This window comes from Bubalus bubalis, chromosome 9, assembly GCF_019923935.1.
Source record: "Bubalus bubalis isolate 160015118507 breed Murrah chromosome 9, NDDB_SH_1, whole genome shotgun sequence".
NCBI classification, from domain to species: Eukaryota; Metazoa; Chordata; class Mammalia; order Artiodactyla; family Bovidae; genus Bubalus; species Bubalus bubalis.
In genome coordinates, this window is record NC_059165.1 from 89,184,514 (window position 1) to 89,306,409 (window position 121,896).

The following is a 121,896-nucleotide window of genomic DNA, read 5'->3' on the forward strand; positions in this document are numbered from 1 at the left end:
TTCTTATTCAAATACATTTATAGTGACTAGTATATAATAGATGTTCAAATAAATATTCATTGAATGAAAATGGGTGTCTGCTAGCCCTGGCCAGACTCAAGCTGAATCTGCTAGGTTGAATGAAGTAGGTTGACTTGTTCCTACATGTTGTAGCACTGTCTTTGAAACCAAACAAATCCAAAAAACACAACATTTAAAAAAATTTTTAATTGAACATAGATATAGAAAACCACACAGAACAAATGAGGTTTAATGAATTATTCCAGGGAAATAACCATATAAATATCAAGTCAAGAAATAGAACTTTGCTGGCCACCAGGAAGCCCAACTCATCTGTCCCATCCCAAGGACAATAGCCTCCCTCACCTATCAGTAAACACTAGCCTGACTTACAATAATCACTTCCCTGTGGGTTTTTGGTAGTTTTATCATCCAAATGTGCATCCTTAAACACAAGTTTAGTCTTACTCACTTAAAAATTTTTATATGTCTGTTAGTCTGCTTTAACCTAGGAGTTCTCCATCCTTTTCTTTGCCTGGGCTATTCTACTTGTAGAATTTCCCAGTCTGAATTTTGCTGAGGGTATACTTACAGTGCAGTTGAACATATTGCTTTTTCCTCTGCATTTCTTGCAAATTGCAGCTAGATCCAGAGACTTCATCAGATTCAGCCCCTTTGGCAAGACTGTAAGAGTTATACAGTGTTCAAGTGTCTCTTTTTATGATGTTAGCAGTCATTGAAACATGATGCCCATATCTGTTCATTCACTGGGAGTCATAAAAGGATGATGTTCTAATTGTATCACTTTAGTTTCATTTAATAGTTGGAATACTTTTATGAAATGATACTTTCCCTCATCTGTTACTGGTTACTGTTCATACAGTTTACATAGAAAAGTCAGGACAAATGTCTTCCCATGGGCAGTTTTCATCTATAATGAATTCTTTCTCCCTTATCCTCCAAAGTAAACCAACTCTTTAAAAATATTAATTATGAATGTATGAACTTAAGTATAATGAGTGTGTTTCAGTCCCTTGTGATCATTGTGTTAACTCTGGCACTACCTCTTGGGCAACGCTGGTGCCCAGGCTGTGCATTAGTAACAGCCTAGGGACCGACAGACCAGGACGGCCCCCGCACCAGGTGCCCTGGCAGCACTGTCTGCAGCCCCTCCCTGAGTGACCCAGGGGAAAGCCCCACCTTGGGGGGGCCCGTTCATGCTGCCTTATCCCAGCTGGTTCTCTGTCACTCTCCTTTCCTTCCCAGGTTTGGTCGGAAGAACGTGCTGTTTGTGACGATGGGCATGCAGACAGGCTTCAGCTTCCTGCAGATCTTCTCGAAGAACTTTGAGATGTTTACCGTGCTGTTTTTCCTTGTAGGCATGGGCCAGATCTCCAACTATGTGGCAGCATTTGTCCTGGGTATGGCCATCAGTTTGGAGTTGAGTACTTGATCCTGTTTCACCATCATCCCACCACCCACTTTCTGGGGACAGCTGTGATGTCCCTTTGGGGAGGTGGTCTCTGGCAGTGCCAACCAGGGATCCTTGGTGGACCTAATTAGTAGGCATGGAAGCTGAGTCCGCCAAGTGCCCACCCAGCCTCGCGTCCCCAGCAGCACGATAGCCTAACTGCTGATTTCCAGTTCTTCTCTGGCCCCCGACCTGTGGCACGTTGGTCTCATTAGTACTTGATGAGTACAAAATTCTAGCCATTTTGCTAGAATTCACCTAAACATCTTCTGTTAAAAATAGGGCCTGCCATTTCCCAGGGCTGGGGTAGCTAAGGAAAGAGGAAGGCATGACATGAGAAGCAAGGGCCATGATTGGCAGGCTCACCAGGGAAGAAAACTGCCTCTTCTGAAACACACAGTGGCTAGTGAAATTGACTGGCAAGAATGAACTGAGGGACTTCTTGGCGGTCCAGTGGTTAAGACTTTGCCTTCCAATGCAGGGGGTCAGAGTTCAATTCCTGGTTGTGAAGCTAAGATGTCACATGCCTATGGGCAAAAAAAAAAACAAAAACCCAAAACATAAAACAGAAGCAGTGTTGTAAAAAATTCAATAAAGACTTTAAAAACGGTCCAGATTTGTTTAAACATCTTTTTAAAAAAGAATGAATTGATAGGGGTGGGCTTTAGTCACGAGACCTTCAGGGTTTTAATTCATAATCCACAGTGCAGGGCTTTGGTCTGCTCTCACTGAGAAGCTGCCAGTTTCACTGTTTGGAGGACTCTAACTCTAGCTTTTGGGTCATTAGGTTCCTTGGGTTGATCGTTGAAAGGATTGTTTGTTTCTCTTCACATTTAATAGAAAATTTTTTCTTAAAAGTGCAATAGTCAGCACATGTGGCTATAATAGCAACTTTTCCTTTAATGAACCCTTTCTCAGTGAAGATTTAAATCTGAGGCCCCACATGGCATCTTTAGCATAGGGTTTCAGAAAGTGATGACAATGTCAGGAGAGAACCCTGAGGTACCCGCAGCAGGTGGTCAGAATCCTGTCCCTCCCAAAGGCTTGGAAACTTCGAGATAATTCTTCCTGATCCCTTATCTGTATGTTGAAAATTACACAAAAGTAGATGAATAAGGAAATGACCAGAATTAAAATACTAACCCGACTCCTCCCTTGTTTTGAACAGGAACAGAAATTCTTGGCAAGTCAGTTCGTATTATATTCTCTACGTTAGGCGTGTGCATATTTTATGCGTTTGGCTACATGCTGCTGCCACTGTTTGCTTACTTCATCAGAGACTGGCGGATGCTGCTGCTGGCGCTGACGGTGCCGGGGGTGCTGTGTGCAGCGCTGTGGTGGTGAGTGTCCCCTGTGCCTGGTGGTACCCACCAGCAGGGTGTCTTCTGTCTGGCTTTCACTAGGGGGCAGCAGCAACCCACACATCCTAAGTTCTTTCAGAATGTTTTTCCATCCACAGAAAAGCCAAAAACAAAACAACTTCAGGAAATCAACAGACTTGTTCTCAGCCCTGTGCTGGGTTGATCGGAGTGTAGACAGAGGAAAAAGCAGTAACTGCTAGATGATAGTCTAGCATGACCTCCAGGAAGCTGTCAGACCGCAGGACAAGACAGCTTAGGCCCCAGCTCTGGTTGCGTGTTGCTACAGCCTCGTGCCACAGGACTGAGAGAAGAGGGAGCACATTGTGAGTGAGAGTCCTCCAGGTAGCAGGATGGAGGAAGACAGGCTCCATCTTAGCCTCCAAAATAGAGCTGGACAAGCAGAGAGGAGGCTATTCCATACTAAGAGAGAGAATGCAGCTGAGGCGGGAATCCCACTTTGCAGGTAGGGATGGCGAGGTCCCTGGCCCACGTGGATGTGAGAACATTGCAGAGCATAGTGAGAGAAGAGACAGGGCACAGAAGACGCAGATGAGTCCTGGTTATGACCCAAGGGCAGAGGCCAGCTGGTGAGGTAGAAAATAAGGTCCACCAAGTCTCAGAACGCCCAAGTGCCTTATAGACAGTCAAGTGGAAAAATCAAGGAGGGAGGGATGACAATAAACTAGAGGCTGTCAGAGGCCAGTGCAAAAGCTTCTGTGGATGCCAGGAACAAGTAGGGGAGTACAGCAAGGTGATGTGTTCCCCAGCCCCTGCCCCAGCTCAGCCCATGACAGAAGCCAGGCTGCAGGAATCCATGTTACGCCTCTCTACTTAGTGTCCAGCAGGTGGCACCACCACTCCTCAGAAATGGGAGGTGGCCAGCCAGGGAGGAATGCCACCCATCAGGGTGTGTCGGCGCCTGTAAATTCTGTGTACTCCAGTGTAATCAGAGGCTCACACTTACTGGCTGTAGCACAGTGCATCTCTTAGCTTCTGGCTTGGAAGTATCAAACATTCCTCAAACCTCGCTCTGGTTCTGAAACCCATTTCCCACCTCCATGTGTGCTCCACCTGGTCTGAGGGACAGAAGGCTCAGTGAGATTGCTTCTTGTACTTCCAGGTTCATCCCTGAGTCCCCCCGATGGCTCATCTCTCAGGGACGATTTCAGGAGGCAGAGGTGATCATCCGTAGGGCTGCCAAAACCAATGGGATCATTGCACCTTCAACCATCTTTGACTCCAGTGAGGTGAGCACTGTGCAGGGGCCGGTGGGAGGGTCCCGGTGACCACAGTTTTAGGGCAGCATCACACAGCCCCGAAGCCCTCCCTTTACACGGCAGCCCAGCCCTCTCCATGCCTAAGCCCCAGCTGATCCCAAGGCAGGTCCTGTTAAAATTCAGAAGTTGAGAAGGTGCCAGCTGCCTCAATTCCTTTACCTTCCCTGTGGATTTTAGATTTTCATACTTTGTATAAATCTTCTCTTTTAGGTGATCATACAGTGGAACCATTACTTTTCATAATAAAAACTCTTTATGTGTAATAGGTCTTCCATGAAGTTGGCATTCTGGGAAATCATTGTTTCATATACCTTGGGCAGTTTCTAATTAAAAAAAAAAATGCACTGCCTAAAATATGAAACAAAAATAGATTTGGAGTTAAAACTGTCCTGTCTCCTTCCGCCTACCAATGGGGAGTGGTTGAGTATCGTCTTAGAGCCAGGTCCTTTTTAACATCCACCCTCCCCCAACCTCACACCTTTCTGCAAACCCTGTTCTCCCGTGCAGTGAGTAATTTCCTGGCTCTGCCTGATTCCTGGGTCTTGCTTCTTTTTGCTGTTCTCTCTGTTTCCACCCTGTCTGTAACAAGCAGTTTTCCTCAGTCCCGTGGCTCCCAGAAGAGCTTAGACCTTGTCATTGTTGGCTCATGGGATTCTGGAGTGTGTCTCTGCTCTGACAAAGACAAGGGCCTGGCTGTGAGAAGAGCCAGCAGGAGCATATTGCTGTGTGCAAAGGCGCGTTCAAGCCAGTCTGACTTCCGATGTAGAGTTCAGGGTTGGGAAAGAGAGACCGGTTACTAGAGGTGGCAAAGAAGCTGCTGGCCACTGACAGCCCTGCCAGCCTCACAGTTAAGAAGTGGCCCATCACTAGCTCCCACTCAGGATGTCCTAGAAAGGACTCGGTCAGAGTTCAGTAAGGGGTAGATGGCAGGGAAGGCTTCTGAGTGAGGTAGCCTTGGTAGCTTTGCCGAGGTCAGTCTGGTGAACCCATGAATCCACTGGCATTTTTATAGAAATGAGACTATTTCAGGGGATCAGTTAGGTCAAAAGTTGACCTTTTGTTGAACTGCTAACTCAGGAAAAACAGACTCCAAAGCTGGGTTTGCTTAAGAAAGCAACATCAGTGTGTTTAGACGTGTGGTTTATTAATGTCCTTGGCCGTGCCAAATTTCATAGGAAGTTACACTGGGTGAAGCCAAGGTCAATTTTCCTGTTTTTCTATCTGAAATTTTTTTCCTTGGAAGTAGACCAGTGACTACATGGTAGGAGGACCAAAAAACATTAATTCTTTAAAAAATATCATATCAATAAACTACACAGCCAGTTTCTCTCTCTGACCCAGAGGGCTGGGAGCCAGGCTTGGGAAGGAATGCTCAGAGGCCTCCCTGGAATGTGGCCATTGACAGGGTTCTGGGTGGTGCTCAGAGAGAGCAATCAGCTTAGGCCTCCTCCTTGGCTGCATTGTGTTACAGGCTGGTCACTTACTTTTATTCCTCTTTCTTGTTCACAAATTTGTTATCGACAAGGCCTGGTGAAGCCTTCTACAGCCCAAGACACAGCCTCTATACCTACTTTTCTTTTCAAGCAAGAAACACGAACCACTCCCCAAGTCAGAGACACAGAAAGCCAAGATGCCAGGGTTTCGATGTTCTGGGGTCTCTAAGTCTCCAACCCTCTCTCCCTCCCATACCCTTGCCCTGTTGTCCGCAGCTACAAGACCTAAGCTCCAAGAAGCAGCAGTCCCACAGCATCCTGGATCTGGTCCGAACCCGGAACATCCGGATGATCACCGTCATGTCCATAATTCTGTGGTGCGTAAGTGAGACCTACCCGGGGCCTCCAGACACAGCTTCTGGCAGTAGCTCTCAGGCTTCACATTTGCAGACATGTCTCAGACCAGAATTGAAAGCCTGTGTCATCAGAAAGTGGCACAGATGTGCCTTGCAATTAAAGAAGTAGGCGTGTCCTGGTTCTTAACGGAATCTCAGAAGAGGAGTACGAAAACTGTTGTGGGGGCTCTTGAGGAAGATACGGGGTCTTTGGGGATCCCTCCGGGCCCTAAGGTGAAGAGTTGCACACGTTGGGGCCCTAGTTAAGTTGTTCCTGTCGACAGTGCATCAGACGGTGACGCAGGAGGACTGGTGAGGGCTTTAAGAAGTTCTAAGTGAAGACTCCACTGGTTACAGAGGCTGCTATGTACATTCCGGAAATGTGGAAGCAGGACGTCTTCCCTCTGGAATGTTTGGAGACTGTCCTGGAGGCAGAGCCATGGCCCGCAAGTCCTCTTCAAGTTCCTTCTCACATGGCATCTCCCCAAGTGTGTCAGGCAGGGATTTGTGACTATCAGAAAGAAGGAACACATCTGAGTGCCTAGAGAGTGTTTGCTCGGTGGCCAGACCCTTGGGATTACAAGTGACTACCTGAGCCTGCAGTGGGGGAGGAAGGCAGGCTCCATCTCAGAGTCCCTGTTGCTGGAGTCAACAAGCCTTGGCAGCCCGCTGGCTTGCTCCCTGGGGGGTACTGTGAGTCACCCATTTCCAAGGAATGGCCTGGGATCCCTCGGGGCAGCACACGCCCCTGAGTCGGCCTTGGACAAAGCCAGCCCTCAGCCTGCGCCACAGACTTGCCAGCCTGCAGTGAGTCACCCGTCCTGAGGTTCACCCGGGCTCTCCGCCTGCTCTGGATTTCCCAGGGCCTCCTGTATGAGCCCTCTTCCCTGATTATAGCGGCTGTGGCTTCAACCTGCAGATGAGTTAGAAAGAATCTGATTCATGTTGGTCTGGTTTGCCAAAAAGTGCTGACCGTCAACAGAGGGAATGTCTGCTGGAGACAGGCACTCAGATGGCCCACTGGGAGCTCCCTTTCCTCCTCACAAGTGCGGGGGGGTTAGGATCAACTGCTTCTGACCAGTCTCTTGGCTCATCATCCCAAAGGGTCTTCCAGGGATCTTTCTCTAAATGTTTGACCAGTGAGTGTTCCTTATTTTATGTTGTCACCAACCTTACCATATTCCACTTAATAGCTGCCTCTTTACTCATTCCTGAGCTCCTTCTGCAGTTGCTGGATCTGGGAGGTTCGGAGAGTAGGGAGGTAGGCTTTTGTGAGTGCTTCAGCTTAGGATTCCTGGGGGGCTCAGTGGTAAAGAATCTACCTGCCAGGGCAGAAGATGCAGGAGAAGAAGAAGACACAGAAGACTGGTTCAATCCCTGGATCAGGAAGTTCCCCTGGAGGAGGGCATGGTAACCCATTCTAGTATTCTTGCCTGGAGAATCCCATGGACAGAGGAGCCTGGTGGGCTACAGTCCATGGGGTCACAAAGAGTCAGACACTGCTGAGCACACACAGCTTAGGATTTGTAAAGTCAAAAGGCCTGTTGACAGGTTGTTGGGTCTTGGTTTTTTTTCCAACACAGGAAATCTGTCTGAATTATATGTCTTTGCTGGGACACTTTGGAATGCTTTGAAAGTGCTCTGACTCAAAAGGTACCCTGGTCTGGGGGAAGTTATCTTTGTTTCTAAGAAGCAGGACTCAAGGTTAAATCTGCTGCCCTCCTGGTGAGGATAGTTTTGAATTTCCTGCGGTAATGATATTTTAAAAGTCGCCCAGGAAGGGAGGCGCCTGGATGCTGCTTCTCCAGCTTTCCTCGGCACTCTGTTTCAGGCTGACCATATCAGTGGGCTACTTCGGGCTCTCCCTGGACACCCCTAACTTGCATGGGGACGTCTATTTGAACTGCTTCCTTTCGGCCGTGGTTGAAGTCCCAGCGTACGTGTTGGCCTGGCTGCTGCTGCGGCACCTGCCCCGTCGATACTCCATGGCCACCGCCCTCTTCCTAGGTGGCAGCGTTCTTCTCTTTGTGCAGCTCGTGCCCCCAGGTAGGTCCCATACGTGTCTGCGGTCTGAGATATCCACTGAGTCACTCAGTTTCTACGACTGTCTCACCCAATTAGTAAAGAGCATGAAGTGATGCCATTAGAGCTTGCCTGCATATCTGTGTTCTCGTCCAACAAATCAGGAGAAAGTATCTCCTGGGACCAGACAGTCATCATGGCCTGGCTTTGGGGGCAGGAAGGACAGCAGCCATGTGGGGCTGGCAGTTGATGGTACTCTTCTACCCAAGTTAATGTGTGCGTGTTTGTTTTTGCAGAGTGAGGGGGAGGGAAAAGAGCCATCCCTGTGTTTTTTCAACCTGGCCACGTCTTTGTCATTTATTCATTCAGTAAGCAGCTGCGCAGTGTGAACTGTGGGGGAGGCACTGTGCTTGGGGCTAACGAGCAGAAGTAAACTAGTTGGGCAGGGCCCCAGGTCTTCCTGGAGCTCACGTTCCAGTTGGGAAGACAGACAGTGAACAAGTAAATAAAATGCTTAGTATAGTAGAGACAGTGTTACCTTTTATAATGACAATGAAGGACATTGGAGAGCTGGTTTATATAGAGTGGTCATAGATAGTGTCCCTGAAGAGGGGACAGTTGAGTAGCAACAGATGAAATGATGGAGAAACCCACGAAAAAGTCTAGAAGCAGAACATTTCAGGCCAAAAAAAAATAAAGAAAGCATAAGCCAAGACCCTGAGGAGGTAATGAGCCTGGACTGTTTGGTAAGAGGTGAGGGGAGGGAAATGGGAGGGTCCGTCCACAGCACGGTTCTCACAGGCCAGCTGCAGGAGTTTATTTGTAAAACCTTCTTTGTATCCTACAGAAGGGTGTGAGGTCTTTGAAAACTCACAGAACGGTTTATGGACCCTCATGTCCATGGTGGTACCCTGAGTTGTTATGGATCGGGGGACCTCTGGGTCCCTGGGGCTGGCAACACTCTGCATAGTGTGGCTGGGAGCCCAGGGGTGTATGTGGAGGCTCACACCAGAGCTCAGGGAGACCCGCAGGGTACTCGCAGCATCTCGTCATTGGCACAGCAAGCAGGGGAGATCAGAGGGTCATTCCTGAAGGTCTACTGGTCTGTGAAGTGTTGAATAGAGTGAAAGCATGAAGTGAGTTATGATTGAACTTCCCATTTATACACAAATCCTTAGCTAATTCCACAGTGCTGGCAGCATGAGATTCCATGTCTTTAGTGACTTTGTGACTGGGGAGCAGGTTTCCTTTGGATTATTGAGGGGCTCACTCTGGTGGTCTCTAGGCTGAGGAGAAGAGTATGTCCTCACACAGCTGCCGGTCCCAGCCTCCTCTCAGTAAGCATCTTGGAGGGACATAAGTGCCTTATCCCACAATAGGAAGTTATAGAAACTTCCCTCCCCATCCCTTCCCAGAAAGAAAGGGAGAAAATATGTCTGTTTCAGGCAAAAAAAAAAAAAAACACCACTCTCAGCAGCAGTGTCCCTTGGGTTGTTGCCTCCTCCTACTGGCCTCCCTTTGCCTCTCCAGAGCTGTATTACTTGGCTACAGTCCTGGTGATGGTGGGTAAGTTTGGAATCACAGCCGCCTTTTCCATGGTCTACGTGTACACAGCCGAGCTGTATCCCACAGTGGTCAGGAACATGGGCGTGGGAGTCAGCTCCACAGCGTCCCGCCTGGGCAGCATCCTGTCTCCCTACTTCGTTTACCTTGGTAAGTCCCTCGGGGCAGAGCGCACACGGGAGGGTTGGGGTGGAAGCACTGATTGGCTGTAATGTGGGCTGGGGACTGCTCAACAGGAAAACATGTGTACACACAGCCAAGACTGGATCTGTGCCTGGAGAAGGTTCCTATAGAGGTGCACTGTGGTGGAAGCACTCCTGTGGAAAACAACCTGTACACAAGCTAGAAATTGACAAGCGCGGAAGGTTTTGTGCCTGTTTTAGCCTTCCTAGGCCTTCCGTCAGAGAACGTAATTCCCCAGTCCTAAGAAATTGCAGTGTGTTTGGGGAGCCAGTGTACTTAATTGGGGAAATCCCTTCTTGGAATTTAAAAGGAATAGGAATAGGGAGTTTAAAAGGAATAGGAAGGGAAAGATGTCCACTGAAGAGATCTGATGAACAGAGAGCCTCTGTAACTTGAAGCACTCGATGAAGCAGTTCTACACTGTGCAAAGATCTGCGTTATGGCATTTTATGTGACAGGGCCCCAGTTTTATCTTTCTCAGAATTACTTCCTCACAGCAGCTGCAGTCCCCCTGCACATTCCTAGCTGGCACATCTCTGGGGAGGGGTGGCCCCACCTGGGGAGCACTTTGTGAATATGCTGCAAAGATCTGACAAGCAGAAATACCTCCTGACCTGGCCTGAAGACAAATTGAGTGGGTTGTGACACGTCTGGAGAGGTGGAGGAGTTATTCCTGTCCCTAGATAAGTACCTCAAGTTCCTTGGAAACCCAGCATAAAGAAATAGGAATGGAGGGACTTCCCTGGTGGCCCAGTGGTTAAGACTCTGCAATTCCACTGCAGAGGGCATGGGTTCGATCCCTGGTCAGGGAACCGAGATCCGGCATGCCACAGGGTGTAGCCAAAAAGGAAAGGAAATACAAATAGAAATGGCCCAGCCCCATCTTTCCAGTCTACACCCTTCCCCTGCACCAGGGTACTGCTGGTTTGTGCCAACTCTGGGTTCTGTGACCTGCCTAGGTGCCACACTCCAATATGGCAGCTCAGACTGGGAGATGCCGAGGCTGAGAAGCCAGGTGATACCCATTAGAGTCCCAGGGACATGAAAGGAGGGGGAGAGACCACGTCTAAGCACCCCCAGCTTGGGACTCTGTCTGCTTCGTCACAGGTGCCTACGACCGCTTCCTGCCCTACATTCTCATGGGGAGTCTGACCGTCCTGACAGCCATCCTCACCTTGTTCCTCCCAGAGACCTTTGGCACTCCACTCCCAGACACCATTGACCAGATGCTAAGGGTCAAAGGGTAAGGAGGCCTCCTTCTTCACAAAGTTAATGCACCTGGCAGAGAGTTCCCCATGAACTCAGAAATGCCATGGACTAGTTTAGCCGTAAGAGGATCAGACGTGGCCAGGTGCTTACCGCCTGTTCTTTCTGGCTGGACCCAGACCACCAGGTCATCACTCACCTCTCCACAGCAACAGCAACTCTGGGATAGTACAGAGACAAGGAGAAACCTTTCAGAATCTGCTGTATGATTTTTCCCCCCTTTAGTGAGATAACCTCAGCTATGGCAGTGGCGGGGGTGGGGTTTGTTTCGAGACTGGTAGATAATCTTTCTAAGATTTGTTACTAACTTTTGTTTGACTTGTCTTTATAGAATAAAATACAGACAAACTCCAAGCCACACAAGGATGTTAAAGGATGGTGAAGAAAGCCCCACAGTCCTTAAAAGCACATCCTTCTAACACAACCTCCAGTGAGAAAGTGAAGAGGAAAGACTGTCTTGTCAGAAGTGGCTTGTGCAGACACTGGTCCTTCAGTGGCAAAGGTCTTTGCTATTGATTCTATGGATTCCGTGTCTGCCTTGCTCGTGGATGGACACCCAAACTCAGCTGCTTATGGTCCTAGACACTACCTTTCTCCAGGGACTCTGGCTACTGACAGACAACTTTGGATAAATCCTAACCATTAGGATGATGATGGACTTGGCACTTCCTAAGAAGTTAACCACTAACTGGAACCAGTAGGATTTGGAAAAAATAGGAGAGGCATTTGCTAAATTTACATTTTAATTTCAGACTGCCTAAAAAGGCCTCTGATAGACCTGAAGGTCTAAGTCCTCCCCTCCCCAACCCCCACCCCACGAAACATCTTTTCCCCATTTCCCTCTAATGGTGCCCTTTAGAGGAAGAGAAGTAATTTCACAGGAAGTTTGATTTCTCATACTTTCTCAGATACAAAGGATATTGTTGCTTCCCCAGGGCAGGAGAACACGGGTCTGGGGAAAGCTAGAAGAATTTAATATGGAGGAAACTGAGCAGATACAGAACACAGACAAGCACGTTGACTTACGAGCACTTGGACCACTCCGGGTGGCTACTGGGTAGACTTGTTTACATCTGATCAAAGCACTGGGCTTGCCTGGGCCCACAAGAGATGCGTCACTGAAGCTACTGTACTTGTTTTCCACTGCTGTGTGAGTCAGGTCTCCTAGCTACTATGGTCTCTGACGTATGGTTTGAAGGAAGTAAATCAGTGAGAGAGACAAGCAAACATGTCTCTTCTCCCAAAACTATAATGTGGATTTTGATTGATTGTGTTTTGTTCGTCGTTTGTTTGTTGTTATGTCTTTTTTCTCCTTAAGTTATTTGCCCTTCAGAATAGACTTAGGAAAGGCTGGTTCCTCAGCCTCCTGGTTTTGTCTTTTGTTTCGTGGCTTGTTCGTTTCACCCAGAATCACTCTGGCAATGTTTTCCAGTTGCCACCTCTGCAAGGCCTCACCAGCCTTACTATACTAGCACTTCTCTGAGTGCCAAAAATGATGGCATTGTGTGTGTTCCTTTTGTGATACTTAATCATGGGAAAAAATTACAAAGAAGAAAGTTAAGTTGTGCTCACAGTCTTTCAGAGTTGCTCACTTCAGTGGTTTAACCCTGGGAGATACTCTGTGTTCAATGTAAAATTGTCTTCTCTTTTCTGAATATGTTACCATGGTACTCCTAGAGCATCTGCTTCATCTGGTTTAAAAAAAAAAAAAAAGTTTTTTTGTGAAAGCTACTGAAGTGCCTTGGGAAATGAAGATGTGTTAATAAATGATTTTTTAAAATAATAATTGCCCACAAATTTTATTTTCAGTCTGGTAAGTCATACCACACCTTCACGTGACTTTTCTCTGTGTCAGCTTGGACTAATTCTAACAGAAGTTTATAATTAGTCTCTAAAGCTAAGATTTAATCCCCGTGTACTAGAGACCCTCACTCTGTTGACTACGGACTCAGCCAGAATTCTTGCACAAATGTCTTAGCTTGGGTTCCCCTGCAAGTGCAGCATAAGACCAGTGCCTCTGTGCAGTTGTGTATGTGTGTGTACTCAGTTGCTCAGTCATGTCCAGCTCTTTGAAATTCTCCGGGCAAGAATACTGGAGTGGGTTGCCATTCCCTTCTCCTGGGGATCTTCTGGACTCAGGGATTGAACCCAGGTCTCCTGCATTGTAGGCAGATTCTTTACCACAGGGAAGCCCATAGAAATACAAAAGAGCAATGGAAGTGGAGGAATAATTCAGATATTAAAAATAATAAAAATTTTTCTACCACAGATCAAAGTGAAAACAGGAGTGTACCCTATACTGTTTTCCTATTCTTGGCAAATAGTTCCTGCCTCCAGACTTCCCTAAACACTCTCCTAAATTCCAGAAGCCTAGTATTTGCCAAAGAGAATTAGTCTGCTTAACACCTAGAATAATGATGGTGAACATGTTGGGCAGAGGGTCTTCTCTGTCAGGTGGTAAGTAGCACAAGAAATCTTTCTCCTGGGTGTTTGTCACTTAACTTATTTTCCTAAAGGACTTTTAAAATACTTATTTTAATTGGAGGCTAATTACTTTACAATATTGTAGTAGGTTTTGCCATACATTGACATGCATCAGCCATGAGTGTACGTGTGTTCCCCACCTAAAGGACTTTTTAAGGTGACAGAAAGAGGCATGATGCAATTCAGAACTAACAATACCCTATGTTGTGTGCCATTTCTATAAAAGCACTTTGGAAAAATACATCTATGTTTTCATTTGATTCTCATAAAAGTCTCATGAGATTGAGAAAAGACGCCCAGGATGACACATCAGAGGTTTCTCAGCAGAAATCATAGCTACCTGGAGTCTTAGGTAGACCCACCCCAGAAGGTCTCACTTTGGGAAGAAGGGGCCTCATTTTAAGCACTTCTTTAGTGGCTCAGAGGATAAAGTGTCTGCCTGCAATGCGGGAGACCTGGGTTCGATTCCTGGGTCTGGAAGATCCCCTCGAGAAGGAAATGGCAACCCACTCCAGTATTCTTGCCTGGAGAATCCCATGGATGGAGGAGCTTGGTGGGCTACAGTCCACAGGGTCGCAAAGAGTCGGACAGGACTGAGCGACTTCACTTTCACTTTCTTTTCATTTTAAGCACAGGTGTGCAAGAGGCTGCCAGAGACATTGGGACATCATCTCTCTGCTGGACCAGCAAGAAAGCAACAGCCAAGAACCAAGAACCGGACTGACTCTTCACCCCAGGAGTCTCATATGAGAAACTCTTTTCACGGATGCATAGGGAAGGTGTGGAAATACACCTTATACATCAAGGAGAGTTTGCTGAATGCATGCAGCGGTATCAGTATTTCCCAGGCTGGTCTACTGAGCCTTCAGAACTATTTTATTCATAATCATGTAACCTTTGATTATGAGCAAAATAGTTCTGAAAAAAAAGAAAGAAATGTTATCTTAAAACTGCCTTCCCCTAGATGAAACAAAAACAGCATTAAAATGTAAAAACCTATGAGGTTTTTTTTTTCACCAAAATGAACCAAACAAGAAAGCAGCATAACTTAATACACTTTAGAAACTGGTGGAAGGAAATAAATAGAAGATTCTAACATTGCCCCTCAACTCTTCAGCCATACTATGAATAAAAAGTCATCAACATCTGAAATAGTCTCTACTTACTCCCACATCTGACAAATAGCAAACTGGGTGAAGGTCTCTACTTCTGTATTCAAAGATTTGTGGCAACTATCATAGAAAACAAATGGATGAAATGGAGAAGATGGACAACAAGGCTAATCACTCTGAAAAAAGTGAGACCTGCTTGGGACTTCCCTTGTGGTTCCAGTGCAGGGAACGTGGGTTTGACCCCTGGCTGGGGAACTAAGATCCTGCATGTTGCCAGGCATGGTCAAAAAAAAAGAAGTGAGACCTCTTGTTCTATGAGAAATGCTAAAGGGAGTCCTTCGGGCTGAAATGAAAGAACAACACTAGCACAAAAACGTGAAAGAATAAAGAATACAGATAAACTGGAACTAGCTAATAAATATAAAAGACCGTGTTAATGAGAGTGAGGAAATCACTACCAATAAGAGAATACTATAAACAATCATATGCAAACAAATTAGATAAGCTAGATAAACTGGACAAATTCCTGCAAACACACAAATTATCAAAATTGTCTTAAGAAGAAATCGGAGCACACTTTGAATTAATAAACAGCCTCCCAACAAAGAAAAGCCCAGGATCAGATGGTTTCACTGGTGAATCTACCAAGCATTTAAAGAATTAACACCAATCCTTCTCAACTTCTTCCCTAAAGTAGAAGACACTTCCTAATTCATTCTATGAGGCCAGCATTATTCTGAGACCAAATCCTGACAAAGACATCAGAAGAAATCTATAGATCAATATCCCTTATGAAAATAGATGTAAAATATTCTACACAATACCAGCAAACCAAATTCTGCAGTATAATAAGAGGATTACATATTTGACCAAGTGGGATTTATCCCAGGAATACAGGGGTAGTTTCATGTACAAACATCAATCAATGTAATACAGCACATTAATAGAATGAAGGTTTTCAAAAATGATGATATAAATTGATGCAGAAAATCATTTAACAGGGAATTCCCAAACTATCCAGTGGTTAGGGCTCCGTGCTTCCACTGCAGGGGGCATGGGTTCAATTCCTGGTCAGGGAACTAAGATCCCACAAACTACACAGCTGAAAAAAACCCCAAATCATTTGATAATATGCAACACCTTTTCTTGACACACAGACAAAAAAAGGACAAAACACTCAACAAACTAGAAATAGAACTCCCTCAATATGATAAATGACCTCTATAAAAATCCCATAGCTAATCCCATACTCACTGGTGAAACTGAAAGTTCATCCCCTAAGATCAGTAACACGACAAGGATGTTCATCTGGCCATTTCTGTTCAACACTGTGCAGGGAGTTCTGACCATAATAATAATTAGGCAAGAAGAAGAAATAAAATGTAGCCTAAGTGAGAGGAATAAAATGAAGCTACAGTATGGTTTTTCCAGTGGTCATGTATGGATGTGAGAGTTGGACTGTGAAGAAATCTGAGCGCCAAAGAATTGATGCTTTTGAACTGTAGTGTTGGAGAAGACTCTTGAGAGTCCCTTGGACTGCAAGGACATCCAACCAGTCCATTCTAAAGGAGATCAGTCCTGGGTGTTCTTTGGAAGGAATGATGCTAAAGCTGAAACTCAGTACTTTGGCCACTTCATGCAAAGAGTTGACTCATTGGAAAAGACTCTGATGCTGAGAGGGATTGGGGGCAGGAGGAGAAGGGGACGACAGAGGATGAGATGGCTGGATGCCATCACTGACTCGATGGACATGAGTTTGGGTGAACTCCGGGAGATGGTGATGGACAGGGAGGCCTGGCATGCTGCGATTCATGGGGTTGCAAAGAGTTGGACATGACTGAGTGACTGAACTGAACTAAACTGACAGTAATGAAAACACTGTGGTACGGGCAGAAAGACAGATATATAGACCAATGAAACAGAATACAGAGCCCCGAAACAAAGGTTCACATACATAGTCAAAGGATTTTTTTAAAAGATGGCAAGACCATTGAAAGGGGGAAGGACAGTCTTTTCAACAATGGTGCTTCCAAAACTGGATGTGTGTTTGTATGTGTGTGTGGTGTGTGCTCAGTTGTGTCCAATTCTCTGCGACCTCATGGACTGTGTAGTCCACCAGGCTCCTCTGTCCATGGAATTTTCCAGGCAGGGATACTGGAGTGGGTTGTCATTTCCTACTCTAGGGGATCTTCCCAACCCAGTGATTAAGCATGTGTCTCTTGCATCTCCTGCATTGGCCAGTAGGGTTAACTTAGTGAAGTGAAGTTGTTCAGTCATGTCAGACTCTTTGCTACCCCATGGACTGTAGCCTACCAGGCTTTTCCGCCCATGAGATTTTCCAGGCAAGAGTACCAGAGTGGGTTGCCATTTCCTTCTCCAGGGGATCTTCCCGACCCAGGGATTGAACCCAGGTCTCCTGCATTAACAGATGGATTCTTTACCACTGAGTCAGCAGGGAAGCTTGGCATTTGATGGTATGGGCAACAAAAGAATAGATAAGTTGGACTTCATCAAAATGAAAAACTTCTGTTGTATGTTGATTATATTTCAGTCAAGTTGGGGAGGGTAAGTTTTGTGTATCGCCCAATATTTTGTCCTTGGTATAGGAGATTACCAAGAGATAAAAAGGCAACCTACAGAATGGGAAAAAATGTTTGCAAATCATATATCTAATAAGGGGTTAATATCCAAAATATATGAGGAACTCTGACAACTCAACAATTAAAAAAATGTTTTAATGGGCAAAGGATTTGAGGAGACATTTCTTCAAACAAGATATACAAATGGCCAATAAGCACAAGAAAAGATGTGTTAGGCATGAAACATGTGTTAGCACATGAAAAGATTTGCATTAGGGAAATGCAAATCAAAACCACAATAAGATACCACTTCACACCCAATAGGATGCTGCTGCTGCTGCTGCTAAGTCGCTTCAGTCATGTCCGACTCTGTGCGACCCCATAGACGGCAGCCCACCAGGCTCCCCCGTCCCTGGGATTCTCCAGGCAAGAACACTGGAGTGGGTTGCCATTTCCTTCTCCAATGCATGAAAGTGAAAAGTGAAAGTGAAGTCGCTCAGTCGTGTCCGACTCTTAGCCATCCCATGGACTGCAGCCTACCAGGCTCCTCCGTCCATGGGATTTTCCAGGCAAGAGTACTGGAGTGGGGTGCCATTGCCTTCTCCGCACCCAATAGGATGGCTGTTATTAAAAACAAAACAGAAAATATTAAGCATTGGTGAGGAAGTGGGGAAACTGGAACCCTTGTGCATTGCTAGTGGGAATATAAAATAGTACAGCTACTATGGAAAACAACATGGCCATTGTTTCAAAAAAACAAACAAACAAACAAACAAAATTACCATATGATCCAGAAACTCTACTTCTAGGTATGAAAGTGACAGTGAGAGTCGCTCAGTCATGTCTGACTCTTTGCAACCCTATGGACTATACAGTCCACGGAATTTTCCAGGCCAGAATACTGGAGTAGGTAGGTGTTCCCTTCTCCAGAGGATCCTCCCAACCCAGGGATCGAACCCAGGTCTCCCATATTTCAGGTGGATTCTTTACCAGCTGAGCCACAAGGGAAGCCCACTTCTAGGTATAAGCCCAAACAAATTGAGAGCGCACAGTTAAACATATTTATACAACTATGTTTATAGCAGTCTTATTTACAATAGACAAAAGGTGGAAACAACCCAAGTTTCCATTAACAGATGGGTGGATAAGCAAACTGTGGTATGTATACACAACATAATACTATTCAGCCTTAAGAAGGACTGGAATTATGAGACATGCTATAGCCTGGCTGAGCCATAGAAACACTGTTAAGTGAAATAAAGCAGATACAAAAGGACAAATACTATATGAATTCATTTATATTAGGCACCTAGAATAGTCAAATTAATAGAGACAAAACACAGAATAATGGTGACCATCGGCTGAGGAGGAAGAGGTAATGGAAAATACTGTTTAATGGGTAAATAGTTTTAGCTTGAGATGATAAAAACACCATCACCATTCTGGAGATGAATGGTGGTGTTGACTGCACAACAATTTGAATGTACTTAATGCCACTGATTGTACACTCAAAAATGGTTAAAATGGTAAATTTTATGTTACATATATTTTACCACAATAATTAATTTTAAAAGAATTGTTCAAGTATAATGGAAATAAACATTCTCAAATACAAAATTCAAGCAATAAAGTACCCATAAATCCTTTTTGAAGGAAATTATTTAAAAGTTAAATCCAGCCCATTGCTAAAGGAATCCACTTGCAACTCATATTTTGTTGTTGTTCAGTCACTAAGTCATTATCTGACTCTTTGCAACCCCATAGACTGCAGCACGCCAGTCCTTCCTTCCCTGTCCTTCCCTGTCTCCTGGAGTTTGTTCAAACTAATGTCGATTGAGGTGATGATGCCATCCAACCATCTCATTCTCTGTCATCTCCTTCTCCTCCTGCCCTCAATCTTCCCAGCATCAGGGACTTTTCCAATGAGTCGGCTCTCCACATCAGGTGGCCAAAGTACTGGAGCTTCAGCTTCAGCATCAGCCCTTCCAATGAATCAGTTTGGTTCAGTTGCTCAGTCGTGTCTAAATCTTTGCAACCCCATGGACTGCAGCACACCGGGCTTCCCTGTCCATCACCAACTCCTGGAGCTTGCTCATTCATGTCCATTGAGTCGGTGATGCCATCCAACCATCTTGTCCTCTGTTGTCCCCTCTCCTCCCACCTTCAATCTTTTCTAGCATCAGGGTCTTTTCCAATGAGTCAGTTCTTTGCAATACGTGTCCAAAGCTGTTGGAGCTATTGGAGCTTCAGCTTCAGCATCAGTCCTTCCAGTGAATATTCAGGGTTGATTTCCTTTAGGATTGACTGGTGTGATCTCCTTACAGACCAGGAGACTCTCAAGAGTCTTCTGCAGCGCCACAATTTGAAAACATCAGTTCTTCAGCACTCAGCCTTCTTTATGGTCCAACTCTCACATCTGTACATGACTACTGGAAAAACCATAGCTTTGACTATATGGACCTTTGTCAGCAAAATGATGTCTCTGCTTTTTAATACACTGTTTAGGTTTGTCATAGCTTTTCTTCCAAGCAGCAAGCGTCTTTTAATTTCATGGCTGCAGTCACCACCCACAGTGATTTTGGAGCCCAAGAAAATAAAATCTGTGACGGTTTCCACTTTTTCCCCATCTTTTTGCCATGAAGTGATGGGAAGGGATGCTCTGATCATAGTTTTTTGAAAGCTGAGTTTTAAGCCGGCTTTTTCACTCTCCTCTTTCACCTTCACCAACAGGCTCTTTAGTTCCTCTTCACTTTTTGTCATTAGAGTGGTATCATCTGCATATCTGAGGTTGTTGATATTTCTCCCAGCAATCCTGATTCTAGCCTGTGGTTCATCCAGCCTGGCATTTCACATGATGTACTCTGCATATAACTTAGATAAGCAGGGTGACAATATACAGCCTTGACATATTCCCTTCCCAATTTTGAACCAGTCTGTTGTTTAATGTCTGGTTCAAACTTCTTGTTGCTTCTTGTCCTGCATACTGGTTTCTCAGGAGACAGATAAAGTGGTTTAGCATTCTCATCTCTTCAGGAATTTTCCCCAGTTTACTATGATCTACATAGTCAAGGCTTTAGCGTATCAATGAAGCAGATGCTTTTCTGGAATTCCCTTGCTATCTCTATGATCCAACAGATGTTGGCAGTTTGATCTCTGGTTCCTTTGCCTTTTCTAAATCCAGCTTGTAAATCTGGAATTTCTTGGTTCACATACTGCTGAAGCCTAGCTTGAAGGATTTTGAGCATTACCTTGCTAGTATGTGAAATGAGCGCAAGTAGACAGTAGTTTGAACCTTCTTTAACATTGCCTTTCTTTGGGATTGGAATGAAAACTGACCTTTTCCAGTCCTGTGGTCACTGCTGAGTTTTCCAATTTGCTGGCATATTGAGTGCAGCACTTTCACAGCATCATCTTTTAGGATTTGAAATAGCTCAGCTGGAATTCCATCCCCTCCACTAGCTTTGTTCATAGAAATGCTTCCTAAGACTCACTTGACTTCACTCTCCAGGATGTCTGCACCTCATATAACAAAGAGCTAATTTACCAAGTATAGAAAGATCTACTACAATAATAGAATAAAAAATTAGAAATCAACAACCCCAATAGAAAATTGCTCAAGAAATAAAAACAATCTGTATTGACATACAGATGACATTTACTTTTATTTTTTGGCTGTACTGGGTCTTCAATGCTGTCAGGCTTTTCTCTAGTTGCAGTATCCATTGTGGTGGCCTCTTTTGTAGCAGAGCACTGGCTTGAGGGCACTGAGGCTTCAGTAATTGCAGCTCCTGGGCTCTAGAGCACAGGCTCAGTAGTTGTGGTTCATGGGCTTCATTGCTCCGTGGCATGTGGGATCTTCCCGGATCAGGGATCAAAGCTGCATTGGCAGGCAGATTCTTTACCACTGTGGCAGATGCTAAGTTACTCCAGTGTGTGCTAAGTTACTCCAGCTGCATCTGACTCTTTGCAACACTGTGCACTATAGCCTGCCAGACTTTTCTGTCCATGAGATTCTCCAGGCAAGAATACTGGAGTGGGTTGCCATTTCTATAGGGAATCTTCCCGACCCAGGGATCGAACTTAAGTCTCTCATGTCTTCCGCACTGGCAGGCAGGTGCCTTACCACTAGTGCCACTTGGGAAGCCCCTAGAGATAACTTTTACACCTATGAGAAGATTCTGTACCTCTCTCCTAGTAAGAGAAGTACAAATGAAAACTATTCTGTCCATTCGTCCTTCTGTCTGAATAAGTGCAAAACTAATAATATTTTCCTAATATTAGAAGTAATACTTTTTAGAGAGAAGGATTTGTGGAGCTTTTAACACATTTATTGTGGTATTTGCTACAGTGTTTATATTTCTTATAACGAGCATGTATAAATTTTCAAGTAGTTTTAGTTAAAAAACAAAACTGGAAGTAAATGTGCAAGATGAAAATGAGGATGGATTGTTTTCTTCTGTGTACTTTTCAGTATTTTTGAATTCCTCCCACCCACTCCCAAGCTTTCACAAGTTTTAATGTACTTCAACTCCTGATATGACAGACTTTCAGTTTTACACTTCTTTTTGTCACTCCTGCCTTCATATATACATTGTCCTCCTTCCTCTCTGATTATCCTAATTCCACCCATGTTCAAGGTTTACTTCAAAGCACATCCTCTCCTGGGAGGCACTACAGCTACAGCTAAGTGTCCACACCAGAGCAGATATGTGGTCCCTGAGATCCAAAAGTAGGCTTCTCCACTTACTAGTTCTGTAAGTTTGAGCAACTCACTTAACCATTCTGAGACTCAGTTTCCCCAGTTATTGAATAGGTGGTCTATTTTAACCTATCTCATTAGGTTTTTATAAGGATTCAATTGGATCGTGCATGTAAAGTAAGTAGCAGAACTAAATTTGTGTTGATAACAATATTGCTATTTCTCCTCCCTCCAGTGTAATTTGTGAGTCTACAAATAATCTTTATTTTCTGTTTGGTTTCATGAAGGGAATTATAACTACCTTTGGGAGAGAAAGACAGATCTTTTAACCCTAAAGTACTTAAGTAGTACATTCACTTTACATTTGGTTGTTTTTCAACAAATACTTTTACTCATTCATTCCTTAATGAAGGACAGACCTCTCAGGAAAATATATTTCAAGAAATATGTATACTTCACACAGACGTCTTTTTCTTTTTAGTCATCTGCTGTCAGCCTCCACATTTCACAGTGAGATGGGTATGGATTTTCTGGGGTCTGGGATTAGTGAAGGAATTGTTTGTCCTTTGAGAAAGCGCAATAGTAGTCATGATTTGTGTTCAAGCCTGCTTCAGTAGGATAAGCCAGTGCTGGGCCTAAAGAGCTCTGCCCTCTGACAGGTGATTCACTCCAACAGGCATTCTCAATGGCCAGCTCATCCTATGCCACCAAGCTCTCCAAGGGAAACTTGCTCAGGGAGAAAGATATCAGAGCAAGAGTGACTTTTGGTGTGCTAACTTATTTTTCGCACAGAATGACAGAAATTTCCATCTGTACTGCCAAATATATGTCTTTCCCTTTGGGAACACTTATTAAAAAGACTTCTTTTTCCCAGAAAACCAGGGTCACCTATAGAAAAATAATTTACCTTAGATTGTTCAAGAATAATTGCTCACTTCTTTCTATTTTTTGATTCTTGCCTCCTCCTCAAGAAGGTTGAAAGATATTTTTGCTGTTGGTTGGTCAGATTTCTGTAGAGACCAATAGTTACAGGACTGAGTTCTAAACTGAGGTTTGGAGATTATCCATGGAACAAACATTTTATAAAGAAGATACCAGCTCACACAGAGGACACAGCTGATAGTTTAATAGTAGAGCAAAATATATCTTATGAATGGGAAAGTGGATAGAGAGGTCCCCTGCCCACCTGACACCTCATCGGACATGGGCAGAACCAAAGTCCTCCAAAATAGGGTCCTTTTCCAGACTCTCCAGCTCAGTGAAGGGCACTGTTGTATCAGTTTGAGTCCTCCTAGAGCAGATGGCAAGATGGAATTAAACGTGTGAGCTTAACGGGGAAAGTGCTCATGAAGGGTTAAGAGGAGAGGGAGCGAGAAAAGGCAGAGAGACTCAGATGACATGCAGGTATGTCGCCTTATGAAAGAGGAGAGCAAAGGAAGGAGGACTAGGTAGAAAGAGCCTCAGACTGCAAAGCAGTTCTGGGAAAGTGTTGGCTACACTTACGGGATGTCCCAGAATACAGATTTGCTGTTGGAGTCCCACCTTGGGCAGAAATGGCCTGGCTCTGGAACCCGCCTTGTGATGGTTCATTGACTGGTAGCAACCAGAGTGTGAGGCCTTGTGTGAACACTTCAGTGGATCTGAAGGTGCAGTGGTTACAGACTCACAGCTATGTTTATCGTAGAAGGGGGCTTTTTTTTTTTTTAATTTATTTTTTATTGTGCTGGGTCTTTGTTGTTGAGAGGGCTTTTCTTTAGTTACAGAGGGCGGGGGCTACTCTCATTGCAGTGGCTTCTCTTCATGTGAAACACAGGCTCTAGGGCACCCAGCTTCAGTAGCTGAGGCATGTCGGCGTATATTTGTGGGTCCTGGGTTCTAGAGCACAGGCTTTGTTGCTCCGCAGAATGTGGGATCTTCCTGGATCAGGGATCAAACCCATGTCTCCTGCCCTGGCAAGCAGATTCCTTACCACTGAGCCACAAGGGAAGCCCTAGAAGGGGCTCTTGAAGAGAGAGCTGAATACTTACATGGCTGCCAGAACCATTTATTCAATTATGCAACCTGAGAATCATGCCTGGTGTCTCCTTCTCTCTTATCTCTGTGACCCAATCCATTGGTATATTCCTAGACCATTTTATCTCCTAAACAGGTCTCACATCTGTCTATTGCTCTCCATCTCCTCTACCACTACCACCATCATCTTGCTCCCAACTGGTGACCATCTTTCAACCCATTCACCACACAGCAGATAATCTTTCCAAAACACAAGTCTGATGATATAACTCCTTGCTTAAACAACATCAGTGCTCATGGGATAAAGACCTAAGTCCTTAGCATGACCTTCAAGGCTCTACTTGATATGGCTTCTGCCTTGCTCTCCAGCCTCCTGGGACTTGGGTTCTCCTAACTGCTCAATTGACCCTTTGGGGTATCAGATAGATAATGGTTCAAATGCTCCAGGTTGGTTCTTTCCTGCCTTGGGACCTTTGCACATGCTTTCTTTCACTGATTATCTCTTCTCCAACCCTGTCCCCCTTTACAGTTAACTAATCCTCATTCTTCCTCCCAGTTCAAACAACCCTTCATCTAAGCAAACTTCTCTGACTCTCTCCCTCCCCTCAGGGAAGTTCAAATCCTACTCATAGAATCAAATTCCCTTTGTAACATTTAGGACAGTATTCTATAATTGACTGACCATTTGATTGTCTGACTACATCACTAAACTGTGTTTCCTGAGGGCAGAGACTGTCTATTTTCACTCATTATTGAATCCCCAGGATTAGCAGAGTGGCTGCATTTTGTAGTTGCCACAAAACACTTTTTGAATGACTGAAGTATCTAAAAGATTAAAAAAAATTTTTTTCACTTTTTATTTGAATCACACACCAGGTATTTTCTTTTCTAACCATCTATTTCCATTTATATTGTTCTCTAGCTACATACAGAGAAGGCACTGGCACCCCACTCCAGTACTCTTGCCTGGAAAATCCCATGGACGGAGGAGCCTGGTAGGCTGCAGTCCATGGAGTCAAAAAGAGTTGGACACGACTGAGCGACTTCACTTTCATGCATTGGAGAAGGAAATGGCAACCCACTCCAGTGTTCTTGCCTGGAGAATCCCAGGGACAGGGGAGCCTGGTGGGCTGTCGTCTATGGGGTTGCACAGAGTCGGACACGACTGAAGCGACTTAGCAGTAGCAGCTAGCTACATTACATTATCTCCATCCCCACTTCCATTCCTACTCTCTGACCATGATAAAATTTCTGAGCTCTCACCTTGGACTTAGATTTTTGGGTCTTCATTGATGAGCACTGCAGGCTTGGATAAAGTGCTTATTACAGAACTTGCTATTGCATAATATTTTATTCTAGATTTAGAAGGTCAGGGAGGGTAAGAAAATAAAGTGAGTTACCCCCAAAGAGTTGGAACACACAATTAGATTATAAGTCAAGTCAATCAGAGCAAAGATACGCTTCCATAAAAAGAAAGGAGGACTCCAGGACCTAAAAGGCCTACCAATACTGTTATTCAGTAGGGCCTTATTTTATCTAAAAAAGGAACGTGTGCATCTGAGAAGGAGCAGCCCATGAAGCATAAATAAAATTTGAGGGTCGATCGGGCACCATCCCAAGGAGAAGGGCCAGCCAGGCCAGCAGGAATGAGTGCCCAGTCCTCCCAGCAGGTCATGTGATCTTTCGTGTGGAAGAAGACATAGGAGAGACTACCTAAGGCTGTTATCATTAATCATTTAAAGCAGATAATTCACTCTTCTGATTCTCTGTCAAGCTCAAGAACCCACTTTCTAATGATTAGGCTCCAAATTGCACACTTAGGAGAAGATAATGCATTCATTAGGAAAACCCGAGAGTCCAGTTCTCTGGACAGTTTTGCTTCTTACAGGAACAGTTAGGCTCCAGATTTTGGAATCAGATGACCTTTATTTGAACCCTGACTCTACCACTTATATACACCCTAACTATGGGATCTTGGGCATTTCCTTCATCTTTTTTCCTCAAATGAAAAAATATCACAAGGTACCACATGACTGTAGAGAGATTAAATGAGTCTATAGATGAAATATACTTAACATAAGTGTCTAGCAAATAGTTAATGAAATCAGTAAGTCTGCATTCTGATTTTATACTTCGCTGATTTTTAATCAAAGCTGGAACACTGAAGAGATGAAAATTTTGATCCCAAAGGTCAAGGACCAAATCTAGACCTTGGGAAATCACCAAGACTCCAGGCTAGCCCTCACCTCCTGGCACCTCCTGGTTTCCATGGGTAACATCTATAAAAAGCCAGGATTTGACTCTATCTCTGAGTGTCTTTTCTTCTCTTTTCCCTGCCCCCTATCTCCCAGACATATTTCTTATGCAGAAGAAGATTTAGGTCTATTTTGCTGTTACAGAGTCAAGAATCATCGCCCTCTAACAAAGGAGAGGCTCTGAGGCTGTTTTTTGTTTTTGTTTTGTTTTTTTTTGCTTTTTACTTCATACTACACACCAAAGGCAATGGCACCCCACTCCAGTACTCTTCCCTGGAAAATCCCATGGATGGAGGAGCCTGGTAGGCTCCAGTCCATGGGGTAACTAAGAGTCGGACACGACTGAGTGACTTCACTTTCACTTTTCACTTTCATGCATTGGAGAGGGAAATGGCAACCCACTCCAGTGTTCTTGCCTGGAGAATCCCAGGGATGAGGGAGCCTGGTGGGCTGCCGTCTATGGGGTCGCACAGAGTCGGACACGACCGAAGTGACTTAGCAGCAGCACACACCAAAAGCATCATCTTCTGGAGGCCGGATGTGTGTTTTTCTAAGGTCATCATTTGGCCTGCCCCACTTCCCCACCTGCTCTTGGGGGAAACACTGCCAGGACACATACAAAGCCACAACATCAGTCACCGATGAAGGCCTCCGTGCAGGGAACTGCCTAAATTACACCCAGGCAAACCAAAGTGACTCTGGCAGATTAAGCAGTTTGTTTTTCTGTTCCAGTTATCAGACCACTCTGTGACAAAAACACCAAAGAAACCCATGGTAAATTGTGTTTAGAGTATGGAGTCTTGACAGTGTTTTTTGGTTTCTATGGAAGTGCCTGCTGCTGCTGCTGCTAAGTCGCTTCAGTCGTGTCCGACTCTGTGCGACCCCAAGACAGCAGCCCACCAGGCTCTGCCATCCCTGGGATTCTCCAGGCAAGAACACTGGAGTGGGTTGCCATTTCCTTCTCCAATGCATGAACGTGAAAAGTGAAAGTGAAGTCGCTCAGTTGCGTCTGACTCTTAGTGACCCCATGGACTGCAGCCCACCAGGCTCCTCAGACCATGGGATTTTCCAGGCAAGAGTGCTGGAGTGGGGTGCCATTGCCTTCTCCGTCATGGAAGTGCCTACAGAATTATTTTTCAGATGTCAGTGGCTGATGCTGGACAAAGCTGTAGAGACTTCTGTCAAACTTTGTAGCAGTGGCATAATTACAGGGGCTAATCGGCAGGCTCAGTGTGAGGTGCCCTCCAAAAAGACTGCAGTGTTCCCCCTCCCCCTCAATTCTTCTAAGTCAAGATAACATGGTTCAAACTTTGAAAACGACCGCTTTTCAGCTGACCATTAGAGAATGTCTATCAAGCATCCAGGAAAACAACTTGATCGCTGCCCTCACAAAACCCACCTAGAGCCTAATAGAAAATACCAAGTATTTTCTCCCTTATATCATTTAATTTAATTCCCACAACCCTGAGGTAGGTATGGTTTTTATCCCCATCCTACAGGAGAATAAACTAAGGCTAAACGGAGTAAATATTTTGCTTCAAATCACACAGCCAAAAAGTGCGAGAATCTGTGCTTGACCGAACCTGGAATCTCTAAATCCTCGGGTATTGATGGGCACCACTTAGGCCAGGGGGTCCAAACCTTAAACTTGCAGTTTCTGTTTTCCTTATCAAACGAAGCGTCCCTCATTTCACAGACATCACTGACTTTTCGTTCTCCGCTGACCCAGGATGAAGAGCCTGGTACCTCACGATCAGGACCCGGCTGTCAGCCTTGCTGGTGCCCCCAGCTCAGCCGAGGGACCAGTGCGCATGTCTGGGCTGGGGAGCGCCGGACCCCTGGGGTCTGCGAGCGAAACCCGCCCCAGTTCCCTGAGCGCCTCCCACGGGGACCCCTCAGTGACGTGCTCCCGGCCACACAGGCCGGCACCCGCCTGCTCAGGCCAGAAACCCACGAAGCGCCGCGGGCAGTCAGGTTTCGGGCCCGCCTGCAACCGCGAGGCCCCGGCAGGCGCTGAAACCAAAGGCAGATGAGGGAAGCAGCGCCAGGGGACCGAGGCGCCGCGGGCCGCGTAGCCGGGCGAGGGCATGCTGCGCCGCCGCGACGAGCGCCATGGGCTGGCTTATCGGGGTCTCAGGTGGACGCGGCTCGAGCCGGAACGCCGCCGGGACCGCCGTGCGCAGACCCGAGGCCTGGGGCCCCCGCTTCTGGCTGCCGGCCCGCGCTCCTCGTTCTCCGCGCACTCGGGCCCGCCTCTCGGCCGTTTTCGCTTTCGCTTTCTTGCCGAGAGCGTTGAGGAAAATGAAAGTGGCAGTGTCCAGAGCCTGCGCGGCAGCTGTCGGGGCGAGGGGCGCACCGTGCGGGGCGGCCAGCCTGGAGCGGGCGAGCCGGAGCTTCAGCCCGCACCCGGCGAGGTAAGCGCAGCCCCTTTCGCGGTCGCCTCGCGGGCTCCTCCTTGCGGACCGCGCGGGCGGGACGCCAGGAGGCAGTTGGACGTGGCGGGCCCGGCTGGGGGTTCTTGCCGCGGGGTTGAGAGGGCTTGAGATGCGGCACCACTGGGGCTTTCGGGGCTCTGGTCCTCCAGGCCGGGCTGGAAGACCTGGGCGAGCCTCGGACTAACGTGCCAAGGATCTGGCAGCCTGAGGTCGAGGTGGGGCGGGTGCAAGCCAGGCCACCCCTCCCAGCACACATTTTCTTTTTTGTAAAATGCCGCCCCGACCCTCCCCCGTCCCGCCCCACCCCCACCCCCACCGAGTTTCGATGAAAATCAAAGTGGGAGGATGTATATAAAATGCTGAGAAGAGTGTCTCACCTGAGCCCAGCAGGGAGGAATTGATAGTTTACCCCTTCTTACCTATCAAACTCCTCTGTTTCCGCACGCGGCCCCAAACCTCGCTTGTTTGGCCAAGTTTTTCAGATCTGGTGCACTTGCACGCACTTGGGATTCCCTCCAAGCGCACCCTGAACCGGGAAGCTTGCGACTAGTCTCTTTTCGTCGTAGGTATGGAGAAGAGCTAGGCCAGGATGCCACCCACTTCCCAAGGCTCTGTCCAGGTGAAAACAGGGGCTGACTCTACAGGAGCCCCTATCCACGGCTGGCAGAAACGGTCAGAGATGGGTGCAGTGAGGAACTCAGTGCATCCCAAACAAGGACGCTTTCTGTGCAGAGTCCGCCAACAGAAGGGTGAAAGATGAACGCCCAGATCTTGTATGCCCGCTCAGAATTGGGCTCCTCCTCAAGGCTGTTGGGACAGTCTCTGCTTTTGGGTGCCCCCCCATTCCCTGGCAAGAAAAAATATATATGCAAACCAGTTGTATAGATGAGGGAAGACACTAAATGTTAGGAGTAAAGTGACGAAATCTGCAGGCACTTGATTTAACATTTGAGTGAAGATGGTTTCTGTAGGCAATACCAAGAACACCACCCCCATTTTAGTCAACTTTTGTCTAGTCTAATCACATGTATCTGATCATAACACCCATTACTGAAAGAAAACTTGAATAACCTTAACTTTGAAAACAGATATAGGTCCTTCCTAATTTTTAAAACATGGAGTTCCTCTTTTGTACTCTGCTTCAGGATGGTGGTGAGAATTCACCACCTTTTAGAAAATACCACCTTTATCATGAGCCAGAAAATCAGATTCTTTGATTTGTGTGATGTACTTTCAACAAGCTGTTCCTTTTCTTCGGAATTCCATAATGTCTCTCTCTCCTCTCTCTCTCCTGTTAACTAAATTTAAGCTGTAATGCATGGTTCTCTCCCTTTCCTCTTCTGTCTGTGGGTGGAGAGGGAGGGGGTTGTAGTAGACACCATCCACAGCATTTTCACCATGCCAGGTTCTTGCTTCCATGATGGTGAAAACGGAATGACTCCACTAAAGATCAGGCAAGCCTCTATCTTCCCCACTGCCTTCTTTCCTCCTGGCTTTATTACTCATTGGTTTAGCATGTGATGAACTTCATTACGTTTTTCAGAAGAAAATAATGCGTGGGATTTTATTTTCCGTAGGATGTCAGGACTTCAGAACTAAATTGCTCGTATTCTTCAGTTAATGGTGCACACTATAATCCTTGGTCTGTTTAGAGTCATTTTGTTTTATTTCTTTCCTCCTTTTATCTTCCATTTCTCAACACCCTCCCTCCCATGCTTGCATACTTGGGCAGGCATGGTGACATATTTGTTCTTACATCTTTCCTTATATCTTCTCAGAAAATGTGTGTCTTTGAAAGGTATGTCATGTTTTGCTCTTGTTGTACTTATCTGAACAAAAGCCACCGTGCTATAAATCTCATACTGTTTCTCTCTTTTCTTTGGCCACATTGTGTGGCTTGTGGGATTTTACTTCCCAAGAATCGAACTCAGACCCTTGGCAGTGAGAACAAGAAGTCTTAACCACTGGACTGCTATAATTCCCTCATACTGTTGATTTTTTTCCATGTTTTTAAGTCAAACCATCTTGATATATGTGAGTCTAATTCATTAGTCCTGGCTGTTGTGTACTTTTCTATCAAGAGTGTACACCACAAGTTCTTAACCAGTCTCCTGGGAATAGACGTTAGGTGATCTTCATCTCCTTGCTTCCACAAACAGTGCTGCACCAGAAAGCCATGTGTTCTCCAGCAAGAACTTCTCTGAGACAGATAGATGGATAGATAGATGCTAATTTTGGAATATGTGTATGATGTCATTTACTAAAAACTGCTGCTTTGTGCTGCAGAATGGCTTCATCAGTTTTCTCCCATCAGGAGTGCGTGTAGGGTCCCTTTTCCATCATCTGCCAGCACTTGCTGCTGCTGCTGCTAAGTCGCTTCAGTCATGTCCGACTCTGTGCGACCCCATGGACTGCAGCGTACCTGGCTCCCCATCCCTGGGATTCTCCAGGCAAGAACACTGGAGTGGGTTGCCATTTCCTTCTCCAATGCATGAAAGTGAAAAGTGAAAGTGAAGTCGCTCAGTCGTGCCCGACTCTTCTCGACCCCGTGGTCTGCAGCCTACCAGGCTCCTCCGTCCATGGGATTTTCCAGGCAAGAGTACTAGAGTGGGGTGCCATTGCTTTCTCCACTGCCAGCACTTACTATTATCTAATTTACTAACTTTTTTGTCAAACTAGTAGGTTAAAGCAGAACTCCATTTCTGATTTAGTGGAGCATCACATCATAGTGTCCTGCCATTTGTGAATTGCCTGTTTGTCTCATTTACTGTTCCTTTAGGTTTCTGATATTTTTCTGTCTGGTTGTCATTTTGACCCTTATATATTGGTATGCTCACTAAATTGTTAATCGTTCATGGAATGGCAGTGTTATAAATCATCCCCTAGTCTGGTCACCCATCTGTTAACTTCATTTATGGTCTTCATTTATTATTAGCACCTTTATTAAGATATAATTTACATACCATAAAATCCACCCATTAAAAGGATACAGTTCAGTGGTTTATAATATATTTGCAGAGGGTGTAACTATCTCCATAATCTAATTTTAGAACATTTGTATTACTTAATTAGCAATCACTCTCCAGCAGCCCTTAATATTCCCCTCTCCAGCCCTAGGCAAGCACTAATCTACTTTCTGCCTCTATATACTTGCCTTTTTCAGGCATTTTGTATAAATGAGATTGTACAATATGTGGTTTGTCGTGACTGGCTTTGTACACTTAGAGTAATCTTTTGGAGGTTTATCCACATTATAGCATGTATCAGTAGTTTGTTCCTTTTTACTGCCCGGTATATTCCATCCTGTGACTATACTACATTTTGTTTATCCATTCATCAGTTGGTGGACATTTAGATTGTTTTTGCTTTCTGGCTATTATGAATAATGTTTCCGTGAACACCCACATACAAATTTTTGTGTAAGCATATATTTTCATTTCTCTTGGGTGTGCTGCTAAATCGCTTCAGTTGTGTCCGACTCCGTGCGACCCCATAGACGGCAGCCCACCAGGCTCCCCGTCCCTGGGATTCTCCAGGCAAGAACACTGGAGTGGGTTGCCATTTCCTTCTCCAATGCATGAAAGTGAAAAGTGAAAGTGAAGTCGCTCAGCCGTGTCCGACTCTTAGCGACCCCATGGACTGCATGCATCCAATCAGGCTCCTCCGTCCATGGGATTTTCCAGGCAAGAGTACTGGAGTGGGGTGCCATTGCCTTCTCCATCTCTTGGGTATATACCTATTAATAAAAGTGGAATTGCTGGATCATATGGTATGTCTGTGTTTAAACTTCCGGTTCACGCATGCAAAGTCACTTCAGTCGTGTCTGACTCTCTGTGACCCTATGGACTGTAGCCTGCCAGGCTCTTCTGTCCATGGGATTCTCCAGGCAGGAATACTGGAGGGGGCTGCCATGCTGCCATACTTTTCCAAAGTAGCTGCAACATTTTACATTCTTACCAGCAGGGCATGAGTGTTTCAATTTGTTTGCATTCTCACCAACACTTGTGTATATTTTTTATTATAGCCATCCTAGCAGGTGTAAATTTCTAGCTTATTGTGGTTTTAATTTGCACTTCCTGGATGACTTATGATATTGAGCATCTTTTAATGTGCTTATTAACCATTTGTATATCTTCTTTGGAGTAATGTCTGTTCATATCTGTTTGGAAAATTTGATTGTATTTTGTTACTGAGTTGTGTTATTTATATATCGTTTCTTTTTTCTTATGACATCTGAAATCATCAAGGTATCTTTAGCTCCATTCTTTCCTTCCTTCATTTCATTCAGTGACTTGGAATTCTGTATCCTATTAGGAGCCCTAAACGTAGGTAAACGTTTTCCTACAAATGCTAAAAATTAATTAAAATCTCCAATTTCATCCCAAACATAAGCAACATTTTAGCATGTTTTTAATTCTCTTCTTCTCCCACAGGCACATGTGTGTGTCTGCCTGAGAATTATTGAAATAATCTGGAAGCCTCTTATTGTTATTAACTCTTCATGCTTCAAAATACATTTTTATTTTTCTATTTTATAAGTCTTTTCTTAAGAATTGCATTAATTTGTAACATATTTGCAATTACCTATCACACCAAGATAGGAAGGCTTGACCATATATTTATTTTAGAGTTTTGATTGACATACTGAAAATTTTTAGTGATTTGTGTCTCAACAGTAGTGCCTCGCTGGGTCTCTTTATTTCTCAGAAGCATTATGTGAATCCATGTTATTCTGATCCTTATTTGACCTTTGCCAGAACAAAAGCATTCTAAAATTTGCAAATGCTAAAGTCACTTCCTCATATTTTACTGCGTTTACTTTAGCTTGGTTAAACCAAGTGCGGTATCAGTTTTGCAATATCACTAGCCGAAGGTTTACATAATTGCCTTCCCCCCAGCGTCAGAAACTGGCCAGAGGAATATGAAAATAGCTTTGAAAATTCAGCTGCTGAGTATCTTACACTACAAAGCTTAACATTTTTGTTTATGACAGTATTTGAGGGTGAAGTAAATCAGGCACTCTAATAGTAAAACTATGGTAAAACTAACTTGGATGGAGTTTATCAAAACCTTCTTAAAGCGTCCATATGTTTTTATCCCAGTAATTCTACTTTCAGCATGTATCCTAAAACATGTTTGCCTTTGGGCTTTTTTCAGGTGGTACGGGGTAATTCTAGGTGGGGTATATTTGCAGCATCACGTAACACTGACTCCCATGGCGAGAAAGTTATTCCTCTGGTCGATTCTTTTCCAATCTTCTGATCAAGGGAAGGAGAAAAATCTCAGCTTGGGACTAGTATGTCTTTAACACCGTGTTAAGCCTTCCTAATCCCACTTGATATGAAAGGATGAGCAAAGGGATAGCAATATCAACTATATTTTCATGACACCATTGTGTTTTCCATTGTATTTATTCTTATGACTGTCTTCATTTATGACATTTAATGCTGGCTTTCCATTTACAGTAGTAAATAAGGTTTGCTTTTAAAACATTTATTTAAGGGTAGAAATGAATTGATTTAAAGAGAAATGTTAAGTACAGTATATATGACATTTAATTATGGGAAAATAATAATAGTGATGTATGGATGGCTGAAAGGTGTGAAACATGACCCTAAGAAATAATCTGAGCTTCAGACACAGATTTTAAGTGAGGAGGTTTTCTTATAGATGGGGCTGTTCCTCCCAGTCTGACTTCTGTTATCATGAAGTTAGAAACCAGTTAGTTGTCCAGCAATTAGGGATTAATTAAGAGATTTTGATACCATGGAAAAATAGTGATAGAATACTGCCAACTGTTACAAGTATATTTAATGACATGGAAAAATTATATACTATTAGATAAAACAAAGCTGGTTGCCAAAGAAAACTGTGCACAGTATCCTAATATTGTTAGAAAGTGTATGTTTGTATGTATGTCTGTGTGTGAGAATCTCAAAAATTATTGGAAGAAATATTTACAAATAAGTTACCTCTGAACCATTGGGACTACAGGAAATGTTTGTTTTTTCCAGTAATAAACATGTCACTTTTGTCAACAGAAAAACAGTTTATATAAATAAGTGTTTTAAAATGAACCCATTGGAACGTCCCCAGGACTGCCTGGTGTTCTGCCGTCTGCAGGCGCTCCTGCGTCCTTGTGTGAATGCTCCAAGCATCCAGCCGGGTCTCTGGCCTGCAGAGCCGCAGCAGGTTGGCAAGACTTCCTTGTCACCACTCAGTGTCCTCCAAGGTTCTTCTTCTTAGTGTGTCTATATTTATACTTTTGGCGTAAAACAGAACATATCTAAAATTCCCTCTTCTCAATAGCCCTATTAGGTTGGGCCAAATTAGAATCCCACTTTCTTAGCGGGTCTGAATCGTTAGATAGGAATGGAGGAGATGGTGAGAGAGGGTCTCCTAGTTTCTCCTTTATTCTTTTTCTGTAACTTCTGCATTATTCTACTGACCATGAATTTTCTACATGTTGGGTAAAACCATGTTTGTGTTTCACCTGGGTTTAAGATATGTGTATTTAAATTTTAAATGCCTCCTTTCCAGGATTACAAAATCTCTCTTAGGAAGAAAAAAAGGTTCACAGCAAGGCCTCATGTTTGGCCGGAACACTTGCTACTTTTTTACTGGTAGAAATTCCTAGGTTGTTACTTCTTAGAGCATGTTCCTGGAAGTCCCTGGACTTCTTTGTGGGAAAGGGGTTGACAGGTCCCTGTCAAGTGAGCAAATGGTGTCTGTGTCTGGAGGTGGTCTTACCCCCCTGTGCAAACTTCCTCCTTCTACAGAGGGTAGTGGGCTCTGCCTAGGGTGAGCCGGGCAGGTCCTGAGCCTAAAGAAAGCCTGCTTCAGCATTCCAGTAATGTCTGGAACTTGACTGGCAAATACCTCCCCTCCTGAGGTCCTTCTGTTCCCCTTCACCTCTCTGCCACTGCTGTGGTTCAGGCTCTCACATCTCTTGTCTGGGGGACACAGTGACCTCCAGCTGGTCCCTGCCTCCACTTCCCCTTACTTATAATCTGTGTTTTACAGAAGCCAGTGTGTAGTAGTGTATTGTTGCTATAGCAAATGAACACAAGATTAGTAGCTTTTAACCATCCAAATTTATTATGTTACCATTGCAAAGTTTTCAGAAGTGCTCTTTTCCTTCTGGAGCTCCTGGAGGAGAATCATTCTGTTGACTTTTCCAGCTTCTGGAGGCTTCCTGCATTCCTTGGCTCATAGACCCTTCCTCCACCTCTAAAACTAACAAGTGTTTCTCACGCTGCAACACTCTAACACTCATCTTCTGAATCTCACTTTGCCTCCCTCTTACAGGGACACTTGTGATTACATTGGGTCCACCTGGATAATCTCCCCATCTAGAGATCCTTAATCACATCTCCAGTGCTCTTTTTGTCATTGTAAGGCAATATAGTCATAACTTCCGGGAATTTAGATATTGACTTCTTTGGCGGGACCATTATTCAGTCTACCACACAATGTAATCGTTTAAAAACACACACAGCCAACCATGTTACTCCTCTGCCTAAGGCCCTGGTGTGGTGCTCTCCTCAGAGGATAAGGACCTCCTGTGGCTGGAAGTGCCGTGCAAGGGCCACTCCCCCCCACCTCCTTCTGCTTCCCATCTCCCTACTCTGCCTCTGGCCTGCTGTCTGTGATCCAGCCTTTGCACATGGTCTGCTTTTTACCAAGGATTCTCCTCCTTCTCCCACTGCATCCCAGGTTCCTGAGCTCCCTAAGATGCTCTCACTGGGACCTGTGCCATTCTGCTATCACACCTACTACAGGTCAACATCTTCGCTTTTACTTAAGTGATCATATGCTTCTCCCATGTGAGTAAGTAACCCCTACAGTCAGGGGTCATGTCTATTTTCATTCCATCAGTGCGTCTCAGTATGGAGTCTGCTTGTGGCGAATGGTTAGTAAGCTCTTGGAAATGCATGAATAAACGAATGAATATTAGCAGCATGGTCATCAGCCTCTATCCCCTTTACCCTGCTTTTTTCTTCTGTACAACGTTTATCACCTCCTCTATTGTGGCTTCCCTCCACCAGAATGGAAGCTCTTTGAGAGCAGAGACTTTGTCTTTTGCGTTCATGCCGTTATTCCCAGGTCCTAGAGCAGCATCTGCTCCATAACGGGCATTTGATAAATATTCAGGAATGGATGATCTGGGGATGTTCAGAATCTGTCCCAGAGTTTTCTTATCTGACCCTTCTTTGAAATCAGGTATTACCAAGTTTTTCATTTTAGTTATTCAGCCTAACTCAATAATCAGGCAAATTGGCAGAGACCTCCTAAAACATTCACCCAATTTTTATGAGGATTAAATGAGCTAATAAATATAAGGCATTCAGAGCAGTGTCTGGCACATGGTGAGCCCCGTATAAGGGTTTGCTGATGTTGTTAAGATATACTTGAGCCCTTGATTGTTTAGAATTTTTACCATGTCTCAACTCTGTGGTGGGATCCCAGATGCAGAACTGAGTGAGCTCTTCTGGTTCTTGCACCTGGACAGGACCCAGGTGTTTCAGCCCAGGCAGGAGGGCTTCAGGTGGGTGATTTGAACCATAACTTGTGTTTTTTTCTGTTTTGCCTGCAGATGGCGGTAGGCCCTGGACTTCCCTGCACTGCAGGCAGTGATGAGGCTGGGCAGCAGAGAAACAAGAAAATGGACTCCCTTCTCCTGAAGACAAGAATGCCAGCTACCAGCCATGGGTGAGCTTCCAGCTTGACCAGAGTTTTTCTCTTATTTCTTCCACATTATTTGTTGTTGTTGTTATACAGGATTGGTGTAGACCATACTTGTTTGATTTTGGGGTAGTTTGTTGATTTTCACAGTTTGTTTATCAAGACAGAAAAGCAATAGCAGTGAAACCAGAAATATTACTGGAACGTTACTGAGGGAATGGAGGGCCAGGTGCTCATGCTCTGCACTGGGAGTGCAGCATCCCCTCACTTATGCTCCTTGGGCCTGTCCCTTTTGTCGTCCTAGGGCATGGTACCCACCCAGGCAGTCCCTTTAATTCAACAAGTGTGTGGTAAGCTGGAAATATGAGGTGTTCTTTGCATGGACTTTGTGGTCCTTCTTGCAGTTGCTCACTGGGCAGACTGTTCCTGTGCTGCTGGAGAGACGCCCCTGGCCAGCAAGGCCCAGGGCTTCTTTGTGCTCACCCTGACCTTGTTGCCCCCACAGAGGGCTTCTTCCCCGGATCTCCCCGCTGATCCCGCACTGGGCAATTTCACAGCTCTAGTTTATTTGTCCTAAAACCACCATCAGCGTTGTCACCTGAGCAGTTTGAGTAGAGAGTGTTTCTGTTCTATTTTAACCCCATTTGTGAGATTTGTCCTCAGCAGGCAGTAATTCTAAGTTTCCTATTTGGTAATAAGAATACTTTCTGTCCTTAATGCTAAGGACAACTACACCACTTCTTGGCATTCTGATGGGGTCTAACAAAGGCCTTCCTTGAATTTCAGCATCTGCCTGGTATGGTGGTGTCCTTCCCTTAGCTACAATCCCCTTAGGGTCCTGCCCGACAAGAATTCTGGGACACCTTCCCTCTCAGTGTCACAAGTCTTTGGGAGGAACTTGATGTTCCCTTGACCTTCACCCCAATCTATGCCAGCTTTGCCTCAAGCCTCTATGTGTTAGGCACTATGCTCCACGGTTTACATCTTATTCAGTCTCCTTGCAAACAAAACAAAAAAAAATAAGTGATACAATTCATTTGTTTCAAATATGGAAACCAAGACTCAGAGATTAGGTTACTTTCAGAGCTAAAATGTAGCAAGCCATAGTGGCAGCCCAAGGTCTCCGAAGCTCTTGCCTGTTAGCAGAAACTTAGGCTGCGCCTTCCCTGATAGCTCAGTGATAAAGAATCCGCCGGCCAATGAAGGAGATGTGGGTTCGTTCCCTGATCTGGGACGATCCCATATGCAGCAGAGCAACTAAGCCCGTGCACCACAGCTACTGAAGCCCACGTGCCCTAGAGAGTAGCCCCTGCTCGCTGCAACTAGAGAAAAGCCCACACAGCGCCGGAGACCCAGTACAGACCCCCCAAAAAATAAATAAAATGATTATTTTTCTAAAGTTAGACTGGCCACTTACAGGTAGAAGATGAATTATATTTGCATACATGTATCTGTAATACACTTCTTTTTTCATATTTTATTTAACCTGAACTGTTGGCACACACTGGTAAAATTTGCCCTTATTACTCTTTGCCTTATGTGCATCATTATGTGTACCAGTTGATGCAGGGTAGTCCAGTAGTTTATCTGAAGAACCTGTAACCTCCGTAAATTGAAAAGGTTTGATTTCAAACGTCTGAAGTCTTCCTCTGCACCTGGGAGGTTTAGTGACCCATTTGAGGAGGAACAAACTGACAAACGCCAAGCGTAAATCTGTTTCAGCCTAGTTCCAGTAAAACTGACACAACCTCAGTCTAAACTGTTGTCAGGGTCAGCCGTTTTATAAACCAGGTCACTAACAAGTACCTGCTGATATCTGAATGTTTTAAAATATTACAGTTAAAACTGTGGTCGGTGAAAGAAAAACTGTCCTTTGTCCCCTGGGACTGCTTTAGGGCACTTATTCTCAGGCCACTCAGGACACCCTTGAGGGCACATGAATTCTGGATGTTTCAAACTGATACACTTGTACCGTAGTCTCAGAAATCACAGGCACTAACTTGAGATTGTGGAGTAGTCCACAATCTCAAGTGGAGTGGAGTACTTTTTCTGTGTCCTCTTTTTAAAAAATTTTATCGAAGTATAGTTGATTTAAAATGTTGTGTTAGTTTCTTCTGTACAGCAAAATGGGTTATACATAGATATATCCAGTAATACACATCTATATTATTTTTCATCTCTTTTCCATTATGTTTATCATGGGATATTGAATATAGTTTCCTGTGCTATACAGCAGGCCCTTGTTATTTGTATCTTCTGTATATATTAGTAATCGTTTGCCTCTGCTAATCCCAACTCCCAGTCCTCCCCCCAGCCATGCCCTCCCCCTCGGCAGCCACAGTCTGTTCTCTGTATCTGTGAGTCTTTTCTGTTGCGTAGATATGTTCATTTGTGTTGTATTTTAGATTCCACATGTAAGTGAGACTGTATATTATTTGTCCTTCTCTTTCTGACTTATTTCACTTAGTATGATAATCTCTAGGTTTATCCATGTTGTTGCAAACAGCATTATTTTATTCTTTATGACTAATACTCCATTGTATAAACATGGTACATCTTCTTTGTCCATCCAAATGTCAACGGACAGTTAGGTCGTTTTCATGTCTTGGCTATTGTGAATAGTGCTGCTATGAACATAGGGGTGCGTGTATTGTTTTGAATTACACTTTTGTCTGTATATGTGCCAAGGAAAGGAATTGCTGGGTCATGTGACAATTCTATTTTTAGTTTTTAGAGGAACTCGCATACTATTTTCCTTAGTGTTTGCACTAATTTACATTCCCACCAACAGTGTCAGAAGGTTCCCTTTTCTCTATACCCTCTCCAGCATTTGTTATTTGTAGGTATTTTTAATGATGGCCATTCTGACCAGTGTGAGATGGTACATCATTGTAGTTTTGATTTATATTTGTCTAATAATTAGCAATGATGAGCATGCTTTCTTTGGAGAAATATCTATTTAGGTCTTTTGCCCACTTTTCAGTTGGGTTGTTTGGGTTTTTTTTTGTTATTGAGTTGTATGAGTTGTTTGTATATTTTGGAAATTAGGCTTTTGTTGGTCATGTCATTTGCAAATATTTTCTTCCAGTCCATAGGTCATCTTTTTGTTTGGTCTGTTATTTCCTTTGCTGTGCAAAACTTATGTTTGATTAGGATCCATTTGTTTATTTTTGCTTATTTCCATTGCCTTGGGAGACCGACCCAAGAAAACATTGGTAAGATTTATGTCAGACAGTGTTTTTGCCTGTGTTCTTTTCGAGGAGTTTTATGGTGTGATGTCTTCTTTATGGTGTTGTGTCTTCTTTTTAAGAAACAGCTTTATTGAAATATATTTCTCATACTGTGCAATTCACCCATTTAAAATGTACAGTTCAGTGGTTTTTAGGATGTTCATGGAATTGTGCATTCATCACCAAAGTCAACTTAAAACATTTTTCATTACCCCTAAAAAAAACTGTGTACCCCTAATTATTGCCTCCCCAATCTCCCCATTTCTCCCAGCCGCTGAAAACCACGAATCTACTTTCTGTCCCTAAAGATTTGCCTATCCTGGATCATATGAATAAAACCATACAATATGGGGTCTTTTGCGTCTGGCTTCTTGCACTTCAGCTTGATGTTTTCAAGGTTCATCCACATTGTAGCATATGTCAGTATTCCATTCCTGTTCATTGCCAAATAATATTCCATTGTATGGGGATACCACATTTTATTTATTCATTCATCATTTGATGGATGTTAGGGTTATTTCTATTTTGGGGCTATTACAAATAATGCTGCAGTGAGCATTTTTGTGTACAGGTTTTGTGTGGACTATGTTTTGTGACTCTGTAAGTGTACTGACCAAGTCCTGTTTTTAAAAATATGATAAAGGAAAAGAACTAAGTTGCCATTGTTTGAAATTTAAAGGGACAGTTTCTTCGTGTCGATGTAGAATTGCATTCCAAAAGATTATCTAATACCAGGTTAAAATCAAAAGATATCTTGATACTCTAATATCTCTCTTGAGTTTTCTAAGTGGTATCTTTTAATATTCTTTAAAAAAACACAAGAAAGAAATATACATTGGTCCTTAGGTCTTACTTGAAACAATGTAGAATTAGTTTACCTGGGGAGTTATGCAAGTACTTTTTTCCAAATGTATTTAGTAGATGAGTGGGGGAAGCGGAGGCATGGGCCAGAGAGAGGAACAAGGCAGGAGGGAGATCTCAGGCGGTGTTGCTCAGCTTCCCCAGGGCCCACCCCTGTGGCCACAGGCGCTGGCCAGTCATTCTTAGTGTGCCTATTGCTTGTTCTCTGGGTGTTGTGCTTCACAGCTGAGTGCTTCTGTGTCCAGTTTCACTCTGCTTCTGACTCACAAAGCTTTGGTGTTGAGCTGTTGGTTTTTAGTAAAAGCAGATGTTAGAAAGAATATGCTGAAGGGTGAATCAGCCCCTAAGGGTCTTTGATAGACATGGTCCTAAAAAACACTTCCTGTCTGTTTGTTGTGTGTTGTGTTTTTTTTTTTTTTAACACCAGTTAACAGTTTTCAGTTTAACTGTGTTTTCCTTCCTGAAATCTTGAAGTGAGACTAGTCCTTGTGATTTATTCAATGCATTGTTTTTAGGGAGTTCTTTTACTTGTCAAGTCTGGGTTGGAGGTAGAGGTGGGTTTTTTTTTTTTCCCCTTCCCTTGGGTAATAGAGGTAGTATTGGAGAGCATTTTAACTGAATTCTAACTTCAGATGAGTTGGCAAGAATTTTTATGTATTATTTAATGCCTGGTAAGGAAGAGACATCATAAGAGAAGAGACAGTTGCCCTCAAGGATCCCACATTCTGGTTGGAGAGTCAAAACTTTGTTCCTACCTGTTAACATGCAATACTTACACCAGTGAGTGCCCAGAAAAGCCCATGTTGGGGAGACTTCGTGCTGCCTGCCCCTGGGCTTAGGATGACTCTGGTAGGAGAGAAGAAAGTGGGTGGTGGCCCCAAGTGCACAGGTATGAGAAGGAGCAGGAGTGTCGGAGGGAGTCAGAGGGACCATACCTGGTACACTGGGTTGACCGGATTTTGGTGATGGTGGGATTTGATGATCAAGCCAGGGAGTTTGACTTAATATCACGAAGAGTAGGAAGTAAAGACTTTTGAACAGGAAGACAAGCTTACTAAAGGGGGGACATTTATTTCCATTTTGCACCTGAGAAAAGCAGTGTTTTTCAAATGTTGTCTTTTCAAATGACTCTCCAAAATCACACGGCTGATGGAGGTTGGATCTGTCAGACCCCAGAGTTCACACACACACACTTGTGTTCACGCTGGCCTGCGTTATCTGCAGAGCACAGACTGGTCTCCAGTTCACGAAGGCTTCCCCCAACTCTGACCTCATGTGACCCTCTGACACTTGCGTTCACGCTGGCCTGCGTTATCTGCAGAGCACAGACTGGTCTCCAGTTCACGAAGGCTTCCCCCAACTCTGACCTCATGTGACCCTCTGAATCTATACATGGCTGCATTTGTTTGTGTCACTCCCTGGGCTGACCCAGTCTAGGGGGGAAAGGAGACTTTGGGCAACTCACTTGCCAGCCTGTCTGAGGCCCTGGGAAAGCAGGGACAGGAACCTAGCCAGACCTTCATGGTCTGCACAGCAACAGCCCAGACAAGTTCCAAGAGCTGCGAGACTGACAGGGGAATTTTGGAGGTACAGGCCCCCAGGCATGCCTTCCCTCCACAGTGGGAGCCACAAGGCTGATCAAGATCTGGGCAGGGCGACAGCACAGCTGCAACCACAACACAAGTTGGCTCTTGCTGCTACCTTAATCCTCCAACGCAGGCCAGAGGATGTGAGGACGCGTGTTGATGTTTTCCATTCATTCCTTTGTTTATTCCTTCATAAAGTATTCAGCAAACAGCTAAGGACCTTAAAGGTGTCAGTCTGTAAGCTTACAGCAGTGAACAAAACAACCTGCCTTCCTGGAGCTTGCAGTCTGATTCTGGAGACAGGCAATGCCTTTTTGTTGTTGTTGTTGTTGGCTGTGCTGGGTGTTCATTGCTGTGCGGGCTTTGCTCTAGTTGCCGTGAGTGGAGGCTACACTCCAGTTGCGTTGCAAGGGTTTCTTGTTGCGGTGGCTTCTCTTGTTGTGGAGCACCACTCTAGGTCGTGGGGGCTCAGTAGTTGTGGTTTGTGGGCTCTGAGCACAGGCTCAGTAGTTGTGGCGCACAGGCTTAGTTGCTCCATGGCGTGTTGAGTCTTCCCAGACTAGGAATCAAACCCGTGTCTCCTGCACTGGCTGGGGAATCCTTTACCACTGAGCCACCAGGGAAGCTCAGACAGACAATGCTTTATGCAATGTTTGGGAGCAGTAGATGCTGTGAGGAAGAGTCAAGCAGGGAAAGGACTTAGAGTGAAAAGGTAGTCCAGGAACACTTCTTTAACGGTGTCTTTGAGCAGAAGTCTAGGTGAAAGTCAGGGAGCAAGCAAAGTGAATGTCTGTGTTCCAGGCAGAGGGAACAGTAAATTCATAGCCCTGAGTCAGGATTGTTTGCACAACAGGAAGGAGGCCAGTGCACAGAGAGCCCTCTCCTCCTGCCAGGGAGGAGAGGCAGCAGCGGGAGGAGGGGCTCACCTCGCAGGGCACTGAGGGAAGGTAGGATCTTGCTCTCCTCCCAGCTCTAAGGTGTGGTTGAAGCATTGTTCCTGGTTGGTTGACCTCCGATCTCAGAATTCTGTTTAGACCCTTCCCTGGCAGTATTAGCCACTATTATTAGTTCTGTTGTCTGCAACTATGAGCCCTGATACAGAGCTTTGCCAGGAGAGGGAAGACCAACCACGGTCAGAAATCAATATTGACCAGCTTTGTCGTGAAATAAAATTTGCTTTTAAGGTTAGAAAGGGTATACTTGAATATTATATTAAAATGTTTAAGTTTTGGTTGGAGGGGCTCCACCTTAACACAAATGGGAATCCTAGTTCTGTCTTCCTCTTAATCTCCCTGCGGAGGGCCTAAGTTGGCCAACTTTGCTTAACCTTTCTGGTGTCATCCATAGAATTTGGCTCGTCGTGGCATTCTTGCCCACAGGGAAGGAAGAAGGGGGAAAAAAAATGACTTATTGAGGGTCTTTCCCGTCTTGGAGGTCTCTGATTCTGTGGACACATTCTGCAAAATGTGCTTCAGGGGACTAGGGTTATACCTTAAGTGATGTCCAGGGAGTTGTGATTTTTATTTATATTTTGAAGCCCCTCTTCCCTTTTTTTTTTTTTTTTTTTTTTTGCTTTGAAACAATTTTACAGGTGTCCTTTATAAAGTAACTCTGTATGTCACAGTGGGGAACAGCTTAGAAAACACATGATCCTGAGAGCCAGAGCCACCCTTTCTAACTATGTGGCTCTGGGCATGTCTCCTAACTTCCCTGTTCCTCCACAGTTTGCTGCAAATGGCGGGGAAAATAATAGCTACCTCAAAGGAGTCTCTGAAGATGAATGTGATAATGCATCCAGCATAGGGCCTGGCTCAGAGTAAAACCTCAGTGAACGTCAGCTGTGATGATGGTTTAGACCAGGGAGGTCGAGTGACTTGCTTAAGGTCATGTGGAGAGTTAGGAGCAAAGCTGGAAATAGGAGCCATGGCTCATGGAGTTCCAGGCCAGTGCTTTCTCCCCAGGATTCACTTTGGTGTCCAAGAGAAAATGGTAATGTACAGGAACAGCTCTGAGTCTAATGCTCTGGCAGCTGGTACTGGCTGTTGTAGGGGATTGAGGCACAAGGCCTTCTCAACACACGGGACCCTCAGCCTTGGGCCTTAGGACCCCTTCAAAGAAGGGCATCCATGGTAACAGATGTTGGGAGCCTCCTTTGTTTTCTGAGAGGCAGAATGGGGCTGGGGGCAGTTCTCTTCCCCATCCCCCACCAGACCAGATCAGACCTGCACCACCCTTGCCCTCTCCCCAGGGGGCGACACAGACTAAACCTGGAGTGTGGGGGCGCCTGAGCAAACACACAGGGGGCAGGTGGGCACTCTAGAACTCTCTGTCCTGAGCAAAGCTGGGCCCTTACTCCTACAGCAGGACCCTGTACCTCAGGCCTGCAAAGTGGCTGTGGGAGGAGTCTCCTAAGACCCTCTGGGAAAAGCAGCCTGACTTGCCCTATGGGGGAGGGATGGCAGATGCTCTTCCAGCTGCCCTGGTCACCCTGCGGCCCGAGGACTGCTCCCACTGGTCTTAGGTACACAGTTGTGGCCCTTGCTCCTAGCAAAGTAATTTTAAGGTCTACCCAAGTGGGTTTTCCCAGGATATGCACAGCTCTTAAAATGTTGCTTCAGCTAGTATAGCACAGTAGAGAAGCCCACAATCAGTCAGGCCTGGGCTTGAATCCCAGGTGTGCTTCTTTGAGTGTGTACACAGGTGAATGGAGGTGTACTTAGGAAATTGTTCAGCTTCTTCACCTCTCATTGTCTACATCTGTAAAATGGGAACAAAGAGTGCCTACCTCACAGAGTTGCAGCTTGAATTAAATGAAATAACCTGCGTGAACTGCTTAGCATGTGCATGGCCCATGCTGGCTATTTTTATCATCCTTGTCAAGCGCATGGGTCCGCTCCACTAATCTGTGGGTGGAAACAGCTTTCACGTGTGGTTCAGTCTGTTGTAGGCTGTACATGAGGAGCCTAGAATGACTGAGCGAAAGAGCTCAAACCTGTCTTTGCTGTACTGTTATTTGTAGTCATTTCTGTTATCCAAGGCAGGTAATTAAGTTTCTGCTGGTGTGTAATACCATGCCATTTAATTCCCTGTTTCTCTTCTGTTTAGTTCATTGTTCTTGAAAGAAAAAATAGTTACACAGCTAAAATGCATTGAGTGTTTTATAACTAAAAGTTTTATGCATTATCCTCTTTAATTCCCATAATAACCAAATGAAGAACCAGAGGTTAAATGATGCCTAAGGCTACTCTGCTGTCGTGCAGCAAGGCCAGGCCTCGCAGGTCCAGTTAGAGGCCATGCTCAGCCCTGCACCGCCTCCCTAAACAGGGCAGTGGTTGACCTTGGTGGCCTTGAGGAGTCAGGAGTCTGGTCTGTCCCCCAGCCCCCTCCCTGTGTGTCACAGAGGGGAGAGTGAGAATCTGTCCCTGAGAACACTGTGACTCTTCCTTTGGTAGCCACTTCAGGGTCTGCAGGGGCAGTGGCTTCTCTCTTAGCCCCCTTGTAGTGTCCCTTTGAGGCCAGTTGTCCATCCTTGAGGGTCGTTCTGTCGAGGGTGTGCTCTGTCGTCAGGTGGACACGCTGACAGTGAGGGTGACCTTCCCCTGGCATGCTGAGGGTGGGACCTTCTGCCCCTCTGACCACGGTGCTTGGCATCCAGTGCAAATGTGGCCACTCTTCATCCCTGTCTGCCCTCCAGCCAAGTTGCTTGACCACAGCTGACTCCTTCCTCAGAGGTCTGTAGGACTCCTGGCTCTGAGAACAGAGAAAGTGGCCTGTGAGCCCGCTGGATCTCTTGAGGAGATGAGAGGCTGTGTTTAGCATGGCCTGCAGTCCCTGGATTGACCCAGGTAGTGGTGGATCTGCTCCAGCCACAGCAGCCCTTCCAGGGCTACCCAAGGCGCCTTGAGGCCTGAGAGCCAGCATCCACTCTGGGGGATTCTTCATTCAGCAAGCACTTATTGAGCACCTGTTTTGTGCCTCCAGAGCCCACGTGAAAGAGACATCAGGTGTCAGTTGGTGTAGGGCTGTGTCCAGCCCAGCGGGCAGGGCCACTGGTGGCCACCAGGGAGCACCACCGCTCTCAGAAGGACCCGAGGCTGGCAGAGGAGCCAGGTTGGCTGTGTTGCTGTTTATGTGAACAGCTTCCATGACAACCGGAAGATAATTACCTGAGGTCAAGCAAATCCTGGAGCAAGATTAGGGTGTCTGGATAGGGTGGGGACTGCACTGTAATTTGGAGACCCTTAAGTGACCAGAATCTTTTGGATGGTCTATTCAATATGTTTAACTAGTTTGTTAATTAATTAATGCCCCACTATATTCCAGAAAGGATTCAGAGTGATTTAGAGGGAAGAAGGTATCCTCAGCTTGCTCTGAGCTAAATGTTAGGGTTTAGACCTCACAGGGGTCATTTACCAGCTCAGCTCCATGCTCCCAGGGCTGGCTCCCTGGAAAGCACAGCCTTTGCTGCCAAAACTGGTTTGCAGCATTTCTGTGCTCACCTCCTGGTTCCTTTGCAACAAGTGGCCCCGACGTCTTCCTGCCTTGAAGCAAACCACGTGACTTAAGAGAAGCAAATCTGACCTCAATTACCAGGTGCAAATATCAGTCACTGGGAGTAACCAGGAGGCCAGTGTCCCTGGTCGTTTCGGCCTCTGGCGTTAAACATTAAGAGTGCACTGTTCAGGATGTGATAAAGCCTGTCTCTCACAGTTTATGGTTTCCAGTAAACCAAAGGACTTCAAGGAAGGGCCAGGGGCAAGGGAGAGACTCAAGGCCTGGCCCGCCGCTGAGCTGGCAGAGCAGTTACTGCAGGAGCAGAGGGGCAGGAGGGAGGCGGCAGCTTCTCAAGGCTGTTTCTGTGGCAGAGCCAGAGAGACATGCTGCCAAGCCACGTGAGGCAGGGCCAGCTGCTACACCCAGCCAGGCAGCTCCGTGCACTCTCAGGGTGGTGATATGGGAAAGGAAGATTTCTGTTCTCAGTATGCTGGACACTGCGCTTCCTTCCTGCTGGGTGCCAGCCCAGCTGGGAGCCCTGAGCATGTTCCTCTGTCAGTCTGAGCAGTGAGCATCTGGAGCCACTCTCACAGAAAGCTGGAGGAACGTTCTCAGCATCTGGAGCCTGCAGATACATGGGCCAAGATTCCTCAGCCTCTGGTCACAAGGATGCTGTAAGCAGGCAGCATGTCCCACCTTGGCCTAGGAAGGAACCGAGGCCCCCTCCCGGCCTCCAGGGCCATGAGGGAGACTCGTCTCAGTTTCTCTGGACCACCTACTCCAACAGCTAAGAGAGAAGATATACATCAAATTAAATCAAAATACAGCAATAGTTGCATGCATCATTCATTTGACAGATGTTTCATGAACACCCCGCTAAATGGCACATACTTTACCAGGTGCCAGGCATACAGTTTTGAACAAGGTTCCTGCTCATGTGGACCTTAGGGTCTAGTGGTGGAGATAGAAAATAATTAAAATAAACACATAAATAAAGTGTCAACACAGTAAATGCTATATAGCAAATTAAAATAACTGATGTGGAATCAAGTGACTGAGTGACTGCTTTGGATCAGGGGTCAGAGGCAGCCTCTGAGGACGTGGCATTTAAGAGATTCCTGAAAAAGAAGAAGACTGAGGAAAGAGCAGGCAAACAGTCATAAGGTTACCTGTCCTGACTGCTGTTGGTGCAGGAGAGGCAGGGTGACAGGAGGAGAGAGGAATGCTCTAGAACATGTAATTAGGTTAATTTGATGCCCAAATTAGGTTAATTTGTGACACTTGTATTTTCTGAATTATTTCTTAAACATTCTTTCATTCAGTATCCTTCGTGTGCCAGGCATTCTGCTGAGTGGTGATAAAACCAACATGAGTATAAGGTCCCTCAAGAGGTTTTCAGTCTGTTGGGAGAGTTAGGCCAGGAAACAGGACAGTGTAGTATGTACTGTGAGACGATCAAAGAGGGTTAGTGGGAGCATACAGAGGGCTTGCCAGCCCCTTTGGGTGTTGAGAGGAGCAGACAAGTTCAATAAGGCTTCCTGGAGGCAGTGACATCTGGGAGGGTCTTGGAGGATGAGGTGAGATTAGTCAGGTGAAGAAGACAGAGTGTATGTTCCAGGCAGAGAGGATGGCCTGTGCAAAGGCCTGGAGAATCAGCACATGTGAGGAGGAGCAGATAGACAAGAATGTTCTGCTCTGTAGCCTATACCAGACACTCAAGAGTAGTTTGTAGAGTTAAGACAGATTCCTCAGGGGCCACGTCAGCAACAGGCAAAGCCTTAAGGAAAGGATTCTGGGGTTCAGGAGCTCAGACCACTCTCTGGACCTCCCTGCCTACTGGGAGTCATCTCATGAGAGGACCAACTCACTCCAAGCAGACACTTCCCAAATCAAAATATAAGATTCCCTTGAACCAGGCACATAGATGCAAGCATGCATGAACATCCATATGAACAAATTTGACTACTTCTTTTTTGGAGGAAAGAGGGTACTGAGATAAAACCTATTAATCTATGGGTAAGAACAAGATTTGCATTTAGGGTAGGAATACCTCTTTGCATCCTTAGAAGTCTCACTAGGCTTTCTGGCAAGTCTCACCAGGCTGTAAAATTGCAAAGGCGCTGTTGTTACATCCCAGTAAGTGCTTAATTTGATCACAAACTAAGATAATCCCATGTCCACTTCAGCCTGATAGGGAACATACAGCTTTCTCCCATCCTTTCCTCCTACCTTCTCCCCTTATTTTGTTTCTCTCTCTCTTCCCCAGCCCCCAGAGCCCCTGGTTATCTTTTTTATGTACTCATTGTACCCTCAAAACCCTGTAATAGTGATAACAGCAGTTTATTACTTGTAAGACACCTCAGTTATTCGTGACCTATTAAAATCCAGAAAGCAAGCAGTAAATTAAAAAGGAAGCCAGAAAAAGAGCAAGTGAGAGAGAGAGAGAGAGAACCAAAGTTCAGAATGAATTAACATTTATTGAGGACTTGTGGACTTACTATGTTCAAGGCCTTCTGCTAAGCTCATCACATTCTCTGTTTTGTTTAATCTGTCCAAAAGCTCTTCCATTTGTGCCTCCAGATCTGTTCTCCACCATCTCCACCTGCTCTGTGGTGTGGAAGACTGACCTGTATGCACTGCATCACCATCTGCCTTGCCTCTGACTTCTGGCTAGGTTTGGCTAATAGGGAGTACTGGCCAGAGATCGGTGGACACAGGAAAACTAGATCAAGAATTTATTCTCCTGGTTTGCCATCGATTCACTGCAGGCCAGTTGCATCCTCCACTGAATCCCACAACTCCAGTCAGACACCTGTTCAGCAGCAGCCTTTTCTGGGTTCGTTTACCTCCTGCCTTCCTTCACGTCTTCAGGCTAGAAGTAGTAACAGCTCCCCATTGTCGCCAGCCCTAAAGTGCTTCACTAACCGTTGTTGATTTCCTTAAACCCTTCCAGTGTGAGTGTGCCATCTGTTTCCTCCAGGACTCTGACAGTACGATAAACTTTTTGAGGGACGCACAGTTCAGTTCAGTTGCTCAGTCATGTCCGATTCTTTGCGACCTCATGGACTGTAGCAGCCAGGCTTCCCAGTTCATCATCAACTCCCACAGCTTACTCAAACTCATGTCCATTGAGTCGGTGATGTCATCCAACCATCAAGTCAGTGATGTCATCCAGCCAAGAGGGAAGCACAGTATTATCCCGTTGTAAGATAAGGAACCTGAGGTTAAGAGAAATTTAATAACTTGTTCAAGAACACACAGCGGGCAAATGGTAGAATTAGCACTCAAATCCAGGTGTTCCTGATACATGTGACTAAACACACATATGTTCAGTCATATGTCACATTGCTTCCTAGGACTAAACACCACGTCCCCCAAACTCCACTAAATATCAGTTTGCTCTTGTATTTTGTTTCCTAATCCACAGCCATTTAAAAAGAGTAGAAATTATAAGTCAGTGCTAAAAGCAGGCTTTCAGTTAAATATAGTGAGAAGTGATGGTGACAGTTTGAGATGGAGAAAAGGCATAATTGCTATTAAAAATAGGCCTAAAAGCATAAGAAGCTTTCCGAGTCCACAGTTGGCTGTGTCTTCTCCACGTTTTGAGGGATGGTAGTGCTGACACTATAGTCCACTGGAGCCCAAAGTAAAATTTCTCAGTTGGCCAGAAGAGTTAAGCTGGGGTTGCCCAGTTCTCTCTCACGCTATTCCTTATTATAGTGGCCAGTTTTCATGCTTGGTTTGTGACACTCCAAGCAAAGGGGCAGAGGTTCTTTTTAGTTCTGAAACTTCTGATTCAGTTTGCATGAGGATATTACTTTTTAAGGAACTTTCAAAAACACCTAAAATTTAATTGTAGCCATAGTTGAGTTAGAGAACCCCTGGGTGTACAATTTTCTCCACCTCTGGTGTTTATAGAATCTGACATCATTTGGGTTTGGAGGGAGTCTCTGGGGAGAAAGGCCAGGAGACACTCAGCAGGTGGAAGGGCCTTTACCTTGGGATTCTTCTTGATGGGCAGCTGTATGGAAGTTGTTATAAAGACTGTCAGCTCCTGAGGGTCCTCTTGATGGCTTGTCTGGCCAACCCTTCAAGATCTTAGCATGAGAAGACTATTAAGAAGGCTTCTTTACATTTATTTATTAGTAAAGTTGACCTTTTAAAAACACTTTACATTTGTATTTCTTTTGAGAATTCTTTTTCTTCTTTTCAGCCATATCATGAGGCATGCGGGATTTTAGTTCTCTTCACATGCATGTTAGAAATTGCTAGTTGTTTTCCAATTTCCATCCCCACCCCCTTTCTTAGTAACAAATCCAGTTTTTTAGCTGAGCCCTTTGCCACATGACTGAAAGTCTGTGTTTCCTTGAAGCTTGGTATGACCATGTGACCGAGCTCTGGCCAATGAGATGTAATCATTATGTGGGATTTCTAATAAGTTCCCTTAAAAGGAGAAGAGTGTACTGTTCTACTCACCGTCCCTTTCTCCATCCTACCTCCTTAAATGAGGGCGTGTTGACTAGAGCCCTAGCAACTGGCATGGGCTGAGAGCTGCACCCTGAGGATGGGGCAGAATGAGCAAGATGCCTGTCTCAAATGACTCCTGGAGTTACTATCCTAACCCTGAACTGACTGTGAACTTCTTTTTTTAATGTAAGAGTGAAATAAACTTACATCTTGTTTAAGCCCCTATTGTTTTCTGTTATGTGTAATTGGACAAAATTCTAATCAATACAAAATGCTTGTTTTTGTCTGACCCATTTTTTTTATTAGTGGTTTTTTTTTTAACATATGAGTAATATTTCTTCTCTGTAAATGTTGTGAATATTCGCCCTGGTTTTGCTTGCCTTTTGATTTTGTTTGTGTTTTGTTTTTAAAGAATAGGTGTTTATTTTTAATGTTGTAAAAAGTTAACAGACTTTTAAAATGCTGTTTGCATTTGTGTTTAAAGTCCTCCATTCAGATCAGATAACATTCACCAATATTTTTTCTAGTTTTTTTTTTTTTTTAACAGTTTCACTGTTTATATTTAGCATTTTAGTCCACTGGTAAGTGCTGCTGGTGAGTTGTGACTCTTCCATAGGTCATAAGTTTCTATCCCCAGCTACCCTCCTAGCTGTGGGACAGAAGCCAGCATCACTTCTCATTTACACCACCTGGCTTGGCCCAAGCCTCTGCACTCAGGCCAGCACACTCAGCACACATCCCCTCTCCATCTCCTTCCTCCACCCACTCCTCCTCTGCAGGTCATGTATGCACTACCCAGGACAGCACTCTGGGCTTCTTTTGGACCTTCTGTCTTTGCCAGAAGGTCCATAGAGCCTGCATTCAGCTCTATTCCCGATCATCTCTAATTCCTGTTTACCTAGACCAGGCGATTGACATTGACAGACCTCCCCAATATCCCAGAAGCTTTTTGTTATAGTTTCCTCTGGATAAGAAATATAAAGAATTTTTATATTTTTTTTTCCAGGAGGACATGGAGCTTTTTAAATTGCGATTTTGTTTTAAGAGAGATTATCTGTGTTTATCACCTTAAAAATTGGAAAATACAGAAAAGCACCAAAATAAGTAAAAATAAAAGCCTGATTCTCTCTCTCTTAATAGTACTTTGTAAAAACATAAAGTAAAAAAGTGAAAGCCCTCCACCCTGAGAAATAATCTTTATCAACAGTTGGTGTATCTCCTCCCAGACTTACATATATAAGCACCTTAGAAGATATGTATATGCACACTTTTGTTCTTGAAAACTGGATCATGTAGTATATTTGTTCAGCAACAGGCTTTTTACAAATGGCAGTATAATGTAAACCTCTTTCTAAGACAGTACAGAGAGGCCTGCTACATTCTTTTTAAAGACTGCATAGTATATTATTTTATTGTGTGGATGTACCATTTTTATCTTCCTTCTTACAGATGAACATGGAGCTTTCTAATGTCATGCTAATATATATAAGGCTACTATAAACATCCTCATCATTATATTTTCATGCATTTGTCCTAGCATTTCTGTCAGATTTCTAAAATTGGGATTGTTGAGTTAGAGTATATACATAGTAAATTATACACGCTGCCAGTTTCTTCATGTCAAAGTCTTGTACCCGTAAATGCACTGTCCTTTTAAATGGCCCTTTCACCACCACGTTCCCTCCCTACTGGTTCATTCCTCACTCTGTTGCTAGATAACATTTATAAAATTCATATTGGATCACGCTTCCCATATTTAAAAGACGTCAGTGGCTCCTCCTTGCCAACAAGTCAGAGTCCAGACACTGAGGATTCATCCAGGATCCTTCTCAGTTTGGATCCTCTGGGTAGCAGACACCAAGATGGAATTCAAAGTGCAGGAGATGACACGGGGGCTGGGGGATAATGCCTGTGAAAGATAAAAGGAGGACTTCCCTGGTGGTCCAGTGGTTAAGAATCTGCCTGTCAATGCAGGGTACATGGTTCCACCTCTGATCTTGGAAGATTCCACATGCAGCTAAGCCCGTGTGCCGCAACTACTGAGCTGGTGCCCTAGAGCCTGTGCTCTGCAGCGAGAGAAGCCACTGCAGTGAGAAGCCCGCGCAGCGCAACTAGCGAATAGCCCCTGCTGACCACAGCTAGAGAAAACCCACAGCAGCACTGAAGACCCAGTGTGGTCAGAATAAATAAATCAATTGAATTCTTTTAAATAAATAAAGGGCAGGCAGCAGGAGTCAGTCAGGAGAAGGCAGCCTCCAGAGGGGAGCCCAGCAGCCAAGGCCGACCTCCTGGGGAGGGAGAAGGGGAGGCAGCAGGGTTGTGCAGGAAGGCCCTCTGGCTGTGACGCAGCTTTGAGAACCTCTCAGTGGGCTCACTGGGAAGCTCCAGCACAAAGATCGCCCGTTAGAGGAGTACCACTAGGAGCAGAAATGGACAAGCCCTAACACCCCTGCCACAGTCTGCTCCTGGCTGGGAACTTGCTAGGAGGCAGTGGGGCCTTGACGTGAATGGTTGGTATGGCAGATGCTGAAGCTGCCAGGCGGTCACTCCACACAGCAGGTCCTCTGAATGGCACTTATCCACGGCTATCATAAACTGCAGCCTGCCTTTTATTTTCTCCTTCCCTGCCCCTAGACCTCAGGCTCTGGCGCCGCTGGCCTAACTACATGATGTTCCCCATGCAACCAACTGTGCACTCCCTCCCCAGACCCTAAGCTTTGTTCTCTCAGTTTTTTCTGCTTGGAATGCCACTCCTTCCCAGCTTTACCCATCAAAATCCTAGTATGTTTTCAAAGCCTAACTTAAACGTCACGTCTCTAGGTCACCTTCCCTGATCCCACCATGCAGAACTAGTTGCTCCTTGCGCCTGAGGTGCCATTTGTAGATTAGTGCTTCCCAGGTTGGATTATTCCTAACTACTCTTTTCTCAGATTCTTGTCCCCTCAAACTTTAAAACCTAGCTCAGTGTAGGTATACAATAAATGTTGACTGAACTGTTTTCCTGCTCCTCCCAAAATGCCCAGAGATTGCGTAACTCCAGCTCCTAGAATGGTAGGACGCAAAGTCAGTGGTCAATAAATGTTTGCAGAATTATCCGGGACCTCATGTGGGTGAGGCAAAGTGGGCTGAAGGGTGCCAGGGAGAGGTTGTTTACTGTTGTTAGGGAACACTTGGTTTGGTACCAAGTCAGAGTTTTAAGACTAGAGCATGTCTTTGTCTGTTTATATTTTCCTCTGTGATTTGGAAAGACCCCAAAGGTTTTGTGTGTGTGTGTGTGTGGTTTTAAGTCATTATTTTATTGCCTCTGGTCAACAGATGGGAACTTTTGGGGGGCTTCCCTTTTTCAAACACATTTTTATGTGTTGGGATTTTGCATTTCTTCATCAGTCATTCTCTTTATGGATGTAAGAAGAGCCATTAGGGTACCTGGCATGAGATCTCCAGTTATTTTCTAACTGAGTATATTTAGAGAGTGGAGGGAATTCGGAGGCCATAGACATATTTTTCCTCTTCCTCTTTCCCACACCCACCAGTTAAAGAACTTCCCTGGGAGGGGACCTGTGGGAAGTGGCAGAGGGTTTTCAGGGTGGACATAGTAGGGCTGACATTAGGGCTTGGTGTGGGGGTAAGGGTGAGTGGAGAGAGCAGAGAGGAAGAGCTGCTGACCCCGACTCTTCAGCCTCCTTTACATGTCCCTTGGCCACTGTCCCTCAGCTGAAGGAGGTTAGGGCTGGGGTGGCCACACTCTCTCTCCTCTCTTCAACCTCTCCAAGCTGTGGGGCCTGAGGAGAAACACGAGGGTTTTCTGTCAAGGGGGATGGTCCTGTGCCTCTGCATTCTGCCCAGGGTGTCCAGTGCAAGTGGAGGTAGGGTCCTGCACTGAGGCCTCAGCTGCTGGTGCTTGCTTGGCGGAGGTTAGGAATGCTTAGAGGCTTTGTGTTATCAGAAAGCCCCTCCAAGGCCGAAGTTCTTATCTCTAGGTTCACCGGCTCATCTTCGTGGGCTGTGAACCCATTCTTTCCCCCTCAAGTGGTATTTAACTGTGTATTTGGTGGAGACATAGCTCTCATCAGATTCTTTTTTACTGGAAAAGTCTGTGATCCAAACAATACTCTAGCTCAAAGAAGAATAGCCTTTCTAATTTAAAACAACAACCAAAAAAAAGGAGGTGTTTTTCTGTAAAGGCTGGATTCTAGTTGGATTGCCAACTAGGCGATCCCAGGGTGATTCTAGAAAGAAGCCCAGACTGTCACCTTCACACTGTGAATGTCCCTCAGGAACTTTGCATTTCCCCTGTAATCAAGGTTTGTGGTTTAGGGACCAGGAACTTATGGGTTCTGTTGGTAGAGATCCAGAGAGCTGAACCCCTGAGAGTTGTGCCAAGTAGTCTGATGTCCACCTCCAAGGAGACCAACCCAGAAACACAGCAGCCCCTGCAGGTGTGTGGAGGGGGACAAGGGAGCCATGTTGACTCTGGTGGGCACGGAATGTTTATGAGAATAGAGTGTTCCCAGGCTTTTAAATGAATTCCAGCATAACCATGCTAAAATCCCCTAAAAACCTGAATTCTGGGCAGATTCTGGTCTCCATATTAGGGAAACAGTTCTGATGCTGCAAAAGCACAGAACTTTAATATGACAGCCTCTGCAATTTTGACAACCCCCCCTACTTTTATTTTTTAAGTCTTGGCCACAATTGTAAATAGGGAACCATATCTGTTGAGACTTCCCAGGAATTACATAAACAGTTTTTGGATGGTTATATTTTTACACGACAGTTTCTGAAAACACTGGGAAAAAATCCCACTTATTTAACAGCGTGATGCCTGAGCCAGCCCTGGGAGTCCCTGGGAGGCCTTGCTGCAGAATCACTTCCTCCTGGCCACAGCAGGGGCAGGGCCCTGGTGTGATCATGAAGCTCACTGACCAGGCGCAGAAGGACAAACAGGGCATGGTGGGAGGGGCGAGGAGGCCTCAGATTGCTCCTCCTCAGGACAGCTGCTGTGTCTTATCACCAGCAGAGAGTAGGGAACCAGGATGCAGCAGCCATAACTTTTCTGAAGGCTTGGCCCTTTTGCGAAGGAGCATAAGCTTCAGGTGTGTTCCTCCCACTTGAGGACTGCTGTGATCATAGAAACAGGGTTCCTGGGCCCCTAAGTCACAGAGAGAACCTTCCGTTCTTTCAAAGGCCTTAGCAGCCTCAGTGGCCTTGGAGGTGTCTTGAACCTGAAGGACTGAGCTTCATCTGAGAAATTCCTATGTCTCTTTTGACAACGCCTGTCTCTCCTGTAGTAGCCTTAAAGAAGCCATCTAGACAGAAAAACTGATCTTCTGCATGGGTGGGAGTAGCTGAAAGGATAGCAGGAAGGCCTCTTGCCTCAGTGTCATCCTCTCCACCTCAGGTTTCAACTGTACTTCAATTTTGCCGTTTAGAAATACACCTTCAGTTAAGCATTCTCCTTCCCGAGGTGTTGTTTTGAAAATCCAATTAGCTAAAGATGCATATAAGTCATTAGTGTAATTTCACTTTATACTGTAAACTAACTTCATCTTTAAATAGAGGGCTTGGTCCAGTCGTTCTCAGCATTTTTTAAGTCACACACCTCTTTCAGAACCTAAGGAAATAGATGGACCATTCCCTCAGGAAAACTCATGAACATACAGGATTTTGTATACCACTTGTGGATTTCAAGGAGCCCTTTAACCTTACCCTGGAGTTGTGAGTTCTTATGAGAGGATGGTAAATGGGAGAAGGTAGTGGTGAGGGGTAGGAACTGGGACAAACAAGGAAATTGGGTGCTGCTGCTGTGATCACTTTGTGGTTTTCCCCAAGACCCATCATGTGAATACGTCAGAAATGAAGTCTGTCACCTGGCTAGTGCTTCTGTGGGTAGTGATGCTGGGGACTTGTGTACCACATCTCTGAGCTCCCAAGACCATGTGTGTGTATCTCTATGAAGCTGCATAAGGAGAAAACTACCCTGGGGATGCTGGAACTGGCTTTCTGCTGGAGGAGCCTTGTGTCCCTCTGGTGGGCCAAGGTCCTGTTGGCAAGGTGATAGGGGCCACCAGCCTGCTACCACCACCCCCCAGCAGAAGAGGTGGTGGCTTGGTCATTCTGGACTACGTACTCATAACCTTGAGTCTGAGATCTCTTTTATTTTCTTTGGGGAAGTCAGCTTTACGAGGCAGCTTGTGATTCTCTGGGTATTGTTCAAACTGGGGGAAACATGGGGGAAGTTTTTGGATCTAGACTTCATCTGAAAGCTCGCAGGGGATTTTGGAAGTGATGCAGCATAGTGAAACAAGCATGCGATCATTTGTAGTCCCATGCTTGTGATGTGAAGCTCTTTCTGTTTGTGGTGACTCGAGGAGGGGAGAATTCCCCCATTGCGAGCCAGCTGGACAAGTGTCAACACTGCTCTCTCTGCAGGTTCCAGCATGGAGGAGGAGGAGCAGGGCATGGACTAGGGGAAGCCGCCAGGGTTTGCGGAGCTGGACCCAGTTTAACACACATGAAAGGGGGTGGTCCTTCTCTTGAGCCAGTCCGCCAAGGTCCCCCTGCCCCCACAGAGCCATGCTCAGACCTAGCACAGCACCCTATCCAAACTGGACACCAACACCTGCTTGCTGAACTGATCAGAGACTCACCTCTCACCTACATCACATCCTAGAGTGAAACACAGGCTTTGCACGTCACACTCAAGTGGGCACACCCTCATGGACAATTGCAGTCTTTCTCCTACTCAGTCAGACTTTGTCCTTTCAATTCTTTGTATTTTTAAACATTAGCTTTTTGTGATTATTTCTGTGTTTACTGGATTTATTGATATTAAAATAAATATTTCTTTTTTTTAAGAATTTATTTTTATGTTTATTTTATTTATTTATTTTTGACTGGGCTGGACCTTTGTTGCTCCGCGGGCTTCACTCTAGTTCTGGTGAGTAGGGGCTACTCTCTCGTTGCAGTGCCTGGACTCCTCATTGCACTGGCTTCTCTTGTTATGGCTCCCAGGCTCTAGAGCACAGGCTTGGTGGTTGTGGCGCTTGACCTTGCTTGCTCCTGGCATGTGGGATCCTCCCGGGTCAGGGATCGAATCCATGTCTCCTGCATTGACAGGTGGATTCTTTACTACTGAGCCACTAGGGAAGCCCCTAAAATAAAGATTTCTTAAACAGTGTACAAAAAGCAATAGTCATCGATGAGAAAATAGATAAATTGAAATTTCATGGGCTTTGGTTCATCAAAAGATACCATTAAAAGAATGAAAAGGCAAACCACAGGCTGGTACTTTCAGTAACATACCTGACAGAGGATGTGCAGTCAGAATATATGAAGAACACCTGTAGGTCAATAAGAAAAAGACAGGCAAGATCAGCAAAAGCCTTGAGCAAGAACATGTTTAAAGTGGATAGCTAAAGAGTCACTTTGCAAGTTAGAACTTATAACACTGTATATCCAGCCTAAAGGAACAAAACCTTAAAGATTGATAACACCAAATATTGGCAAATCCTCATGTGTTGGTGGGCTTCCCTGGCGGCTCAGCCAGTAAAGAATCTGCCTGCAATGCAGGAGACCTGGGTTTGATCCCTGAGTTAGGAAGATCCCCTGGAGAAGGGAAAGGCTACCACTCCAGTTCTGGCCTGGAGGATTCATGGACTATACAGTCCACGGGGTCCCAGAGAGTCAGACACGACTGAGTGACTTTCACTTTCACGTGTTGGCGATAGGAGTATAAATTTGAGCATTTGGAAATTTGGAAAACTATTTAGCAGGATCTACTAAAGCTGAGATTACACTCATTCCATAAACTCTCAGTTCCACTCCTAAGTATGTACTCAATAGGAACGAGTGTGTATATCCTCCAGTGTTTATAGTGCTCTTATTCATCAACTGGAAACAGCCCAAGTGGCCGTCAGCAACAGAACGGATAAGTAAGTTGTGTCATATGCATACAGTGGAATACACCAGAGCAATTTGAAAAAGAACAAACTACGTTGGCACATAGCAATACAGATGAATCTCAGGCGTGTTGAGTAAAAGAAGCCAGATACCAAAAAAGTACATATTGTATGATCCTGTGTTCCTGGAGGATAGGACCACACCTTTTATCTCTAAAAGTAAATATTTGTTGACAGAGTGAGTAAAGGAAGACGTGGCCTTTACTCTCGAAGTTTTCAGAGTAACGTTTGTGTGTGTGTGTTAAGGTGAAATTAGTTCGGGATGCAGTTAACAAATGCTCAGTTTGCTGTAAAATGAAGCAGAAAATACATGCTAAAAAAAAAAAAGAAGAAAAAGCAGAAATGAATCCATTTTACCTTAATGGGGAAGGGAATAACAAAGGGGCTGTGGGATTCAGGAAGAGGCATTCACCGATGCTCAGGGGACAAGGAGGGCTTCCTGAAAGGAACAGTATTGAGCGGAACTTTGGCAGGGGTTGAGATGACAACAAGCAGAGAAGGCCTGAGAAGGACACCCCAGGCTTAAGGAATGGCACATCCAGGCGGTTCTCAGGCTTTAGCACGTGTCAGAATCATCTGGAGGACTTTTGAAAACACAGGCAGCTGGGCCCCACCCAGAGATCTTGGTTCAGTAGTTCTGGAGTAGGACCTGAGAATTTGCATTTCCAACAATTTCCAGCTGATGCTGATGCTGCTGGTCAGGGAACCACACTTTGGGACCCAATGGCTGGTCCAGGTAATTGCATCTCATATGAGTCACATTCACTTACTTAGGTAAGTGAAGTGCAAGATGGGAGGGTGTTTTTAGGCAGGTAAAGTGGGGCCATAGCCTGGAGGCCTTTGGCTGCATCTGAGCTTAGACCTAATCCTATAGACTTAATTTAGAGCCACGTGGATAGATGTGTGTCACATCTGATTTCCAGGGTGTCCCCCTACAGGATCTAGATACCTTCAGCCTTAAAGCTTAAGTCTTAAGCTTAAGGCTGTACAGTTGTGCCAGTGATAAAATGCATCCTGAGCTTGGCCTTGTAGAGACAAGCCCTGCACAAAGCACACCTTCAGAGGGCAGCACAGTTTACACTGACGGGCCGACAAGGGTTGAAGAAAGGCATTAGTTTAAGTATGCAACATCAGGATTATTTGTAGCCATGTAACACATGCATGCAGGGGCTTCCCAGGTGGCTCAGTGGTAAAAAATCCACCTGCCAGTGCAGGAGCTGCAAGAGACATGGGTTCAATCCCTGGGTCGGGAAGATCCCCTGAAGGAGAAAATGGCACCCTGCACCAGTATTCTTGCCTGGAGAATCCCGTGGACAGAGAAGTCTGGTGGGCTACCATCCATGGAGTTGCAAAGAGTTGGACACGACTGAGCACACAAAAACAACAACACATACCACGGGAATGGCAGGTGGAAAAAGAACCTGCTGATCTGACCATTCAGGCCAAAGCAGCAGTTTTACTTTAAAGAAGAGATAATTACTCTGAATATTTCTTTCTCATGGCCCACAGCCCTCCCACATTCCTCAGGACAAGGATGTTACACCATACACCCAGTCCGTTTCCGTCACCAGAGAGACACACAGAGTCAGGAGATTCCCCCCAGATGGTCTTTCTTTGGCTCAGGAAAGGAGAGTTAGTCACCTGGGTGGGATTTGGGGAGGGAGGCACATACCCTGAATAGCCCAGCTGAAGAGTCCCTGCCGCTCTCTGGGGCCATCCTGGTCAGGACACTGGACTAGCAGGACTGCCCTTTCCAGGATGACCCCGGCACAAAGAGCCAATGCCATCTGTCCTCCTTTATACTGGCTTCCAGTTATACCTCAGTAAGCTACAATTCAGTTGCTATTACCGAATTCCAAAATATTCTACTGGGTGTGGTAGAGACACAGATGAATCAGCCACAGACCTGCCCTCCAGAAACTACAGTTTAATAAAGGGGAGAGGAGACAGAGGTTGTTCTTGGTCATTCAGAGCCCTCCTGCCTGGTCCCTTGTTTCCTCCCTCCACATCCCTGGTTTAGGTCTAACGGCTCCCTCTCCCTTAGTCACTACTGTTGGAGGCTGGGGGCTCTCACTCATTCAGTAGGATCCTGAGGTCACAGAGATGAGTAAATCAAGATGCTTGTGGTCTGATAGGGAGCTCGTCCTGCCCCACAGTTGAAGCCAGGCCATCCCTGAGCAGATACCCTGAAGCTGCCACCCCTGTTGCTGGGGCCAAGACCTTCAGCTCTGGGCTGGAGAAACCTGTCCCCTTACCAGCTGGGTTCCACACTGATAGATGCTGCCTGGAGTCCCCACCTTTGCATCAGCCTGTCCCAGGCCAGCTAAACCACAGGCCTCTGGGGGTTGCAGCTGTTGCATGCATGGTGATCCACAGGAGGATAAGAGGGGGCTCCGGTGACTGCTGGTGCCCTGACAACTCTCCAGCTCCCTGAAGACCCCACTCCTCTTGGAGTTCTGCTGGCTTTTTCCCTCGGGGGCCCTGGGAACCAGCTTGCTTCCTCCTTACCCCCACACTATTTGTAAGAGAGTGACCTAAAAGTGAGCAGGGGCCCAGAAATCAGAACTGGGTTTAGATCTTGCTCTGCCACTCCCTGTCTGTGCACCTAGGGCAAGGCACCTAACCTTTCTCAGCCTCAGTTTCCTCATCTGTAGAATGGGAACAACAGCCTTGCTTATTACTTGATATTGTTGTTCAGAGACACAGAGGATACAGACAGAATTCTTGTCCTTAAACTGCCCTAAGCCTAATGGGGTAGTTGGACAAGCACACACAGTGTAATGTGTACCACACCAGAGGCATGTTTGGGATGCAGTAGTGAGCAGAGTAAAGGTAAACTGATTCTAGCAAGGGTGAACTGCAGAGCTTTACGGCAGTGCCATGTGCAGAGCATGGTGGAAGCACTTCTCCAGGGCTTTGGCCGCTAGTGTTTCTTGAATACCTGACACTGTGTTAATAATTTACCCATGTTTTATTTTTTAATTCACAACAAACCAGTGAGGTGTTATCAACCCATTTTACAGATGAACAAACTGAGGCTCCAAAAGGAGCATACATTGACCTGGCATAGGATTTATTGAGCACCTACTACATGCTAAATTTTACAGATATAACAGTAAACAAGAGAGATCCAAGTCCCTCCCTCCTAGAGCTTACATTCTGCAGGTGAAGTCACTTGCTCAAGATGAGGCTGAAATGTGCCAAAGTACAGATTCAAACCCATGTCTGAGGACCTCCTGGGCTTGTGCTTTTCCCACTCACTCCAGAACTCACTGTGTCTGAGGACACTCCTCTCATGGGAGGCACAAACTGTCCCTGCCAACTCCTCTGAGGAATTCAGGGATTCGGGAGCAAGGCTAGATCAGGAGTAAGAGAGGAGCTCCTATTTCTGTAGAACCCTTTCACAAGCACTCCCCAGCAGCCCTGCCCCAAAGAAAGACTGCCGGCCTGACCCCTCAGATATTTTCCCCAGGGAGGGGTGGACGGAGGAGCTTCCCCAAGGGGATTTCAAGGGAGGGGTGGTGCTGTCTATGCTCAGGTCAGAGAGAGACACCCCCTTCCTGGCTCTGGTGGGGAGTCCCTTTGGATTTCACTTGGCCTGTGGGAAGGGCCTGTTATTTTCCTACTCCTCAGGTCCTCTAGGGAGGAAGTCGGGCCTGGGCTATGTCAGAGGATTAAATCAGGCTCTGGGGCTCTTGGGTGCAGGCCCCGCCCTCCCTCTGCCCTTGGCCTCAGGCTGCCTCTTGATGCCTGAGATCTGTGGCACTCCCACTGGGCAGTGACATTTTCTCTTAATCCAAGGAAACAATGAGAAATTTGCAAGTCTCTTCCACTAAAGAAAAAAGACACATATAGGATTACTTATTATAATATTTACTCATAGTAGCAGTCACCTGGAAACAATCTAAATGGCCAGTGTTTTGGAATTAAATAAAATATGATAAAAATATGCCTTCAGTGAAATACTATGCAGCCATTAAGAATCGAATGGAGAAGAAAATTATATGAGTGCTTATAATTTAGTCACAACTCATGACTAAAACAGTGTACACAAAACAGAATATACAACATGATCTCATTTTTTAAAAATGTGTGTATATGTGCATAGAAAAATGTCTAGAAAGATGCACGCCAAATGTGTACAGTAAAAATAAAAAGTGTGAGCAATACCGATCTCTGGGTAGTTGAATTGAAACTTCTGTTTTCAGTATTTCCAAATCTTTCAGTGAAAGAAATGTGTGTATTTTCTGATTATGGAGAGAAGAATCCCACCGTATATATTAGAGAGAGAAGAGACTATCTCTTTTTGGACCTGTACTTAGCTGGTTCCAGTCCCTACTTAGCCTAGGGAGATTTGAAAGCTCAAGAGTAGTGTAGGATTGGGGACAGCTCAAGGAGAATGAGCCGCCCTCTATTCAGTTCAGTCGCTAGGTCATGTCTGACTCTTTGCAACCCCATGGACTGCAGCACGCCAGGCTTCCCTGGGTCTCATCTGAAATGTCGTCTGCCAGAAAGGCCTCCTAATGGCACACCCGGGCTGAAGGAGGCCCCTCCCACATTCTCTCTGCTTCCCTCGCCCCATTTTATTGTCTTCATTGCACTTAATTATGTCTGCAGTGAGCTGCTGCTCATCTGTTCTGGGTGGTTATTCGTCCTCTCCACCAGAAGGCAGGCTTTGTGAGAGCAGGACCCCTGCCATCTTGCTCCTCTGACTTCCCATCAGGAGAAGAGACCTGAGCAAAATCTTGGTTTATAAGAAGCAGACCAGGCTGTTCAGCAGCCCTTTAAAGTTGTGGGCATTGATCCTAAGGCTCCAGGTGACCTGGAGAAAATGGGATTAACATCTTGGGAGTCTAGAGACAAGCTGAGTCTAGAGACTCTCTCTGGGGACCAGAACTGGTTGAAGTTGAGCAACATGGAGAACCTGGTCCAGCTTGATAACAGCAGCTGCCAAATTGTTACGTGTGTTGTGGAAGTGCCAGCTTTGTGCTTTACAGCTTATAAATGAGTGAAATAAAGCTAGAAGCAGTTTATCTGATCATCCCTTACCCCTTTGCTTCCAGAGCTCCTGAGGCTGCCAGCCCCATCTGTCCTCTAGCTCACAACTTGGGCTCCTCTCTTTCGAACCTGTTCCAGTCAGGTTCTCATCCCAACCATTTCACTGACTCTGCCTTTGACTGAGATCGCCTGTGCCTCCAAGACACTAAATCCAGTTATTAATTCTCTGTCCTCATGTGACTTGACCTATCACAGTGAATTGCTCCATCTCCTCGAAACCCTTTTTCCTGGTTTCCTTCCTATTGTACTTGCTACTCCTTCTCAGTCTCCTTTGCTGAGCAATTGAATGGAGCTTAGCCTTCATGAGGGCTTCCCTGGTGGCTCAGATGGTAAAGAATCTGCCTGCAATGCGGGAGACCTGGGTTTGATCCCTGGGTTGAGAAGATCCCCCTGGAGGAGGGCGTGGCAACCCACACCAGTCTTCTTGTCTGGAGCATCCCCATGGACAGAGGAGCCTGGCTACAGTCCATGGGGTCACAAAGAGCTGGACACAACTGAGCAACTACATATTCACACAGTCTTCATGAACTGAAGGCAGCTTGTATATTGACAGTTACTCCCCTTGGTGACCTCCTCCTACTCCATGGCTTCATAAGAACTACATGCTGAGTGCTTGCAAATCTTCACTTCCAGTCTGGATCTCTCTCCCCTGAACTCCAGACACATATATCCACCTGCTTACTCACCTTTCCACTTGAGTGTCTAAAAGTCATCTCATGCTTAATAAAAACTGAGTTCCTCCCTGCCAGACATGCTCCATCATCAGGCTTCTGCATGCAAATAATGACTATTCCTTCTTCTCATTTGCTCAAGCCAAAATCTCAGCATCCTCTTTGACTCCTTTATTTCATATTTCTCTTCTAAATCCATCAACATATCCTGTTGGCTCTACTTTCTAGTATCTGACTAGATCTCAATCCTGGTCCCCCGCCCCACGCTACCTCTCCAGTCCAAGCCACCATTGTCTCTTCCAGGATTTCTGCAGTATCCTCCCAACTGGTTTGACCTGTGCTCCCCAGGTTACTCTCAACACAACATTCAGAGTGACCTTGTTAAAGTGTGAGACACATCGTGTCCCTTCTCTGTGTAAAACTTCCCAGCGGCCCCCATCTTGAGTCAAAGCTCAAGGTCAGTGCTTGATGAACTTCAGTGCTCTGCACACTCTGGAGCCTCTCACTGCCTCTCTGCTCCCCTCCCTTACTGCCTCATCACTCACTCTTCCCGGGCCACACTCCCCTCCTCTCTGATCTTTACCATCTCAGACAGGCTCTTCCCTTCAGGCCTTTTCACATGCTGTTGACCCCACCTGGGAAGCGTATTCCCCTCTTATTCTCAGGGTGCATGTCCTCATTTTCTCAGGTCTTTGTTCACAAGTCATCTTCTCAGATGTCTGGGCTTCCCTGGCTGCAGTATTTACAGGCTTAACACTCCTTTCCACCTTCTGTTCCAACATTTGCTTCTACCATCTTTTGCTTTGTTTTTCCTCCAGAGCAGTTAACTTTTCTGATTACTATTCAATTAATTAATTTGGTCTTCAAGTTCCACAGGGGCAGGGTTTTCATCTGTTTTGTCTCGTGCTATATTTCTAGAGCCCAAGGAGAGTACCTGGCATATGGTAGGTGCTCAGTAAATATTTGATGAATGGATATATGAATAAAAATGTATGATGGGGACTTCTCTAGTGGTCCACTGGTTAATACTCCACACTTCCACTGCAGGGGACATGGGTTTAATCCCGGGTCAGGGAATAAGATTCCATATAGCACATGACATGCCCACCCCCACCCACCCCCCACAAAAAAAAAGTATGACAAAACCACTTACTGTTTATATAAGGCCTTGAGACGAGGGGGAAGAGGTTTCTGCCAGCAAAAGAGTGTCAATGAGCCGAATGAGAAAGAACTGCCCTGAGCAGGAGAATACCCCTGTGGATGTCAGGGGCCTGTTTCTGCCTTGGGCCAGCATGCAGCCAGCTCACAGCTGAGTTGCCGCAGATGAGCACTCATCACTTCCATTCAGGTTTACTTTGCCCCAGGGCTCCCCCTTAGTGCTCTCCCTTAATCACTTACTTTCCTTTTTACCTACAGGTGCCAGTTTGCAGCCTGTTGAAGGAAAACAATATCAAGGTAAAAGAACAATAAGACTGTGTCTAATTTAAAACTTCTCAACTTAAAAGGCCTTGAAATGTATTCAGTGAAGACCCAGAGGGCTGAAAGTGTTGGCAGCCAAATAAAACGAATGTGCGGGAACTCGTGTTGACTTATTGGTTAGAGTGAGAGCTGGGGACAGTGAGGAACAGCTAAGTATTGAGGAATGGGTCAGCAGAGGTGGCTATCCAGTCTTCAGACCCAGGAAGACAGTGCTTCCCTTGGGAAAACCTGGCAGCCTCCCCCACGACAGGCAGTCATGGGCCCACAGCCTGGTCCTCCTCCCCTGCTTCCCTCCTTCCAGGCTACTCCTCTTCTTTGGTCTCTCTGGAAGTTCTGCTCTGTCTGCTGAAGTCAGAACAGGCCTTGGCAGAGTGTTTGGGCTTTTCATATTTTTTTAAAGCAAGAATGATTTGGTTCTAAATCTAGAGGAATATATAGGATGCTTCCAGCATAGAGGGGTCTCTGTTTCTGTGTTAAATCACAGTCCAAATTTTAAAAAGTGAAAATATTCAGTAAATAACGAATATGGGGGGAATGTACAACAATGTGTACTGCTGATGTGATTGGAAAAGGGGCCACTTTTAAAAATGTATCTAGCTTTTGTCCAAGCAGTTCTACCATCTGGAATTTATCCTCTGGAAATAAACACATTTTTGCAAAGGTGGATGAATAAAGATATTTATAACTGCATTGTTTATAATAGAAAAAAAGGAAACATTGGAAAGCCCAACAAAAAGGAGTTGGTTGTTTAAAATCTGGCATATCTATACAAAGACATGTCATGCATGCGGCAGCATGACCTAGGAGTGTATATATATTAATAAGAACAATGTTTGCATATATTGCTAGGTTAAAAAAAAAAGTGTATGGTCAGGCCACTCAGTAGAGCTCTTCTCTTTTTTGTTTTGTTTTTTAAATATAATTTTATTTATTTATTTTTGGCTTTGCTGGCTCTTCATTGCTGCTCAGGCTTTTCTCTAGTTGCAGAAAGTGGGGTCTATTCTCCATTTGTGATGCGAGGGCTTCTCATTGTGGTGACTTCTCTTGTGGGACACGAGTTCCAGGGCACACAGGCTTCAGTAGCCGCGGCACATGGGCTCAGTAGTTGCGGCTCCCCTGCTCTAGAGCACAGGCTCAGTAGTTGTGGCACACAGGCTTAGCAGCTCATCGGCATGTGGGATCTTCCTGGATCAGACATTGAACCCATGTCTCCTGCATTGGCAGGTGGATTCTTTACCTCTGAGCCACCAGGGAAGCCCAGAATGGCTGTTCTCTAGGTCTCAGTACATGCCCTGCTGGATCAGTGCCTGCTTCACCTACACCCTATTCACATGACTGCCCTTCCTATTTACTTGCTTGCCACAGGCCCCAACTAGAGATTGTTCTTGTCCAAGAGGCAGTGAAGGGCGTGCCCCCCTGCTAGTTTCCCTGGTAACCGATGAGCCAACCTACCATCTATTCCCCCTGTAACAACAGGCAGTCTCCCCTCCCCAGGAGCGAAGGCTGCCTCCTTGTCCTGCTCACCATCACGTGGTGAGGTGTTGCTCCAGGACTTTGCTTTACACTTGTAAGATGAATCCCCCTATCCATTATATCATTGATGTCTCTGTCACTAACTCCAGGCTCTTTTTTCAGTGTTGAAACTGGGTAAGTACAGGCCTTATAGGCCTGTGAAATGCAGTCCAACAGAGAGAAAAAGAAAAATCTTAACAAAACATGCAAGGAAAGTAGCTTTGTACTCAGCCTAGTGGGTTTAAATCGAGATCAGTCTCTTAACCCACATGAGAACTCAGGCAAGTGATATGATCTCCCTAAGCCTCTGTCTCCTACCTCTAACATGGGCATAATAAGGCCTGCCTCACAGAGTTGTGAGGATTTAGTGGGATTAACGCCTCTAAAGCCCCAGCTCAGAGTCCAACATATATTGAGTGCTGGTGGTATTCAGATGAGACATGAACCAGTAGTACTCTTCCTGGGTACCTGTGAGGAAGCCTGGAAACATTCTGCAAGTTCATAGACAAATATGATTTTATTGATATTGATAGACAAATATTGATTTTATTTGGCTGGTTAAAATATAGATGATTTTCAACATTTTAAAATTTTTCTGCAAGGAATACATTTTACTTATGTTGACTGAAAAAAAAAATATGCAGCCTAGATGAGAATTGTGTTTTATTCCATGAATTTTATGAGGACTTCAAGCCTGGGAGTCAGCCTTTCAGATAGCTCTGAGGGACTGTACTCAAAGAGGTAAGGTAAGGGAGGAGCCAGGATACAAAGGAGTTTTGCCAAAAAGAGCAAGTAATAAGAACATCCAAAAATTACTGTTAATTAAAGAAAACCAGACACCTCAAGTTAATGAATTTAGCGCTTTTCTGTATATGGGGAGATGTAAGAGTTTGGGCTCATTGAAATCCTTCCTTTGATATGCACCTTAGCTGTCTAAGGCCAATATTTTGGCCAGTATCTCAGGCTCACTGTTGGGAGTGGTGGTTAATGACTGATGGCTTGATGATCATAGCATCCCTTGTTTGCTGATATGGCAGGCAATATTTTTCATCCACACTTATATAATGATGATGTAATTTTTAAAAAGGAAGTAACAGTTGAAAAGGCTTAAAAGAGAAAACAAACTTCAGGCAGGCCAACTGAGCGGTCTCTGAGGCAAAGCTCCTGAGGACTGAGGTAGAAGGTAGTGGAGAGGGGTAACAGGCAGTGGGTGAAGGAAAAGGATGGTTAGGCTTGAGGGCTGGTGCCCACTTAGATGTACCTCAGAGGTAAGGCTACAGACTTCATAAGCACGTTCCCCACTTTGCCACCCCACCACCACCACCACCCAGGGAGCCTCTGGTAAGAGATATGGTGACCCATCAGATGATAATGGGTGTATATAGTCACCGTTGGCTGCTGAGACAACCTGACTCGTGCACCTGCAGGGAAGGATCTGTGGCTCCAGCCATGGGCTCAGCTGTTGCCCACCCTCAGAATCCACACTCAAGGGCAGGGTCTCCCAAGCAAATACAACCTGCTGGGAAAGGGATCTGGTGATGACTGCCCAAGGGCTGCTCTGCCGTCCCCCGTCCCCACCCCTACTCCCACCCACCAGGTGCTGGCCAGTGATATCAGGAGACTTCTTCCACATGAATGAGCTACGTGCTGCCCATGCCAGTTTATTGAGCATTCTTAGGGCATGGCTTGCCCACCTGGGTGAATTTTCCAAATAATTAAATTTAATCCCATCATACTGCAATTTGTTGATTGGATTCATTTTTAATAAATTTTTATTTTATCAAATTTATCAAAATAATGTACATATATGGTTTAAACAAAATAGAGGCTTATAATATTAATAAAAATCCTCTCTCAATGTTTTTCTGCCCCACTCTATTCAGAGAATAGAGTTAACCTTTTATTATTTTCTGTTTCTATTTATGATGTTATTTCTTGATTTACCAGTTTTAGACCTCTGTGGACTTCTTGTGGTAGCTGAGAATTGAGCTCACCTACAAAACCACCTCCAGTTCTTCTTCCATTCTTCCAGTAAGACTAACAAGATTTTTGGTTAACTCAATACATAGTGAATGTAGACATCCTTTACTGCTGTGCTAAGTCATGTGTGATGTATCTGTCCTTGAGTTCTGGGGGGAAAAAATTAATTCTTTGATAATTTTCTCCCCTCTCTTTTACCTGTTGAACCTAATGGATTAATCATCTAATTTTCTTATGTTTTCTTTTTTATTTCCCCTCCATTTGCCTTTTGGAAATACTATCTTGATTTTAAAATTTTTTGGCTTTTATATTTTTAATATACAAGTACTCATTCTTGTTTCTGATTGCTTCTTTTTCATAATATTACAGTCTTGTTTTATGAATACACTGTCTCCCATTTATTTCTCTGAAGGTATTACTTATTTTTCATTTGTCTGTTGGTTTTATTTTAATATTTTTCTATTCTCTAAATTGTCTTTGTTTCCCCCTGGCTTCTTTTTGTTTTCTCTCTCTCTCTTCCACATTGGAAGTTTTCCTCAAATACTAGAAATATCTATTGATATTTATGAGTAAAGCAATAAAAAGCTGAATTAAACTGTATTTGGGGAAAACTTGACTGGGGCATCACTCTAGGCAGCAAGCCAGTCTTTTCATTAACAAGCCTCTAAATGTAAGACTCGTTTCTCTAGAGCTGGCTTTCTCCACCTTGGCATATTGACACTCGAGGCCAAATAATTCTTTATTGTAGGATGTTTAGTAGTATCACTGAACTCTGCTCACCAGGTGCCACTAGTAACCCCCCTCCCAGAATTGTGATAACCAAAAATATCAATAAACCTCACCAAATGTTCTCTGGGGAGCAAAATTACCTCCTTAAGAACCATTGCTCTAGAGCTACACAGCCTCTCAAGAGAAGGATTCTAACTCCTGTTCCAATTACTGTTACTGCCTAACAAACCTCACCAATACTTAGTAGCATAAACAACAACCACTTTGTTGTCTGCAAGTCAGAGGCACGGCTCTTCTCTGCTCGACAGCGTCTGAGATGGCTGAAAGTTGGAGCCAGCTGCGGCTGAAGGATCCACTTCCAAGATGGTTCTTCACTTGGCAGGGAAAGCTGGAAGACTGGGCGCAACAGGACTAGAGACCAGGCAGACGACACATGGACTCCCCAGAGCGACAGCCTGGTAGTTGGACCTCTTGTGTTGTAGCTCAGGATTCTAGTGTGAATGTTCCTGCCAGCAATATGGAAGCTGCAGGGCCTTTTATGGCCTGGCTTTGGAAGTCACATAACATCACTTCCCCTGTAATACAAGCCCACTCAGATTAAGGAAAGGAGAAGAGTCCTCCCTCTCAAAAATTTTTGTAGCCATGTTTTAAATTCACTGTACTTTGTTACAGGACGATACACGGCTGGGCAAGGTGGGGTAGACAGACTTGCCATCACCCCTCCATTTACATCCTTGTGTTCATCTGCCCTCTCTTCTGCCAGGGTCTCTCCCATTTAGTGTCTTCAGTCTCCTGCTGTGTTGGACAGAGTATGACGTGTGATCTGGGAGGATTCCAAACAATTGCCCTGGTTACTTTCCCTACCCTCTTTGTACTTGACTCCCACCATCATAATACCTGGACTCCCCAAGGTCTGAGCTCTCCCACGGTTCTGAGACAGGAGTGGCTTGCTTCATGTCAGTCTCCCACTCTGGGAGCTCTTAAGAGACTAACTTTTTCCATATCAGCCCTCCTTCATTCTTCCATCTGCTTCCCAGTTTCCCAGAGTTTGCTGAGATTTCTCATCCACTAATGTCTCTTTACCATCCTGTTTGCTCTTGAGTGTATAAACCATTTTACTTCTTGTCTGGCATTTTTAGTGACACTTCAGGAGAGAAAGGAGGTAGAGACATGTGAATAACTTGATATGTTTAATGGTTATACTTCTTTTGAATGGGGGTGTGTGTGTGTGTGTGTGTGTGTGTGTGCTCAGTTGTGTCCAGCTCTCTGCAACCCTCTGCGAGGCTCCTCTGTCCATGGGATTTTCCAGACAAGAATACTAGAGTGGGTAGCCATTTCCTTCTCCAGGGGATCTTCCCAACCCAGGGATCAAACCTGGGTCTGTTACATCCCCTGCATTGGCAGGTGGGTTCTTTACCACTATGCCACCTGGGAATCCCCTTGAGTGGATATATGGTATCTCTAAATTGTGTTATAATCTTCTCTTCCCTGTTGGAGCTCTGTTAAGTAGTACAGTGACTACATTTAATGTGTTATTGATAATTTAGACTCTTCTTTATGAACATACATGTTTACTTCGGAATTATTAAACTAAGTAAAGCTATCTATCCCCCTTCATGTTGAGGATGACCAAAATTCCTTAAACCTATTTCATGGACATCTCTATCTCTGACTGCCTCTTGTCCCATTTATATGTGGTGAGGGGGCCATATTACAGCACATTAACTTCTAATTTACTCCTTTTAAATGGCTACTAAACTAGATGACTATGCAGGATATGGACTTCCCTGGTGGATCAACAGAAAATAATCTGCCTGCCAAGGCAGAAGATGTGAATTCAATCCTTGGGTCGGGAATATTCCCTGAAGGAAGGCATGGTAACCCACTCCAGTATTCTTGCCTGAAAAATCCCATGGACAGAGGAGCCTGGTGGGCTACAGTCCATGGGGCCACAAAGAATCGGACACGACTGAAGTAACTGAGGACGCACACATGCAGGGTGTCCCCCACGAGCCTGCCCCTACACATTTTCTACCCTTTCCCACACCTCCCAGTATTTGACCTTTGTGGATTGCACCAACCAGGCTTCGTGCCCTTGTGCTTCCAGTTGGGTTTGGCCAGATGAAGGCCCCTGCAGGAGATAAAGAGAGTAATGTTGGGGTATATTAGGGTACTTTATCCACCCCTCCCCGCTGCCAGCTCCCTCCCTTGCCAGGCCTCAGATCAAGTCTGTGTTCTTCTCCTTAAAGCCACTGCAACTCTCCGCAGCCCTTCCCTGCAGCTCTCTCAGGGTCCTAGAACAGTCCCACCTCCTCCTCCCTCCAAGCCACAGTCACAGCTCCCCATTGTCACTGGCTCCAAGATGTTTCTCCTTCCCTCGATGCTGTTCAGCCCCTTGGAAACAGTCCTTCCTTAAGCTCTGCTCAGTTACCTGTGCAGTGTGTGTGTGTTTCCTACCAGGACCCTGCCCAGACAGAAACTTCTTCTGATTTGCTTCTAAAACAAGAATGGTCCCTGCCTGAGCCCTGAAGCATCCGCTTTGAAATGTTCTGTGTGAGCTCCCTGACATCTCTGGGTTACTCAGGGGCTTTTGAAAATTCACTTCCTAGTTGTTAAGCAGAATAGATAGTAGAGGGTACGGGATTAGTGACGTCTTCATATAGGGAAATGTTACTGGAGTGTTTTGAAAAGGAAAATAAGCATATAAATGGAAGGAAACCAGGAGAGAGAGTTTATGATGACTTTTAGAAATTATAATGACAGGCTGGAAAATATCAGGGGTTTTAGAAAAGGATTAAATCCCTTCCTGCTTAACGGATCCTTGCTGGGTCTTAAGGTAAAGTGGTATTTGGGGGACATCCAGAGCAATTCTGAGTGGGATTCCCCCAGTGTGACATTAGAAGTCCCTCAGTTAAGACCTGCCAGGCCTCTGTGCTTCCCGGTCAGCAGCTTCTCTGATGCTTTTGCTCTGAGAAGTGTCATGTGCTTGTCTGTCCACTAGAGCCCAGTGAGGCTCATGGCCCTGCAGCAGCATCAGGGCTCACACCCTACAGCAGCCGAGCTCTCCTGTGGCACCTCTGAGCTCAGCCCTCACGACTCACCTTCTGGAATGCTCTCTGGATTCTCTTACCTCCTCACCTGCCATCCAGTCAACCCTTGGTGAATTTATGCACCCCTTTCAAGCAAGAACTCTTCCTGGCCATCCATTTCCTAAAGCAGAAAAAGGAAATGTATCATAAACACTTCTCAAAGATGATGACAGGAAGGGGTAGTGTCACTCGGGCTGGCCAAGGTTTCCGCCGTGGCAGTTCACAGACAGGCGGTGAGGTGGCACATGGGGGCTGATGTCCCAGCCAGGGGCAGCACAGGCACAGCCCTCAAGGTCCAACCTCCCCGACCTACACCAGCTGACTCCTGGACCCTCAGCCCTCCTGGGCAGGAGGGAGAGCCTGGAGGCATTACCCTGTTTCACAGGAAGGAGCCCAAAGCCAGGAAAGTCGAGAGTTGCAGCTTCAGTAGAGAGACATGCTTATACCCTGGCTTCCTTATTCATGATTCTCTTACCTCTAAAGACTTTTTTTATTAATAAATAAAATTATTTTATTAATAATTTGAGGAGTGGGGACTGGACAGTTGGAGAAGGGTTTGTTATTTTCAGTGTGGCCACCCTCAAGTGACGTAGCCTTTTTCAGTTTACCTTAGTCTCTTTCAACCTACACGACTCTGTGTCCTTCTGCCAAGTGAGCCCAACCAAGGCCCCCAGTGTCCCACCCAACAGAGTTGCAAGAGGCCCCAGGCCCCATCCTGTTCATTCTTGCTCTGTAAACGTACCACTGGGAGACAGATATGTAGAAACGTGGCCAGAAGAGCCAGCCCCTGCCTGGAAAGTGGAAGACCCTGGAGAGCTGGGGGAGGTTTCTGGGGCCTCCCTGCACTCCTCCTATAGCCGAAGTGAAGGTTCAAGGTCCATGCACTTCTGGGAGGGTGGATGGGCCCCAAGCAGGCAGAACACTTGTGTAGTCTGTAAGTCCATGTCCTGTCTTGTCCTTTCCAAACTGCCCATAGTTTGCTTCCGTTCAGTTCAGTTGTTCAGTCATGTCCGACTCTTTTCGACCCCGTGGACTGCAGCACACCAGACTTCCCTGTCCATCACCAACTCCTGGAGCTTAGTCAAACTCATATCCATTGAGTCAGTGATGCCATCCAGCCACCTCATCCTCTAGTCGCCTTCTCCTCCCACCTGCAATCTTTCCCAGCATTAGAGTCTTTTCCAATGAGTCAGCTCTTCTCATCAGGTGGAAAAGTATTGGAGTTTCAGCTTCAGCATCAGTCCTTCCAATGAATATTCAGGATTGATTTCCTTTAGGATAGACGGGTTGGATCTCCTTGCAGGCCAAGGGACTCTCAAGAGTCTCCTCCAACACTACAGTTCAAAAGCATCAATTCTTCGGCTCTCAGCTTTCTTTATAGTACAACTCTCACATCCATACATGACTACTGGAAAAACCATTGTTTGATTAGACGGCCGTTTGTTGGCCAAGTAATGTCTCTGCTTTTTAATATGCTGTCTAGGTTGGTCATAGCATTTCTTCCAAGGAGAGACCATCTTTTTATTTCAAGGCTGCAGTCACCATCTGCAGTGATTTTGGAGCCCCCAAAATAAAGTCTGTGTTTCTACTGTTTCCCCATCTCTTTGCCATGAAGTGATGGGACCAGATGCCATGATCTTTTAGTTTTCTGAATGTTGAGCTTTAAGCCAACTTTTTCACTCTCCTCTTTCACTTTCATCAAGAGGCTCTTTAGTTCTTCTTCACTTTCTGCCATAAGAGTGGTGTCATCTGCATGTCTGAGGTTATTGATATTTCTCCCGGCAGTCTTGATTCCAGCTTGTGCTTCATCCAGCCCCGCTTAGGGTGTGCCAGAATTCAGCCATTGCTTGGGCGGCTGCCACTAACCACATAGAATAGAAGGAAAATTCTGAACCCAGGCACATGCACCAAGCCTGACGTGGTCCTCAGCAAGATGTCGCAAGTTCCTAATCTGGACGCAGAGGCCAGAGAGTTTGCTCATCATCTAGAGCCCAGAGTGGGCTGTTACCCACAAACACAGACACCTTGAATGGAACGTACACACCCCGCCTTGCCTGAGGAGGGGCCAGGGCCCACTTGATTCCCATGATGCACCACTGCAAACTGATGCAACCAGCTTTCAGCAGACCCTGCCAGGGAAGAAACACATTACATAAGCATACTGCAATACTTCCTCTGCCCAGGCAGGAGGCTTCATCGCATCAACAAAGTTGGAATTCTCACCCCAGCATCTCACTCCACCAAGCTGGAAGTGCCTTTTATCAAGACCATTTACAGCCTCTTAGTAGATCTGCTTCTCCTAAGAAATTAAACCAATGGCTTTCAATCCTGGCTGCACATTACAGTTATCTAGAATATTGAAAGTACTGATGCCTCAGTACTTGAAAGTACTCATCCTCACCCCAAAGATACTGACTGAATTGATCTGGGCTTTTATAATAAAAAAAAAAAAAATTAAGTCTTTATTGACAGATAATATATATGCAAAAAAATAAGAAAAAAAAAACAAAACATGAGTGTAAAGCTTGGTGAATTTTGACAAAGTGAATTTATCCTAAGCTGCTTCCAGATCAAGAAACATCATTTGCATCCCCTGGTGCCCCAAAGCATAAACACCATTCTCATTTCTAATGGTAGAAATATAGTTTTACCTGTTTCATGCTTTATATTATGTAAGTAGAATGAAATAGAATATATTCTTTTATATCAGCCTTCTTCTGCTCAACATTGTATTTGTGAGGCTCATCAAAGCTATTTTACAATTGTTTGTGGTTGTTGTAGCTAGTTCATTCTCATTGCTATAGGTTGTTCCACCATGTGGATATTCCTCTGCTTCTGTGTATTTGACTCTCTGGGTTGTAGTTGGCCAGTTGGGGTTATTATGACTACTGCTGCTATGAGCCTTCATTGGTGTCTTCGAGCACATTTGCTTGCGTTTCTGTTGGGTCCATACTTGGACATGGAGTTGCTGGGCAAGTATGAAAATCAGTCTGTACAGCTTTATTACATTAGGCCAAATAATTTCCAAAGTGACTGCACCAATTTATACTTTCTCAGTGATGTATGAGAGTTCTGGTTGCTCTACATCTTTGCCAGTGATTGGTGTTTTCTAACTTTTTCATGTTAGCCATTCTGGTGGGTGTGTGATGATATCAGAGTGTGGTTTTAATTTGCATTTCCTAAATCACGGCAGATGGTGATTGCAGCCATGAAATTAAAAGATGCTTCCTCCTTGGAAGGAAAGTTATGACCAACCTAGATAGCATATTGAAAAGCAGAGACGTTACTTTGCCAACAAAGGTCTGTCTAGTCAAGGCTATGGTTTTCCAGTGGTCATGTATGGATGCGAGAGTTGGACTGTGAAGAAAGCTGAGCACCAAAGAATTGATGCTTTTGAACTGTGGTGTTGGAGAAGACTTTTGAGAGTCCCTTTGACTGCAAGGAGATCCAACCAGTCCATTCTAAAGGAGATCAGTCCTGGGTGTTCTTTGGAAGGACTGATGCTAAAGCTGAAACTCCAATACTTTGGCCACCTCATGCGAAGAGTTGACTCATTGGAAAAGACCCTGATGCTGAGAGGGATTGGGGGCAGGAGGAGAAGGGGACAACAGAGGATGAGATGGCTGGATGGCATCACCGACTTGATGGACATGAGTTTGGGTGAACTCCAGGAGTTGGTGATGGACAGGGAGGCCTGGCATGCTGCAATTCATGGGGTTGCAAAGAGTCGGACACAACTGAGCGACTGACCTGAACTGAATGACTAATGCAGTTGAGCACCTTTTCACACGTTAGCCATTAGGTCCTCTCTTTGCAAAGTGCCTGTTGAAGTCTTTGGACATGAGTACTTTTAAGAAGTTCCTTAGGTGGCTCTAGTGTGCAGCCAAGGTTAAAAACCATTGAACTAAACCACAGCTTCAAATCTGTTGTTCTGCTTCTCAGTGTTCTGCCTTTGAGCTTAGAGTATTTTGGATCTGAGGGACCTAATGGACATGGAGAACGATGCCTGTTACCTGCCATGCCACAATGAACCTCCCAGGAAAAAGCAAGAGATTGGAGCTAGAGTTCAAGCAGTTGAAAGTCTTTGGGAATGTGGTCTCCACTTCAGAAGGGTTCAGGGAGGGCCTGTGGTGTCCACAGCTGCCACAGGCATTTCCTGACCACAAAAATCACCCCTTTCTGGTCCCCGTGGAGCTCTAGGCAGTCATGTGGAGGAAGTGGAGGGGCCCCGTGCCAGGTACTTCCCAGTTTCCAGGCCAGCATGAATGGGACACAGCTGGTGTGGCATTGTGGTCAGGCTGAGGGCAATGGAGCATGTGCTTCATGTGAAGCTGAGGGAGGCCTGCTCCCAATTACACCTTGCCTTTTATTAAGTCTTCATTGCATCATCTGTGCTCTTCTCCTCCCCTGCTGCAGCCTCATCCAGGACTGCTGGACACTTCTCTGTGCTCCCCAACAGTGGATTAAGTGGCAATTGGTAACTCAGTGATAATGTCCTCCAAATTGGAAAGGAAGATGCAAAAAAATACAGATTATACACAGTCCTTCCCTCAGCCTGGAGCTCCGCAGGTATCAAGCAGTATATCCCATGAGGGCTCCGTGTTGGCACACGTGCCACTCATCTGGTAGAGGGCTCTGATGCTGGTGCCTGACTGGGTGTGCATACCCTGGTGGAGTTTACCACAGTGCCCAGAGCTGGCACCGTGTGCCCTTGAAAAGAGCAGAGTCCACCTTCTGCTGACTGAAGTCCTGCCAGCTCTCTGACATGAGATGAGGTCCATGGAGGCATATGGGCAAAGTTGACAGTTTGGAGCCTGGTGAGCACAGAGCCAACTCTGGGCTCTTGGTTGTTCCATGTCGCCTGGATTCAGGCCCATCTTGGAAATTGCTCTGGACATAAAGCATTTCATGTCCGATAGTCCAAGTGCAGATGCTATGGTTCCCTTCATTGGCCCAAATGGTAGCCCGAACCAATCAGCAACCAGAGTGCTGTCTGAAGCTTGGAAGAGCACTCTTCCAGCAGTGTGTGAGAGCTCCGGTTGCTTCACATCCTTGTCAGCAACTTGCATTTCCTGTTTTCTTCATATTAACCATCCACGTATCATAAAGTGAGAGACCCCTCTCCTCCCATTGACCCTGCACCCCCATCTCTCCCCTTTCACCCAGACCCCTATCCAGCAGTCAAGCCCTTCAGCTCTCTCAAACCTGGGTCTTCAAACTCTCCTTCTCCCCTGGCTCCTGGGGTGCAGTACTTGGCATGCTCCCGTCTCCATCATCCCTGTGATGTTTCCCTCCATCCCCTTCCCCACGGAGTACAGCCGTGCTGTCTGCCTCTCATGGCCAAGATTCTGGAAGGAGACATCTCTTCTCCCCTCTTCCTCCTCCTCACCTGCTCATTTATTCAGCAAGTATTCATTTTATCCCTGTCTGCGCTGGGCAGAGCAGGTTCAACAGTGAACAAGACTATGTGGCCCTGCTCTCATGAAGCTTATAATCAAGTAGGGAAGAGAGGAATAAATCATTACCAAGTGCTAATGGAGGGGCTGCCACAGCCCAACAGCACAGACCAGTTCCTTTCTGCCCTCACACACCTGCAAACGTCTGCTCTTCTTTTGGGGCACAGCTCACAAGCCACCTCATCTGTGCTGCCTTCTCCACACTGTACCTGAAGACAGTGTGGCCCACTGGGCCTACAGAAGCCTTGGGTATAACTACTTCCCACAGGGGTTGAAATCTGAGGGCAGAGACCAGACTACACTCACTTTAGTGCCTCCTCCTATCTGGCACAGAGCCCAGCACATCAGCAGTGCTCTAGATGAATGCACGTCTTGGCCAAGGCTGAGCCAAAGTGTGTGAACGTCTTCAGGGCCTGAGGATCCACATATTCCTTCTTCCTTTTTTTTTAATAGCCTTTTGGTTCTTTGAATCATTGTAAAATTTGGTCACAACAGTGAATTTACTTAGCAATATTGAACTGTACATTTAAAAATGGTTATGAATGTAAATTTTGTGTTATGTGTATTTTACCACAATTTAAAAAAACATAGTGCAAAGATTAAGTATTGCAAAAAATGAGGAAAGGTCCATATTATTAAGAAATAAAGGACAAATGATTTGATTCAGGCGAAATTTGATTAAAAATAAATAGTTTGGGACTTCCCTGGTGGTCTAGTAGCCAAGACCCTGTGCTCCCAATGCAGGGGGCCCACATTTGATCCCTGGTCAAGGAACTAGATCCCTCATGCCACAACTAAAAATCTTGATCTCCATGCTGAAACTAAGCACAGCGAAATAAATAAATATTTTTTAAACTAATAATTAGTTTGGATTAGGGAAATGCAAATCAAAACCACAATGAGATACCACTTCACACCCTTTAGAATGACAATTATTAAAAAAAAAGAAAGAAAATAACAAGTGTCAGTGAAGGTGTGGAGAAATTAGAACCCCTATGGAAGGACTGATGGTGAAGCTGAAGCTCCAATACTTTGGCCACGATGCGAAGAACTGACTCATTGGAAAAGACCCTGACGCTGGGAAAGACTAAAGGTAGGAGGAGACAGGGACGACATAGGATGAGATGGTTGGATGGCATCACCGACTCGATAGACATGGGTTTGAGCAAGCTCTGGGAGTTGGAGTTGGTGATGGACAGGGAAGCCTGGCATGCTGCAGTCCATGGGGTTGCAAAGTTGGACACAACTGAGTGACTGAACTGAACTGATGCCCTGCCACTGTGGAAATGGTACAGTCGTTGTGGAAAATAGGATGGCAGTTCCTCAAAAAATGAAAAATAAACTTACCATATAATCCAGCAATTCTACCTCTGGTAGAATTAAAAAGAACTAAAACTGGAGTCTGAAAGAGACATTTGTATACCCATGTTCATATTAGCTTGAAGGCGCAAACAGTTGACAAGCGTCCACTGACAGATGAATGGATAAACAAGATGTGGTATATACACACGTGGAATATTATTCAGCCTTAAAAAGGAATGAAATTCTGTCACATGCATGAGTGAAATTCCTAAAATTCATGCCGCATGGATAAACCTTGAGAACTAAAGCTATTTCACTTTCTAAAGTAAGAAGAGAAATAAACCAGACACAAAAGGGCAAATATTGTATGATTCAACTTCTATGAGGTACCTAAAATAGTCAAATTCATAGAGACAGGAAGGAGAATGGGGGTTACCAACCACCGGCAGTAGGAGAGAGTGAGGAGTTAGTTTGCTGGGTTTGGAGTCTATGTTGAGGACGATGAAAAAATTCTGGAGTTGGATGGTAGTGATGGCTGCACCACAGTGTAAATGTACTTAATGTTATTGAATTGCACACTGGAAAACGGTTAAAACGGCAAATGTTATGTTATATATATATATTTGCCATTATAACGTAATTTGGGTACACTGTAGACATTTTAGAAACTATTGATAAGCTCAAACGGAAAAAATTCAAGTCATTCATAATCTTACCAGCTAGAGAAAGCCTGCTGTTAAAATTTCAGTGTGTATCTTCCCATTCCTTTCTCGTTCTCTCTCTCTAAAAAAAAAAAGTGAGGGTGTGTGTGTATCTTTGGAGACCACACTGGACCTATAGAAAGCCTCATCACATGTCCCTCAATTGTCTTAATTGTTCCTGTTGATGCTGCTTGCTCCTTTCCAGACATTCAAAACGATGCTATCCCTGTTTTATACAGCAATCCTTCGAACAATTTCTCACACTTGTTATAATTTCACCGCTTCTAGGGTTACTCTTCACTGAAAATGCGCATTTCTTCCATGGGTGTGAAATGTGGTACAGAGCGGGCCTGGCCATATGTCTGAAGGGGTTGGAGAGAACAGCGAGTGCCTCTCCCACTTTCTCAGATACTGCAGGTCTTAGAAGCGTGCTTCTGAGCACGTCAGCTTTCTTGGATGATGCAGTTGCTGTGGCTCCTGCAAAAGTCGCTGACAACTAAATGCTAAGCCTGTTGGGCCAGGCTGCACTTAGCCCAGATACACAGGCACTGCCTCGGGCGGGAAGGTCCTTGCTTCTTGGACCTGGTGCTGAGCCTCACATTATCGCTGCTGATTCTAGCTCCTAGATCCAGGTTCTGCAGCCAAGAGCCTGTAGCCCCAGGCCCCAGTGACCAGATCCACCCTCTCCACCGTGAGGGAGCGCAGAGAGGAGTAGGGTCCCATAGACTCTACGCCTGCTGGGTCCTGGGAGAAGCAGCCACGTCCTCTCTTCCTCCCTTGAGAAGTGGGCCGCCTTCTTCACACCAGACACCACTCTGGCCTGCACAGCCCTGAGCCGGCAGGCATGAGCCCAGCTAAGAGATAAGGGTGCCTTCCACTACAGGGCTCTGTGGGCTTTGGGGCCGCCTCAGGCCTGGCCGCCAGAGCTGTGCCTCAGCTGTAGCCCCTTGTGAAAGTGCCCCCAGGCCCTCGCCTCTGGGCCCAGCCGCACCCTCCCTCCCCAGCTGTGCCACCTGGTCCAGGAGCCAGGACACAGCCAGCTTCACCAGCAGTGAGAGGTCAATCAAGAGGCCACCGTCACTCAGGTGACTAAAGTTCATGTCTGTGCCCAGCCTTCATTGGTTTCTAAATCCAGCCACAGACGCGAGACCCTTCTCTCTTGGCTTTGAGGCCTCCACCAAAGGGTTTATTTAAGGTTTCAACCAAAACCTTTATAGCCCAGTCCTGAGAAGATTATCTTTTTATTGCAACTTTGATTAATGATTATCAAAAAGTGATACTAGAAACACTGGAGAACAAATTTGCCCTAGAGATTAGCAAAGGCCTACATCTGCCAGGCTTGGGGACCTAACCACCTGCTTCCTCCACGGTCATACCAGGGCAAGGTACTTTGGAAGACCCACCCCACACACAGGTTTTCTCTCTTTCTGTTTCTGTCTGTCTCTCTCTCACACACACATGGGGAAAATACAGATGTGTAAATGTTCTTAAATCCTTTCTGGAATTAGCAGGGACAGAACAAAAGGGCGTGAGGGCTTTTAATAGAACTTTTCTTTCTTTTGTTTCTATTAATGCCTATTTTAATGTCTACTACAAATTAACATCTTAAAGGGAGATCTGGAGTGTGAGGAAGAAAGGAGGTTGTGTGAGGACCCACAACCTGAGCTTCCTCAGATCTCCCCCTGAAAAGAACTGACATCTGAAACATGTCCAGTTCCAAGCAGGGAAGAGGCAGGGCATGTGGAACAAAGCTTCACACGCAGATGTGGGAAGAGCCTTGGGGAGTGATTGGGCTCTGCTCAGCTGAGGTCTGGATGTTTTGATGGTCTCTGAGGCCGTGAGTCCTTGTAGGGTCCAGAGGCCACGTCAGAATCAGAAGGACCCAAATCTACCACCTCAGAGACAGGGGAGCAGGGATCTGCATTTTAACAATCTCCCCTACCCAGGGTCTGCCCAGTCCCCACCTCTGTGAGCTCCATGGAGCAGGGTACTGACAGGAACATTTTTTTTTTTTTCTTCTGCCTCTCGGCCCCTCTGGTGCCCTGGGGCATGAGGAGTGGAGAGCTGGCAGAACAGCTTCTACATGAAAACTGAAAAATGAAACTGGAAATCACACCCTCACAGCTCAAGGAAGTGGGCTTTCTTTTCCACAGGGAGAGTCCCTGAGGGTAAAAGAAGCAGAGGAGCGGGGAGAAGCATGTTTAGTGAAGGCCGCAAAGTGTTTCTTAAGGAGCCTGCCGATGGGCACACTGAGGCAGGGTTGCAATGGCGCCCTGCAGGCCGGGCGGTGCCAGCAAGGATGGCTCTGGGGGCTAGCTGGCTGGCTGCTGTCAGCCCTAGAGGGCTTCCTCTCCTGCAGAAGCTAATTTCAGGCTTTATGTTGAACAGCTAATTTCAGAGGTACTTTAGGAAGAGCCCTGGCTCTCAGTTAATCTGAAAATGTTTCTCAGAATTGAAAGTTTCATACCAGCATTTCATCCCAGCAACTTCTTGCCCCACCAGGCTCTCCCACACGCACACACAGGCCTTTGATGAGGATTGAAGAGGTCTGAGTTTAGCTGAGGATCAAAGATCAAGCACCCTCATCTGCCTGCCCCTCTGGTCTCCCACACCACACACACCTGAGTTTGTGCTCACCCAGGCACAAATGCTAAAAGAGCTTTCACAAAGACACGGCTTGAGGCAGCCTTGAAGATACTTCGCAGAGCAGCCTTCCTGGAAACAGATTTCCTGAAGGGACTGGAATGCGGGGGAGAGGAGGTCAGTGGGATAGGGGCCAAGAACTGTCCCTACCCACTAACTCCACACCATCCTGGCTGCCCAGCCCCCCATCCCACAGAGTCCTTCTTTGATTAGGACCTTGAGGGTGAATCCTCTCACAAGACACTGTGTTTTCCAGATATTTGTGTAATTACTTGCCTCACATCTGTGTCCCTCATTGGAACTAAAGACTCCTCAAGGCCTGGAACATGGCCTGTGTTATTTACCGCTGAATCCTTGATCTTTTGCATAGTGTTTGACACTTGGTAGGGACACACAAAAATATATGTTCCATGAGTGAGGGCAGCCTGAAATGCCCAGCAGAAGGATGGTGCTCTAGCGCACTGGCGTATCTCAGTGTCCACACCTACCCTGGCCCCTCAGAGCACCTTCAGCTGAGGAGGCGGTGGACAGATAGACGCCCCAGCTTGGCTGTCCACAGTCTCCAGGCCCATGGATTGCTTTTACTGTCCCGGTGTGTACAGGAGAGGGCTTAGTGTTGGGTTCTTCTGTGCCTCATCCTCCATAGTCCCGGCTTTGCCTCCTTCACCTGACAGATGGGCTCATATACCCTCATCCCAGCAAACCAGGACCTTGGCTCTCTGGGCTACCCCAAAAAACAAAGGCCACTTTATGATTATTTTTATTTTTGGCTGCGAGGCATGTGAGATCTTTCCTCAACCAGGAATCGAACCCGCATTCCCAGCAGTGGAAGAGTGGAATCTTAACCACTCTACCTCCAGGGAAGTCCCAAGAAAGGCCATGTTAGCATATAGGTCAGGAGGAGACAAGCTGGCGTTGGGTGTGGGGAGAGGGGGAAGTGTGACAGTGATTAAAAAAAATAAAAAAGAAGATGCCAGTGAATGGTCCTCCAGGAGGAGACGTGGACATGGAAGCAACTTTGATTTCAGGCCCCTTGTCTTTTATTCTTCTCAGCCTCCCTTTCTCATCCAGAAATAGGATTTGTTCTTTTGAATATGCCTCGAAGCCAATATAACAGAAGATAATAGGGATTACTTTGGAATTGGGCTATCTGGGATAAAATGTCAGCTGTGCATTTACGGACTACGGGACCTTGAGCCGGTCACTGAATCTATCTTTACCTCATTTTTCTGTCAAATGGGAACAATCATAGTGGATTCTGTGCACTAATTCATGTTCCTGACACTGGTTGAGAGTTCAGTCATTGTTAGCTATTATTACCTTACCAAGGCTTGTGAGGATCCAACAAGATGACAAATGTGAGCACAGTTTCCAGACCCAAAGGTGCTGGGCAAATATGAGGAAAGAGGGGAATATGTTGGAAATACTGAAGGCACAGCTTCCCTCCCACATTTGTCTGGGGTGGGGCAACAGTTAGCTTATTTAATGTTAAGTTAGAAGATGCACCAAAGGAAGGTGACGAACTGAAACCGCCAACCGTTTGAGCTGTAGGCTGCACTGCAACGTGTGGCCGGTGCAGATGGCGAGGGCCCGGGCAGGCCCACTTCCTCCCTGCGTGCCACGGGTCTTCCTCATACCAGCCGCTTCCCAAGGCTACAGGAAGTGGGGCCAGGAACACTTCAGGGTGTGTGTGGGGAGGCTTGGGCCGGAGGTTGGCAGCTGTCAGGGTGAGAACTGAAGCCTTCTGGGTCCTTGGTGGGTCCCAGGGCCACCTGTGCAGTAGACCCTGCCCTTTCCCTGCCCGGGCCTGTCCAGAGCGGGTTTGTAGCAGACTCTCCACCCAGGCTCTTCTCTCTTGAGGTTGCAAGCCACTGTACACGAGACGTCCAGCCCAAGAGAGGCAGGCTAGAGAAGAGAGCTGAATCTTTTCACAAAGGAAATGCAGTTGTGGTTTTAAGATGTTCACTTCACATCTGTGGTTGGCGTTTCCCAGGGTTCTCAGAGGTGAATGCAGGGTCAGCCCGATGTTGTCAAATAAGGTTCACCAGTGACCCTAGCAACAGGCTTCGCTGCCCATTGGCTGCCACTGCTGCTGCTAGCCAATGAGACTTCCTGCAGGCCAGTGCTGACGCTTCCTCTTGAGCAGGGATCCAGCTGCTACCTGTCAAATCACTGCCCTTTGAAGCAGTACAGATAGGTAGAGAGCTCGGGGCAAAGGTGCCAAGACAGTAGGACTTGCCTGGGTGCCCACATTTCAGAGTCCACTGGGCCAGCATGCCACTGAGTCTCTGCACAGCATTGGTCTGCATCCTCAGCTTAATGGCCTGCTCCCAGCTTGCCAGCATGAGTTGTTCCCTCCCACTCCCACCATCTCCTAGCTTGGAACTCTGTAGTTCCTATTTCATAGCTCTGTCCATTCCTCATTTGCACCAGGCACTCTGCTAAGCTCCTTCTACTCATTGTCTCTTTCAGCTCTCTCAATAACCCGGTGAGTGAATTAGCCCCATTTTACAGATGAGGAAACTGAGGCTAATAGAGGTAACTGGCCTGGTGTTGCACCAGTAAGTAGGAGAGCCACAATTTAAACCCAATTTAAACAAATCCAGACCCCACGCTATTAACTGTCGTACTGTATTGCCAGTTGCTCAATGTCTCTGACTCAGTCCCTCCTTCTGTGGCATGGGATGCTAACACCTACCTCACAGGTTTGGGGTGAGGATTACGTGGCATAACTTATGTGCAGGAACCTAGTGCAAAGTGGTGGCTTGTCCAGTGGTGCACCTTGGCACCTGTGAGCTTGGAGCCGGAGAGGTGTGCAGCCTGCACGTTCCTCTCCCACGAGTGTGCTGCTGAAACGCTGAGGTTTGTGGGCTGGACTTCTCTGTGGCCCTCATATTTGGTTTCCACTTCCTCATTCTCAGCCTCCTCCCACCCTCACCCAACTGTATCACTGAAGTAGGGAGGCGGGAGAGGAGTCTGCTGTGAGAGGCCCTGACCTATGGGTGCCAGAGAGGATAGGATGGCTGGGCTGAACAAGACAAGTTTGGAGGACAGGAAGTGGGCCGGTCAGATGCAAGGGCAGGAATCCTTCATTTCCTCTATGCCAGATAGAAACATTTTCAGAATTGAAAATACGTAAATGATCTGATAACAATGAAAATACATGAACCCTATAACCCAGCAACCCCACTTCTCAGAATCTGCTCTAACCAGAGTCTCACCCATGTGCAGCACAATATTCACACAGCACCAGCAAGAGTCCAAATGCCCATCAGCACTAGAGAATGCAAATAAACTGTGGAATATTCCTGCAGTGAAAATGAATGAACCACAGTGACCCATGATACTGTAATATTGGATGATAATACCACAATAATACTGTGGCTCTCATCAGCAATGTTTAAGTGAAACCGCAAAAGAATACACACAGTGTAATTCCTTTCATGGAAAGTTTAACAGCTGGCAAAACTAAATTGTATTGTTTGTTTAACGATATGTGCAGGGAAGGTAAAACTATAAAAAGCACAGAAATTACCGCACAAGTCAATGTAGTTGTGACCACAGGGGAGGGTTGACGTTGTGATTTGAGGGTGCTGGCATTATTTTATTTCTTGACCTGGCAGTGATACAGGTATTTGCTTTATATTTTGTACTTATTAAACTGAACATGTGCTTTGTGCATTTTTTTCTGCGTAATTATTGTTTTGCAATTTAAAAAAAAGTGCATGTATGTCAGTTCTAGCGCTGCACCATGCAGTGGATGGACAGGGCAGCAGCATGAGCTCTGCCCGATGCGAGCCTTTTTTTTTTTTTTGAAACAGCATGCAGGAGTTCCACACTGTTTGCTGAAGCACAGCTGTTAACTGCAGATGAGGAGCCTTGGCAGGAATGGAAGATAAAGGCCATTGTGGAGTTTAGGATTGACAATGATATATTCAATGGATTGGACAATGATATGTCCTTTGACGTATCATGGCAGCCAGTGGTTGTGGAAACAGGGGCTGGATCACACCATGGTGAAGACCTGGCTGAACTTGAGGGGATCTGAATGGGCAGAAGGACACACTCAAAGACCATAGCCAGAACCCAGACTGCTTGGCCCCCATAGAGGGTTGATTCAGCCAGAGTTCCCATCCCAGGATCCCCTCTTTGTTGATTATCCGCTGTATGCCTAACCCCGTCAGGATTCAGGAAGACAGCAAAGAGTCGAAGGCTACAGGATGCAGCTTTCCCGTCTCGACCTCTAGGGGTGCTGGCATTTCCAAGGTGGCAAGCTTGTTTTATTTATCCTCATTTCCCTACTGTGAAGTAGGCAATGAATGACTGTTAATAAACCTTTATATAGAATATATGCTGTAGAGAGTAAGGTCTCATCAGGCTCCAGAGGTGCAGCCTGCCAGGCAGCCTGCTTCTCTGGCCCATCTCTAGCCATCCCAGCCAGCTACAGCAGACTTCCTCAGGAGCCCCCAGGGCTCTGGCCCAACAGCAGCCCATTGGGTATCAAAGATAGCCCTCCGTTGTTTTTTTTTTTTTATCTTTCCAACCTAAATATCACCAGTTTCCACAATCATTTGTCTTATAGCCCTCAGTATTCTGGTTATCCAGTCTGGAGAGGCAATAAAAATATCCAGACATGGTCTGAACAGGCAGAAACATGCCTGCAGATGGCAGATTTAAGTTTGTGTGCTTTGACAGTCAGTGTATCGAATCTGTGATGGTGACAGCAGCTGGCGTGGCCTCGGACATGGTCAGAAGGTGCATGGTTACTGCTGAGTGTCTTTCTTTCTTTGGTATTCTCATGGCCTTTGCATGACAACTTTTTGATGTAAAGCCCCAAGCTGTAACCCTTGACACAGTGTCATATTTCTCCTCAATTCTCCTGGAGACTCCCTGATTGTTGGCTAAAGGTAGGCACTCCAAAGATATTAGCTCCTATTATTTACTTTACTATTTTCTTTATTTGAATGGACAGACATAACTTCAGTGTCATTTACTGAGCATGCACTATACGCCAGGCACTGCTAGGTGCTGGAATATAACAGTGAACAGAATAGGCCTGTCCGTGGCTCCCTGAGAGCTCCCAGACACTCTGGGAAGACTTGTTGATTGAATGGTTGAAGGCACTGTGATCCACACCATCACCCGTGACATTCAGACATTCCTTGGGCGCTCTCTGTGGGTTCAGTTCAGAATGCATCCTCCTTGCCCTCCAGTGATGGACTGTGAGAGTTATTGAGGAAGATACCACTGTGGGAGTGAAAAAACTCTGAAGCTGAACTGTCTAGAGATTAAGTCCTAGCTCTGCCACAGACCCACTGTGGGACCATGGATGAGTTGACCCCTCTGAGCGTCAGTTATCTCCTCAGTGAAATGGAAATAACAATCCATCCCTCAGAGACAAAGATGATCAAATAGGGTCCCTGCATGCACAACTCCAGGGGGTGCCATTCACATTTTAGTCTCTGCAGCTGCTGGTGGCCTAGGATTAAATGAGACCACTTTTGCTGTGTGACCTGAAGTTAATGGTCAATAAATGGTAGCTATTGTTATGTACAAGTTAGGAGGGGAGCAGAGTTCTCTGCAGGCTGGCAGGCTGCTTAGGATTCGACCAGGCTTTGTTCTTCAAGGAAGGGCAGGGCTCTGAGAAGCACAGACTGTGCTGCAGGCAATTGCCAGGAGGCAGCGACTCTCAGGGCAGATCTGGTGGAAAGGAAGCTGGTGAGGGAGGTGGTAAGGAATTCTCTAGAAGAAGCCCACTGGAAGCTGGGTATGGAGCAGAGATGGATGTGACTAAGATGAATGCTCTAATTATTGAGCTGCAGAGAATCCTAGAGCATCTTGTCCAACATCCAGTCTCACTGGGCCAGCAGAGACCAGGGAAGGAAAGCAGTTGAATCTCTGAGGTTCTGCAGCGAGGACCAGAGTCAGGACTCCTGCCTTTGCAGCACCCAGCTCAGATGACTTCCAGTCCAGCATGTGGTTACACAGAAGGAAGTACCTGGCATTTTTCATACATATATATATATATATATATGATTTTTTTTCTAACTGTAAAAGTACTTATAGGTCATTGTTGAGCATTTTTAAGTTATAGCAATATAAAGAAGAACATATAACTGCCTACAGTCCTACTAACCAAAGATATCACCATTAGTATTCTGATGCATTTCTTCTAGTAGGTATCCCATGTATAAAATTATACATTATATATTCATTAGATTGGAACTGTATTGTGTAGAGTTTCATGTTCCACCTTTTCTCTGTAAAATTGTGTTTCATGAGAAAGAAGGACCATTTTTTATGCAAAAGAAATTCTAGAAAACTACTTTGCTTAGGAGAAAAAAAAAAATGTGCAAAGCCCCAGTCTGCAGTGGTGGGAGGACATCCGGAGGTGCAGGGTGGCTCCGTCTCACATCCGGTCTGAGCTCTGAGGCAGCGGCACCAAGAAAGACGAGTCCTTCTCTCCTCTCCTGCCCAGGCTGCAGCCTCCCGCCTGCGAGCAGGCAGAGGTGATGAGTCTGCACTCAGCCTCCCTTCCCTGACACAGGATGTGTCACCCACTCCATACAGAAGCCTGCGGGGCTGCGATCGTTACTGTGGACAGTTACTGCTCGTGAAAGACAACAGCATCTCAGTCTGTGCGGCACAGCGTTTCCTCATGCATTGTCTTTCCCGAGACTCACACACACGGTCAGGCAGATGAGACAAAGGCTGTCTCACCCACTGTACAGATGAAGAGGCAGTCTCATGAGAGGTTTAGCGCCTTATCTGAGGCCACACAGCCACTAAGTAGCAAAGCAGGGATTTTATGAAGATCTGGCTGACTTTAAATCACTTTGGTGATTTTTTTTTTTCTCTCTAGTCCTAGCTTGTCCTAAGCTAAAATGAAAGAAAATCCCTCTAGTGAGGCCAAAGACTGACAGAGCTGTGCGCACTATGGGTGTGTGGAAAGGACACAGAATACCGCCCTGGGAGTGTTAAGCCAAGTGCTGTCGGCTCTGGCTGGATCCGCTGGGTGGCCTGACCTCAGGGCAGCTCTTCAGGACAACTCAGAGCCAGCACCGTTGGAGGTTTGGGGAGTGGATTTAGGCAGGCAGCTGCTTCCTGTAGGCTAGTCCCACAGAGGCACCACTCTTCAGGCATCCTTCTTGACCCACCCAGTCATGGGGCGCATGCCCTGCCCCGGACTCCAGAATCACAGTGTCTCCCAGGACAGTCAGCTCCTTCCCAGAGAGGCTGTGGAACTCTGTGAGGCTAACTCTAACCAAGGGATTCTGAGCAGTTACATCCCTCAGGTGGTATCCCAGTACTACTTCTTTAACAAATTACCATAAACTAAGTGGCTTAAAACAACATAAGTTTATTGTATTTCTGTAGGTCAGAAGTCCAAAATGGGTCTCGCTGAATTAAACTCAAGGTGTCAGCAGGGCTGCATTCCTTTCTAGGGAGCTGTAGTAGAGAGTCAGCTTCCTTGCCCATTCTGGCTTTTAGAGACCACTTGCATTCCTTGCCTTGTAGCCCCTTCTTCCATCTTCAAAGCCAGCAACGGTTGGTCAAGTCTTTCACATAATGCTGTCTCCCTGATGCTGACTCTTCTGCCTCCTTCTTCATTTAAAGAGGCTAGGACGCTTGTAATTACATTAGCCCATCCAGATAATCCAGAATAATCTCTTTATTTCAAAGTGAGCTAATTAGCAACCATAATTCCCCATTGCCGTGTAACAGAACATATTCACAGGTTGCATGCATTAAGATGTGGACGTCTTGATTCCACCATGGACCATTATTCTGCCCACTCCTCTGGGTTCTCCAAAGGCCCCGTTCTGAGGCACAGAAAGCAGGCCAGACCAGATCACAGTCAGGATGTGCCCACCCTTATGAGGAGAGGTCCTTTATGCTTAGGTCCTCTCCCTCAGCTCAACCTGTCCTTGATTCCTTTTTTCCCATCCTCTGCTCCCAGTCTTAGGTAGAGAGGAGTTAGGTAGGAAGTGCCAGGGAGGGTGGACATGGAGGAGGGGAGGTGCAAGGGTGGATTCAGCAGGGCTGGATGCAGCAGGGCTGGAAGAAGCCCTGGGAGCTGAGCACCTCCCATGCAAAGACCCTTGGGCTTCTAAGGACTGGGGCCTGAGCCTTGTCGCAGAGCACTCAGGTGCTGAGGTCTAAGGGTAGGTCCAGGCCTGGAGGGGCAGGCAGCCAAGTATTGAAGCCCCTCTGCCTCAGCATCTCTGACTGCCCTTGACAGCCAGAGCTTACCCGGCCTCTTTCCTTCCTGCTTGTCTGCCTTTAGTCATTCCCTTTTACCACTTCTTCTCTGGGCCTCAGGCTGGAACTTTGTGGGGGCCTGAGGGAGCCATGGGCCCTGTGGAGCCTCTGTCCCTGGGCTGCCTGCTGAGGTCCCCAGGGATCTAAGACCCAGGAGGAGGGCTGCCCTCCAAGTAAGGTGACCAGTTTACCCCAGTTGACCCAGGACTTCCTCAGTTTTAGCACTGAAAATTCCCATATCCCGTGAAACTCATCTGTCCTGAGCACACTAGAATACTTAGTCATTCTGCTTCCAAGGCCCTTTGCCCCTACTAATCTACTCTAGATTACCTCAGCAGCCTGGATGGATGGCCCTTTGGACTCTTTGATGCCAACCTCTGCTTGGTGTCTGGGAGCAGAGATCTGGGGGCTGGTGAAAGGCTCCAGTCGAGTGCTGGGGAAGCACAGATCCTGGCTTGCAGTGTTCCCAGCAGAGGCAGCACTCCTGGACCCATGCCACATACCTCCATGGGACAGAGCTCCTAAATATATGGACAGGGGACTGAAAAACTGGGCTTGCACCCGGTCTCCAAACATTTAACAGCCCGATTACTTTGGGGTGGTGGATTGCAAGTGGCTTTAATTAATGTTTCTGTTTACTCATCTGTATTTCTTAACTCTGTACAATTAAACCATGTTCTTTTTTACTTGTGTACATTTTTAATAAAAGAAAGTAATTAATGACTCAGCCTTCCATCTCTAGCAGTCCCGCTGAGGGACACAGATGGGTTGTGCTGCGTGTCGTGGGACACAGTGGCCCTTGTTCTGGGGCCTCTGGCCTCTGGCTGGTCATGGCCCATTCTGCCCAAGGCTGCCCTGCAGGGTCCGAGCTAGTCACCGCTCTGTGCCCTCCCTGTCTCTCTGCCTGCTCCCTGCTCCCAGCCATGATTGTCCCCCAAGGAAGGACTCAGACAAGCCAGGTGCACTGTGGGTAGAGAACGGGAGCAGACACTAACTACAGGGCTTTGCTGGCCCAGCATTTTGCAGAAATGTTCTCAAGCGCCAATCCTGCCTGAACAAGATCTCCTCCTGTGAGAATATGGAGATGAGCTGCTTGCCTTGGTGGAACTTCCAGTCTGCTCAGAGAGGTTGGGCACGTGGGGAAGTAGCAGACAGAAAGGGAAGAGGCACTAGCTGGTGAGGTTTTGCCTGTGTGAACAGTCAGATCTGCGAGGGCCCCAAGGCTGCATTGCATGTGTCTCAGTCTGGCCAGAGACCAAAACTGGGGTCCTCCTGAGTGTCCTGAGGAAGGCCCCTCAAGTGGGTGGCAGATGGTCTCCTAGGAGGAGAACTCAAGTGGCTTGCCACTTCATGAAAGAAGTGTGGCCATGAACTGTTTTCAGATGCTGTTCTGAGTCCTAGAAGTTTGAACACCCTTCAGGCCCTGTCTGCCACACCCCTCCGCCTGGCAAGCTCAGCAGCAGCACTGGGAGGGGAGTTCCGAGTCCCCATCAGAGGCAACCACATTCCACCTCCCACAGGCAAGGGCAGCATCCCCACCCCAGTTCACCATTGCCATGGTATGGGCAACATGAAAGGACTTCTTGACTTCTCTCAGTTTTAAGGAAAGCAATTGCTCTTCTGGCATAATGACTCTCTCCCTCCCTATTCACCCTAGATCCCTGAAGACCAGCTCCACACAACCGCACAACTTCCTCGTTCCATGAAGTCAGCTTTCTCAGAGAAGCCTGACACACAATTCCCTCCCCCCAATCCCCACCTGAGGACTCAGATGGCCTGGGCCACTTACTTTGCTCCTGAACTCTGATCCCAAGCATAGCCCTTCACCAGTCTGAGCAAAGGTGTGGCTGGAAATTTTTAACTGCTGTGCACCTGCCCTATAGCTCCAGGCTGATTTGGGATTGACAGTGTGAGGGAGAAGTTGCTAGTAGAACCACATACCCCACATCCATTTGGCTGGTAAGGGAGAGGGGAGAGCAGAGACAGAGAAGGCCCCAGGCCAGTCAAAGGTAGATGGCCGGAAATGGAGATGAGCAGCACCCAGGCTGTCTCTCAGCGGGGTCCGAAGGACGGGGGAGGCCTTCCCTGAAGGAAGCTCTCCAGTGCATCTGAGAGCCCAGCTGATGTAGGGCTGCCAGAGGTGCTGGGTTTTCTCAGGGGTCACAAAGCCAGGATTAGACTCAAAATAGCCAGAGGGTGGCCCCAGCCTTGTGTCTGAGAGTTAAGATGCACCATTGACAGGCTTGGCTCATACCCAGAGCCGGAGTCCAGATCTCTGAGGGCCCCAAGGACTTAGCAAAGGCTCTGATTTACAGCAGAACAAGAGAGACCTGGTTGCTTTGCTCAGACAGAAACGCAGCTGAAAAAGTCCTCTTGGATCCCTAGGGCTGAGCCAAAGCCTAGCAGGCTGGAGTTCCCTGGAGCTGGGAGCTGGTTCACAGAGACTTGCAGGGTTGAGCCCTGCTCTAAGGCCAAGTTACAGGCCACTCTGTGTTCCACCCTCAGGGGCCCCACCCACTGAACTGCAGGTGGCCTCCAGGGCATTTGCATCACTTCCCTTTAGAACCAAGTCAAGCCTCACCTCACTGGGCAACCGCCCCCCACCCCCACCCCGGGGCCGGTGGCCCACAGCCTCGTTGCCTGGAGTGGGGGCAGGGAGCTGAAGAACGGGGTCCCACACGGTGTCGGGGCAGCTGCAGCTTCTGCTGCCTTCCCTGTGTCTACAAATGATTTTTGTGCATGAGATACTAGCTGCCCCAGGCGAGCTATCCCAGACACCTTCCCGAGGTCTCAGTTTCCTCCTCTGTGGGCAGCGTGACACTGTGGAACCAGTCTGGGCTCTGGGCAGACAGATGTAGGTTGGAATCCAGGCCCCATGCTGATTAGCTGAATCATCCCGGACAAGCGCCTTGTGCCAGTTGAGCTTTGGTTTCCGTGTCTGTGAACAGTGGGGTGCCAGAGCCATGATGCGTATGGGGAGCTTGGCAAGTACCGGGTACAAAGTGAGCACTCAGGGCATGTTGTCATTACCTAGCCTGACTCGGAGGTCGTTTATCAGTTCTGCTCCTCTCTGAGCTTGTGGAGCTGGATGAGGGATGTTGCAGTGGGCAAATGTCTGTCTCTCCACTTGTACTCAGTCACCATGTCCTGGCCTCCTTGCCTCCAGTATCTTCCCAATTTAAATTAAACTCAGCATAGACTTCCTCAGCCTGCCTCACCGTTGACCTTACAGAAGTAGGGGGTTCTTCTACAACTCCCCACCCCTAGGAAATGGGCAGAAATGGGTCTCTTGAGAGCTGCCTAGAGCTGGGAAGACCATGTGGCCATGTGTACCCTCGTGCTGCCTTAGACTTGGCCTCCCAGGCGGGCCCTGGCTGACAAAGGCAAGCCTCACTCTGCCCTGTACTTTGACTCCTGGAAAAAGAAATCCATGAGCTCCTCATTCTCCCTGCAAGCCTCTGCCCCTTTGACTGGCACAAGTGGGAAAGGTGAGTGCAGAGTTCTGATGAATTTCAAATGTCATTGTGATGGGAGGGTTAGTTGTGCCCAAATTAAGAAAGAGCATGATGTCTGACAGACAAAAGCTTCCTGGGTGCTCCAGCAGGGCTGCTGAGGAATCCTGTACCTTGCTAACACAAGGACTTTTGGATGTGTGCAGACTACGTAAAAAAAGACCAAATGTTCCTAGAGAATGACAGACAGCCTGGGTGTGACTCAGCCCCACCAGCCTGGGGGCATCATTTCCAGGGGAAAGGACTCCACCTCCAACCAGGCGCAGGACTTTTTCCAAGACTTCAGTTCTGTCTTTGGCAGTCCCCACCCAAGACTTCCAGAAAGATCTGAGAAAGCGCTTATCTTGCACACAGTGCACTGAGATACTGCACACTGATATGTCAAGAAGGGATGATTGGCAGGTCTTCCCTAAAGGTCTTCTAGGAAGCTAGCATATTAGCCTCTAGCTTTCTTTCTGTTGCCAAGTGAGCTGAATGAGTAACAGCCCAATTAAAGTGACACCTTCAGAGTAAGGTGAGGAAATTCCTTTTACTAACCAGAAATGCCCTGGAACATCTGTAGACTTGGCAGTTCTGCCTGGTGTGCCTGAATCCTACTTTGCTGGTTTATCCCATTGGAAGGTGGTCCTTCATGACAACGATGTTATCACAACCCCAGCAAAGCAGATCTTTCTATGAACTCCTAGCCCCTCAGCCAAGAGCTTCTACCATCAGTGCTTCAACTGAAGTTCTTGGGAGTAAGCCGCAAAAGCATTGGCAGGGTCTTTGAATGAATTTAAATTATTTTTCCCAAATCTGACACAGATTATACTGATGTTGCTCCATTTCAGGCACTATTTGGCTAATGAGTTAGTGTCAGCTGCCATCTCAGGCGTGGCGGGGTGTGGTAAGGTAGCTCACCATCCTGGAAAATCTGGCTCCATCTCACACTACCCCTCCAGGTCTGGCCCCTGGGACCCAGCTCCCTTGTGATGGGGAGGGGGATATTTTGGGGTCCCTCCTGGACATTCCAAGGAGCTGGTTCCAGTTGTCTCGATGCCTAGGGTATGAAGAGTTGGAGACCAGGACTCTAGAAACTCCATCTTGGCTCTAGAGATTGGGAGTTCATTGCATTGATGGAATTCCTTTCCCATTTTGGAAACTTATAAGTGATGAACTTTGTGTACTAAAACTTGAGAGATTTCCATACCTACCTGGACTTCAGCATATCCACTGCCTACTTAACTGTCAGGAATTAAGTCTGAGGTCCCTGCTGTTTGCCCTGGGTTGCATGCCTTCCCCGACATCCCTCCTAGGTCTGATCTACCTGGCTTCACACTACTTCCAGCCATCATTAGCTGGAAAAGCCACCCACTAGACCTTGCCAAGCCCCCAGTTAGAAGCCACAATAGGCTGGCCTCCCCAAATACTATTTTTCACAGTAAGGGCTGGGCCCTGGAAGAGCTGGGAAAGGCCTTATTCCTCTCCTTCTGTCGCCAGGTGATGTTACTCTTGGAAAATCCAGGTGGATCTTCTGATGGGCAGGGCTTGAGACAAGTCTGCCTAGGCTTCCACAAGTAGAAGGCCCACCCGGCAGGAGGCCACCTGCCATTCAAGGAACAATACTTCCTAAGCTTTGCAGAGAATAGCTGACAGAACTTTTACCCATTTTCCAGTTTTTTCTTTATTTTCCCACTCAGCCTTCCCCCCCTCACACTCTTTCCAGACAGCTTGGCCCAACAAGGGGTTTCTTGGACCAAGAATATGGAAGATGTGTCCGCAGGGCTTGATTTTCCTGAGCAACCCCTTCACTGCCATGGCCTCATTCCCTGGAGGATACTAGTGATGCCTGCTGGCTTTCCTGGGCCAGCTTGCCTACTACTGGGTGCTGTTTAGCCCCAGAGCCCAGCCTGCAGAGAAATGAGAAAAGCCCATTTCCAGACCTCTGACTCTTCACTCTGACTTGGTCCTTCATTGCTTTGTATCAGTGATTCCCAACCTGCAGATTTCAGAAACACTGTCCTGATTCTTCACCCAGAGATTCTGTGTGTGTTAGCCTAGCCAGAACCCTGAAAAGATGTGGAATAAGGATGTCTGCTTCATGTAAGTTCATCCAAGGTTTTCCTAACACATTTGTGCATGGAGCTGTTTCATAGTACACTGCAGGGCTGATTTTCAGCACCAGTTTTTATTAGCTGTCAAAACAGTAAAATACTTTTGAACAGTCAAGTGAATAGTCCCAAGCCCCAGTCCCCAGTGTCCTCCAGCCACCCCAGCCCCTCCCCCTCAAGTCTGCTCCCAATCCAGTATCTACCTTTACTATTCAATATGGTAGCCACTGGCCACGTGTGGCTTTTTGAATTTTAACTAATTAAATGAAACTTTAAAAACCCAGGGAAATCCCTGGTGTCCAGTGATTAGGACTCCAGACTTCCACTGCAGGGGGCATCCGTTCTATCCTGGGTCCAGGAACCAAGATCTTGCATGTGAGCAGCATAGCCAAAAAAATTTTTTTTAAATCCAGTTCCTCCATTGTACTGGTCACATTTCAAGTGTTTGATTTAGCACACGTGACTACACCACTACCTATTGTAGTGGACAGCGCAGACAGAGAACATTCCCATCACTGCAGAAAACGGACAGCAAGTTATGCTCAGCATGGAAGGCCTCAGGGATCTTTATGGGGCTGGGGTCTGTTCTGATGGTGACCATGCTGTGCCAACTGATACCTTTGTGAAGTAGCACCTGAGTACACTTGCATTTGAGTTTATAGCAAAACATTGGAGTTTATGGCACATTCGTCAGAAGAACTCAAAACCTAACACTCCTTGGGGCCCGGGGCCCAAGTCAACTCATAGCTCTACCTATATAGCCAAGGGCAATGACTGTATTTACATGAACATATCCCTGTGGCACAACTGTCCTTTCTCCTGCCCTCTTCTCCATGACCACAGCTGAAAGGATTTCACAAAAGGTGTGTTACCACTCATCCCAAAGTTAAGCTCAGGCAGGATGCCAACAATGAATCCATCAGAAGGTATCTACAAAAAGTAAAATCACCTATGATTTATCTCTAAATAAAAGGCCACAACCCTTATAAACAATACAATTTTTATAAAAAGACAAATGTACATATTTACATACATATTCATGTGTGGTCACACATGACTTAGTGGTCAGATGATACTTCCAATTTTAAATCACACCAAGGTGCTCACGCCTGCCTCCCTGGGCCTGCTGGGGGCTGCCGGGGCCTGCCTGAGGGGGCACGTGGGTGCAGGGCAAGGCACAGTATAAATAAATGCAAAGGCCAAGAGCTTGGGGAAACGTTAGTGTACACCTCTGATCAGAAATGTGGCAAGGTCCACAAGAAAAAGTGCCAGGTTTTTTCACAAGCCCCTCAGCCTAGGCAGGGAGCAGGGCAGAGCTCCTCTGAGGCAGAGGGGGCACTGTCCCACAGGGACCCCATTCTTCCTTCATATTTCACTGGCGTTGGAACAGTCCCCAGGGCTCAGCTAGGAAGGGAGGCGGTTACTTTGGGAACAGGATTCACTTAGTGCAATTGTCTCTTAGTGCAGAGCCAGCCCTGGAGGTGGTGCCATGCTTTCTGAGGTCACTGGTCCGTTCTCTCGGGCCAGCTCAGGAATAGCAAAACCCTCTCCAGGCAGTGGGGCTCCAAGGGGAAAGCTGGAGGCTGAGTCCTGTCTGAGACTGCCACCTGACACACCAGTCTCAGAACCCCATCTTCCCCGGAGGCAGGGCCAGCTTCACCCGACAAGATGAGTCCAGACCCTGCCCTGCCGGACTGCAAGAGGCCACTGTCCCGAGGCGGAAAGACCCATCCTTGGTCAGCAGTGGGGTCACACTCCATCATATCAAGGGGCCGCAGGATTCCTGCTTCTTTGCACCACAGCCACCATGATGCCAGGCCCTGTCGCCTAAAGGAGTCAAAGGGGGTCTGGGGGCCCATCTATGGTGCGCAAGGAATGGCCTGGATGGAGGGCAGCCTGACTGGGGTGAGCAGGCTGTCCAACCAGCTGGGATCCATGTTCTTCATATCTGAAGATATCAGGCCAATATAACCTAGAAGATACAAAGAAGGTTGTGTGAGGACTGGGGGGTGAGGAGGCAGGTGTGTTACCCAACCCCACCAACCCTCCAGCCCATTCCTGGAAGGCACAGACACAGCAGCTCCTGCTGTCGACCCCTCGGCAGCCTCATCTTAGGCAAACCTGAGGGCCTGGGAGCCACAGCCAGTCTGCAAGCTGTCTGTACCCAGATGAATTTAAGAAGGATGCTTCACCTCTGCTGCTATCTCATCCTGCCCCCAAGTCTCCCCCACCACCTCCATGGGTTTCCCATCTTTGAGAAACCATATGGATCCAGGGTCTTCTTACCCCCAGGGCTGTCAACTTCTGGCTCCTCCTTGCAACTGAACTCTCCATAGACAGAGGTGGGCTGGGCCCCGGGTTCATTAAGCAGGTACCCCTTCCCATCCACGCTTGTCTGCTGCCACCCTGTTTGCTCCAAGAGCTGGGGACAGATAAATAAGAAGCCATCAGGTCACTTCCAGTACAGACTCACCCTCTGGCCCTGCCCCCAATGAGCCAAAGCTTCTCAGCCAGGATCAGGTCCTTGGCTATTTTCATATTCTCAGATGGATACATATGTGGAGTGCAGTTAGGATAAAGGCCTGGAGGTGAGGGTCTGCCCTGGGACCCTGGGCTAACATTCCCACATCTACCTTCTGGCATAGAATCTCCAAGATCTCCCTCTCTAAGGGTAAGGACATAACAACTGGGAGGGTGGCTTACAGCAATGGTTAACATGCTAAGAAAAGATGCCTTGAAATTTCAGCTAGAGATAGGGAATTATGCCCATATCTCCATTTTCTGTGCTGAAGGAACACAGCCTGGGTACAGCTACTACAAAAACTTTTCTGTATTTATTTAAAAAACTGAAGCAGAAAAAACCTGGAGAATAATTTGCTTAAAAAAAAAAAAAAAGCCATCATGTTATAGATCCCAAAGGGTGATTATTGAAACCTGATGTGCATTTCCCAAACTAACAGGACTGGGGCATGTTGGGGTGGAGGACGCGGGCCAGGGACCCAGCACTGATGGGAGCTGAGTCAGAGCTATCTGAGGCCTGCTTTAGGACAGCATGTCAGAAACCCAGCCTCCTTCCTCCCCTCATTCCCACAGTGCTTCTTTCCCATCAGCCAAAAAGGTCAGTGGTCCCCAACCATATGGACGTGACACCTGTTGGACTATGCAAGCCAGCAGGTCACAACAGCAGCAGCAGCTGCCTACCCTCCAGTTTGGAAGCCCTCACTGAGAAGTAGCCACCTCTAAAGGGCACCAAAGGAGGAAGGAAGGGGCTTTTACCTTCATGATGTCCTCAGTTAATTTCCCTTCCTCGTCCTCATCTGTTGCAGCTGTGGATGGGGAACAGCAGAGAGGTTAGCTGAGGTCAGCCAGGCTCACCCTGAAGTGCTAGCCCACCTGGTCCCCCTGCTCCTTCCTACACGCACACACACACACTGGCCTCCCAGCAGATGTCTGCCTGCCATGAAGATCACAGAGGAAAACGCTGTCCCGGTGACTCAGCCTCTCGAACCCTGAAGCCACACCTCTTCCCACCTCTTCCCTCTCCTCTCCAGCCCACCAGTCAGCTCAGTGCCAAGTGGAGTTCCAACCCCTCCTTGGACCCCAACAGGAAGGCCAGGCCCCAGAAGCACGAACCTTCAGAGGTGGAGGGCATGGGCGACACCTGAAAGTTGTACAGGTCGCTGGTGCTGTCTGGCACAATTTCCACCGGAATGGACCAGTTAGGGAGAGTGCTACTGACGCCACACGGTGACAGCGCTTCAGGACAACAGAAACCAAGGGTCAGAGCTGTGTGCTGTCTTAGTTTGCCAGATACCCAGCACCCCCCGCCCCCACTCATAGCCTGCTCCAACAGGCCACCACCCACAAGCTCAGTGCCTGCTAGATCCAAGAGCAAGAGCCTTCCCACCAGTGTACACGGTCCCCTGACAGACCCGGCCCTCCTCACCTGGAGTGAGAGTCCGTTCGATGTCCAGGTCCTGCCCCATGTAGCTGCGAACTGTGTAGTTGCTGTGGTCATCAGGAAGGGTGGAGCTACTGAGTCCATCAGAGAAGGTATCGGGGCTGTATTCCCCATATGGCTGTAGAAGGAGAAAGACGCTTAGGCCCAGGCTTGCCGTGGCACTCCTTTCACTACCCACCCTGACCCTCAGGAGACCAAAGGCTAAGTGCTTAGGATCACACTCACCTTCTTCTTGGCCTTGCTCCTAGCGTCTCGGCTGGACTTGGACTTTCTCTCTGTGGGGCAGACAGGCTGTCAGCCCAGCCCTGGTAGAGGCAAGCATGCCAGCCCCAGCTGCCCTTCCTCCTCCTTCCCTCTCTCCCTGAGGGCTTCCCCAGGACCCAGAGCCCTTTGGGTACCTTTCCTCTGGCTCTTGGTGAGGGGTGGGAGCATCCGGTACACCCGCACAGCTGAACTGCCCTTGTTCCTGCTCTGGTCCTTCACCTCCTCAATATCTGGCAGCGAGTTCATGGCGCAGCGAAAGTTGGCCTTCCAGGTCTTGGGATCCGGCTCCTTTTCCCCTGCTTTGTATCGGCCTAGTGGGCAGGAAAGGTGGAGAGGATCGTCAAGGCTCTAGGTGGGAATCCTCATTTGTGCCCTGGCTAGGAAGGACAAAGACAAGAGTATCCCTAAAGTTTGCATGCTGCCAGAGATCCACAGTAATCAAACCAGCATGTATTCCTGGATGACACTGGTGCAGGCCCAGGGCTTCTCAAATGCCCAGACTTGGGCATTTGATACACCCAGCAAGCCTCTGGGAAAGGCCTACCCAGAAGCACTAGAGAGCCCAAGCCCAAAGTGCTATCTTTGTCCCAGATCAAGGCAGTCTCTCTTTGGCTGTCAGCAGCCAGAATGAAGGGACTGGTGCTTGTCTGATAGTTCCAAACATGGGAGAGGACACAGAGTAGGCAACAAAGAATGTTTACTGATAGGTGGACTGAGTGGTCCAAGATGGGCCAAGAGCCCCTTCCTGGAAGGATAAAAGGAGACTGCCAACCAGATGGGCCCAGGACCATTAGTCAACATCAAGAAAAAGGAAGGCCTGGATCTTTTTCAGTGTCCATGCTTGCCACTGCTTTTGCCAGGGAGAACTTTAATTCAGCCACAAACTCCATGAAGCCATACTTTTAAAGATTTTGGCTTTATAAATTCCTTTGTGAACTTGCTGAAATGATGAACCTCTCCCCTAAAACAAAGGCCTGCTCCCTGCCCACCCTGAATTATATACATCTCAGGGAACTCAGAGACCCCAGTGAAGATCCTCTGTGTTAACAGAAGTGCCTCCCTTTCTCTCTTTCCAGCTCCTCTTAAGCTAGAGTCCAGCACACTCACCTGTGTGAATGGCCCAGCTCCGAAACAGACAGGCGTCCTTGTTGATGTCCCAGCCATGCTTCGCAGCGTGCTTCCATGGGATCTGGAAGATCATCTCCTCCTATACAGCACACAAGCACATGTACACACAAAGCTGTGTCAGCTCAGAGACCACAGGTTTTTGGCCTTAATCTGCCCAGCCCCCCAGGTCTGGGAAAAGACTGACTTCCCTTTTTCACCCTGACATCTGGCTGGGGTTGACCCATCCCGACAATGGCCTAAACAGACTGGTGCATCCCTCTGGATCTCTCAGAAGAGGCTCTGGGTTCTGATGAGCTATGGCATCATCAGGTCAGCAAAGACCTCCTTCTGCTCATTACAGATGTGCTAGGACCCATACAGAGGACCCCTGGATGCTTCTCTCTGGCTTGTCAGCACCAACATGGAAGTGAGAACTCAGTCCATTATATGGGGCTTCTCAGAACAACTGTGAGCACTGGCTCCTACAAAGGGGGTTCTGGTCATATACCTTCAGGAGCCCAGGACCAGACTTGGATGATGACTACCTGTGTGACCCTGGCATTGACACTGTACTTCTTTATCCCTCACTGGTTTCCATGAAATGGGGAAAAAAAACAACAACAACAACAACCCAGTAACAAATATAAAAGCTAAGGTCCCACTGTTCTCATTACTGGTGGTTAACAGTATGGATTTTTGAGTCAGGTTGCTCAGGTTCAAATGTGTGATCTCATAATCTACCTCTCAGTGCCTGTTTCCTCGTCTGAAAATGGAGATACTGGTAAAATCTTCCTCGCATAGCTACTTTGAGGATTAAATGACACAGTGTAAGTAACATACTTAACATGGTGCCATGCTCACTCCTAGTAAGTGAGCATAGTAAGCATTAGCTATTATTAGTAGTACTACTAAGCCTTCAGGGTCTGTTCTTTTTTGCAACAGCAAGAGACCTCTTGGGTTTAGACAACTGGTGCAAGGTTAATTCTTGGGTCACCTGCTGGGTCAGCCACCTCTTCCTGCCAGCAGTGCCCACTTCTCTGTCTCCTATCTGCCCAAGTGGAGCCCTCTAGAAGGCTGTGTGTGCCTGTAGAGGTCTCCCTCAGTACAGGCCAGAACTCTGGCTCTGCAGATGCTGGGAGAATCTTGCTGCTGGAAAACTGTCAGGTGGATGCCCCATGCTTACCTCAAGAAGGGAGGTGGGCAGAAGGCAGCCAGTGGGGCCCTGCCTGGGCTGGGTCTTATACACTCCCTGCAGGATCCACTGGGAAATACATCTACCTACTCCCTATCACTTCCCTTTTTGAACTGCATCTGAAGCTTTGGACCCCTGAAGAACATAGGTTAAAACAGTGGCAGAAAAATCCAAAGAGTAACACTCACTTTATTAATCCAGATCAGCCCTGGGATTTGGTTGGAATTAATCTGCATCTCTAGCCAAGGTCTCATGCGCATCCGAGTGATGGGCATGTTGGCTGTGAAGAGAAGACAGAAGGCTCCTGTTTGGAGTCTGTTGAGCACTCCCTGGCCACTACCCAGCCCCACCCCAGGTCATTCAGTTACCCTCCCCTGCCCTCATCTAGATACCAAGTACTACAATCATGCAGAAGGGGACTTTCTAATAAAACCTCCCTCCAAATCTTTTCAGCATCTTGAGCAACACACTCCTTCCCTCAGCCCCTCCTAGACAGTCTTGGGAGGAGACAGACATGCCAAGTGATACTTTCAAGATTTATGTTAAGGAAAAGGGAGAAAACACACAGATATCTAAATACTAGAACTTTTCTCCCCAAATTCAAATTATTTGGGAAGAGAGGGGCTTCTTTTGCTTGATGCCAAGCAATTTCCCTGTTTGAGTTGTTGTCACTAGCCGTGCACCTTCCCTAATGGACAATTACCCTGCATCCTCGTCACCACCACCCCCCAATCTATCCTATGCCTCCCTGACAGCCACAGTGCCAAGGCCCGTACGCTAACAATTTCGCCCTGGTTGCCCTCCGTGGGCAAAGTGGCCCAAAGAACACCTGTGGCGCCTCTTCCCGCGGTCCCGTGAGGTCCTCCAACCACCCAGCGCAGCCGGCCCCAGCCCCGCCACCTGCAGAGACAGCCTGAAACCTGGGGGCTAGGCCTGAGCTGGAACCGCCGAAAAGCCGGCGCAGGGAGCAAAGGGCGCCCACGCGCTGATATACAGTCGAATCCCCCGCACAGCCCTTGGATGCGTGCAACCAACACAGAGGGCCACCCAGAGGCCGCCAGCGGCTTCGCGCACAGGTCTGCGACAGCGGCCAGGCACGGGCAACCTCGGCGGGGTGGGCGGTCCACGCCGCTACTCGCCCTCCCCGCGCAGCTGCCTGCGGCTCCTCCAGCGCCCTCCCGAGCCCGCGCGGGGGCCCAGGCAACGCCGCGCGCCCGTCACTCTCCCGGCAAGGGTTTTCGTCCCCCACTTCCTGGTGCCCCGAGCGCGCCTTTGTCCGATGCCACCGTTGCCCCCTGCGGCGAAGGCGAGCTCACCTCGACAGCAAGCGCTACCCGACGGCAGCAACCGAGGATCCCGGCGAGGACTGCTTTTGCGGGCGCTAGGAGCGCGATTCAAGTGGGAACGGGGAGAAGGCAGAGGATGCCCAGGTCGCGGAGCCGCTGGTCACGGCTGGCCTTGACTTGGCACGGCTCTCGCTGGCCTCTGCTAGCCCGACTTGGGCGCACGTCCTGCCTCGACGAAGGAGTGGCGCGCTCTGCCTGAACCGCGGCGCCGCGGAGAATCTAAACACTTAGCGGGATTCCCCCAGCCCGGGCCGGGCCCCGCCTCCTAAAGAGCCGAGAGGACGCCCATTGGCCAGCGCCGCCTCATCATTTCGGGGAAATCAGGCTGTTGTAGAGCTAGCGGCGAAGGGGAAGTACAGGGCGGCTGCCTCTCCCCACCCCCTCCGGCCTGGCGCCGCTGCCCCGGGGCGACCGCGGGCCCGCCCCGCCGGCTCCCACTCCACCCCCGTACCAGCGCACCCGGGAGAAAGCGCTCCTGGAAAGTCGAACGCCCCCGGCCCGCAGTTGCTCCCCTCACTCGGCGCTAACCCAGCCTGCTAGCTCCTGAGGCCATCTCCTTGCCCTTCTTTCCTGGGGATGCCCCGGGATCTCTGTCTTCCCAGCTCCGGTGAGGGGGTCACCCCGGCACCTGCCGTCCTCTTCAGAGTGGACGCGAGAATTGAGTCCTTGAAAACCAACCTGCTTCCTCAAGCCCGTTAATGGGTGTCAAGCAGGGAGGGTTTCAGCCTTCAAACCTTCGAGGGGTGGCCCACCTCCGGGGGGTTCACCTTCCCCGGGGAAGTGAAGGAAAGCCTACCCTGCGTGGGGCTGCCGAGACTAAAAGAAATCCCAGTTTGACAGCTGTAGTTTCCTCAACTCCAAAACAGTAGCCCTACTTTGCTGCTTTACCGTGACAGAGAGAGGATGTCTGTGAAACATCATGCCCTACTTGGGCAGCAGATGATGCGTGGTTTTCGAGGCCCCTGCCAGAGTCTGTGACCAGGGAGGGACCTCTTCCGCTTCTCCATCTACATTCTTGGGACTGCCCCACTGCTGGCCTTAGGGAAAGAGAGAAGGGTTTCAGAGAAGCCAGGACTGCTGAGTTGGGGTGGGGGTGGGGTAGCCTTGGTTCCTCCTAGCACTCCTGCCTTAGGCCACTTCCACAGACTCCCTTGGCCCTTGCATGACAGCCTTCCTTGGCAGCACTGGTTTAGTTTCTGGGGCCTCAGGGCTTGGTCCAGAGAGATTCTGGGCAAATGGGGGTAGTTGCTTACGTTGATCAAGGCCATGGGTCTAGCTAAAGGGTTGGGGAGCCCAGGTCCCAGGTGCTTTGGGAATGATAGCTATCGAACTCCTGTGCTTACAACTAGACCTTGCCCTACTTGTACACCTAGAGGCTGGGCTGAATGTTCATTTTTCTCTCCAGAGCTCTGGCCAGCAGGCTTCTTTCTTCATCTCCCCAAAGCTGCTGACTCAGAAGTAAATCTCTTTTCCAGGTCAGGTTGATGTGTCTTTCCTGTCATCCCAGCTCTCCCTCCATAGCAGGATCCAGCTGCAGTGTTGCAGGCTATAAACAGACACGTGGATGCACCATTCACCTGTCAGTCACACTACAGCTTTCCTCCCACAGAGGAAATGGATGGGTTAATCCAATTCTGGTACACCAGAATCTGATGCTGTGACTAAGGCCACACTTGGTTCCCAGGAAACCAATAGGAATGGGTCAGAACTGTCTCCCAGATACTGATGGGCGAGGGAGCTGAGAGGCAGAGAGACAGGAGAAACTGTGAGGAATGAGACTACCTGGGTGTTAAGCAGATGGAAGGTGCTGAGGCCCTGGAAGGGGGAGAAGGGTTGGGGTGCTTTAAATGATAGAAGGGAGTGGGAATGCACTACAGAAACCAAGACCTTTCAAGCAAGAAGAGAAGAAAACAAGTGGCTCCTGAGTTGCTAAATCTGTTTTCTGTGCAGCAAATGAGTGCTTGTCCTACCCCTAGGAAACTGACAGCTGCTGGAAAATGCAGAGTGACATTGACCTTGGGAAGGCAACAGGAGAGAGTAAAGTGTGCTTTAAAATAAAAATTTTAATTCATAGATAATCATCTGTATGTATACATCTATAATGAGCGTCTTTCTGGGTCATGAAACGTACTTCTGCAATATCATTTGTAATGGGTATATATTATTCTACCATAAGGATAAATAAAAATTTACCCAATTAATCCCCTATTGTAGGACATTTAGGTTATTTCCATTTTTTCATAATACAGACAGCACTGTGTAGCTAAATCTTTGCGCACACCAATCATTTTTTTGCTAAGGAGAAATTCCCCAGTGTTAGTATTTACCAGTGAAATTGTCATTTTACATTTTTGAAGTGATCTTTGCCTTTTTTTTTTTTTTAACTGTAGGGATTCTTTCATATTCTTGATGCTTATTATGATTGGGGGTGCTATACTCCAAATCAGTGAAATAAAAGCTAACCCCTGTTTAAGCATCTCACATTTTTATTGTAACTGTTCTTGATGAATCCCATTCTAAGATGCATCACACATTCCTTGGGAAGCTGGACAGATGCATTTTGTCCTTTTTAGGTTTCTGTTAGTAATTCAGGGCTGGCCTTTCCACATTTCTGACTCAAAATACTCTTCTGTACTTCCAGACATCCCCTTTGGGCAGGTGACCTCCAAAACCACACTGTGGCTGCCTTCTGGCTGCTCCCCTACAAACCTATCCACAGATTCCACACACAGCAAACAGAACTCTTGGCCTCCCCTTTCCACACTGCCCGGAGCAGATTTCTTCCTAGTTCCAGCTCCCTCTCTGATGAAGTCTTTCCCATCCTCCTCCCCTCTTGGCCTCACCTAGTCCTCTGGGTCTTTCTTCCCTACATCAAGTCCTGCTTTCACATTTGAGGATCAGACTCTTGTTGCCACAGCCTCCCCTTGGGACTGCCTCCCTTTCTGGCCTGCCCTCCAGGCACCTCTGCTCTAGGATTATTTCTGTAACTTTGATGATCTCCCTAACATTCAGGGTACACATAGGAGCTTTCTGAGTTCCCTTAGACTCCTTAGCCCCACATTCAATTCACTGCTGACTGTGGTCCCAAGCGTCCCATTCCAACCTTCTGTCCCACAACTCCCCTACCCTTGGACTATAGGGCCATGGAAAGAGAACACAGAATTTGAGTTGTGACGCTCCATTCTTGTGCTTTTTGCCACTTTGCTGTGTGACCTCAAGCAAGTTACTGTCCTTCTCTGGATCTCAGTTTTCTCATCTGTAAAATAGAAGTACTCTCTGAACATCTGTCCTAATTGTTACAAAGATGAAAGAAATTATATAGACTATCAAACTCCTTTCTCAAGTGTAAGACATTAGTCAAATGACATGTATTCACAGTAATGCATGAACCTTTCACTGTATTTCCATTCTCTGAACACACTTTGTATTTTTCCCGTCTTTGCTCTTTCCATTTGCTCCTCATCCCTGACTTCCTAGGATACTTAGCATCACTCACCTTACCTGCTGCTCCCCCACTCCCCCCACTTCAATTTCAGTCTCTGTTTTAAGGCCCAGAGCAAATGCCTGGTCTTCTATGAAGCACCTCCAAAGCAGCCAACCAGAAATCCTTCCCCTCCTCAAAACCCCCTAGCCCTCAACTTTCGTGTTGTCTTTTCTCTTCTACTTATCACCTTCTGGGTGGTGACTTTCTGTAGAACGAAGTCTGCATTTGTTTTTGTTTTTGTTTTTTTTTTTTAACCACCCGAACATTATGCAAGATCTTAGTTCCCAGGGATCAAACCCATGCCCCCTGCAGTGGAAGTGCAGAGTCTTAACCACTGGACCACCAGGGAAGTCCCAAAGTCTGTGGTTTTTCTGCAAGAGACCTGAGGGTTTTCTGCAGGGTTCCTCACACTGCAGCTGGAGTTAGCTCCAGAGCAGGGTCTCATTCAAGGATACCTTCCATCTATACCGTCACTCAATAAGGGCACATTTATTGCAGTTGTTCTGTATTAGGGTCTGGAGTTTTCTGGGCTGCCAGATGAGGCTGACTGGCTGGCAGAACCACCTTTGAGATGGCCTCTGCAATCAGGCTGCTGAAGGCAAGATCACCTCTCTGGAAACCTTTTCCTTGATGGACCAAATCATGCCCCCAGTCCCCTCCCTCAGGCTCTCCGAGGCTCTCAGTGTTCACCACCCCGGGTGGGTTCTAGTTAGTCCTGAAGTACAGGACCCAGCAAGGCTTTAACTAGGTTTTTGAGAGTAATGCAGTCCTGAGCCCCTGTAGGTCCTGCTACCCAGAGAAGAGGGCACAGTCCCCAAAGCAGATGAAACCCAGCAGGTGTTTCACCCCCCAGGTCCAGAGGGAGGGCTATCTTAGATGCTAAAAGTCCATCCCAGCCATCATCTATTTTCACAGCAACTTGGAAGCAGGGCAGTCCTAAACTATGAAGTGCAGAACACAAAGTCAGGCATAAAAAAATCTAAAAGCAATCCAAAGCTTTAAGATAGAATCTAGGCATCATCACTCTAGCTGAAATGAGCCTAATTGGAGATGAAGAAAGTCGTTTCTTAATTCATTCAACAAATATGAATGGCACTCCTGCTCTGGGTCAATTACAGGTTTGGCCCTGGGGATGTGCTCAGGCACGAGACTAGCCCCTCCCCTCTCACAACTCAGGCAAAAATGGTGTATGACACAGCAGAATAAACGTTGTGCTGTTATAAAAATCCTAAAAGCAGAGTGGGAGGCTGCAGCTGACTGGGAAAACACTAGGGGTCTGGCGATGTAAGAGTGGGCCTAGGATTGCTCCAGCGCTCAGGGACCGGAACCCCGGAGGGGGAGCTGGGTGTCAGTGTGGGTTGCCACTGATGCCCTCTGCAGTTTCATTTCTTATAAACACCGCGTTGGGAGGAAAAGCAGCCTCGGCACTCCAACCACCCCAAGGGGCCCTGAGGCGGGGCTGAAGCTCTGTGGCCACCCGGAGTGGGGCTGGATGGGACCAGCACCCTCCTCCACCCTTCCTACTCCCACCCCACCCCCGCCAATGGGTCTTGCACCACGGCCAGCGCCCCTGGCAGACTTCTTGGCCTTGCTGGGGGCAACAGCACCCCTACTTCGTCCTGGGTAATCGAGTCCCGGTGTAGAGCCCCTCGCCCTAGGTGACCCAAGTTCGCGCTTCCCGGGGTCTGAGATGGGTGTGTTTTTGGAGGGGAGGGGGCGCAAGCTCTTCCGGCCAGCTTCCACATTCCTGCTCGGCCCAGGCTGGGGGTGAGTTGGGGTGAGCGGCCGGCTCTGGGCTGGCCGGCTTCCTGGAAAGGGAGGGAGAGAAGGAGAAAAGCAAAGCCTCCAGTCCTCGCGGCCCGGGTGGCGGCCTGGGACCGCCCCTCCCCCTCCGCAGCTGGCTGCCCCGCCCGTGCCAGGCAGCTCACCTGCCGGCAGCCGGCCGGGGCACTTCCTCCTTCGCCCAGCCTCCCGCTGCGCGCCACAGGTTTGCAGCCAGCTTCGCAGCTACAAGCTGTGTGATCTCGGGCAAGTTGCCAAACTGCTCTGTGCCCGCCGCCCCCCCCCCCCCCACGATGAAGGGGTGCAGAGTCTTGGCACAGAGCTCTTTGTAAACGCCCCTGCCCTTCCTTCTTATCCCCCCTGCGTCCCTCCCCTGGTTTGCCGGACGCACAGTAGGCGCACACAAATGGCGCCCACCTCTACATTGTTGCAGGGGTGGCTGCGCTGCTTGCCACCCCTCGCTGGGCACTCCGCCGTCGGATGTAACCTAAACGATCGGGTTAGAATTGCAGCTTTCCCGCGGGCGGTGCTGAGCCGCTGGGGACGATACCCTCAGGGGGTGGGCGCCGAGCGCAGCCCTGGCACTCAGAAGGGCCCCCCACCTCCGCCTCCGCCCCGTCGATCCGGGAGGGGCTGCTCCGGCCGCCCAGTTCTGACCCAGCCCCGGGCGCAGGCCCCAGTTGCCAGCTCCCGGCTGGCGCGGGGGGGCGGGGCCTGGGTTTCGGTTTCTTGCAAACGCGGCGGCGACAGGGAAATCGAGGAGTTTCCGGGAACCTCGCCGGGAGCGCAGAGGCTCGCGAGCTGCGGATGCGGGAGGAGGAGGGGGACGGGCGGGTGTCCAGTGTCGCGGGCCGGTGGCCCTCTGGAAGTTCCAGCGGGAGCCGGGGAAAACCAGCCTTGGAAAAGCCCCACCTGCATGCACCTGCCCCCAGCCTCCTCCCGGGTGGCGGTCGTTCCTAAGGGAGCGTGGTGCGGTGTGGATGCTGGCTATACTTGCATGTGAGGAGCGTATGCAGGCTGGAGAAGTCAGGAATGTGGAGGCCCCCCTCAGAGGGCCGAGGTCCCCAATTGTAACACTGGCTTGTTGTATTGTCTTCATAACTCTTATCATTGTCTTCATAGCACTTATCATTGCTGAAATTATCCTTTGTGTGCATGTGTTGGAGGATTCCTAGATAGGTAGGATTCCTCCCACCTATCTTGAAGCCCCTTGAGGGTGTGGCCCTGCCTGCCTAGTCCAGCCTGCTAGGTCCTTAGAGCCTCCAATGGGCCTAACACAAGAAGGATGTCCGGTGAGTGCTTATTGAATGCATGAAGAAATGGAATGAATTAGAAGCATTTAGGGTGGCCCCTGTGGCCTTCTGAGCTGCTCCCAGGGGACCTCTGGGCCCCCAGCTGTTCTTGTGCCCTAACCTGGTCAGGTCAAGCTGATGCCCCCAGCTGAAGGAAGCCCCACTCTGTACGAGAGGCCTCAGCCTCCTTGGGAGGGAGTCCCCTGTGACTTCCCGAGAACTGCCTTCCAGATGGGGTGGCTGGGCAGTGAGCATACTGTCGTCATCACAGAGGAATGCTGGCTGTGGGGGTCGGCCACTTCCTTCCCTCCCCAGGGCTTGCAGCTCAGGCCAGGGATAATTGGGGGTTGGGCCTGTATCTGAGCCAAGGAGGCTGGGAGTTTGGGATGGTGCGGCAGAGTCTAACACCCTACCTTGGCCTCTTCAGACCAAAGTCATGCCTGCGGTTAAGGTGGGCTACGCACACATATTTCTTAAATCCTTGCTTTGGAGCTCCTGCATAAAGATCTCCTTGCTTGTAGCCTTGAGAACATGGCTCTTGGAAAGACAAATCAAACAGGTAGAGCTCCCTGAGTCCAGAGAAGCTGAGGGTGGAGCAGTGAGCAGCAGTGGCCACTCTGAGGCACCCAGCTAGCCAGTGGAGGGGCAGACAGACCCTCAAGCATTCCTTGTCCAGTCCAGCATTGGTTTCCTCTGGCCTAGGCTCAGGAGCAGGGTGGCTGGCCTGGGAGAGGGCCAGGGAAACTCCAAATGCTGCAAGAGTGGATCTTGTGCTATGAGCACAGTCCCTGGTGACCCTGGTGACTCAGTCTGGGAATCCCAACTCCAGGGGCTGCCATGGAAATAAGGGTTAAGACATTGAGGGGGTGCCCCTAAGGGGTCCAGAGACCATGGCAGCAATTTAGTGAGGCTCCAGACCAAATAAGGTCTTGTCTCCTCCTTCTCTTGTGGCCCAAGTCTGGACCCACTGTTGCTGGTCCTCTGCCTAGTCCAAACAGTCTCTTTGAGGCAGAGAACTCAACCCCAATCCCTGATCCTCTCCCATAAAGTGGACTAGGTGAAGGACCAAGTCTTCGAGTGTCTACGTCCGACTTCATTTGCTGTCTCATTTTGGAAACAGTAGATGTAGCTTAAGCTAGAAAATATCAACAAGAATATGTCTTTGTAGCTTGGATTCAGCAACTACTGAGTTATAGGAATGTTCATAGAAGGAAAACAGGGCAAGAGACAGGAGAAAAGGGGGTTAGCCCAGCAGGTGCCCTGTCCTGTTCTCTGCTGTAACCCCAGGATCCAGCCTTGCCTGAGCACAGCAGATACCCTATGAGCGAGGTGTGGCATGGATGGGGATAGATGGATGGATGATGGATTTGGATTGTCTTAGCAGTGTGCCCCCAGTGGGAAGGAAGAAGGGAGGGACATGGCTTTCCTGAGCATCACCGTGGTCATTTCTCTGCGGTTCTGTCATTCCAAGAGGATCTTTGCTCCCTCTCCAGTTGTCTTCACATGTGTGTCCTCTCCCAGTCATGCAGAGAGACTGGGTGTCCGGTGACATTGGCCAGCCAGCCACATAACAAGGGGAAGGGGATGTTAACATCAGGTAGGGTTTCTCTTCCTCTCCTAGAAGGTAGGTCCACAAAGGCCTCAATTTAGATAGAACCTCAGCTAAGTATGAGAGGTTCCAGTCCTTTCTCTGCATAAGTGAGTATCAAGAAAGTCTCTCTTGACTGACTGACTGACTGGCAGGAGGGGTGAAGGGTCAGCAGAGACCCACCTGCCTGGATAGTCCGGAGAAAGCATGACTGACTGCCCTCCAGCTTGGCAAGTGAGAGACTACAATGATCATGTCACCAGGTCAGATAGCCACTGTGATGGCTAACTCCTAGATTGCTGCTCTGGGAGTATTTCAGAGGACTTGGTCCACATTGGGAGTAAAATGGACCAGGGTTTGCAGAGAAGAAGCTCCTAGCCAGGAGGCCCCTGGTGACTCGCCACTGCCAGGAAACAAAAATTAGTGTCCTTTCCTCAAGAACCCTCAAGAATGTTGGAGAAGAAGTCCCACAGCCTCATGGGCTGGAGCACACGTGTATTCTTTGTTGCTAGTTGAGTGGTGGCTCTAGAAGCCTGAAGACAGAGGGGCATCTGATGGGCATGCAATGTTTCTCAGGCCCATGCCCATACCAGCCATACAGAGGCACTTTGAACTGAATTGGCACGGTCCCCACTGCTACCCTGGATATGAGCTCTCTGGGGACAAAAGATGATGGGGTTATTACCCTCAGAGCCCCCTCCCTGGCACCCAGCTCATTCCTTACAAACAGCAGACAATTAGTAAGTGCACTTGATTGCAGAATGACAGATGTGTATCCTACCTGGAGTATGAGGCGAAGGAGCAGAGATGCTGGGATGTGGGGACAGAAGCGATTTATCTCAGCCAGAGTTCACAGCCACTCTGAGGAACTGGCATTCAAGGGCCTTGAAGGGTGATGAGTTAGCCATGGGAAAGCATGTTTAGATTGTAGGCACAGCCCAAGCAAAAGCCTGGAGGCTCCCAAGTGCAGGAGAGATCCTGCTTGTGGTGTGGCCTTGTGGCCTCGTATGGCTGCTCCAGGAACTAAGGCTGGACCAGCCCACAGGACCCATACCATGAAGAGGCTTGAGTGCTCCTCAGAAGTATGGACTTGATCCTGGCTGTGCAGGGTGAAACTGGGAGTCTGATCTGTGCTTCAGAAATCTGTCTGTGGAGGAGACACTCACGCAACCCTGTTCTTGCATGACCATGAGAGTGAGTGCCTCCCTTTGAACGTCATACTGCAGACCCCTATTTGCATTGCCCTTGTCTGGGACCCTGCTGCAAACCGAGGCAGGGCAATGGCTAGGAGGCAGCTCGGGTCGTTCCACGTGGATTGGGGCTCTCGCCACAAGGGATGGAGAGAAGTGAGCTTAGTTGACAGCAGTATTCGTGGATGGCCTGGATGTGAGATGGGTTGGAGTAGAACCCTTCCCAGGCCTTCCCAAGGTTCCCCATTCTGGGAGAAATGTAGGGAGATTCCCCACTTTGCCTAAGGGGCCATTGCTTTGATCTCAGGTTGTGAGTCCGGGGAGCTGAGGGCATTGAGCTAAAGTGTAGGACAGGTGATTAAAATTCACACATTGTCCCAGGAATACCCAGGTCACTGGTGATCACAGCCAGAACCTTAAACAACATACCAGCACTGTTTGGCCCTGCCCTTTGGACACTGGGTGTGTGGGTACAACAGGCCAGGAAAGCTGAATAAGGGTGCCCCACTGCCGGATGCAGTGTTCTATCAATTCATCATCCCTCTGCTGTCTAGTGGGACCAGAGTCCACCCCCAAGTCCACCTGTGTTCCCAGGGGATCTGAGTTCTATTCACAAGCCCCAGCCCTCTGAAAGCTCTGACCCTGTGACCGCAGCGCCCCCTGCTGGATAGCACCCTTCTTGGAGTCTGCTGCTGCTGCTAAGTCACTTTCAGTTCAGTTTAGTTCAGTTCAGCAGCTCAGTCGCTGTCCAATTCTGTGCGACCCCATAGATGGTAGCCCACCAGGCTCCCCCGTCCCTGGGATCCTCCAGGCAAGAACACTGGAGTGGGTTGCCATTTCCTTCTCCAATGCATGAAAGTAAAAAGTGAAAGTGAAGTCACTCACTGCTGCTGCTAAGTCGCTTTAGTCCTGTCCAACTCTGTGCAACCCCATGGACTGCAGCCCACCAGGCTCCTCTGTCCATGGGATTCTCCAGGCAAGAGTATTGGAGTGGGGTGCCATTGCCTTCTCCGTTCTTGGAGTCTAGGGAAGAAAAAAGGGTGCAGAGACAATGCTAGCTCAAAGGGTGTGAGCAGGAATTATGGGTGGACTTTGGCTAGGGGAGATAGGCAGGTGCCACCTGGTAAACAGAGCACCTGTTTCCTGGTCAGTAGCCTTTAGCTGACTGCAAGAAAAGGAAGAGATGGGGTTTTCTATTTCTGCTTTATTGACTATGCCAAAGCCTTTGACTGTGTGGATCACAATAAACTGTGGGAAATTCTGAAGGAGATGGGAATACCAGACCACCTGACCTGCCTCTTGAGAAACCTATATGCAGGTCAGGAAGCAACAGTTAGAACTGGACATGGAACAACAGACTGGTTCCAAATAAGAAAAGGAGCATGTCAAGGCTGTATATTGTCACCCTGCTTATTTAACTTATATGCAGAGTACATCATGAGAAACGCTGGGCTGGAAGAAGCACAAGCTGGAATCAAGATTGCCGGGAGAAATATCAATAACCTCAGATACAAAGATGACATCACCCTTATGGCAGAAAGTGAAGAGGAACTAAAAAGCCTCTTGATGAAAGTAAAAGAGGAGAGTGAAAAGGTTGGCTTAAAGCTCAGCATTCAGAAAACGAAGATCATGGCATCTGGTCCCATCACTTCACGGGAAGTAGATGGGGAAACAGTGGAAGCAATGTCAGACTTTATTTTGGGGGGCTCCAAAATCACTGCACATGGTGACTGCAGCCATGAAATTAAAAGACGCTTACTCCTTGGAAGGAAAGTTATGACCAACCTAGACAACATATTAAAAAGCAGAGACATTACTTTGCCAACAAAGGTCCATCTAGTCAAGGCTATGGTTTTTCCAGTAGTCATGTATGGATGTGAGAGTTGGACTGTGAAGAAAGCTGAGCACCGAAGAACTGATGCTTTTGAACTGTGGTGTTGGAGAAGACTCTTGAGAGTCCCTTGGACTGCAAGGAGATCCAACCAGTCCATTCTAAAGGAGATCAGTCCTGGGTGTTCATTGGAAGGACTGATGCTGAAGCTGAAACTCTAATACTTTGGCCACCTGATGCGAAGAGTTGACTCATTGGAAAAGACTCTGATGCTGGGAGGGATTGGGGGCAGGAGGAAAAGGGGACAACAGAGGACGAGATGGCTGGATGGCATCACTGACTCAATGGACATGCGTTTGAGTGAACTCCGGGAGTTGGTGATGGACAGGGATGCCTGGCGTGCTGTGATTCATAGGGTCGCAAGGAGTCGGACACGACTGAGCGACTGAACTGAACTGAACTGAAGGTAACTTCTGGGGGAGGCAAGTGAACGAGGACCCTGTCTTTTCCCCTGGGGTCATGGCCCAAGAAGGCCCGCAACCTAGGCTGAGCGCACATCTCTTCAGGTGGGCTCAGGAACCCCATCAGGTTCTCCCAGAGCAACCCCTCTGATCCCTAGAGTGATTTGTCTTGGGACTGAGGGCCAAGGGTTAGGCCTGGGAGGGGACAGACAGTGCCCTGGGCACTCTAAAAAGAGGAAGAGTCATCCCCAGACAGAATGACTGCCCAACCATCCAATCCTGGCTGAGAATGGAGACAAGGGCCTGTCACAGAGTCCATCAGCAGCTGTCTTGCTTCTCAGATTCAAACCTTATCTGGACTCACTTCCCTCCTGAGCCCCAGGCCAGTGCCTGGGACACAGGGTCCAATTTGGAGTGCAGTGAGATGCCTAGCGGACAGAGGGGTGGGAGGACCCCAAAGGCGCCACCTCTGCCCCCCATCTCTGAGCCAGAAGTCCACAATTAGGGCCATACCTTGGGCAGCCACTTCCCAGAAGGTGACTTTCCCCGATGAGTCGTGCCCTCCCATGACCCTGGCATCTGGAGCCCCCACCTCCGATAAGGAGCTGCTGGGAGTTTGTTTACATTGTGACTGTCAGTTAGAGTGAAGGCCGAGGCCTCACCTGGCTCCTTGGAGCCCAGGCAGCAGTCTTGACCCCCCAAGAAACTTGTTTCCCAGGCCAAGCCAGGGTGTCTGCTGTCCTCTCTGGGACTGGGCCCTGGAGAGGGCCTAGTGCTCAGGAGAGCAGCTGCTCTCCATGGCCCAGGTGTGGCCTTGGCAGCCATCCTGATTCAGCGGCTGGAGATAAGCTCCTCACAGAGACTCTTCAGAGCACTCACCTACCAGGTTCTTGGGAAGAGATGAGGCCTAGAGGAGGGTCCTTGCAGAGAAGAGACTGATGCTGTGTGCTAAAGCTGCCTAGCACACCAGGCCCCGTCTCACCCAGCAGTTGTTCATTGCTGTTGTTAGTCACTAAGTTGTGTCAGACTCCTTGCGACCCCATGGACTGCAGCACGCCAGGCTTCCCTGTCCATCACTATCTTCCAGAATTTGCTCAGACTGATGTCCACTGAGTTGGTGATGCCATCCAACCACCTCATCTTCTGTCATCCCCTTCTTCTCCTGCTCTTAGTCTTTCCCAGCATCAGGGTCTTTTCCAGTGAGTTAGCTCTTCACATCAGATGGCCAAAGTATTGGAGCTAGAGCTTCAGCATCGGTCCTTCCAATGAATATTCAGGGATGATTTTCTTTAGGATTGACTGGTGTAATCTCCTTGCAGTCCAAGGGACTGGCAAGAGTCTTCTCCAGCTTCACAATTCGAAAGCATCAGTTCTTCAACGCTTAGCCCTCTTTATGGTCCAACTGTCACATTTGTACATGACTACTGGAAAAACCACAGCTTTGACTAGATGGACCTTTATCAGCAAAGTAATGTCTCTGCTTTTTAATATGCTGTCTAGGTTTGTCATAGCCTTTCTTCCAAGCAGCAAGCATTTTTTTAATTTCATGGCTCAGCCAGGAGGACTGGTGCCAAATGGCCTTAGAGAGAGTGGGGACCATGGGAGCAGCATGCTATTACCCATTCATGGGGGAGCTCACCCACCGTGCTGAGGGTTGTGGAGTGGGAAAATTACCGTGCAGACTCCAGGAAGTGGAGGAGCAGAGTGAACAGTGGATTAGGTCAAAAGGGTCTAATTTCCTTTGACAAGCACGCCTCGTGCAGGCCTTTGGGCTGTGCCTACAAACTGCACCATTACCTCCTGTGCATTATGTGTGGGCCTAATAGCACCAGCAACCAAGGTAGAGGCCTCCCTTGGGTGGGAGCCCATACCAAGGCCAGTGATATGACAACTCTGTCATAAAACTCCCCACACACTTCTAGAGGGACTGGTTTTCTCTCAAGCTTCTCTGCAATTTTTCTCTGGTCATTTTCCTAAATATGTGTCTTTTCTCTCCCTCTTCTAGCCCACGGATGCTTTTTGATCACTGATGCCATGGGGGTGGATTACTTGACAAATTCTGACAGCAAACATTTGCTTTCTAGCCAGGTGACAGGCACAGAGGTAGGTGCTATGGGCACAGACATTCAACATGAATTTATTGAGCCTGTACTATGTGCTAAGCATGGCTCTAGACACTAGGGATATCGAAATGAATGAGATCAAGTCCCTACTCCCATGAAACATATTCTAATGAAGACAGGCAACAACAAGGAAAGTGTCACACTGTGGTAACTATTCTGCAGAGAAATAAAATAGCTTGAGGTCAAGACAGTGTGGAGGTAGCAACTTTAGATTTTGTGTTCAAAGAATATCTCTCTAAAGGGGTAATATTTTAACTTTCTAAATGACAGAGGGGGCAGCAATGTGCAAAACAGGGTGAAGAGCACCCCAGGCAGAAGGAATAGCTGGTGCAAAGGTCTTGGGAAGAGAACAAACTCAGTGTGTTTAAGGAAAAAGATTCTTGTGACTCCAGCATGGCGGCCAAGGGGAGAATGACAGAAAAAGCATCCCGTAAAATAGGCGAGGGTCAGATAGCGTGAGGTATTTGGGGCTTTAGCATTATGCCAAGGGAAGAGAGAGCCTTTTTATGATGTTATGCATAGAGGAGAAATGATTCAGTGTGCATTTTTAGATGCTCAGTGGCTGCTCAGTCCATTTACAGATTGGACTGTGGTCCAATCCAAGTCTTTCTGCAAGTGTGAAGCAAGAAGACCATGGGGGAGGCCAGAGGAGGAGGACGATCCAGGAGAGACGAGCAAGGGCGGTGGTGGTATCAGTGGAAAGAACAAGGAGTGGATCCAGGCAGAGTATGGAGGGAAAGCCAAGCAGAGCTAAACAAAACACAGTGGCTACAGAATGGGAGAAAATATTTGCATATCATGTCTGATAAAGGACTTACATGTAGAATATAAGTTTAAGCAAAGAATGTTTTAAACTCAATAATAAGAAGACAACACATTTTCTAATGGTCAGATTTGAATGGCTGTTTTACATCTTCTTTGATAAAAGAAACATGCAAACTAAAACCATAATGAAATGCCACCACACATCTACTGCTGCTAAGTTGCTTCAGTCGTGTCCAACTCTGTGCGACCCCAGAGATGGCAGCCCACCAGGCTTCACCGTCCCTGGGATTCTCCAGGCAAGAACACTGGAGTGGGTTGCCATTTCCTTCTCCAATGCATGAAAGTGGAAAGTGAAAGTGAAGTTGCTCAGTCGTGTCCGACTCTTCGCGACCCCATGGACTGCATGAGGCCCACTAGGCTCCTCCATCCATGGGATTTTCCAGGCAAGAGGACTGGAGTGGGGTGCCATCACCTTCTCCACACATTTACTAGGAAGGCTAAATGGAAAGACTGTACCAAGTATGAGCAATGATATGTAACAAATGGAATGCTCTTAAGCTACTGACGGGAATGTAAAATGATACAACTACTTTGGAAAATGTTTTGGCATTTTCCTAAAAAGTTAAACGTACACCTACCATATAACCTAAGCTTTCCGTTCCTCGGTATGTATGCAAAATAAATGAAAGTATGCGTCCACGCAGACTTGTAAATGAATGCTTATGGCTGCTTACTTTGTAAAAGCCAGAAACTGGAAACAACAAAAATGGCCATTAATAAGAGAATTGATAAAAAGATAGTAGGATATCTATCCAGTGAAATACCACTTGGCAGAAAGAAGGAACGAACTAGGTAACATGGAGAGAACATTCTCCTCCCTGTCTCTCCCTGTAAACGCAACACTAAAACCTGGATTGACTGCGTGAAAGACTTCCAGGAGTAAATATCAGGGAGTCCCTGGCAGGCCAGAGGTTAAGACCTCAGCTTCCAGTGCCGGGGTTGTGGTTTGACCCCTGGGCTGGGAGCTGAGGTCCCGCATGCCTTGGGGCCAAAAGCCAAAACACGAAAAACAAGCAGTATTGTAACAAAGTCAATAAAGACTTTAAAAATGGTCCACATTAAAAAAAAAAAAGTTTTTTAAAAAGTTGTAAGAAAAAAGAGTAAATATCAATAGCGGGTGAACTGGGGCAGAAA

General features: G+C 47.2%; 3 protein-coding genes across 13 annotated transcripts in view; 2 read left to right on the top strand and 1 right to left on the bottom strand.

Annotated features, from left to right (window-relative positions):
* Positions 1–12,754, top strand: part of LOC102399168 (solute carrier family 22 member 5) — a 26,438-nt gene extending 13,684 nt beyond the window's left edge. The window contains exons 3-10 of one of the 3 annotated variants that reach the window (XM_006046050.4): positions 1,267–1,421; positions 2,640–2,811; positions 3,953–4,079; positions 5,819–5,919; positions 7,769–7,983; positions 9,490–9,672; positions 10,813–10,948; positions 11,303–12,754. In XM_006046050.4, coding sequence (XP_006046112.1) covers positions 1,267–1,421; positions 2,640–2,811; positions 3,953–4,079; positions 5,819–5,919; positions 7,769–7,983; positions 9,490–9,672; positions 10,813–10,948; positions 11,303–11,390 — 1,177 coding nt within the window. In that variant the 3' untranslated portion in view covers positions 11,391–12,754. The remainder of the gene's footprint in view (positions 1–1,266; positions 1,422–2,639; positions 2,812–3,952; positions 4,080–5,818; positions 5,920–7,768; positions 7,984–9,489; positions 9,673–10,812; positions 10,949–11,302) is intronic. The other 2 variants (XM_044947866.2, XM_025293075.3) reach the window with 2 other exon arrangements.
* A 15,064-nt stretch (positions 12,755–27,818) lies between these two features.
* Positions 27,819–104,321, top strand: LOC123335130. Of its 7 annotated transcripts, none has more exons than XM_044947871.2 (5): positions 27,826–28,527; positions 34,645–34,740; positions 37,145–37,260; positions 66,978–67,016; positions 70,500–70,933. In XM_044947871.2, the coding sequence occupies exons 1-4, from the start codon at positions 28,201–28,203 to the stop codon at positions 66,997–66,999; spliced, it is 561 nt and encodes a 186-aa protein (XP_044803806.1). In that variant the 5' UTR covers positions 27,826–28,200; the 3' UTR covers positions 67,000–67,016; positions 70,500–70,933. The 7 variants fall into 7 exon arrangements, with proteins under 7 accessions (XP_044803803.1, XP_044803806.1, XP_044803807.1 ...); XM_044947870.2 differs by lacking the exon at positions 70,500–70,933 and adding an exon at positions 103,618–104,321 and having other exon boundaries at positions 27,837–28,527; XM_044947868.2 differs by lacking the exons at positions 66,978–67,016; positions 70,500–70,933 and adding an exon at positions 58,304–58,725 and having other exon boundaries at positions 27,819–28,527.
* Positions 98,354–106,412, bottom strand: IRF1 (interferon regulatory factor 1). 3 transcript variants are annotated; one of them, XR_006641426.1, is made up of 11 exons: positions 106,157–106,407; positions 105,029–105,120; positions 103,649–103,748; positions 102,676–102,852; positions 102,503–102,552; positions 102,263–102,395; positions 101,950–102,072; positions 101,593–101,642; positions 100,603–100,738; positions 99,350–100,288; positions 98,354–99,246 (listed from the first exon to the last, which is right to left on the bottom strand). XR_006641426.1 is itself a non-coding variant. In XM_006046048.4 (10 exons), exons 2-10 carry the CDS (start codon positions 105,113–105,115, stop codon positions 100,176–100,178), a joined length of 969 nt encoding a protein of 322 aa, XP_006046110.1. In that variant the 5' UTR covers positions 105,116–105,120; positions 106,157–106,407; the 3' UTR covers positions 99,300–100,175. The 3 variants fall into 3 exon arrangements, 2 of the variants coding, with proteins under 2 accessions (XP_006046110.1, XP_025148861.1); XM_006046048.4 differs by lacking the exon at positions 98,354–99,246 and having other exon boundaries at positions 99,300–100,288; XM_025293076.3 differs by lacking the exons at positions 98,354–99,246; positions 101,950–102,072 and having other exon boundaries at positions 99,300–100,288; positions 106,157–106,412.
* Positions 106,413–121,896: the final 15,484 nt, after the last annotated feature.

Coding starts and splice junctions, on each gene's coding strand:
- LOC123335130 (XM_044947868.2), top strand. CDS start 28,201: ATGCTGCGCCGCCGCGACGAGCGCCATGGGCTGGCTTATCGGGGTCTC. Junction 28,528..34,644: donor TTCAGCCCGCACCCGGCGAG/GTAAGCGCAGCC, acceptor GAACGTCCCCAG/GACTGCCTGGTGTTCTGCCG. Junction 37,261..58,303: donor ATGCCAGCTACCAGCCATGG/GTGAGCTTCCAG, acceptor CTCTCTCTGCAG/GTTCCAGCATGGAGGAGGAG.
- IRF1 (XM_006046048.4), bottom strand. CDS start 105,115: ATGCCCATCACTCGGATGCGCATGAGACCTTGGCTAGAGATGCAGATT. Junction 101,643..101,949: donor CATGCCCTCCACCTCTGAAG/GTTCGTGCTTCT, acceptor CCCCATCCACAG/CTGCAACAGATGAGGACGAG. Junction 100,739..101,592: donor TAACTGAGGACATCATGAAG/GTAAAAGCCCCT, acceptor ATCTGTCCCCAG/CTCTTGGAGCAAACAGGGTG.